The 121,896-nt window shown below is 44.5% G+C and overlaps 2 protein-coding genes across 13 annotated transcripts; one reads left to right on the top strand and one right to left on the bottom strand.

Annotated features, from left to right (window-relative positions):
- Nucleotides 1-329: 329 nt before the first annotated feature.
- On the bottom strand, nt 330-60,977 carry TRIM67 (tripartite motif containing 67). 12 transcript variants are annotated; one of them, XM_055588057.1, is made up of 15 exons: nt 60,800-60,977; nt 60,171-60,697; nt 59,937-60,083; nt 23,096-23,191; nt 21,441-21,563; nt 20,385-20,495; nt 18,781-18,940; nt 18,630-18,635; nt 15,963-16,108; nt 5,710-5,848; nt 5,616-5,635; nt 4,957-4,960; nt 4,043-4,346; nt 2,095-2,257; nt 330-526 (listed from the first exon to the last, which is right to left on the bottom strand). In XM_055588057.1, the coding sequence occupies exons 1-15, from the start codon at nt 60,975-60,977 to the stop codon at nt 461-463; spliced, it is 2,190 nt and encodes a 729-aa protein (XP_055444032.1). In that variant the 3' UTR covers nt 330-460. The 12 variants fall into 12 exon arrangements, with proteins under 12 accessions (XP_055444032.1, XP_055444014.1, XP_055444038.1 ...); XM_055588039.1 differs by lacking the exons at nt 4,957-4,960; nt 5,616-5,635; XM_055588063.1 differs by lacking the exons at nt 4,957-4,960; nt 5,616-5,635 and having other exon boundaries at nt 4,097-4,346.
- A 26,805-nt stretch (nt 60,978-87,782) lies between these two features.
- LOC129641802 (40S ribosomal protein S16-like) lies at nt 87,783-88,739 on the top strand. The gene has a single exon (XM_055566408.1). It carries the CDS (start codon nt 87,851-87,853, stop codon nt 88,289-88,291), a length of 441 nt encoding a protein of 146 aa, XP_055422383.1. The 5' UTR covers nt 87,783-87,850; the 3' UTR covers nt 88,292-88,739.
- The last annotated feature ends 33,157 nt before the right edge of the window (nt 88,740-121,896 follow it).

Genomic DNA, 121,896 nt, shown 5'->3' with positions numbered 1-121,896 from the left:
TCCTGGCAGAGATGGGAGCCGGCACCCTTTGTTCTCTGAAGTGGTGCATCCAGCAAAGACTTGACACCAAGGATACAGGATTCCCGAGTGTCCCCTGACTCCTGCTCTCAGAATGCTCATCACAGGATCTGCTCTCCCCTTGCCCCCCCACCCCGCCCCCTGCAAAAGACAAGCATTGAAAATAGAAGGCAGGAAACCAAACAAAACCCCAGATACTTCCTCGCTGTCTTGACAAATGTCCTTCGTGTCTGTAATGCCCGGTGGAACGACAGGAAGCACCCATGTTCACCACCCTCTGTGGCCTCAGTGAGCATGGCCTGCAGACATTCTCCATCCCTCAAAGAAAGCAGGTCTCTAAGATGCTCAGCGGCTGCTGGGTTGCACCCAGGATGTGGCTGTGCTCCCTCAGGGGTTATGTGAGTGCAGTGAGGGATGGCCACGCAGAGCAGGACCTGGCAGCCTAGTTGCCTGACAGCTTTGGCCGCCCCAGGTTTGTTGGCACTTCCAGTCCCGTGTGCAGAGTGACCTGGAAAAGAAGATGTGGTGATCAGGGGCAGAGCGGCCCTGCGAGCCCCCAATGCACACAGCTCAGCAACCGTGCCCTGCCCTCTGCTCCAGGATCACCAAGGGCAGTGGCCCGGCTTTTCTGTGTTGTGGAATCTGCTATTTATCATGCTTGGCATCACTACCATCAGGCCCAGGAGCTTGCTCCGAGGAGCTGTGCACAGCTCTTTCCTCACAGTGAGAACTGCGTATTGCCTGGTTCCCATGCTGCCCCAGCCTGCAGGAGCCTCGGCAAGGCTGAGGTTCTTTGCTGCAGGAGGAATTTGGCTCAGGATTTATATTTGTTTCTGCTTTCTTTCCTTTCCTACATTTGTTTTCTTAACCCTGTGTAAGAACAGCTCATACTTCAGGCTGCCTCAGAGCTCTTTTGCAAATGAATGGAGATACAAATCAATCAAGAGCTTCCCAGGTGGCACTAGTGGTAAAGAACCCATCTGCCAATGCAGGAGACATAAGAGATGTGGGTTTTATCCCTGGGCTGGGAAGATCCCCTGGAGAAGGGCATGGTAAGCCACTCCACTATTCTTGCCTGGAGAATCCCCATGGACAGAGGAGCCTGGCAGACTATATATCCCATAGACTCTCAAAGAGTCAGACACCTCAGAGACTGAGCACACACATGCATTGGTTGATTTGTGCGTGAGTAGATGCTAAGTTCCTTCTGTCGTGTCTAATTCCTTGCAACGCCATGGACTATAGCCAGCCAGGCTCCTCCTCTGACCATGGGGATTCTCCAGGCAAGAATACTGGAGTGGGCTGCTCACTTCTTCTCCAGGGGATCTTCCTGACCCAGGGATTGAACCTACATCTCCTGCATTGGCAGGTGGATTCTTTACCACTGCGCCACCCCACAAATCAATCAATAAAGGATAATACTCAAAGTCAGTGGACACCTTGAAACAGGGCTTTGCCCCCAACCCCATACTTCCCAGGGGAGGAGCCGTCTGTGGGAAACAAAGGCTGGCACACTACCCACACTTTCCACACTCCCCTCTGTCCTTCACACCCTCATGGGGCTCCTGAGAAGGTGTCCCCCCAGGACTGGACTCGGCCCTGGGAGGATGCTGGCTTTCTGAGGGAACCAGAGGGGCAGGGATGGGATGCGGGTAAATCCTTAGGCGTGGTCTCTCCCCAACTCTCCCTCCTCTTGGAGGAAAGCCACATGAGGCCCAGCACACACCTGGGCACCAGGGCCCTGCAGGACAGGAGGCACCGACTTGCCTGTCTGGCAGCTTTCCCAGAACATGTCATCAGGACTTGCCCGCCTCCTGCACCCTCGCTGCCCCTCCGTTCCCCTGCTTGTGCACAAAGAGCCACGTTAGAGCCTCTGCTGCTTTCAAGGAGCCAAGTAAGGATTCATCACGCCGGAGGAGACTGTCTCCAGGCGCGGCCCAGGTGGGCAGTAAGTAAGCTCCTGGCTGGGCAGCCGTCGGCTTCTTTAGAGCCGTCTTTGTCCAGTACACCTTGGAGGCCCACGGGCAGTGGGGGTTGGGGCCAGCAAGGGGCCCTGGCCCGGAAGGTGCGCAGTACCTGAACGTTGCGGTTGAGGCTGAGGGCCGGCATGAAGACCCCGTCCACGTGGCTGAAGGCCGTGGGGCCCTGCTGCTGCCCGTTGATGAAGAACGTCAGAGTGTGCTTATTCAGGTCCAGCAGCACACCCACGGTGGCCCCCTTGCACACACCGCCTTCGGTCCTGGGGAGAGAAGCCGGGGTGGAGGTGAGGACAGGAGGATCAGCTGAAGGCTGCTGGGGACCCCCTCGCCTGGAAACACAGTGGAGCAGGGAGCCGGTCATGCCCCAGAGCCCGCCGTAGAGCAAAGGACCACAATCGGGACCCTCGTGGGGGATGTTGGGGCGCTGCATCTCATGGTGGTTTGGATTCGCATCCACTGGGCGGGGCGAGTCTCTGGGTGGGCGTCACCCTCCTTCCCGGGGGTGGGCGGGCCGAGTCCGTTAGACTCTCTCCTCCCTTAGCTGAGGTGGAGGTCCGCCTTGACACAGGCGGCTCTGCTCTGATCAGAAAACCGTTTTTTGTCCTTTCCTGATGGGGAACGAGCTGGTCAGCTGGAGAGCTGGTCAGCGGATGGTGGGCTGACAGCACGGGAAACGGCGAGGAGTGCTGGGTGGGTGTCGTCAGAGGGCGGAGCAGGACCCGGGGCGGGACACTGCTGGTGGGAGTGCGACTTGAGAGTGGGCCTGTGGCGCTGTTCAGACACTGACCAACAGGTGGCGGTAAGGACCTGCCTGAGGCACAGGAAGGAGGCCCACCCAGCGCCTCCCCCGGGTCTCCTGGCCCAGCCCAGCCCCCTCTCCACCCTTCCCCTAGAACTGGAGCCTGGGTCCTGAGTTAAACCCTGACACCATGCCTAATTAGCCCCAAGACTTGGACATTAACCTTGAGCCCTGATCTCATAATCTGCCAAATGGTGATAACAATCAAACTTTCCTGAGGCCCAAACGAAATCCCATGAGCCAGGTGCTTCCCACAGCACAAAGTAGGCTGTTGATAGATGCTCTTTGTTGTCACCCCCACCCCAGGGTATCTAGGCTTCCGCTTGGCCTGAGCAAGCAGAGAGGGCGCTGCTGGGCCTGGACCCAGCCCCCGGGTGGCATGTGAGCAGACGGCCGGGCAGGCGCAGGGCCAGGCCGCCCAGCCCCAGGGGAGGAGCTGCCTGCTGTCACCCCAGACCTGTGGAGAGGGGGTCACAGCTGCCGAAAAGGCCGACTAGGGGTCCCATCTGCCTTCAGCCCCCGGGGACCCTTCAGCAAGTCCCTGTCCCAGGCCAGGACTCCTGGGGCCATCTGCAGGAGCACTGAGGTGGGCCTGGAGCTCTGAGAGCCCCTGGAGTTGACCCAGCCCAGCGCTGCAGCCCAGGGGGGTTGGTTCCTCGGCGCCTCTCGCCTCTCCCAGCAGGGGTGACGGCCCTCAGCAGACTGGGAAGGAGACCCCACAGTGAGGAGGTGGCTTGGAGGGCCACAACCCTCCAGTACTGGGGCCAGGTTCTCCCTCAGGATTCGAGTTTCCCGTGTCTGGCTTGGTGGCCCCACTCTCCCAGGCCAGCCTCAGGGCAAGGCAGCGCTGGGGCTGTCCGGGTCAGAGCCGGCCACAGTGAATGCCCTGGGGCACTGCACCCCCTCCCTGCCTGTTTCAAGGCCCTGTGGTTGTGTGTGGGGAGCTCCGTGGTGACTCAGGCTGGGCTGAGGGGTGTGGAGGAAAGTGGAGCAGAGCCTGGAGGAGAACTGGAGCCCAGGGCTGGTGAGCCTGGCCTCGGGGCTCGCTGAGCAGCCTGCACACCCACCAGCTCCACACTCTGTCATATGCTCCCATCTGGGCTGCAGGCCAGCGGTCATGTCTCCCTGGGAACTGGACACCAAAGTGGTCAAGGACACTGCCCCCCACCGCGTCCTGATGAATTTGGGAAGGGCAGGAGGACCCGGACCCCAAGCCTCGTGTCGGGGGAGGGCGGGGGGCACGCACCTGTTGGTGTGAGAGTTGCAATGCATGAACCAGCTGCGGTTGTTGTCCACGTACATGGCCCAGGCCTTGTCGTCCTTGCCCAGCATCATGTCCTTGACCACGCTGGCCCTGGCCACCCCAAAGGCGGGGTCCGGGTGGTTGTCATACCGGTCCACGTGCAGCTCCCAGTAGTGCGCGCCCTTGGAGAAGGCCGCCGTGCCCAGCACCACCCGGTCGTCATAGCTGCTGCAGGTGGCTGTCTGATTGTCGTTGGACAAAATGATGTCCCGGTGCCCAGAGTTGGGGTCAAACGTGAACCAGGCCACTGGAAAGGAAGGGGCGGGCGAGAGGGGCAGGGTTGGGGTGAGCTTGCCGGCAGCCTCTGACCTGGGCTTGCAGACGGACTCACTGACATCTCTCAGGAAGTGCGCACATGGGGTTGAGTGTTCTTCCCTGCTCAATTCACACACGCATGCACGCACATACACATTCATGCTCTCTCCTCTGTGTTCATCCATGTGCCCAATCCCATGACCCCAGCTGGGCCAAGTACACAGACATCCAGGCCCCCACCTACATGCTCTCATGGAATCTTGGTTTCTACAGCACTCATGCACATTTTGGGTGCTGTTAGGAGTGAGGATATGCATCCAGCCCCGCGTCATGGGAGAGAGACTTGAGAGGCAGAGAAGTGAAGTGGGGTCACCAAAGCTCCCGCGCTCTGTTCTCCACCCACAGCCTGCTGGCAGGTGAGGGCTTCTAGGGGCACACAGCTGGGGAGCCCACCCCTGGGACAGCACCATCTGCTCATCCCTGGGGGGCGGTTCAGGCTGTCCTGCGTTCCTCAGGGCAGCCAGAGGATGGGCTGGGATAAGTGAAAGTGCTAGTTGCTCAGTCACGTCCAATTCTTCGTGACAGTATGGACTGTAGCCCACCAGCCTCCTCTGTCCATGGGCTTCTCCAGGCAAGACTATTGCAGTGGGCATGCCCTCCCTCCAGGCAATCTACCTGACCCAGGGATCAAAACTGCGTCTCTTGTGTCTCTTGCATTGCAGGTGGATTCTTTACCCGCTGAGCCATCAGGGAAGCCCTGGGACAAACATTGACAGTAACACAGGGCTGGTACCCTCCAGGGACCCCTGAGGCCTGATAGGTACGTGTTCGATGTAGCAGACCAGACTCTACATCACCCCTCGACGCTTAGGATTCACATGATCAAAATCCAGCGGAGTGTGGATGTGCTCTGATTGCCTGAATCCTGAAAGGACACAGCGAGGTCTGCAGCACTCAGATCTGAGCTCTGGTACGGGGTGCTCGAGGGGCAAGTTCCTCCTGGCAGCCTCCTGCCTTCTTTTCTCTGGGACATCCCACCCACTCTTGGCCCCTTGGAAGTGAGACTACACAGGGAGTGTAATCTCCCTGTGCCTCTCAGCCTCCAGTCTCACTTTCCAGATCCAGCAAGTGGGGTGAAGGAATGTCTCCTTCCTTTGTGATGGGCGGGCAGGGAGCAAGGTGAGCAGATCAGGGGCAGGGCTGGAGGAGATGGACTCACCCAGCTGCCACCTCTTTCCTTTACCCCTGATGCCTCCCTCACCAGCAACTCACAGATATTCCCTGCCCATCTGTCTGCCCATCTGATACGTGGGCTGGGCCTGAATCTGTTTCCCCTGAGACACCCCAGTGCTCACCGTCAGATGTCTGCAGGACCACAGTCTTACTGTAGGGCCCAACGCCGGAGGAGTTGAAAGCCTTGACCCTGGCGTTGTATGTGCTGTTGAAGTGAAGGCCGTCGATGGTGCACAGGGTCTCCTTGCCAACATACACCTCCTGGAAGAGACACAGACCACTCATCAGGTGCCCCTGTTACGTGGAAAATTTCACTTAGCCACATGTTGCATCGAAAGTGCTATCATCCCAAGAGTGTTATTTTTTAAATTAATTAATCAGTTTTAACTGGAGCTAATTACTTTACACTATTGTGGTGGTTTTTGCCATACACTGACATGAATCAGCCACGGGTGTACATGTGTCTCCCTATCCTGAACCCTGCTCCCGCCTCCCTCCCCATCCCATCCTTCTGGGTTCTCCCAGTGTACCAGCACTGAGTGCCCTGTTTCATGCATCAATCTTGGACTGGACATCTATTTCACATATGGTAATATACATGCTTCAATGCTCTTCTCTCAAATCATCCCACCCTTGTCTTCCACAGATTGCAAAAGTCTGTTCTTTATATCTATTTCTCTTTTGCTGTCTTGCATACAGGATTATCATTACCATCTTTATAAACCCTATATATATGCACTCAGTTCAGTTCAGTCACTCAGTCGTGTCCGACTCTTTGAGACCCTATTAACTGCAGCACGCCAGGCCTCCCTGTCTATCACCAACTCCCAGAGTTTACTCAAACTCACGTCCATTAAGTCGGTGATGCCATTCAGCCATCTCATCCTCTGTTGTCCCCTTCTCCTCCCACCTTCAATCTTTCTCAGCATCAGGGTCTTTCCAAATGAGTCAGCTCTTCCAATCAGGTGGCCAAAGTATTGGAGTTTCAGCTTCAGCATCAGTCCTTCCAATGAATATTCATGAGTGATCTTCTTTAGGATGGACTGGTTGGATCTCCTTGCAGTACAAGGGACTCTCAAGAGTCTTCTCCAACACCGCAATTCAAAACCATCAATTCTTCGGCACTCAGCTTTCTTTATAGTCCAACTCTCACATCCACACATGACTACTAGAAAAACCATAGCCTTGACTAGATGGACCTTTGTTGGCAAAGTAATGCTTCTGCTTTTTAATAAGCTGTCTAGGTTGGTCATAACTTTTCTTCCAAGGAGCAAGCATCTTTTAATTTCATGGCTGCAGTCACCATCTACATTGATTTTGGAGCCCCCCAAAATAAAGTCTGTCACTGTTTCCACTTTTTCCTCATTTATTTGCCATGAAGTGATGGGACCAGATGCCATGATCTTAGTTTTCTGAATGTTGAATTTTAAGCCAACTTTTTCACTCTCCTCTCTCACTTTCATCAAGAGGCTCTGTAGTTCTTCACTTTCTGCCATAAGGGTGTATGGTATTTCTCTTTCTAACTCATTTCATGCTATATAATAGGCACCGACCAGTAATGTTGAAGAAGCTGGAGCTGAACAGTTCTTTGAAGACCTACAAGACCTTCTAGAGTACTGGAGTGGGGTGCCATTGCCTTCTCCAGACCTTCTAGAACTAACACCCCCCAAAAATGTCCTTTTCATTATAGGGGACTGGAATGCAAAAGTAGGAAGTCAAGAAATACCTGGAGTAAAAGGCAAATTTGGCCTTGAAGTACAGAATGAAACAGGGCAAAGGCTAATAGAGTTTTGCCAAGAGAACACACTGGTCATAGCAAACACCCTCTTCCAACAACACAAGAGATGACTCTACACATGGACATCACCAGATGGTCAACAGCAAAATCAGATTGATTATATTATTTGCAGCCAAAGATGGAGAAGCTCTATACAGTCAGCAAAAACAAAACTGGGAGCTGGCTGTGGCTCAGATCATGAACTCCTTATTGCCAAATTCAGACTGAAATTGAAGAAAGTGGGGAAAACCACTAGACCATTCAAGTATGACCTAAATCAAATTCCTTACAATTATACAGTAGAAGTGACAAATAGATTCAAGGGATTAGGTCTGATAGACAGAGTGTCTGAAGAACTATGGATGGAGGTTCATGACATTGTACATGGAGACAGGGATCAAGACCATCCCCATGGAAAATAAATGTAAAAAGACAAAATGGTTGCCCGAGGAGGCCTTACAAATAGCTGTGAAAAGAAGAGAAGTGAAACGCAAAGGAGAAAAGGAAAGATACACCCATTTGAATACAAGGAGAGATAAGAAAGCCTTCCTCAGTGATCAATGCAAAGAAATAGAGGAAAACAATAGAATGGGACTAGCGATATCTTCAAGAAAATTAGAGATACCAAGGGAACATTTCATGCAAAGATGGGCTCAATAAAAGACAGAAATGGTATGGACCTAACAGAAGCAGAAGATATTAAGAAGAGGTAGTAAGAGCACACAGAAGAACTATACAAAAAAGATCTTCATGACACAGATAACCACGATGGTGTGATCACTCACCTAGAACCAGACATCCTGGAATGTGAAGTCAAGTGGGCTTTTAGGAAGCATCACTACGAACAAAACTAGTGGAGGTGATGGAATTCCAATTGAGCTATTTCAAATCCTAAAAGATGATGCTGTGAAAGTGCTGCACTCACTATGCCAGCAAATTTGGAAAACTCAGCAGTGGCCACAGGACTGGAAAAGGTCAGTTTTCATTCCAGTCCTAAAGAAGGGCAATGCCAAAGAATGTTCAAACTACTGTACAATTGCACTCATCTTACACGCTAGCAAAGTAATGCTCAAAATTCTTCAAGCCAGGCTTCAACAGTACATGAACTTCCAGATGTTCAAGCTGGATTTAGAAAAGGCAGAGGAACCAGAGATCAAATTGACAAATACGCTGGATCATCTAAAAGGCAAGAGAGTCCCAGGAAAACATCTACTTCTGCTTTATTGACTATGCCAAAGCCTTTGACTGTGTGGATCACAATAAACTGTGGATCACAATAAACTGGAAAATTCGTCAAGAGATGGGAATACCAGACTACCTGATCTGCCTCCTGAGAAATCTGTATGCAGGTCAAGAAGCAACAGTTAGAACTGGATATGGAACAACAGACTGGTTCCAAATTGGGAAAGAGTATGTCAAGGCTGTATACTGTCACCCTGCTTATTTAACTTCTATGCAGAGTACATTATGAGAAATGCTGGACTGGCTGAAGCACAAGCTGGAATCAAGATTACTGGGAGAAATATCAATAACCTCAGATATGCAGATGACACCACCCTTATGGCAGAAAATGAAGAAGAACCAAAGAGCCTCTTGATCAAAGTGAAAGAGGAGAGTGAATAAGTTGGCTTAAAACTCAACATTCAGAAAACTAAGATCATGGCATCTGGTCCCATTACTTCATGGCAAATAAATGGGGAAACAATGGAAACTGTGACAGACTTTATTTTGGGGGGCTCCAAAATCACTGCAGATGGTGACTGCAGCCATGAAATTAAAAGACGCTTGCTCCTTGGAAGAAAAGTTATGATCATCCTAGACAGCATGTTAAAAAGCAGAAACATTACTTTACTGATAAAAGTCCGACTAGTCAAAGCAATGGTTTTTCTAGTAGTCATGTATGGATGTGAGAGTTGGACTATAAAGAAAGCTGAGTGCCAAATAATTGATGCTTTTGAACTGTGGTGTTGGAGAAGACTCTTGAGAGTCCCTTGGACTGCAAGGATATCCAACCAGCCCATCCTAAAGGAAATCAGTCCTGAATATTATTGGAAGGACTGATGCTGAAGCTGAAACTCCAATACTTTGGCCACTTGATGCAAAGAGCTGACTCATTTGAAAAGACCCTGATTGAAGATTGAAGGTGGGAGGAGAAGGGGATGACAGAGGATGAGATGGTTGGATGGCATCACTTACTCAGTGGACATGAGTTTGAGTAAGCTCCAGGAGTTGGTGATGGACCAGGAAGCCTGCCATCCTGCAGTCCATGGGGTCACAAAGAGTTGGACATGACTGAGCAGCTGAACTGAACGGAATAGGCTCCAGTTTCATCCACCTCATTAGAACTGACTCAAATGAGTTCTTTTTAATAGCTGAGTAATATTCCAATATGCTACTGGAGATCAGTGGAGAAATAACTCCAGAAAGAATGAAGGGATGGAGCCAAAGCAAAAACAATACCCAGCTGTGGATGTGACTGGTGATAGAAGCAAGGTCTGATGCTGTAAAGAGCAATATTGCATAGGAACCTGGAATATCAGGTCCATGAATCAAGGCAAATTGAAAGTAGTCAAACAAGAGATGGCAAGAGTGAATGTCGACATTCTAGGAATCAGTGAACTGAAATGGACTGGAATGGGTGCATTTAACTCAGATGACCATTATATCTACTACTGTGGGCAGGAATCCCTCAGAAGAAATGGAGTAGCCATCATGGTCAACAAAAGAGTCCGAAATGCAGTACTTGGATGCAATCTCAAAAACGACAGAATGATCTCTGTTCGTTTCCAAGGCAAACCATTCAATATCACAGTAATCCAAGTCTATGCCCCAACCAGTAACGCTGATGAAGCTGAAGTTGAACGGTTCTATGAAGACCTACAAGACCTTTTAGAACTAACACCCCAAAAAGATGTCCTTTTCATTATAGGGGACTGGAATGCAAAAGTAGGAAGTCAAGAAACACCTAGAGTAACAGGCAAATTTGGCCTTGGAATACGGAATGAAACAGGGCAAAGACTAATAGAGTTTTGCCAAGAAAATGCACTGGTCATAGCAAACACCCTCTTCCAACAACACAAGAGAAGACTCTATGCATGGACATCACCAGATGGTCAACAGCAAAATCAGATTGATTATATTCTTTGCAGCCAAAGATGGAGAACCTCTATACAGTCAACAAAAACAAGACTGGGAGCTGACTGTGGCTCAGACCATGAACTCCTTATTGCCAAATCAGACTTAAATTGAAGAAAATAGGGAAAACCACTAGACCATTCAGGTATGACCTAAATCAAGTACCTTATGATTATACAGTGGAAGTGAGAAACAGATTTAAGGGACTAGATCTGATAGATAGAGTGCCTGATGAACTATGGACTGAGGTTCGTGACATTGTACAGGAGACAGGGATCAAGACCATCCCCATGGAAAAGAAATGCAAAAAAGCAAAATGGCTGTCTGGGGTGGCCTTACAAATAGCTGTGAAAAGAAGAGAAGTGAAAAGCAAAGGAGAAAAGGAAAGATATAAGCATCTGAGTGCAGAGTTCCAAAGAATAGCAAGAAGAGATAAGAAAGCCTTCTTCAGTGATCAATGCAAAGAAATAGAGGAAAACAACAGAATGGGAAAGACTAGAGATCTCTTCAAGAAAATCAGAGATACCAAAGGAACACTTCATGCAAAGATGGGCACAATAAAGGACAGAAATGGTATGGACCTAACAGAAGCAGAAGATATTAAGAAGAGATGGCAAGAATACACAGAAGAACTGTAAAAAAAAGATCTTCACAACCCAGATAATCACGATGGTGTGATCACTCACCTAGAGCGAGACATCCTGGAATGTGAAGTCAAGTGCGCCTTAGAAAGCATCACTACGAACAAAGCTAGTGGAAGTGACAGAATTCCAGTTGAGCTATTCCAAGTCCTGAAAGATGATGCTGTGAAAGTGCTGCACTCAATATGCCAGCAAATTTGGAAAACTCAGCAGTGGCCACAGGACTGGAAAAGGTCAGTTTTCATTCCAATCCCAAAGAAAGGCAATGCCAAAGAAAGCTCAAACTACCACACAATTGCACTCATCTCACAAGCTAGTAAAGTAATGCTCAAAATTCTCCAAGCCAGGCTTCAGCAATATGTGAACCGTGAACTTCCTGATGTTCAAACTGGTTTTAGAAAAGGCAGAGGAACCAGAGACCAAATTGCCAACATCCACTGGATCATGGAAAAAGCAAGAGAGTTCCAGAAAAACATCTATTTCTGCTTTATTGACTATGCCAAAGCCTTTGACTGTGTGGATCATAATAAACTGTGGAAAATTCTGAAAGAGATGGGAATACCAGACCACCTGATCTGCCTCTTGAGAAATTTGTATGCAGGTCAGGAAGCAACAGTTAGAACTGGACATGGAACAACAGACTGGTTGCAAATAGGAAAAGGAATACGTCAAGGCTGTATATTGTCACCCTGTTTATTTAACTTACATGCAGAGTACATCATGAGAAACGCTGGACTGGAAGAAACACAAGCTGGAATCAAGATGCCGGGAGAAATATCAATAACCTCAGATATGCAGATGACACCACCCTTATGGCAGAAAGTGAAGAGGAACTCAAAAGCCTCTTGATGAAAGTGAAAGTGGAAAGTGAAAAAGTTGGCTTAAAGCTCAACATTCAGAAAATGAAGATCATGGCATCTGGTCCCATCACTTCATGAGAAATAGATGGGGAAACAGTGGAAATTGTGTCAGAATTGATTTTTCTGGGCTCCAAAATCACTGCAGATGGTGACTGCAGCCATGAAATTAAAAGACGCTTCCTCCTTGGAAGGAAAGTTATGACCAACCTAGATAGCATATTCAAAAGCAGAGACATTACTTTGCCAACAAAGGTCCGTCTAGTCAAGACTATGGTTTTTCCTGTGGTCATGTATGGATGTGAGAGTTGTACTGTGAAGAAGGCTGAGCGCCGAAGAATTGATGCTTTTGAACTGTGGTGTTGGAGAAGACTCTTGAGAGCCTTGGACTGCAAGGAGATCCAACCAGTCCATTCTGAAGGAGATCAGCCCTGGGATTTCTTTGGAAGGAATGATGCTAAAGCTGAAACTCCAGTACTTTGGCCACCTCCTGCGAAGAGTTGACTCATTGGAAAAGACTCTGATGCTGGGAGGGATTGTGGGCAAGAGGAGAAGGGGATGACAGAGGATGAGATGGCTGGATGGCATCACTGACTCGATGGACGTGAGTCTGAGTGAACTCCGGGAGTTGGTGATGGACAAGGAGGCCTGGCGTGCTGCAATTCATGGGGTCGCAAAGAGTCGGACACAACTAAGCGACTGATCTGATATGATCTGAATATTCCATTGTGTATATGTACCACAGCTTTCTTATCCTTTCATCTGCCAATGGACATCTAGGTTGCTTCCATATCCTATCTATTGTAAGCAGTGCTGCGATGAACACTGGTGTACACATGTCTCTTTCAATTCTGGTTTCTTCGGTGTGTATGCCCAGCAGTGGTATTGCTAGGTTGTATGGCAGTTCTATTTCCAGTTTTTTAAGGAATCTCCACACTGTTCTCCATAGTGGCTGTACTAGTTTGCATTCCCACCAACAGTATAAGAGGCTTCCCTTTTCTCCACACCCTCTCCAGGATTTATTTGTAGACTTTTGGATAGCAGCCATTCTGACTGGCGTGAGATGGTACCTCATTGTGGTTTTGATTTGCATTTCTCTGATCATGAGTGATGTTGAGCATCTTTTCATGTGTTTGTTAGCCATCTGTGTGTCTTCTTTGGAGAAATGTCTGTTTAGTTCTTTGGCCCATTTTTTGATTGGGTCATTTATTTTTCTGGTATTGAACTGCATGAGCTTCTTGTATATTTTTGAGATTAATTCTTTGCCAGTTGTTTCATTTGCTATTATTTTCTCCCATTCTGAAGGCTGTGTTTTCCCCTTGCTTATAGTTTCCTTTGTTGTGCCAAAGCTTTGAACTTCAATTAGGTCCCATTTGTTTATTTTTGCTTTTTATTTCCGTTACCCAAGAGTGATATTAATAAGTAGATTTGGGGTGAGTGGTGGCTGAGTTTCAGGGCACGTCCAAGTTGAACACAAACCCTTACTGGTGGCTGATGGGCTCCTCTGCTGTGAAGGTATGGGGTGCAGTAGCTGTGATGCTGCCTGATAACGTCCTACCTCTTCAGAGGGTGGTTCTCACGGATAGGACTCTGGAGCCCAAAGATGGGGGTGCACAAAACGGTTGGAGCAAGAGGAGATCATCAGTTTTCAATGGGAATTTAAGCTGGAAAATATGAACTAAGCATCGAAGTAGACAAAATAAACAATATTTGAAAAGGAAGCATCATCACACATGATGGGAAAAAGCAGACGGGGGAAGGGCGTGGTCAAGCACAGGTGGTTCAAGTTGATTTGGCCACTTCTGGAGTCAGAGGGCCACTCCACCTTCTCCCACCTCTCCCACCGCTGAGGCTGGCATCTTCCAACTCCTTGAGCCTCCTGGAGCTGCTTTTCTCCTGGTTCCCCAGAGGGTGGGGCATTTCTGCATTGGACCCCAAAGGTCCTTTTCTAGAACATTTACTTCAAACTTAATTTGTCCCGTTAACTGCCCCCAAATACATAGTCTTACACCTCACTTTTGTCATTACATAAAACGTCATTCCTGGGCTTCCCTTAGGCTCAGGGATGAAGAAGCTGCCTGCCAATGTAGGAAACACGAGTCGGACCACTGGTCTGGGAAGATCCCACATGCCGTGGAACAACTAAACCCGTGTGCCGCAATTACTGAGCCTGTGCTCTAGCGCCCACGTGTTGCACCTCCTGAGCCACATGCCTCAGAGCCTGTGCTCTGCAACAACAGAAGCCACTGCAGTGAGAGCTGGCATACCACAACTAGAGAGAAGCCTCTGCTCACCACAACTAGAGAAAGCCCGTGCAGAAAAGAAGACCCAGCACAGCCTGATTAAATAAAATTGTAAACATTCCTGCTTGATTACTTGGGGGTGTTATTCTTCATTTGTTTTTTCGAGTTATTGATAATAATAGCTGTGTGCCAGCTATTATTGTATAAGGCATCTTAATCCTTACACAACCTTGGGACATTGCTATTATTTTTTATGTTTTACTCACAAGGACACTCAGAGAGGGCAGGAAACTTGCCCAAGATCACAGTCAATCCATTTAGAAGCCAGGGTTTAAATCCAGGTCTGTCTGCGTTAAGCCCACGATTTTTCCACCATGACACACTGTCCCTCAGAAACTCGAGCCCTTGGCTCCAGCTTCTATTAATGGTCACGTCTCAAAGGGGAGAAGCCACTGAGCTCTGTGGCTTCTTCTTTTTTTTTGGTAAATATTTATTTACTTATTTATTTGGTTTCACTGGGTGTCAGTTGTGGCTCATGGGATCTTCAGCTGTGGCTCACGGGCTTAGCTGCGTCTCAGCACGCGGGATCTAGTTTCCCGTGTCCCCTGCAGATTCCTAACCACTGACTACCAGGGAAGTACTGGTGGCTTCTTTTCCTTCATCCCATTTCAAAACCATAAACTGTCTTCCTGGTTTCTGGTTAGTCAAGGAACTCTGTCAGTTCCTCGTTCATTTGCATATGACCAGACAGTGTATGACCTGCTCTTCCTGACCAATGTGACTTCAGCTTCTCTCTTCCCTAAAGAGCCCATATTCCCAGGGACTCAATTTTCCCTCATGGAGTACTACAACTTTGGCATTCACAAAACAAAAAAATGAAGACTTAGGCGTAAATCCCGTTGAGGAAAACAAAAGGAACACTGACTCTGGTAAGATTCCTTGAATGGGTACCAGTTCTAGGAGAAGAAGTATGAGAATTGTTATGATTGCTCTGGTTTGATAGAATGAGTCTTTATTTAGTCTCTTGGGGACAGAAAGGTGAAGCTCTAAGAAGAGCCAGAGTTTGTGCTTCCTGGAGTTCATTGTCAACAAAATTACTGGACAGGAGTCTGAACTCCACTGTGATGTCTCAGTAGAGCTCTGTTGGGGGGATGGGGTGGGGAGCTGTCAGGGTTCCCACCACAGGGTGAGACTGGAAGATACATTTCTGACTCACTAAGGGTTTTTACTCTCCCCATGTATATCATCACTGGGGACCTGAAGGTAGATCATCACCCAAACCCTACAACCGTTTTTGATGTGTCTTCCCATGCAGATCACCTTGCCAGATGAGCTAATTAGTGAACGGGGCAGGGCAGTTGTGTGGGAACATTGAGGGAGTAGGAGGCTGCTTGGGGGGGATGTGTGGGAGGGCGTTGACTAGATACTGCTGGGTCAGCTGGGAAGCAGGTCTGTGTGGGGGACACCTTTTCTGAGCTCTGCCTTGGCCTCCAACCTGCGTCAGTCTTCACAGAAAAGCCATCCTGAACTTTCTCTGCCTGCCCAGACCTAGCTCTCGGTAGAGAAACCCCCTGCGTGTCCCATGAGCCCAGGCCTGCCAGTCCTGCGTCCTTGGGGCTGACACCCCCGTTAGTGGCATCAGAGTTAGGGGCAGCCACACGGAGTGGCCCAGAGGCTGGGACAGTGCGAGCCTTGCCCCCCACCCCCCGCAGCAGACCTCACCCGGAACTGCCCCCCGTCGCCGTCGTCTAGCTCCAGGATGTAGCCATCCACAGGACTGTGGGTGAAGGGCGGTGTCCTCCAGGCCAGCGTGACGCTGTTGTTCCGGGTGCAGCACTTCTCCAGCTGCAACAGGGGCACAGGCGGCACTGTGACGGGACAGGCGGGCTTCAGTGTGCACGCCCTGCAGGGCGCAGGGACAAGCTGCGGGCCCGGCCCACCCCAGAGGGAAGGCGACCACCTGCGCCACTCCCTGCTACTTGTATGCACACTCCGTGGACCTCCTAGCCTGGAAGGGGGTCCTGGGATTTGAGGCCGGGAGAGACGCAGAGACGTGGCAGTTGCCGCCACCCCTCTGAGTCTGGAGCCCTGAGGACAAGGTGTCCTCTCCCCACCGACCCAGTGAGCATCACTGGTTTTGATTCTGCCCCACGAGCGGCTCCCTAGGACTTGCAGCAGAGCCTGACCGCCTGTGCCTCCCAGTGCGGCAAGGCCTCTCTAGACCCTCTGCATGGAGTCATGTGCAGCTCACACCTGGGGCCCATGAAGTTGTGGTTGCGGGTGGGGGACAGGCAAAACACAGAGATACATTGAAACCTTTGTCTGGGAGTGTTTTAAAGGCTTAGGGAACTAGATCCTGGAAGGTGAGGCAATCTTAGAGTATGGGACAGTCTACCCATGGAATTAGGGATTCAAGTCAAGTGTATCATCAGTTCTATCAAGGTGAGCTTGGAAGTATCTTTTTATTCTCTAGTTGTCTTCAGGCTCGAGAGATTTTAGAAATATAGTCTATGCTGGGGCTTCCCAGGTGACGTTAATGATAAAGAACTTGCCTGCCAATGCAGGAGACATAAGGGACTTGGGTTCTATCCCTGGGTTGGGAAGTTCCCCTAGAAGGGGGCACGGCAACCCACTTTAGTATTCTTGCCTGGAGAATCCTATGGACAGAGGAGCCTGGTGGGCTATGGTCCATAGGGTTGCAAAGAGGTGGACACAACTGAAGCTATTTAGCATGCATGCATGCATAGTCCATGCTGACATTTTTCAAAGGGAACACTGCAACATGAGTTTTTGTAAAAACTACAGATTTCCATTTGGGTCCAGATGTTAGGGCACCATCTTCCACCTTTGGTGGACAGTTTAGTGGGGTGTGAGCACTGTCTGTTATGGATGTCGTCTCAGGGCTGGCTCCATGCAGACTGGCCCCAGGACCCTGGGTTATCAGTGTGGAAGAAGTCCTCTCTGCATCCCCGGGCACTGCTTCTCGCTTTTCCACTTCCTCTGTGAATTCCACCACCCCACCCTGTAAGGAGCAGCTCCAAGCGGCCTCTTTCAGCACCCCCACCTTCCAGAGCCCCAACTTCTGCCAGGCTTATTCTGTTCCCAGAACCACACCTCATTCACACCTGGGGCAGATGGCATTTCCAAACCTTACCTCAGGTGCAAACTGAGTGTGGGAGTGAGCGCAGAGACTGGGTGTCTTCGGTTTAAAAATGGCCACACACTTTGCAAGTGAGCATTTTCCTGAGTTCACAGCTTCTGAACTGTGGTGCTCAGCTCTTTGATACATTGATTAAAAAAACAAACCCCCAAAGAGTTTTATTCCCTCCACTCCTGCTGCTGCTGCTGCTGCTAAGTCGCTTCAGTTGTGTCTCTGTGCGACCCCATAGTCGGCAGTCCACCAGGCTCCCCTGTCCCTGGGATGCTCCAGGCAAGAACACTGGAGTGGGTTGCCATTTCCTTCTCCAATGCATGAAAGTGAAAAGTGAAAGTGAAGTCGCTCTGTCGTGTCCAACCCTCAGCGACCCCTTGGACTGCAGCCTACCAGGCTCCTCCGTCCATGAGATTTTCCAGGGAAGAGTACTGGAGTGGGGTGCCATCGCCTTCTCCTGAATGTACCCTTAATGTCTCTGGAGAGGCAGGGTGACCTCACATGCTAATTTTGTAACCTGGGGAAAGTTATGCAAACTTTTCTTAACCCATAGCCTGTGCCCCCCCGGCTCTCTGAACTCACCTCTCCCACCCACCACCTTCTCCACGCTGCTGTCACCTCCGACCTCGCTCTGCTTGGAACACAGCAAACTTATACCTGCCCTCTGCCGCCTGGAACCTCCTTCCTTTATACTGCATCTCTTTCCTTCTCACCTCGAAACACTACCCCCATACTAATGCCTTCTTCTCAAAAAATGGCTTCCCTGGTGGCTCAGATGGTTAAGAATCAGCTTGTAATGCAGGAGACTCAGGTTTGATCCCTAATTGAAAAGATCTCCTGGAGAAGGGAATGGTTACGCACTCCAGTATTCTTGCCTGGAGAATTCCATGGACAGAAGAGCCTGGCGAGCTACAGTCCATGGGGTCAGAAAGGGTCAGACATGACTGATCAACTAACACTTTCTCTTCTCAAAAAGCACCTTGTCGGTCACACCCGCCACCATCAGGGTATATTATACTATCTGTTGTATCATTTCCTTCTCTAGATGCCGGCTCAGTCTTGTGAGGGAGTCTGTGGACTTGTTCACGGCTGTGTCCCGAACACCGAGGATGGTGCCTGGCAGGCGATAAACACTCAATAGGTATCTCTGAACGAACAAACGATCCTCTTTCATACATGCGAAAACTGGCTCAGGCTGGGGGCTACCCGCAGAGGTCACCAGCTCGAGGACACTGAACTGGGACCTGAACCCAGGTCTGTGCTGCAGAAGTCCCTCCCTCCCCATCTGGGTCACACCAGGGTCACAAGTCTGCCGATGCACGAGCTGCCCTGCAGAATGATGCCTCTTCCAGAAGAAGCAACAACTGAACTGGGCCAACCACGGCTCACCCCTACATTTCATCTGAATGAAGTCCAGCTGGTGGATGGCCTGCAGCAGCGGCTCGCTGTCCAAGGTCAGCTCAAACTCCGCGGACACTTTGGGCTCCAGGGCGCCTTTGACCCACTGCTCTTGAGACACCTGGACACGCTTGATCAGGGCGTCCGAGATCTTAAAGGAAGCACAGAGTTTAGGGTGTCCACATGCAAAGGAAAAATAACACAGCAGGTGGTGAGGAAAGGGTAGGGGCTTCATCTCCATGGGCTCAGGGGGTGGCTGTGTTAAGCATGCCCTCTCAAGCCCTGGCAGAGATGTCAGGACCTATGCTGGTATGGGGGTAAATAAAAATGCATTATATTGTTTAAATCATCTGCATAGGTCAGGCATGTTCCATGTAAAGAAGCACTTGCTGTTTTAGGCTAAACCCTTTTGTAAAGCAAATGATACTTTTTATTTATTTTTTTGAACTTCTTATTTTCTATTGGGGGATGGCCTATTAACAATGTTGTAATGGTTTCAAGTGAACAGCCAAGGGACTCGGCCAGACATACACGTGTATCCATTCTTCCAGAAACCCCCCCTCCCAAACAGGCTGCCACATAACACTGAGCAGAGTTCCCTGTGCTCCACAGAAGATCCTTGTTGGTTACCCATTTTGTATATAACAGTGTGTCCATGAACCTGCCAAATTCCCTACCTATCCATTCCCCTCAGCAACCACTGGTTCATTTTCTGTGAGTCTCTTTCTGTTTAGTAACTAAGTTTGTTTGGAAGCAAACGATACTTTTAAAATATACAGAAACACTCTGCATATACTTCTTTTGCTAGATCCCGCACTTTGCAAAGTGAAACTCACTAGTGGTTTGTCCTAGCATGTGAAAGCATCTCCTTCACCCCAAGACTGGGCTGCTTCCTTCCTCCCACTGTCTTTCCCCCATGTTATTCTGCAGCTTCTGCTCCAAACTCTCACTTTATCAAACCCACAGCTCTGTTCTCTGCTGGAGAAAGTCTTGCTCATTCAGAACATTTGCACGTGTCCCTGTAGAGCTATGATGCCCATGCACCCTTCCTGGGGACCAATCAAGGAGATTCATCATTTTCCCCACAGACGGAGGACTGGGCTTTCATTTGAGTCACAGAAGTGTTCCCAAGAGATGCTCGTGACCCGGATTAGCCTAGCTGCTGGGGGTTGCCCAGCAAGGCAGCCCGGGCTTTCTGGGCTGCAGTATTCTGTCTAGACCTGTGGGACTCTGCCCACTGGGGGTCATGTGGATTCTGCTAACTCACTTCTTCCAGTGCAATCTTTCCAGCTTGACTGGCAGACTGTCTTCTTTCATCTGTGGGGAAAATGTTGCACTGGTGTTCTAGGAAGTCGAGCCACGAGAGCGTGGCATTGCAGGCCTAGAGACTGTGATGTTTGACCTCCTCATTTAATGATGACCCAGAGCGAGGTCAGAGCTTGTGAGAACAGCCAAGATGAGATTTCAGGTATTCTGGAACCACTGAGCACAGGAGAATCTGCTCAACTCCAAGCCACAGGGAGGGACTTTCCTAGAACCTTGGCTGGTTTGGGACATGGCCATGGAGTTGGAAGAAGGACTGCCAGCCTGCTCACCTGCAGGAACCCGGCGGGGTCGTTCTCCTTGATCACCTCCAGGCAGTACTCCATCAGCCCAGTGGACTGGCGCAGCTTCAGTGTGCAGTGATTGATCTGGTCCCAAACCATCTGCCATGAAAAGAACCCCTGGTAACTGTCTCATGGATGAAGAACAGCTCAGCTGCAGCAGGAAGCAACACTGTTCTCGACTCCCTTGTACCCTCTCCTGCCGCTGCTCTGTTCCTGAGCTCCACGTGCCCTCATTACAGGGGAGTAATTGGACACATTGCCCCACAAGCAGGCCTGCCACACCCAACAGAGCACACTTCCTGAACTCTGGATAAAAAGCAGAGAACGCACACAATCTGAACCCTCCCAAGTGACCAGCCCATGCCCCCTACTCTCGCTTGCTGGGTGATCACTTGAAGGGCTCAACTGCTTTGCATGTAAACCCATGGACCACCCCCAACACGCATTCCTTCTCGCCCTTCAGTAATATTTCTGGTTCAGTTGGGAAATGTCTATGAAATAGATCGAGCCCAGACCATGAAGTGAGTAGTTTTCATTAAGGCAGGGTGTTCACGGGGCAGCTGCCTGGGCCGGGGGCCCGGTGCAAGTGAGGGAAGTCTTGCCTTTCCACGGTGGTCACTGGCCACCGTGCTGACCACGCGAGCACCAGACGCCAGAGAACCTGATGGATGGGCCGAGCCGGGATCCTGAGCCCAGCCCTCGTCATCCAACGAGGCTGTCTCCGCTCTGCAAGATGGGAGCAGGGAGTGTGTCTTCCACAGAAAGCAGGGGCCTGGCCGATGGGAGAGCGGGGCTTCTGACTGAAAGCAGCAGGATTCAGGGGTCTGGTCCCCACTTTGGAGGGAGAGTAGGCATGGCGATTACTACAGGCAAAGTGGCACGAGGGTACATAGGTCCCAGGGAACCTACTCAGTGCTTCCTCCCCTCACTCGTTCACTCATTCATACCCTCAACTAACACTGACCCTGTGTCTACACTGCGTGTTCCCCCACCCTAGGCAGGGAGGGGGATGGGACTGGGCGCGCTGGCTGCCCGGGCACCCACCTTCAGCTTATGCTCCCTCTCTTTGGTGACCTTGGTGAGCAGCTTGGCTTTCTGCCGGGTCAGAGCATCGACCAGCGCATCACACTGAGCCACCAGGCAGGCCTCGTAGTCCAGGCCATTCTCCTGTGGGACGCAGAGAGCTTTAGGGAGGAGACACACAGAGACGTGGCTGGTGCTAGAGACACGGCCATGTCAGCAAGTGGGCCCCAGAGAGAATGGTCCTGCTTCCAGATTGGAGACCGTGCATGTGAGTCTCAGCACATCGGAGGATGGAATGAATATTCAACATCACCTGAGCTGTGTGGGTTTGTGAGGGTTTTCAGTGTCATGGGAAACACTCATGAGAGACTTTAAAAAAAAAACGCAGCTACAAGTGTGCGCAGCATAATTGCATACTGTGTGTGTGTGTGTGTGTGTGTGTGTAAACTAATGGAAGAGCATGTCAAAATAGTGGGATGTCCACTTAAAGGGGTGAGATATTGGTGAACTTCTGTTACTTTTGTCTGCTATTTTCTACTTTTCACAGTTTCTAGAACATATTTTTACTTTTCATAATCAGAAAACAGTAAAACAAACAAAACCCGGTGGTCTGGCTGTAGGATCTGTCTTTCTCAGTTGTGAAAAAGAATCCTTTAACACCTCTCAGACCAACCTGGATTCAGACCTCGTGTCATGGGCTAATGTGTTTTCTCCCACCCCTGCCCCGAGCTTCTATGATGAAGTCCGAACCCCCATGACCTCAAGACTGTGTTTGGAGAAACGGCCTTGAAAGAAGTAACTTAAACGAGGTCCTTAGGCTGGGCTCTGATCCAACATGACTGTGTGTGTCCTTAGAAGAGGTGGTCAGGACACAGACAGGCACAGAGGGAGGGCCCCCTGAGGACGCAGGGAGGCGGTGGCTGTCTGCCAGCCCAGGAGAGAGCCCTCAGGAGGAACCACCCCTGCCCACGCTTCGATCTTCAACTTCTAGCCTCCATAACTGTGAGAAAATAGGTTACTGGGGTTGAAGCCACTCAGTCTATGGTGCTTTGCTATAGCAACCCCACCAAATAGCTGGTGTTCTGAAACATCAGAAACAGGGAAGGAAATGCCTGGTGGCTGAACTCTGTGCTTTAGCTTATTAGGAAGGGTGGTTTCTATCGGCTGGTTTAGAGTTCAGTGCCCTCAGTCCCTCTTTTCCACCCAGACACCAGGAAGTTCGTGATCTGTGTGAAAGTTCCTCCCTGCATGCATTTATACACTCTTTCCCTGACAGACAGAGCGCCCCGGGGCACAGACTGCAACTTATCGATCAGTGTCGGGCTTGTACGTGACACAGCGTGGGTGCTCAGTAAATACATTTATTTAGTAACTGATGCTTTTCTATTATGATGCATTTGGTATGAAAGCACTGTATACAGACACTGGTAGCACTGTATGGCCCTGCATTATTTCTGCCTGGTTCTCTTTTATGATTCTTTCTGAGTTCAAGTGAAATCCCCTTCCTACCAGATGGCTGCCAATGGGTTGCGTGTGTAGTGTCTGCAACATCTGAGGCGGGGCAGTGGAGGAGTTGGGCCTCCCCGTGTTCAACACTGAGAAGTGCTGCCAGGCGCCTTCCTTTTCCTCATCCGTGTCTCACATCCCTTCTGCGGAGGGGTGGGGTCTGGGCTCACCTGGATCTGCTGCAGAATGTTCTTCAGCTGAACCAGAAACTCCTTTGCTTCTTTTGCCTTATCGGAAACTCCATTTAACGCCTGAGACAGCTGGGCCTAAAAGATATTACAGGTTGAAAAGGAAAATCAGGTGTTAAAGGCATTTGGTCTGCCCTTTGCTCTGAAAGCTGTGTTTATAACAGGGTATAACCAAGAGCTTTCCTCTATGGAGGGAGCCCGGTCATTGCAGCATGGGCTTGTCTTTCCAGCAATGGCTGATAAAGTGTTGGCTGACCTGCTCTCTTCTGTCTGCCCTCCAAAGCTGGATAGAAGTAAGGAGCATTCAGCCAATTGGTTGGGGCTGACAGGACCCAGAACAAGAAGCAAGTATAGACCTGACCGGGTCTGGCCCCCGCCCCTCCCACAGCAGCTCTACCCCCATGAGTAGGACACTCAGACGCCAATGTGTGGACACCCCAGGTGCCAGGCCACACTCTGCCCACCTCATTTGTACACAGTTCTGTTTTGGTCTAAGTGGGATGGGTGGGAAAGAGACCTGGAAATGAGCTTGAGCCAAGTGGATGGAGGGTCCCAAGTCACCATGTAGAAGGGATGGTGGTGGCCTCTTTGGCAATCGACACTCCTAACTCTGCTCAGTTGCTGGGACCCAAAGGCAGAGCTGCAGGCTGGTTTCAAATCTACGGCCTTAAGCCTCAGGCTTCTTTTCAATGAAACATATGCCCACACAATCGAATCTGTCTTCAAAACTTCACTATTGAATAGACTGATGCCCTTTGTTTTTAAATTTTATTTATCTATATTTTGATCATGCTCTGCAGCCTGTGGGATCTTAGTTTCCCAACCAAGGATTGAACCCATATCCCCTACAGTGGAAGTGTGGAGTCTTAGCCACTGGACCGCCAGGGAAATCTCCTGATGCCCTTGATTTTTAACGGTACTCTCATGTTTCAAATTAAAAAGCTGAGGGCAGAGGAAAAAATGGTGCCAGAAAAGCCGGGTCATACCGGATATCCACTGTCTTTAGGTCTCTGCTCAAATATGATCTGTCTGAGAGGCCTCTCCCCTTGCCCTGCTTTATGCTTCTTCACAATGTTCATTACCACCCAACACAGGTTTGTTTGCTGTGCGTCTCTCCTCCCAAGAATGTAAGTTCTCTGGTTGCTCACATCCAGAAAGAGCACCAGGCACAAGGCAGAATTAAACAGTGTAGATATTTGTGGAATGAATGGGTCAATGAATGTGGTTCTTTGGACCATATCCATGGTGTTCCAAGTGTGGTTCCTGGACCCTCAACATCAGCATCACCCAGGAATTTGCTAGAAATCCAAATTCTCTGGCCTCACCCCAGTCTTACTGCTCAGAACCTGGGGGTGAAGCCCAGGAATCTTTCTTTTAACAAGTTATCCAGGGATGACTGATGCACTTTGAGATCCATTGCATGGTACAAATATAGCCACAGAGTGGATGAGAAGATGTGGGAACATGGAAGGTGACCAGGGTCACCAATGATCAAGGTGAGGTCTGGGCTGTGTCCTGCTCTGGGAGATGGCTGGGAACCTCGGGTGTGGCTCAGCTGAGAGGTGGCTCCTAGAGAAGCTCTTCCTGCCTCCAATGGCTTCCTAATTCCACTCCCCACACCCCACACACTTCAGCTGGTGTAAGCCCTTCCCTTTATGCTTACCCACTATGGACAATTCTGTTGCAATTATCTATGCAGGAAGACTAGCCAATAGAAATCGCAAGAATAGCTGAGTGTTCTGCATCTTCTCTCTCATACAGCTGCCACCAGTATGGGTGGCTCTGAGCCCTTGAAATTTTACTTCGTTTTCAGCCGCCATGTGTGGCCAGTGGCTGCTGTCCTGGGCAGCACAGATCTATGCACTCATCCTTAGCAGCTCAGCCTGTGTCTGATAACTTCACTCAGGAGGAGCTGGAGAGGTCAGCGTCACTCAGACTCATCATCTGTGTTCAGAAAAGGGGTGCCTCCCTCCCTACCACACTCAATGCAAGAAGAGGGCCCTCGGAGGCTGCACCCCTTTTCTCTTCAAGGAGAGGCCCATTCCTGGGAACATATGCACTCCTTCATGGTGGGGACTTTGTCTTTCTAGCCAGGCACAAAAAAGGGGCTCAAAAACCACTCACTGGCTGAATAGAAAGCAAAGCAATTGCTCCACTAGAAGCGGATGCTAACCAAGACAGATCCCTGTGGATCCACAGGCAGCACACTTGTCCACAAGAAGCCGCATTAGTGAGTGTCCCCCTCCTTCCACCTGGGAAACTGGAGCCAGCATGGCTCTGCCCCCACCAGCCCCGGCCTCCCTGCAGCCCAGCCCTGCTCTCGACCTACATCCCACTTGACAAATAGATCCTGGAGCTTGGCAATGAGCCCAGAACAAGTGATTTTTGAAAGGTTCCAGTGGCCTTAGGCAGACACCCAGCTGAAAGGGGAATGAACTCACAGCTCACTAGACACTGCTCCAGGCTCATCAGACTTGCCTGTGACCCCAGCCCAGCAGGGTGCAGCAAAAGCCTGACGGAAGAGCCCGGGCTCCCATGTGAGAGCTGGTCTCCCTTGAAGGATGTCCTGACCCAACAAGCACACACTTGTATTAATTCCTTTCTTGACCCCAGTTCCTTCCCATGTGGTGGGGCCACAAGTCAGCTCTCCTTGCCCAGGTGACAGCACCGTGGAAACTGGCCATGGTTGTTCTACTGGAAAAGGAGCCAGGGATTGGGTGGCAAAGGTGGAAACCATTTCTCAAGGGGCAAATTACATATTGACAACATGTTACAGGCTCACAGCATATTGTATTTGGCTGCAGTTTTCTGAGACATGCTCTTCCTCTTTTCCACAAGGACTGTCTAGGGGGGCCAGCAGGGGACATGGAAAACTGTGTTCTTCTGGTCCTAGAGAAGGGCTTCCCTGGTGGCTCAGATGGTGAAGAATCTGTCTGCAATGCAGGAGACCCAGATTTGATCCCTGGGTCGGGAAGATTCCCTGGAGAACAGAAGGGCAATCTGCTCCAGTATCCTGAACTCCATGGTCAGAGGAAGACCCTGCCATCTGTGAAATGAGAATGCGTTGTTCAGTCTCTGTGACCATACTATACTCTTGGAAAGAAAGGAAATATCCAGACAGAAGATAAATATTTTTAAATGACTGAACAGATTTTTAACTTGAATCAAACATTGTATTTTATGCCTTCCTATTTCTTAAAGGTTAGAATTACTTTGCTATAGAGTCTCTGAGTTTAGACAGCTTAAAAATGTCAGTATTTCCAACAGGGCCAAACCACCTGCTTCCTGGCCTAGCATCATGTCTTTGCCTGCAGCGTGAAGGAGTAGCTTCTAGATGAACGGTGTAGTTTTCTGCCTCTACCCCCGCCTCCTTCTAGATGGTGTTATAGGGCCTCATAATGCATTAAGCTGGTTTCCCTGGTGGCTAGGATGGTAAAGAATCTGCCCAGGAGACCTAGGAGACCTAGGTTAAATCCCTGGGTTGGAAAGATCCCCTGGAGAAGGAAATGTCTACCCACTCCAAGATTCTTGCCTGGAGAATTCCATGATCAGAAAAGCCTGGAGCGCTACAGTCCATGAGGTCACAAAGAGTCAGACACGACTGAGCGACTGCTGCAATGCATTAAGCAAGAGGACTCTGGGGCATATAGCCAAATCTTGGCTCTGTCATCTGTTAGCTGTGTGTCTCAGAAAGATTCTTCATCTCTCTGTTATACAGGGTCCTCTCCTCATATGAGTTTGCACTATTATACTTGGAAATATAACTTGAGCTTTCCCCAGATCCTCTTTTGCTACTTTTTAAACCTGATCACACCAAAACAGGACATTTTAAATGTTATTCTTTAGTGAATGTTTGGGAGATAATAATGCAATGATACTTATCTAACAGGATGCTTTCAGTTTGATTTCTGGGTTGTGAGAAGTGCTGAACCGATTTAAACAGTCTAATTTTTTGTGCAAATTTTTCTAATTTTTTAAACTTACATCCGTTCTTTTAAAATAATAACAACTGTTTGTATTCCTTTGAAAGTGCAAATTGTAAAATAATTTAACTATTGTTTTCATGGTAACTTTATTAATAATATCACTGTTTAAAATATTTAATCATCCTAATTAATAACGATAACAATCCTTTTAGATTACTCATGCTATTACTTTCTTAAGCAAAAGAAACCTGTAAATTAGAAAGAATTTATTTATCTATCTATTTTTGGCTGTACTGGGTCTTCATTGCTGCACAGGCTTTTCTCTAGTTGCGGAAGTGGGGGCTGCTCTCTGGTTGTGGTGAGCAGGCTTCTCACTGCGGGGGCTTCTCTTGTTGTGGAGCATGGACTCTAGGTGCTCAGGCTTCAGTAGATGGAACAGGGTGGGTTCAGTAGTGGTGGTACATGGGTTGAGTTGTTCCACAGCATGTGGGATCCTCCCGGACCAGGGATTGAACCCATGTCCCCTGCATTGGCAGGTGGATTCTTAACCACTGGATCACCAAGGAAGTCCCCCAAAGTCCTCTTCATTGTTTGATCTGGGTCTATCATATATGGGTGGTTATGGACTGAATGTTTATGTCTCCCAAAAATCCATATATGGAGGCCTTGACCTCTGGTATGGAGGTATTAGGAGATGGGAACTTTGGAATGTGATTAGGTTTTGAGGGTGGAGCCCTCATGATGAGATTAGTATCCTTAAAAGAAAAGATCTTACTCTCTCCTCCCACATGCACTGAGGAAAGAACATATAAAGACTCAATAAGGTCCAGGCTTCAGAACTGTGAGAGATGAATCTCTGTTGTTTAAGCCACCTAGTCTGTGGTATGGTTCAGTTCAGTTCAGTTGGTCAGTTGTGTCCGACTCTTTGTGACCCCATGGACTGCAGCATGCCAGGCCTCCCTGTCCATCACTAACTCTTGGAGTTCACTCAAACTCATGCCCATTGAGTTGCTGATGCCATCCAACCATCTCATCCTCTATCGTCCCCTTCTCCTGCCTTCAATCTTTCCCAGCATCAGGGTCTTTTCAAATGAGTCAGCTCTTTGCATCAGGTGGCCAAACTATTGGAGTTTTAGCTTCAACATCAGTCCTTCCAGTGAACACCCCAGAGTGATCTCCTTTAGGATGGACTGGTTGAATCTCCTTGCACTCCAAGGGACTCTCAAGAGTTTTCCCCAACACCACATTTCAAAAGCATCAATTCTTCAGCGCTCAGCTTTCTTTATCGTCCAACTCTCACATCCATACATGACCACTGGAAAAACCATAGCCTTGACTAGATGGACCTTTGTTGGCAAAATAATGTCTCTGCTTTTTAATATGCTGTCTAGGTTGGTCATAATTTTCCTTTCAAGGAGTAAGCTTCTTTTAATTTCATGGCTGCAGTCACCATCTGCAGTGATTTTGGAGCCCAGAAAAATCAAGTCTGACACTGTTTCCACTGTTTCCCCATCTATTTCCCATGAAGTGATGGGACCAGATGCCATGGTTTCAGTTTTCTGAATGTTGAGTTTTAAGCCAGCTTTTTCACTCTCCTTTTTCACTTTCATCTAGAGGCTCTTTAGTTCCTCACTGTCTGCCGTAAGGGTGGTGTCATCTGCATATCTGAGGTTATTGATATTTCTCTCGGCAATCTTGATTCCAGCTTGTGCTTCATCCAGCCCAGCATTTCCCGTGATGTACTCTGCATATAAGTTAAATAAGCAGGGTGATAATATACAGCCTTGATGTACTTCTTTTCCTATTTGGAACCCGTCTGTTGTTCCATGTCCAGTTTGAACTGTTGCTTCCTGACCTGCATATAGATTTCTCAAGAGGCAGATCAGGTGGTCTGGTATTCCCATCTCTTTCAGAATTTTTCACAGTTTATTGTGATCCACACAGTCAAAGGCTTTGGCATAGTCAATAAAGCAGAAATAGATGTTTTTCTGGAACTCTCTTGCTTTTTTGATATCCAACAGATGTTGGCAATTTGGTCTCTGATTCCTCTGCCTTTTCTAGAATCAGCTTGAACATCTGGAAGTTCATGGTTCATGTACTGTTGAAGCCTGGTTTGGAGAATTTTGAGCATTACTTTACTAGCATGTGAGATGAGTGCAATTGTGCAGTAGTTTGAGCTTTCTTTGGCATTGCCTTTCTTTGGGATTGGAATGAAAACTGCCCTTTTCCAGTCCTGTGGCCACTGCTGAGTTTTCCAAATTTGCTGGCATATTGAGTGCAGCACTTTCACAGCATCATCTTTCAGGATTTGAAATAGCTCAACTGGAATTCCATCACCTCCACTAGCTTTGTTTGTAGTGATGCTTCCTAAGGCCCACTCAACTTCACATTCCAGGATGTCTGGCTCTGGGTGAGTGATCACACCATTGTGATTATCTGGGTCGTGTAGATCTTTTTTGTACAGTTCTTCTGTGTATTCTTGCCACCTCTTCTTAATATCTTCTGCTTCTGTTAGGTCCATATCATTTCTGTCCTTTATCGAGCCCATCTTTGCATGAAATGTTCCCTTGGTATCTCTAATTTTCTTGACGAGATCTCTAGTCTTTCCCATCCTGTTGTTTTCCTCTATTTCTTTGCATTGATCACTGAGGAAGGCTTTCTTATCTCTCCTTGCTATTCTTTGGAACTCTGCATTCAGATGGGTATATCTTTCCTTTTTTCCTTTGCTTTTGGCTTCTCTTCTTTTCACAGCTATTTGTAAGGCCTCCTCAGACAGCCATTTTGCTTTTTTGCATTTCTTTTTCTTGGGGATGGTCTTGATTCCTACCTCCTGTACAATGTCACGAACCTCCATCCATAGTTCATCAGGCACTCTGTCTATCAGATCTAGTCCCTTAAATCTATTTCTCACTTCCACTGTATAATCATAAGGGATTTGATTTAGGTCATACCTGAATGATCTAATGGTTTTCCCTACTTTCTTCAATTTCAGCCTGAATTTGGCAATAAGAAATTCATGATCTGAGCCACAGTCATCTCCTGGTCTTGCTTATGCTGACTTCTCCATCTTTGGCTGCAAAGAATATAATCAATCTGATTTCAGTATTGACTATCTGGTGATGTCCATGTGTAGAGTCTTCTCTTGCATTGTTGGAAGAGGGTGTTTGCTATGACCTGTGCATTTTCTTAGCAAAACCCTATTAGCCTTTGCCCTGCTTCATTCTGTACTCCAAGGCCAAATTTGCCTGTTACTCCAGGTGTTTCTTGACTTTTTACTTTTGCATTCCAGTCCCCTATAATGAAAAGGACATCTTTTTGGGGTGTTAGTTCTGGAAGGTCTTGTAAGTCCTCATAGAACCATTCAGCTTCAGCTTCTTCAGCATTATTGGTCGGGGCATAGACTTGGATTACTGTGGTATTGAATGGTTTGCCATTTCGTTGACTATGATGGCTATCCCATTTCTTCTAAGGGGTTCCTGCCCACAGTAGTCAATACAATGGTCATCTGAGTTAAATTCACTCATACCAGTCCATTTAGTTCACTGATTCCTAAAACGTCGACTTTCACTCTTGCCATCTCCTGTTTGACCACTTCCAGTTTGCCTTGATTATATGGTATGGTTATAGAAGCCCAAACAGACTAAGACATGAATTATCTAAATTACCCTCCTAGGACCTATTTATACTTTTAGTTCACACAGCCTCAGAGATAATTTTCATGTTTGCCACAGTCTCTGTGGAGAAGCCCCTAAGTTGCTGCCTTTTAAACTAGGTGTTTTTTGTCTGATATCAGGATTACCTGGTAGAAGTGCAGGAAGTTAGACACCAAGGATCCAGACACGGCTCCTAAACGCCCCCTATAGATCGTTTGCTTCCCTCCCCATATGGAATGTGTCCTTGGAACTCCTTCCGGGGTGCTTCTCCCTCTCTGTGAGATGGGAAACCCTTGGGAAATGCATCGGCTCCCCGTGGCATCCCCGGGCCCAGCTCCTGCTGCCCCGCAGGCCTGTCCTTTGCTACTCTGTGTGGGCAGCAGAGGGCCACCCACGTAGAAAGTGCTCCACAGAGACCAGTCAGTGAGGAGATTCTGTCGTGGATTCCGTCTGACAAGCTGCCCCCAGCTACTCCTTGTGTCTCAGTCCTCTCCAACTGGGCTTAATTAAAACAGCCATGTGGCCACTCTGAACTTGCTGTTTCTAGGGCACAAAGCCCCATCTGGCCCTGGGCACTGGCAGTCAAACCCTGCCCTCTTTTTGTGACTTTTCATGCCACCCCTTCCCCACTTCACTCTCAGACTTTCCTTTCTTTTCCTCCCTAAGTGCCTCCATAATGGGTGGGTGGGATGCAGGTGGTCCCGGGAATGGAAGGCTCCTTCTTCACTGGAGTTTCAGATTATGAACATGTGAATCCTGACAATGGGGGAGAGGGGTCAGGATAGGATGTAGTGTGACTACATTATGGCTGGTTTGACATTGTCCCCGCCCCAACCTGGAGCCAGCCACTGAGGCCGTGGCAGACCAGAGGCAGTGATGGGGGCCCTGCTCCCCAGAAGCTCAGCTCACAGCTCAGCCCTGCACTAACCAGGCTGGAGAGTGGACTAAGCTCCTGGATCTGCCAGCCATGTAGCTGGAAGCCCTGCTGTATCCACCCAGGGACCCCAGAACTGGACTTTGGGGTCAGGGTCTGAACTCAAACCCTCATTTTATGTGACCAGGTTTCTTTGGGAGCCTTTGGGTCCTCACTTTGGAGTGGGGGTAATGATACACTCTCCAAGAGCTAGCTCAAGATTTAAGAGAGCGCCTGCATGGAGAGCCCTGGGCTCGGGCTGGCGGTCTAGTGAGGGTGGTCCTGCGCATAATGGGGCCGTTGCAGGCACTGCTGCTTCCTGCTGTTGGCCATCTGCTATCGTTCCCAACGGCACTTTATTTTGCTTTGAGAATTGCCTCTCTCCCAGCAGGCCCCGCCTGGAAGGACTGGAGTCACGACCCCGCTACTACTACCATCACCCGACAAGGCGCAGGCACATGCCCCATTCTAGTTGGGAATGTGCCAGCTCCTTGCAGTTCACAATTGAGCAGAAGGCCCAAGAAATGTAGAAATAGAGGCATTTGCTCTGTAGCAGGGGTCCCAACTTCCGGGATCGAATGCCTGATGATCTGAGGTGGCATCACTGACTTGATGAGTTTGAGCAAGCTCCAGGAGTTGGTGATGGACAGGGAAGCCTGGCGTGCTGCAGTCCATGGGGTCACAAAGAGTGGGACACATCTGAGCGACTGAACTGAGCTGACCGATTTGAGGTGGAGCTGATGTAATAATAATAGAAATAAAGTGCACAGGCCCCTGCCTGGATAACAGCCTTGTTGTGGCACAGGGGCTTCTGTAACTCAGTGAAGCTATGAGCCATGCTGTGTAAGCTCCCCCAAGATGGACAAGTCATAGTGAAGAGTTCTGACAAAACATAGTCCACTGGAGGAGGAAATGGCAACCCACTTCAGTATTCTTCCCTTAAGAACCCCATGAATAGTGTGAAAAAGCAAAGATATGCCACCAGAAGATGAGCTCCCTGACCAAGTCAGAAGGTGTCCAATATGCTACTGGGGAAGAACAGAGGGCAATTACTAATAGCTCCAGAAATAATGAAGTGAAAAAGCCAAAGAGGAAACTATGCTCAGTTGTGGATGTGTCTAGTGGTGAATGTAAAGTCCAGGGCTGTAAAGAACAGTATTGCATAGGACCTGGAATGTTAGGTTCATGAGATTGGAAGTGGTCAAACAGGAGATGGCAAGAGTAAACATTGACATCTTAGGAATCAGTGAAGTAAAATGGACTGGAATGGGTGAATTTAATTCAGATGAATATTATCTACTACTGTGGACAAGAATCCCATAGAAGAAATGGAGTAGACTTTATAGTCAACTAAAGAGTCTGAAATCCAGGTCTTAGGTGCAATCTCAAAAATGACAGAACGATCACAGTTCATTTCCAAGGCAAACCATTCAACTCCACAGTAATCCAAGTCTATGCCCCAACTACTGATGCCAAAGAAGCTGAAGTTAACTGGTTCTATGAAGACCTACAAGACCCTCTAGAACTAATACACAAAAAAGGATATCCTTTCATCTCAGGGCATTGGGATACAAAAGTAGGAAGTCAAGAAATACCTGGAACAACAGGTAAATTTGGCCTTGGAGTAAAAAATGAAGCAGGGCAAAGACTAGCTGAGTTTTGTCAAGAGAACACACTGGTCATAGCAAACACCCTCTTCCAACAACACAAGAGATGACTCTACACATGGACATCACCAGATGGTCAATACTGAAATCAGATTGATAACATTCTTTGCACCCAAAGATGGAAAGGCTCTATACAGTCAGCAAAAACAAGCCCTGGAGCTGACTGTGGCTCACTCAGATCATGAACTCCTTATTGCAAAATTTAGACTTAAATTGAAGGAAGTAGGAAAAACCAGTAGGCCAGTCAGATATGATCCAAATCAAATCCCTTATGATTATACAGCAGAGGTGATGAATAGATTCAAGGGATTAGACCTGGTAGACAGAGTGCCTGAAGAACTATACACAAAGGTTCAAAGACTTATACAAGAGGCAGTGACCAAAACCATCCCCAAGAAAAAGAAAAGCAAGAAGGCAAAGTGGTTGGCTGAGGAGGCTTTACAAATACCTGAAGAAAGAAGAGAAGTGAAAGGCAAGGGATAAAGGAAAAGATATACCCAACTGAATGCAGAGCTCCAGAGAATAGCAAGGAGAGATAAGAAAGCCTTCTTAAATGAACAATGCAAAACAACAACAAAAAAAAAAAAAAAAAAAAAAAAACAGAAAAACAATATGAATGGGAAAGACTACAGGTCTCTTCAAGAAAATTGGAGATATCAAGGGAACATTTCATGGAAGGATGGGCACAATAAAGGATAGGAATGGTATGGACCTAATAGAAGCAGAAGATATTCAGAAGAGGTGACAAGAATACACAGATGAGCTATACAAGAAAAGGTTTTAATGACCTGAATAACCACAATGGTATGGTCACTCACCTAGAGAGGGACATCTTAGAATGTGAAGTCAAATGGGTCTTAGGACCCATTTGTTCATTACTATGAACAAAGCTAGTGGAGGTGATGGAATTTCTGCTGAGCTATTTAAAATCCTAAATGATGATGATGTTAAAGTGTTGCACTCAGTATGTCAGTAAATTTGGAAAACTCAGCAGCGGCCACAGGACTGGAAAAGGTGTTTTCATTCTAATCCCAAAGAAGGGTGATGCCAAAGAATATTCAAACTACCACACAATTGCACTCATTTCACATTCAGGTCATTAAGATCTTTTCTTGTATAGTTCATCTATGTATTCTTGTCACCTCTTCTGAATATCTTCTGCTTCTGTTAGGTCCATACCATTTCTATCCTTTATTGTGCCCATCCTCCCATGAAATGTTTCCTTGATATCTCCAATTTTCTTGAAGAGATTTGTAGTCTTTCCCATTCCTATTGCTTTTCTGTTTTTTTTTTTGTTTGTTTTTTTTTTTTTTTTTTTGCATCATTTAATAAGGCTTTCTTATCTCTCCTTGCTATTCTCTGGAGCTCTGCATTCAGTTGGGTATATCTTTTCCTTTATCCCTTGCCTTTCACTTCTCTTCTTTCTTCAGGTATTTGTAAAGCCTCCTCAGACAACCACTTTGCCTTCTTGCATTTCTTTTTCTTGGGGATGGTTTTGATCACTGGCTCCCGCACAAGTTTATGAACCTTTGTGCATAGCTCTTTAGGCACTCTGTCTACCAGGTCTAATCCCCTGAATCCATTCATCACCTCCACTGTATAATCATCTAACAATCAAGCTAACCTTGAGCTAGCAAGGTTATGCTCAAAATCCTTCAAGCCAGGCTTCAGCAGTATGTGAAATATAAACTTCCAGAGGCACAAGCTGTTTTTAGAAAAGTCAGAGGAACCAGAGATCAAATTGCCAGCATTTGTTGGATCATAGAAAAAGCAAGGGAATTCCAGAAAAATGTCTACTTCTGCTTCATTAGGTACACTAAAGCCTTTGGCTGTGTAGATCACTACAAACTGTAAAAAATTTCTAAGGAGATGAGAATACCAGACCATCTTGCCTGCCTCCTGAGAAACCTGTATGAGGGTCAAGAAGCAACAATTATAACTTATATAACAATTATAATAGTTCTACATGGACAACTGACTGGTTCAAAATTGGGAAAGGAGTACATCAAGACTGTATATTGTCACCCTGCTTATTTAACTTATATGCAGAGTACACCATGCAAAATGCTGGGCTGGATGAATCACAAGCTGGAATCAAGATTGCCAGGAGAAATATTAACAACCTCAAATATGCAGATGATACCAGATGGCAGAAAGTGAAGAGAAACTAAAGAGTCTCTTGATGAAAGTGATAGAGGAGAGTGAAAAAGCTGGTTTGAAACTCAAGATTAAAAATACTACAATCATGGTATCTGGTCCCAACATGTCATGGTAAATAGAATGGGTAAAAGTGGAAACAGTGACAGATTTTCTTTACTTGAGCTCCAAAATCACTGCAGCTGGTGACTGAAGCCACAGAATTAAAAGATGTTTGCTCCTTGGAAGAAAAATCTATCACAAACCTATTAAAAAGCAGAGATACCACTTTGCCATCAAAGGTCCCTATAGTCAGAGGTATGGTTTTTCCAGTAATGTATGGATGTTTTCTTTGCAGCCAAAGATGGAGAAGCTCTATACAGTCAACAAAAACAAGACCAGGAGCTGACTATCGCTCAGATCATGAACTCCTTATTGCCAAATTCAGACTGAAATTGAAGAAAGTGGGGAAAACCACTAGACCATTCAGGTATGACCTAAATCAAATCCCTTATGATTATACAGTGGAAGTGAGAAATAGATTTAAGGGACTACATCTGATAGATAGAGTGCCTGATGAACTATGGACTGAGGCTCGTGACATTGAACAGGAGACAGGGATCAAGACCATCCCCATGGAAAAGAAATGCAAAAAAGCAAAATGGCTGTCTGGGGAGGTGTTACAAATAGCTGTGAAAAGAAGAGAAGCAAAAAGCAAAGGAGAAAAGGAAAGATATACCCATTTGAATGCAGAGTTCCAAAGAATAGCAAGGAGAGATAAGAAAGCCTTCCTCAGCTATCAATGCAAAGAAATAGAGGAAAACAACAGGATGGGAAAGACTAGAGATCTCGTCAAGAAAATTAGAGATACCAAGGGAACATTTCATGCAAAGATGGGCTCAATAAAGGACAGAAATAGTATGGACCTGACAGAAATGGTATGGACCTAACAGAAGCAGAAGATATTAAGAAGAGGTGGCAAGAATACACAGAAGAACTGTACAAAAAAAGATCTTCATGATCCAGATAATCACGATGGTGTGATAACTCACCTAGAGCCAGATATCCTGGAATGTGAAGTCAAGTGGGCCTTAGAAAGCATCACTACAAACAAAGCTAGTGAAGGTGATGGAATTCCAGTTGAGCTATTTCAAATCCTGAAAGTTGATGCTGTGAAAGTGCTGCACTCAATATGCCAGCAAATTTGGAAAACTCAGCAGTGGCCACAGGACTGGAAAAGGTCAGTTTTCATTCCAATCCCAAAGAAAGGCAATGCCAAAGAATGCTCAAACTACCGCACAATTGCACTCATCTCACATGCTAGTAAAGTAATGCTCAAAATTCTCCAAGCCAGGCTTTAGCAATACGTGAACCGTGAACTTCCAGATGTTCAAGTTGGTTTTAGAAAAGGCAGAGGAACCAGAGACCAAATTGCCAACATCCACTGGATCATGGAAAGAGCAAAAGAGTTCCAGAAAAACATCTATTTCTGCTTTATTGACTATGCCAAAGCCTTTGACTGTGTGGATCACAATAAACTGTGGCAAATTCTGAAAGAGATGGGAATACCAGACCACCTGATCTGCCTCTTGAGAAATTTGTATGCAGGGCGGAAGCAACAGTTCAAACTGGACATGGAACAACAGACTGGTTCCAAATAGGAAAAGGAGTATGTCAAGGCTGTATATTGTCACCCTGCTTATTTAACTTATGTGCAGAGTACATCATGAGAAACGCTGGGCTGAAAGACGCACAAGCTGGAATCAAGATTGCCGAGAGAAATATCAATAACCTCAGATATGCAGATGACACCACCCTTATGGCAGAAAGTGAAGAGGAACTAAAAAGCCTCTTGATGAAGGTGAAAGATGAGAGTGAAAAAGTTGGCTTAAAGCTCAACATTCAGAAAACGAAGATTATGGCATCTGGTCCCATCACTTCATGGGAAATAGATGGGGAAACAGTGGAAACAGTGGCAGACTTGATTTTTCTGGGCTCCAAAATCACTGCAGATGGTGACTGCAGCCATGAAATTAAAAGACGCTTACTTCTTGGAAGGAAAGTTATGACCAACCTAGACAGCATATTGAAAAGCAGAGACATTACTTTGCCAACAAAGGTCCGTCTAGTCAAGGCTATGGTTTTTCCAGTGGTCATGTATGGATGTAAGATTTGGACTGTGAAGAAAGCTGAGTGCCGAAGAGTTGATGCTTTTGAACTGTGGTGTTGGAGAAGACTCTTGAGAGTCCCTTGGACTGCAAGGAGATCCAACCAGTCCATTCTGAAGGAGATCAGCCCTGGGATTTCTTTGGAAGGAATGATGCTAAAGCTGAAACTCCAGTACTTTGGCCACCTCATGCGAAGAGTTGACTCATTGGAAAAGACTCTGATGCTGGGAGGGATTGGGGGCAGGAGGAGAAGGGGACGACAGAGGATGAGATGGCTGGATGGCATCACTGAGTCGATGGACGTGAGTCTGAGTGAACTCCGGGAGTTGGTGATGGGCAAGGAGGACTGGCGTGCTGCAATTCATGGGGTTGCAAAGAGTCGGACACAACTGAGTGACTGAACTGAACTGAACTGAACTGATGGATGTGAGAGTTAGCCCATAAAGAAGGCTGAGCACAAAAGAATTCGAGCTTTTGAACTGTGGTACTAGAGAAGACTCGAGAATCCCTTAGACAGCAAGGAGATCAAACCAGTTAATCCTAAAGGAAATCAAGATGCTGCAGCTCCAATACTTTGGCTACCTAATGCAAAGAGCTGACTCATTGAAAAAGATCCTGATGCTGGAAAAGACTGAAGGCAAAAGGAGAAGGAGGCAGTAGAGGATGAGATGGTTAGACAGCATCACCAATTCAATGGCCATGAGTTTGTGCAAACTCTGGGAGACAGTGAAGGACAGAGAAGCCTGGCATGCTGCAGTCCATGGGGCCACAAGGAGTTGGGCACAACTTAGAAACTGAATAACAATGAAGTGCATAAGAAATATAATGTGCTTGAATCATCCAGAAATTATCCCTCCTGACCCTGATTCATGGGGAAAGTGTCTTCCTCAAAACCAGTCCCCGGTGCTAAAAAGATTGGGAATTGTGGTTCTACTTGCAGAAGTCCCCTGACCAGACTCCTGCAAGTAGACCATTCTTGTAGCCCCTGTGTCTTAGGTTTTGAGGAAGACTTTGGGATCAAAATGCCAGGTATGGATTCCAACTCACAACCTCTGTGTCCCTGGGTGAATGGTTTAATCTCTTCCTGCCCCTGTTTTCCTCCACCGTATACAGGGGGGTAGTGACAGGAGGGAATTTGTGATGCGGTTGTGGGCTAAGTGAATTGCTGCTTGTCAGTGTTGCGAGCACAGGCTGGCACACATGCAGTGCTGTGTGTAGTCCCTGTCATGACTTTGAACCTGGCTCTCAAAGCTCCCTTGGATTCTGTGAGTGCTTAGGAAAAAGTGTAGTTTTTCCAATAAATCTTCTTCAGTTCAACTGAGCCATAGTTGGTTTCTTTTGCTCACATCAAGTAAGTCTAACTGGCTGGGAGGTCAAACAAACACAAAGATATCTATGCTATAATCAGCGATTCATGCTGTACTTGGGTAAGTTGAGTCCCTCTGGAGATGGGGATGGTGGGAACTGTTTCTCCTTCCCAACCACAGCTCAGCTTCAGAGTCCAGCTCCCCAAAATGTTGACAGCTTAGGCGTTCTTGATGAGCTCCTGCCCCAGTCGTGCAGGGGGAGCAGTTCAACTTGTCAACAGGTATCTTCAAGCTGCCAATATTGATTTGTCACAGACACCAACCAAACTTCCTTGGCTAGGCCTTAATGCTGGTGAGGTCAAAAATAAGAAGAGGCAGGCCTGAGGGGAACTCGCTACATCACTACATGTACCCCTGGGCAGACATGGTCACTTCCTATTCTGATAAAAGGGTCAGTTAGTGCCAAGTGACCCTCAAGAGCTCACGTGTGCAGAAACCAGACCCAGATTAATTGGAAATTCTATGTCCCCTAGGGACATAGGCTTGTCAGTTCGTGTAGGAGTTAACAGGCAAGACCAGCAGCCAGACACAGACAACCTCAGCACACATGCCAGGCTGCTCCGTCTTGCTCCATCATGCATCCCTGTATGCCTGCCTGATATGGTCTCCCCCTTGCTTTGCCAGTGCCCACCCTTATCATCCAAAACTCAGCTCAGGGCTTCCCTGGTGGTTCAGTGGTTAAGAACCCCCCGGCCAAGACAGGGGCATGGGTTCGATCCCTGGTCTGGGAAGATCCCACGTGCCTCAGGGCCACTAAATCGTTGTGCCACAACTACTGAGCCATGCACTGCAAGTACTGAAGTTCGAGTGCATGATCTCCTTCCCTGGCAAGTGTAGAGTTCTAGGATAGTTGTCTCTAAAACAAACTTTCAGGGCTTCCCTGGTGGTCCAGCGGTTAAGAACCCACCTGCCAATGCAGGGGACACAGGTTCAATCCCTGATCCGAGAAGATCCCATGTGCTTCGGGGCAATTAAGCCCACGTGCCACAACTACTGAGCCTGAGCTCTAGAGCCTGTGAGCTGCAGCTACTGAAGCCCTCACTCCCTAGAGCCTGAGCTCCACAATGAGAGAAGCCACTGCAGTGAGGAAGCCTGGCACAGCAGTGAAGACCCAGCACAGCCAAAAAATAAAAAATAATAAAAATAAATAAATCTAAAAAAAAAAAGCTCAGCCCTAAAGTCCCTCCCTCATGCTGTCTCCTCTCTCCACCACCCCTTCATGGCTGGTGGAAAGGCTACTTTTCTGGGCTCCTGTACGGGCCCACATCTCAATATTCTGTAGCCAGCATGCATTTACCTTTTCTTCTGCTCAACTGTGCGGTCTTAGAGGATGGAAACTCTGTCTGCTTCATCTCTGTATGACTTACCAGTGTATAGTCAATAAGTATTTGCTGAACAGATGAATTGAATAGTTTTTTTTTTTTTTTTTTTTTGGACAATATGGCAGAGAAGTTTATAAAATGAACCAAAGATCAGAAGCAAGGACCAGGACTTCCCTGGTGGTCCAGCGGTTAAGAATCTGCCTGCCAATGCAGGGGACATGGGTTCGATCCCTGGTCTGGGAAGATCCCACCTGCTGTGGAGCAACTAAGCCCAGAGCCACAACTACCGATCCTGTCTGCCACAGCCCAGGAGCCACAGCTACTGAAGCCCGCAAGCCCTGGAGCCCATGCTCTGCAACAAGAGAAGCCACAGCAAGGAGAAGCTTGCACAGCACAGGAAGAGTAGCTCCCACTTGCCACAACTAGAGAAAACCCTAGCACAGCAATAAAGGCCCAGCACAACCAAAAATAAATAAAAACAATTTCAAAATAGTAAAAATTCATACGCAACCTTAAATATACAGGAGTAATGGTTAAATCAATGTGGCATACATATGTATGTTATTATGTATGTGGTCACTATTAAGGTAATTATATATGTGTGTGTGTAACACACATGTAAGAATTTTAAGAGTACACATGAATTTTCACATTTTTCTTTGCATCTTGTCTGTATTGCCTGAATATTTAAAAATGAGTATCATCTTATGTAATTAAAAAAACAATAGGGTTATTTTCACTAAAAAATTCATGTTACTAAGGTCTCATTTGAAATTTCTACCCTGAGCAGTTAAGCAATTTTATAACTGAAAACAGTCACATGCTCTTTCCCTAGATGTCCTCTGATTCGGGACATTTAGACTTCAGAACAGTGTCTTGATGCAACATACCATTGTTTATGATAAACCTGGATGGCTAATATTTTCAATATAATCAATTTGGGTGATCACCACGAGGGCTCAGAGGAAAGCTGAAGGATGACACGGCTCCCCTTGAAAGCCCTTCTCTCCGGCACCCCGCTCCTGCCCAGAGTCTACAGGGTCCTCGCTGCCACCCAACACCCACAGCCCCTCTCCCACCTCAAAGCCTTCATTCTCCCTGACCCACCACAAGGATCTGAACTCCCACTTGCCTTAATGTGCCTAGTCTCTGCTAGAAAACAGTTCAAATCCATCCTGGCCAAATATTTTTATAGGGTATGAGGAGACAACTTCCCTGGTGGCTCAGATGGTAAAGAATTTGCCCGCAATGCAAAGTTTGATCCCTGGGTCAGGAAGATCCCCTGGAGAAGGGAAAGTCTACCTACTCCAGTATTCTCGCCTGGAGAATTCCATGGGCAGAGGAGCCTGGTGGGGCTACAGTCCATGGGGTTGCAAAGAGTCAGACACGACTTAGTGGCTAACACTTCCACTTTTTTTCATGAGGAGACAACTGGCTCCCTCTGCCTGGTTAGTAACTTAAAATAGTTTTTCACTGTCCTGATCCTCAGTGCCACCAAATGTGATATAGAGGCTCACTGCAGGTGTACTCAGTTAAGATGAGGTCGTAGCGGGGTAGAGTGGCCCCTTATCCCGTAGGACTGAAGTCTTTAGAAAAGGCAAGATTTTCCCTGGTGGTCCAGTGGTTAAGAATATGCCTGCTAATGCAGAGGACACAGGTTCAGGCCCTGGTAGGGGAAGATTTCACATGTTCCAGGCCACTAAGCCCATGTGCCACAACTACTGACCCCTCGCTCTAGAGCCCATGCTCCCCAACAAGAGAAGCACCGCAGTGAGACGCCCGAGCGCTGCAACCAAGAGCAGGCCCCTCCACAGCTAGAGAAAGCCCACGCACAGCAACAAGACCCAGTGCAGTCAAAAATTAATTAACCAATTAATTAAAAAAAGAAAAAGAGGAATCTGGAGACAGACACACACAGCAGGAAGATTGGAGTTACGCAGCACAAGCCAAGGAGCTGCCTGAAGTCAGGAGAGAGGCCTGGATCAACCCTTCCCAGAGCCTTCAGAGGGAGCCTGGTCCTGTGACACCCTGATCTCTGACTTCCAGTCTTCTGAGCTGTGAGACAAGAAATTTTGGTTGTGTTAAGCCACCCGGTTTGTGATAATTTGTTATGGTAGCCTTAGCAAACTAGTATACTTTCCCCTATTCTAACATGCGTGCTAAGTAGCTTCAGTCATGTCTAACCTTTTGCAACTCTATGACTATTGGTAGCCCACCAGGCTCCTCTGTCAGTGGGATCCTCCAGGCAAGAATACTGGAGTGGGCTGCCATTTCTTCCTCCAGGGGATCTAAAAAATGTTTTTTTCATATATATTCATTGAAAGTGAAAGTGTTAATCACTCAGCTGTGTCTGACTCTTTGCAACCTCATGGACTGTAGCCCACCAGGCTCCTCTGTCCATGGGATTCTTCAGGCAAGAATACTGGAGTGAGTTGTTATTCCCTTCTCCAGGGGATCTTCCTGACCTAGGGATCAGACTTGGGTCTCCTGAATTGCAGGTGGATTCTTTACCGTCTGAGTCACCAGGAAGCCCATATAATCACTGAATGGAATCATAGTATGCATACTCTTTCTGTAGACCATAACATGGGCTTTAAGTTCTTTAGAGAAGAGGGACATGGCCAAGTTGCTTGTACCTTCAGGAAAGAAGCAGGGGCTACAATGGACTGAGCGCCCTGCAGTTACTATTGGTACCTTTCTTTACTTCATCTCACTTCATCCTCACACCTTTCAAGTGTGAAAACTGAAGCTGAGGGACATTAAGAAACTTATCTCAAGAGACAGCTCTAAACTGAACCCAGAGCTCTTGATTTCAACCCAAATCCTTCCCATTATATCAGTCAGTGAGGACCAGAAGGTTGGTCCAGGTAGTACTAGGATAGATCATCTCTCTAGCACCTATTCATGTAGGGTGGTGAAAAGGCCCCACCAAGGAGACAAGTGCGTCATTAGGGTGATGGCTGCTTCTCAGGCCGCCTGCAAGATCTCGGACCCTGAAACAGTTCCCCCTTCTTTCCCACTGTGTTTGGCCTTGACACTCACGATGAGCACAGTTGTGGTGGTGACACTGGCCTTTCTTTTCCAGGCGCTTACTGTGAGGTGTGCACTGCTTAAAATGCGCCATCTCATTCCCTGAAAAGTGGTCGAGTTTTAGGATAGTTATCGCTAAAACAAAACTTCAGGGCTGCCCTGGTGGTCTAGAGGTGAAGAATCTGCCTGCCAATGCAGGGGACTTGTGTTCGACCCCTGGTCTGGGAAGAAACCACATGCTTTGGGGCAACTAAGCCCGTGGGCTACAACTACTGAGCCTGAGCTCTAGAGCCTGTGAGCTGCAACTGCTGAAGCCCTCATGCTCTAGAGCGCATGCACCACATCAAGAAAAGCCACTGCAACGAAAGGCACGTGCACTGCAACTAGAGAGCCGTCCCCACTCGCTGCAACCAGAGAAAGCCCGGTGCAGCAGTGGAGACCCAGTGCAGCCAAAAACAAATAAATAAACAGAATTTTAAAAAGAAAAATATATATTAAAAAAACACAACGAACTTTATTTATTCTGTTTCTGCTACTTCTGGAGCACTAAAGAGTTCAGGAATCACAGTCTAGTAAACAGACTCAGTCTGTTCTCTGGACAAGATGTAAGAGCTAACATTTGGGAAAAGTCTCAACCACATTTCTAGTTAGCTTCTGTCATCCCACGAGATCAATGGATTGTTTCCAAAACCACTAGCAAATATAATGGGGGAGGGGTGTGCCATGCTAATGAATGCAAATGGCTCTCTTCATCAGGGGCCAAGAAAAACCACATAATTCTTCCTGCCCTCATTTCCACACTGTTCCCTGGACTGCCCCTCCCGCATGAATCACACTGTTGAAGAGTCACCATGAAGTTAAAAGGGGCCCCACTGAAACAGTCATTTACTGTGTTGATATTAGAATGCATTTTGGTGTTGAGTCACCATTCACATATTAAATAGATGTTTCTCTGGCCTCCTGGGTGCCAACTTCTCTTCTGGGTACTGGGGGTACAAAAGGAGCAAGACACAGCCCTTGCTGCCAAGATGTCCCCAATACAGCATTGTTTATGCATGTGATGTATTGTTGTTGTTTAAAGCATAGACATTACTTTGCCAACAAAGGTCCATCTAGTCAAGGCTGTGGTTTTTCCAGTAGTCATGTATGGATGTGAGAGTTGCATTATAAAGAAAGCTGAGCACCATAGAATTGATGTTTTTGAACTGTGGTGTTGGAGAAGACTCTTGAGAGTCCTTTGGACTGCAAGGAAATCCAACCAGGAAATTTCCTAAAGGAAATCAGTTCTGAATATTCATTGGAAGGACTGATGCTGAAGCTGAAACTCCAACACTTTGACCACTTGATGCAAAGAACTGACTCATTTGAAAAGACCTTGATGCTGGGAAAGACTGAGGACAGGAAGAGAAGGGGACGACAGAGGATGAGATGGTTGGATGGCATCACCAACTCAATGGAAATGAGTTTGAGTAAACTCCAGGAGTTGGTGATGGACAGGGAGGCCTGGCATGCTGCAGTCTATGGGGTCAAAAGAGTTGGACATGACTGAGTGATTGAACTGAACTGAGTCACTAAGTTGTTTCTGACTCTTTGTGACCCCATGGACTGTAGCCCTCCAGGCTCCGCTGTCCTTGGAATACTGGAGTGTGTTGTCATTTCCTTGTCCTGGGGATCTTCCTGACTCAGCAATCAAAACCGCGTCTTCTGCGTCTCCTGCACTGTGGGTGGATTCTTTACCACTGAGCCACCTGGGAAGCCCATGCCTGTGATGTACAAAGTTGATTAAATAAAGAGAACTGGTAAGTCTCTGTCACCCGCAAAATAGCACTGACAGGTGTAAATAAGAAAAGTCCGGTTAGGTGGTATTTTACATTTAAAGCTGTTTAGCACGTGAGATTGGAGAAGGAAATGGCAACCCACTCCAGTGTTCTTGCCTGGATAATCCCAGGGACGGGGGAGCCTGGTGGGCTGCCATCTATGGGGTCGCACAGAGTCAGACATGACTGAAGTGACTTAGCAGCAGCAGCAGCACGTGAGAATGAGTGTCATGGAGAATCTGAGAAAACCCAGTTGGTAGAAAAGTAGACCAGGGCACAGCAAGATTGTGTTTGCCTGAAGAAAGGCCATAGATGAAAGAGATCATGTTCCAGTGGTAGCATATCAGCCTGGGACAGGATGGTGGATGCACAAACCCCTGGGCCAGAATTCTGACTTTGTCTTTGTACAAAGGCCATTTGCATGGCAAACCCAGGTGATTTTTTTTTTTTTTTTAATCACATATGGCCCAAACTACCTCTTTATTGGGATCAGGCCAGCCCCAGTCACTGGCAACCATAACAGAATGGTTTTGAGGGCAATCATGTCTGATGAGGACTTATCTTAGAGTTTTCTATTCATGGTTGGGCTTCCGTGGTGGCTCAGACAGTAAAGAATCTGCCTACAAGCAGGAGACCCAGGTTTGATCCCTGGGTCGGGAAGATCCCCGGAGCAGGGAATGGCAACCCACTCCAGTATTTTTGCCTGGAAAATCCCACAGACAAAGGAGCCTGGCTGGCTATAGTCCATAGGGTCACAAAGAGTTGGACATGACTGAGAGACTTTCATTATCCATGGTCAAATTATTAAAAAAAAGAGAGCACTTTCTTTTCATTCGGATACCTCCTTCCTTTCAGCTCTCCAAATCCTCCCAATACTTTGAAACCCAACTCAGCTCCAATCCCCTCTGTGCAGCCTACCCTGCCATCTGCTGTTGATCCGACTCTGCTCTGCACCCATTCACACTTAGGGTTTAGTGCCAATTATCTGCACTCTGGGCTTCCCAGGTAGCGCTAGTGGTAAAGAACCTGCCTGCCAATGCAGGAGACACAAGAGACTCGGGTTTGATCCCTGGGTTGGGAAGATCCCCTGTAGTAGAAAATGGAAACCGGCTCTCGTACTCTTGCCTGAGAATCCCATGGGCAGAGGAGCCTGGTGGGCCACAGTCCACGGGGTCGCAAAGAGTCTGACATGACTGAGTGACTGAGCACAATGACACATCTGTGCTCTGGTGCTGTTCTTTATTTCTTGTGTGCAAGTGGAGAGACGGGCCCTTCTGTCCATCTAAAAGCCAGTGCAAAATCGACTCCTTTATCAACCTTTTCCCAAGTTCCTTTCACTGCTGCCTTGCTCCTGCAAGTCTTTTCTGTCATAGTTTCCTCACTTTTTTTTTTGCCCCCTCTCTCCTCTTAACTCAGCAAAGCTAATTGAGATGTTCAAAAGGTTTTTGCTGCCAAATTTTACTAGCAAACTGGATAAATATAACAACCCAGGGAAAATAATGAAAATTTACAAGAACCTTCAAAAGGATTATAGCCAGGCTATTTCTATTCTTCACTGAAATTTAAATGAAGCCAACAGCTAATCTTTCTTAGACTCCCAAAGTAGCTGTCCCCTTAAATGCCGCTTCTGGAATCCATTTATCCCATCATTATCTCACCACTGTCTCGAGATCCAGAATGTTTTCTGAGTCTCAGATGCTGTGTGGGTAATTTAAGTTCCCTCACTTTTATCAGAAGCAGTGTCATAGGTCTCCGTGCCCCTCGTGTGTGAATATATGCTCATCCCTGGTGTTTGAAAGTAGAAACTTGACTTTCAATATCTTTGTTCACACCTCACACAATGTTGTATATTCAAGTCTCTCCTTTCGATCCCTGGGTAGGGAAGATCCCCTGGAGGAGGGCATGGTGACCCACTCCAGTATTCTTGCCTGGAGAATTCCAGGGACTGAGGAGCCTGGAGGGCTACAGTCCATGTAATGCAAAGAATCGGACATGACTAACACTTTCACTATTTCTTTCCCTGCTGAAAAAACTCCTACTCATCATTCATGACTGCAGCTCAAACACCATTTTCTCTTCAATCTCTCACTTGCTACCCTTCTCCTTCCCAATTTCCAGGCAAAATTAACTACCTTTCCCCCACCTCTTCTCTCATCAGTTTATTCACTTGACAAATATGGCACTTATTCCACTTTTTAATATCAGTTGTACAAATATTACAGGGGAGTAAAATTATCCTCTCCTCCAGTTGACTGTGAGCTCCCTGTGGCCTGTTTCAAGTGTATCCACAACCCTCAGCACAGCCTGTGGGTTACGTAGGTGCCCAGTGAATGCCTATCCAATGGAATGTTTCAGTTGCAAAATACGAAGCCGTGAGATGGTGTTTGTCCTTCCCATGCTGGAGGAGACACAAATGCACCCAGGAATGAGTCACCCTAACCACTCATACGTCCTGTGGACCGCACCACAGGCATTCCGCCACCATCGCCACCAACATCACTATCACAGCACCCAGAAAACCCTGAAGCCTGTGTACCCCAAGTGAAACAAGAAGTTCTGAGAACCAGCGGAGCTTGGAGAAATTACCCATAATGCACACAAGCAGAAATCACTTGAGGAACTACCTGAATTTTGATTTAATCTTCCTGTTGGAAGGTAATTTTGCTCTCTTGTGTCTCTCCGAGTGTTGTCAGTGAGGCACTGGTTGCTCTTTATCCTGGGCAGTCCTTCCAAGGATGTTTGCATAGACAACAACCTCGGAAACTGGACTTACTGTCTCCCTCTGGAGCAAAGAGCCCTGTGCTTGATTAATGCCTTTTACCAAAGATTCAGCTTCCCTAAGCTCATGTTTCTCTTCTATAAGGCAATTTACTGTGTGTGCTGATGCCATCTGGCTATCTTCACATCACCTTGGGGGAACTGGGCTCACGGAAATGGCACAAACATGCTAATACTATGACTGTGAGTATACCATGCTATACTACTGCTGTGAGTAATAAACTGTCTTCAGTTCTCACCCAGGAGTGTCACGTCTCCTGTGCACATCCATGAACTGTGGCAAATGCATGTGTAAGTTGTACACAGGCTAAAATCTCAAATCTCTCATGGTTCCTGACAGCCTCTCAGCGAGGCCTTCTGGCCCTAATGGGCCCTGACTTCCCCTCTGAGCATCTTCCCCTCCAAACAAGCTACAGAAGTGGAACCCTGCTGAGCTATGTGGAAGACAAATATTCATCAGGAAGAAGCTGCAAATACTTGTACAGGAAGCCAACTTGAGAGGTGATACTCACACCCTCCAAACAAGCTGAGATATGTGGTGATATTCACAGGAAAGTTGTAAAACAGGACAAATGATCCTGCAGTCAAGACCAGGCATAGTCATTCTGGAGTTTCTTTATTGTAAGGGACTAAACGGGAGAAGGGAGCAGTCACGCATCCCAGTGACTGGGAGGGTCCCTATTTCTTGTTCTGAACATTTTCAAACAATATTTTGCTTTTGTAACAGTGACTGGGCACCGTTCAAAAGTAGAGGACTTTCTTAACAAGATTTTCCAGAAGTTTCCGTTTCTTTTTTGCTTTATTCAAGCAAGCCACTTGCTTGATTATTCATTAATCTATTTAGTTCAAAGGGGATTTAAGACAGCTTTCAAGGGTTTATAGAATTCAAGATGGCATTACTTAAAGAAAAACAAAGGATGCAGCATAAAATGGAGTTGGAAATGAGGTTCCAAATTTATAACATAAATTTCACACCAAATTGTATCCATTGTGTACACACCAAATATTTGGCTCTAAGCATTTTGGCAACCAAGGAGAAAAGTGAAATCTGACTATTTGCAAAATCTAAAGGATCTATTAGATTTTAAAAGGGAGACACCTGCACCTCAGAGCTGGCTTGAAGGAGAGATATGACAGTCACCACAGGAAAATACAAAGCCCTACCAGGACCCTTATCTCCCTCCAAATAAAAACCTTAAGCCACTGGGGACAAAGAGCAAAACCTGTTCCTTTCCCCTACCACCCCAAGCAAAGTGAAGACCCCACAGGGCTGGAGACAGGGAAAAGAAAAATACCAATCCTCCTGGAGAAGATTCAGGAGACAGCCATGGGTCCAGATCATGCAAGGCTTCCTACTGCTGGGGAAAGGCAGGACAACTGAGAAAATGCAGAGGAAAGATAAAAAGAGACTAGTCTGTTGACTTGACACAGTCTAGGAAAGAATCAGTGAACTTAAAGAGAGATCAATAGAAATTAAGGAAACTGTAACACAGAGACAAAAAGAATGATTAAAGGGAAAAGAACAGAGCATTCAAGAACTGTGGAACAATATCAAACAGTGTAACATACATGAAATTGGAAAACCGGCAGTAAAAGAGACAGAGAGCAGAGCAAAAGAATAATCTGAAGATAATAGATGAGAATTTTCCAAAAATAGTAAGACATCAAACCATGAATCAAAGAAGCTCAGAGAATACTAAGCAGCATTCAGTTCAGTCGCTCAGTCGTGTCTGACTCTTTGCAACCCCATGGACTGCAGCACGCCAGGCATCCCTGTCCTTCACCATCTCCCAGAGCTTGCTCAAACTCATGTCCATTGAGTTGACGATGCCATCCAACCACCTCATCCTCTGCCATCCCCTTCTCTTCCTGCCTTCAATCTTTCCCAGCAACAGGGTCTTTTCCAATGAGCTAAGCGGCATATGAATGTATAAACTTTTCTCCATTTCTGGACTTTCCTGGTGGTCCAGTGGTTAAGAATCCACCTGCCAATGCAGGGGACATGGGTTCGATCCCTGGTCAGGGAAGATTGCACATGCTGTGGGGCAACTAAGCCCATGCACCACAAGCGCTAAGCCCATTGCACCGCAACTACTGAAGCCCATGCGCCTAGAGCCCATGCTCCTAGAGCCTGTGCTCCACAACGAGAGAAGCCACCACAACGAGAAGCTGCACGCCACCACTAGAGAGTAACCCCCACTCGCCACAACTAGAGACAGCCCATGCACAGCACAGAATATCAAGTACAAACAACAACAAAAAATAACTTCTCCCCATTTCTGCTGCCTTCCTCCTAGTTCAAGTCCATATTTATAGTCCACGTGACTCCCATGGCCTCTAAGTGGTCTTCCTTCCTCTACTCTTATCCCCCTACCACACATTTTCCAACTGCAGTAAAAAAATCTTAAAAAAAATAAACATCACTCCTAAGCTTAAAGTCCCCCAGTCATCTCCCTTTGCATTTAACATAAAATCGCATGTGTTCCCTGCACCCTCTGGATCCTGTCTGTATCTGCTCCAGCCACTTATCCGCTTTCTTCATGTACTCCAAAGGTTCTTGGGTCTTGCTCTCCCTGTGAAGTGAGCTGTCTTCAGAACTGTGCTGGGCTGGTTACTTCTCAGCCAATCTTCAAATCTTGCTTTTTCCAACTTTCCCCATGAACAAGTCTGCCTAACTGCTTTTTATCACATTTTTTACTTCCATTGTAGTACTTATTATTATCAAAAATTATCCAATGTATTTAACTGTTTATGCACATGTTGATTTTCTCTCTCCTGTGACTAGATCTCTGCTCTTGGGAGGAAAAAACATGCCCTTCCATAGCCTTGGTGCTTACAATGGTCCCTGGCATGATACTGGCATTGAAGATTTCAGTGTTGAATGAATAAGCAATTAGGTCATTTGAAGAATAAATAGGCATTAGTGGCTTAGGTTCAGAGGAAGGAATTACAGGTCAAGAGGTGTCATCAACTTTCAAGTTATCCTCAGTGAGTGCTAGAGATGAATTTTAGTCATGTGGGTACACAGCTCAGCTAAGAGGTAGCCAGACATTTGATAACACATGATTATGGCAGAAAGTGAAGAGGAACTAAAAAGCCTCTTGATGAAAGTGAAAGAGGAGAGTGAAAAAGTTGACTTAAAGCTCAACATTCAGAAAACTAAGATCATGGCATCTGGTCCCATCACTTCATGGGAAATAGATGGGGAAACAGTGGAAACAGTGTCAGACTTTATTTTTTTGGCCTCCAAAATCACTGCAGATGGTGACTGCAGCCATGAAATTAAAAGACGCTTACTCCTTAGAAGGAAAGTTATGACCAACCTGGATAGCATATTAAAAAGCAGAGACATTACTTTGCCAACAAAGGTCTGGCTAGTCAAGGCTATGGTTTTTCCATTAGTCATGTATGGATGTGAGAGTTGGACTGTGAAGAAGGCTGAGCGCTGTGTTGGAGAAGACTCTTGAGAGTCCCTTGGACTGCAAGGAGATCCAACTAGTCCATTCTAAAGTAGATCGGTCCTGGGTGTTCTTTGGAAGGAATGATGCTAAAGCTGAAACTCCAGTACTTTGGCCACCTCATGAGAAGAGTTGACTCATTGGAAAAGACTCTGATGCTGGGAGGGATTGGGGGAAGGAGGAGAAGGGTATGACAGAGGATGAGATGACTGGATGGCATTACCGACTCGATGCACGTGAGTTTGAGTGAACTCTGGGAGTTGGTGCTGGACAGGGAGGCCTGGTGTGCTGCAATTCATGGGGTCACAAAGAGTTGGACATGACTGAGCGACTGAACTGAACTGAACTGAACTGATTTATGGAGTGATGTTAGCCACAATTGTCTGCCTCAAAGAGGACTGTCATTTCTGATTATTCATATTTTATTGGTTTTCTGGTTTTATAGATATCACCCAGAATATATAGATATCAAATTATAAGGAAGAATTTGGAGACTGGACAAGTACAAGTACTTGCCTAAATTTCCTAACACAACCTTGACCTACTTTTTAAAACGATGCACTGTCTGGACAGGTTTTTCAGATGCCATGTGACCAAGGCCCAGATTCTCCTGCTGGATGAGTGCTGGAGGGGTCGATTCCAGTCTCTTACACCGGTCATTTAGACTCCCCCACCTCATCGGTTCCTGTCTCTTGTGGATCCTTCCCTATTCTCTATTTCCTGCAAATCTCTTCTTCCTTCCGTAGCCACATGAGAAATGAGGAGACAGAGCTATTTGATCTTCTAGATTTCCTCCAGCACTCAAATTCTTTTATCCTATTTGTTCTAAAGAGGACACACTGTGTCCTTCTCACCCTTTCATCTCCCTTTTCTGTAGCCCATTGCAGTCAAATGAGGGAGGGATTGTGCCCCCACGTGCTGCTCCACTTTCTAGACTAAGTGTCCGCCAACCCTTTATTTTTTCCCATTCCTAATGACTCTTTAGGGGGTGCCGTATGCCACCTGTTTTCGTTCAGATACACAGAGTATTCTGTTACATTTTTGTAGTCAATTGAAAGGTACAAAGGAGGAAACTTGATCATCATTTTACAAATTGCTGTGCAACTGTGACAATCCCCGCAACCTCAGATGTTCCTCATCTGCAAAGGAGGAGGCTGGAGTTATGATCTCTGCTAGGAAACAGCCCACACTAGAAAATGGAAATTCTAAGCAGAGAGGCGTGAATTCATGAGAGCCCCACAATATGTGCCTGGATTTTCTCCTGCTCCTTTGGGTTTCATGATTCTGAGAGTTCCAACCTCCCTCATTCTCTGGGCAGGCCCTTCAAAACTGCCTAAAGAGTGGATAAAGCACCCTCTTTGCTTCTTTATAGAAGGACTAAGACACAAACCCAAAGGAAACCCAGATATACAAACAGCAGTGAACATGTTTCTGTTCAGACCAGGGAAGCAGCGAAGAGCATCTGCCTGAAGTTCCCTTCTCAGGAGACACCTATGCTGTGGCCCAGGAGGGCTCAGACAGCACCACCGCCCCTCTGAGCTTCCTGCCTATCTCTGGGTCAGGGGGTTTTTGAGCACCACACTGCCTCCCTCCTAGCACCCAGAATCTGATGAGCTTGAAGATTCCCAGAGTAATTAAGACTCTGGTTCAAACCTCTCAGCTCCCCCTAGAGTCCCCTTCACACTGCTTCTCAGATGATGTGCACAGAGTGTTGGGCCCAGCCCCCAAAGTATTCCCATCAGGGCTTCTCAAACTTTAACATCTGTCTGGACCAACTAGGGATGTTGCTGAATTCAAATCATGAGTCAGTGGCTGTGGCGGGTCTCAAGATTCCACATTTTCAAAAGCTCCCAGTGCCGCTGCTGCTCTGCAGACCACTGTTTAAGTCACGAGATCCTAGTCTAGAAGTTGGCACTTTTCCCCCCCATAAAGAGCCAGACAGTAAATATTCTTGGCTTTGCAGGCTATAGATCTCTGGTCACAACTACCTAAATCTACCAAAAACAACCATCGCCCAAAGAAGCCATGGGCAGAATGTAGGCAAATGAGGATGGCTGTGTCCCAGGAAAACTTTATTTACAGAAACAGGCAGTATGCCAGCATGTCAGCCCCTCTAATCCATCTCAGAGATTAGGAGATCTCTCCTTTCTAAAACAGTCTATCTCACTGGCATCTACAAGCAAGGTCCCATCTCTACCAGTGTAGACCCAGATACAGGACATCCCACTGCAGGCTAAACATAGAACACCTTAGCCATGGAGTGACCTCCAGTACTATACTAGGAAACACATTCTTCTGCAGTAACCTGGGGTTTTCCTTCCACAGTCTCTAAGGTCCTTCTCAATTCTCCTGAACCCCTATCCTCCATACATAGTCTTCAAAGAGAAGAGAAAGCAATTCAAGTTTATGGATTCTTGCTTTCTCTCAAACACACTTTTTGTTTTTCAGATGTATGGAATGATGAGGAAAGAAGGTACTTCAAAGCTTGTAACACAGGGGCTCTTTCTAATAGTTGTTCCTGAATTACTGACCTGCCTGGAGTTAAATCCAAGCAGGAGGCAGGCTACAGCCCTGGCAGCTTTAAAGACAATGGTGATGTTAACACAGAGGGTGGTTTCAGAAGACGAGGCAGCCTCTGCTTATCAGAGTCAGCTCGTGTTCGCAGGTGTCTAAGCAGTTTTGCCACTGGTTCTTAGCCAGTCTGGGACCGATGGAACAGAAGCCAGCCTATGCAATTCATTTCCCAGAGCTCCAGAGTTGGTGAAGGATTCAACATTTCAAGCAATCCATGTTTCCACTCAGATTGTGTATATTTCCATGCTACATGCTCTGACAGCTCTGAGAGATTTCTGTTAAGTAACTCTCAGCTTGCAGTAATTAGCCAGAAAGCTGGAAACTTCAGACCTCCCAGAAGATTTGTGCCAAACACTTCTCTTTACCTAAATCTCTTTTCCCCTTTCAGTCCTACTCAAAAATGCCTTAGATGGGCCCTGAAGCATTGGTCTTTTCATGGGCCTTAATTCAAGAGGGGATAGGTGGTGCGACTGGTAAAGAACCTGCCTGCTGATGCAGGAGACCCAAGAGGCTTGGGTTTGATCCCTGGGTTGGGAAGATCCCCTGGAGGAGGGCATGGCAATCCACTCCAGTATTCTTGCCTGGAAAACTCCATGGACAGAGGAGCCTGGTGGGCTATGGTCCATAGGGTTACAAAGAGTTGGACACTACTGAAGTGACTCAGCATACATGCACATATTTAAGCAATAGTTATACATATTAAACCAGTTTTTGAGGCCAGACAGATCACAGGCAGGTAGTTATAAAAATCTAGATACTGTGATCCTCTTTAAAAATAGTTCTAATAATAATGTAATGAAAATAGCAAGCAATGGTTACTAGAAACAAGACAATCCATCTATTTGTTTTCCTCCATGGTCCTTGTCAACTTGGACTCTGTGGGAGAGGGAGAGGGTGGGATGATTTGGGAGAATGGCATTGAAACATATATAATATCATATATGAAACGAGTCGTCAGTCCAGGTTCGATGCACAATACTGGATGCTTGGGGCTGGTGCACTGGGACGACACAGAGGGATGGTACAGGGAGGAAGGAGGGAGGAAGGTTCAGGATGGGGAACACATGTATACCTGTGGCGGATGCATGTTGATATATGGCAAAACCAATACAATATTGTAAACTTAAAAAATTAAATTAAATAAAAAAATTTTTTTAAATATAGTTTTGCTATTGGGAGAAAAGATAGGTATGAACTTTATGGAAAGCAATTTGGCAACATTAATCAGATGTCTGAAAGCCAGATCTCCTTTGATATAGCAGCTCCATATTTAGAAATTTAACTTAAGGTGATTATTAAGGATATAGGCATAGATTTAGCTTGAAAAATGTTCCTATCAGCAAAAGACTGAAAACACCTAGATAAAGTCCAGCATCAGGATGTGGATAAATCCTTACAATGGAATAACATGCAGCCATCCAAAATGATGTACATTAATTGACAGGAAAGATATTCATATTGTATTGTTAAAGAAAAAAAAAGATAATTATAAAATAAATATATAATAGAATTCTAGAAGGAAAAAACTCCAAAATGTTAGAATTTGTTTTTCTCAGCAAATTGAAATTTGAGGATGATATTTAATTTCTACATCTCTACACCTGTAATTCTAATGCTTAACAAAGAGCATTTATTCCCTGTGTTATAATGTACCACAAATATTCTAATAAATATATTTATGATCATATACAATTATGATTACATGTTGTGCTTTTGTCATTTATGTGTTATCTTTTAATGGAGAAAGTCTTTCCTCTGAGACTTTAAAGTTTAAATCCCATTCTTTATCTCTTCTGTAAAAATAAGGTAGGACCAGGCTGCTGAGAAGCCTGGCAGATCCTTGGGACATGGCAGTAACCTGAAATCCTGTCTTTCCTGTGATTTTTAGACCTTACTGTCTCCTTTGCTCTTGTGAAATGCTGACTCATTGGGAACAGTATTCCTGGGGTACCATGAGATTTTGTTTTGATTCTCTTTTATTGTTTATGGTTCTCAAAAGACTTCTGAAGAAGGGCTTATCCAGCAGTCCCTACCTCAGTTCAAGAATCAACTTCTAGCCATTTTAATTCAGAGTCCTGCACTCAGCAGGAATTACAGTGGTTGCTGACGTTCTGCGACTCGGCACACAGGGAAGAGGTCCATCCCACAGTGACCCTCTCCTTCTAGTTTCAGGAAAATTGGAATTCCACCCAATAGCAAAAAGACAGAAGCTCTCATGGAAAGCCTCCCTTCTTTGTCTTATCTTTTGCACTGTATTGCTTCTTCACATCAAATTCTTTGAAATGATTAAGGCTGTTCTGGGAGAATCATTCAAAAATGTGTTTGGCCAAGACCTGAAGTATTTTCACTGTTTTTGAGAGGTGATAATCAACCTTGTTTCAAAATAGATTTCAGTGTCACTTACATGTCTCTTTGCCTAAGAATCACTAATTAGATGGCAAGCTCCAGTCGCACTAGAGAGGAATTAAAGCTTTGATTAAGGCTCCTCCAGTCATAGGGATATGAGAGAAATATTTCTGTCCTGATTCTAGTTCTGGGAGTATACCAAGATTGTCATGGCACCTGGGATTTTCAGACTATGACAGTGATGATGATGACAGCAAAATCCAGAGACTTTAGTAAGTTTTACCAAAGAACTCAAACAGCCACGGTGGGGGTGTGAAATCGAGTTTATCTTTCAAAAGTAGTCATCTAGGGACTTCCCCGGCAGTCCAGTGGTTCAGACTTTGCCTTCCAGAGCATGGGGTTCTATCCCTGGTCAGGGATCCCACATGCCTCAGGGCCAAAAAACCAAAACATAAAACAGAGGCAATATCATAACAAATAATGACTTTAAAAATGCTCCATATAAAAAAATAATCTTAAAAACAAACAAACAAACAAAAGTAGCCACCTTCACAGCTCAAAATGGTGGTCTAGATGCCTGCTCACAAAGCAAAATCAAACTTTCCATCAGGGCTCCCTCTGTTATCTTTTCTTTAGATTTCCAACCCCTAGTTGAGATGGTAAGGAGCACTTAATGATTTCCTGTTCTGTAGAAAAACAGCAGCTGGTGAAAGAGAATAGCAGAACTTCTTCTCATTCTTGAAAAGAAGTTTTCACAAAAGTATCTCATAGAATTCCTTCTTTACTTAGGAGTATGTCTTAGTTCCCTGAAGACGTGATATTAAATTGAGACACTTAGGTTCTGCATAGCTGTGTTTTCCCCAGATAACTGTCCCACTCTATTGAGCAAATATTATGTATTCTTTTCGTATTTCCTCAGATAGAAATGTTGTAAAACTGCTGTTGACACTAAATCAAGATGACCAGTGTTTTTCCTGCATGATCTTGGTTATTGAAACCATTGATCGTTATCCAACTCACTTTTCCAGGTAAGAGACTTAATCTTTTAAAATTGCAGATTCATCTCAACTCATTTTGGTTTCCACTCTACACTAAGCCTAAAAATTTGGGTGGCAATGTCCAAAATTAGTTCTAGCTATCTAAGCTGTGAAAATTTACTAGTTTGTAAATCTGAATGTGAACCTTGTCTTGATAATTGTTCACAATTTCTTTGCAGAAGATTTCTTTATTTGTAAAATAATGTCTCTTCACTTGAAAGATAAAATAAACAAGGCAGCTACAGAAAGTGATATGCAACAAAATGTCCTGTGAATGGCATCTCACTGGAGCAGACGTTCTCATTTAGCTCAAAGCTATTTTAGGACTCAACATGCTACCAGTTCATGTTTTCTTCAGATTACCAAGTCACTGCAGTCAAATAAGAACTCTTTGCTGTTGCCCTATAGCTTTCTGCAAGTTTAGTGTTTTTAAGGATTAAGACTGTAATTCGCCCAGCCGTGTCTGACTCTTTGCAACCCCATGGATTGTAGCCTGCCAGACTCCTCCATGGAATTCTCCAGACAAGAATACTGGAGTGGGTAGCCTTTCTTCTCCAGGGGATCTTCACAAGCCAGGGATCAAACCTGGATCTCCTGCATTGCAACTAGATTCTTTACCATGTGAGCCACCAGGGAAGGCAATAATAATAATAATAATGATAAATATATATCTGTTACTGTGAGTCAGATACTGTGCTAGAGGGTAAAGATACACTATTATACTTACCCTAACAACAACTATCTGAGTTAGACATTATTCAGTGGGTTTAAAATTGTGCTTAAATGTTTATAGAAAGTGAATTACAAACCCTGAGAGTTGGATCTAGGTCTGTGTAACTTACAACACGGTTTCTCTCAGAGACATGAGAAATAGAATATTTCAACATACAAAGATGGCACAGTCACCAGCAACTGCAGCCACCATGGATGGTGAGCTGGTGAACCCCGAGGGAGCTCAGGAAGCAAAGAATACCAGCCATCTAGTAGCTATCACTGCAGCCACTCCCTATGGTGAGCCTTGAGGAAACTAAGGATGTGAAGAAAACACAGGATATTGGCCCCCAATAGCTGAGGTGCATATCAAAGGAATGATTTCAGTGAGCCCAGACTGTTGCATCTTCCCATATACAGAAAAGCCCTAAATTCCTCAACTTGGGTTATCTGGTTTTCTTTAATTAATGATAATCTTTTGATGTTCAGACTTGTCCTTATTTGCAAAATTTCTGTATAACCTGGCTCCTCCCATCACCTCCTCAGAGCAGTTCTCTCAAGATTTCTTGAGCTGCTGCCTCCCAGGCATGAAGTTCTAAAAATTTCCACTAAATAAAACAAAACTCTCAACTTTTAGGCTGTGAATATTTTCAAGTCCACAGACAGTAGTGATATTTTTATGGGTTATTGTTTTGATGGAGGTTGTCTCTGTACTGTAGGCTATTTCACAGCTTCTTGGCCTCTAACCCAGATGCCAGGGGCAACTTCCTAAGTGTGACAACCAAAACTGTCTCCAGGCATTGGCAATGTCCTATAAGGAGAGTGAAATTGTTCCCAAATGAGAATCACTGCTCTAGAATTAGAGATTCGACTCCAGATTTCTCTTTTCTGGCCTATAATGCAGATTTCTCTCTCCAAGGTAGATTTCTGAAGTGTTCGTAATTTTTTTTTCTTTGAAAATGTTGAGTTACAGAAATAACTGGCACACTGTAGCAGAAATTGTATAGCAACTGTATGTAATAAATCTATAGTATAAATGGTTGGCCTCTTCTTCTCTCCCCCCTGTGCTCTCCTTTTTGTCCATTTCCAGTTGGATGATATGAAGAGAGAACCATGGCAAGTTGCCTTATTTTCCTGTGTCTTTCCTCCTCAATCAGAATACATACTTCCTGTTGGGCTCTTTGGAGACCTTCTGCTTCTCTGTGGGGCAAGAGTTTACTGGAAAGAGGACGTTGAATGATAAACATACAAATTTGCAGTTGGACTCTTTGAACAAGGAACCTGGATCACTGACCTTAGCAGTGAGTCCAGTTGCTCAGCCTGGCCTTTGATTAGGAAATTAAGGTGAATGTTTGTTAGAAAAACTGACCTCACTCATGCCTTGGGGTCTGATCAAGGGCCTCACCTGATTTTGCAGGCTTTTCTCCTTCTGTGTTAGATATGAAGATACATTGGCAGCCACAAGTGTGTGCGAGTTACCTATTAGAGGCTGTTCCTTCCCACTAGGGAGGTGGCATCTCCAGGCAAGTCCCTGGGAACATGGCTTAAAGCAGCCTGAAGATGAGTGTGGCTTTCTGTCTTCCTAAGAGCTTACTCTGCAACCCTGCCACACTTCCATCATCCAGAGTCCCAGTAAGAGAAAGTCTCTCTATAAATCCAGGTGCCATAAATCCAAAGGGGTCATCAATGTAACTTATTAGTCAACTTTAGGAGTGAAAGAGTCCTGCGACCTGCTTCTGCATTCTGGATGACTTTTGGGTGGAATCAAAACAGCCTCAAGGGGGAGGGGACCTAGTATGTCATCTTTCCATTCCCTTCCCATTTCCAACACCAACTCAGAGTACTTGTTCATTTAACCAACGGGAGGGGGCACCCTTTTCTTTGCACCCGTGTCCCTGTGCCCCGCCCAGCGGCGCTCACCTTGTGCTGTTTCCACATGGCCCCCAGCGGCTTCACCTCGTGCTTGCCGTGCCGGCCTTCCTCCAGGCACAGATAGCACACCGGGGTTCGGCAGCTTAAGCAGTACATGCTGTAGTTCTCCATTTCGTGTTCGGGGCACGTAGGGTACTTGCGGGTGGTGTTGCCCCCCGCCGCTCCGGCCCCGGTGGCTCCCGGGCTCTTACAGCCGCCACTTCCGCTGGGGGCGCCCTGGACAGCGCCCGGGGACCCGGAGGCGACCTCGGAGGGCGCAGGCGGCGGCGGCGGCTGCACCAGGCGATGCTTAGCGAAGGGTCCCCGGGATGGATGGCACTTGAGCTGGCAGGCAGCGCAGTAGAGCACGTCACACTGCTCGCAGAGCGTAGCGGCCGGCTCCGGCGGGGTGCGGTCGCACAACTGGCAGATGGCCACCGCAGCAGCTGCGGACGCCCCCGGCGCCGCCCCGCGGCCCTGCTGATACCGCTGCACGATGGCCTCAAGCAGTCGGTTGCGCTGGAAGCCGCGCAGGCCGCGGTGGTCCAGGGAAGCGCTGCGGTGGCACTGCGGGCACGTGATGGAGCTTGAGGACGAGGACAGCGAGGAGCAGGCGGCGCCTCGGGCAGCAGCGGCGGAGGAGCCAGGAGGCGCGGGCACCATGGGCAGCACTCGAACCCCGTTTGGGGACTTGAGGCTCGGGGTGTAAGAGCCATAACCGCTGTCTGTTTCACTGTACAAGCTCAGCTTGTCCGCGTGGTCGCTGCCGCCTCCCGCACCGCCGCCCAGGCCGCCAGCAGCGCTTCCGCCCGCGCCGCTGCAAGCCGGGCCAGCCGCCGCCTCCTGGTCTAGAGGGGGCGCGGCGGCGGCGCCTGAGGATAGCGCTGAGCCTCGAGAGTGCAGCAGCGGCGGGGGCAGATGTTGCTCACCGTCCGGGGTCTGCACCGCGATGGTACGAGCGCAAGGCAGGCAGACATTGTGGGAACACGGCAAGATGATGGGCTCCCGAAACAGGGAGCCGCACACTGGGCACTTCAGCTCCTCTTCCATCGCTGAGCCGGCGGAGAACTGCTCGGGGTGGAAGGTGGAATGGCCCAAGCTCCGCAGACGGGCAGAGGAGAATAAGTGAGGTTAGCACCAGTGAGATGGGAGGAGGGAGCATCACACGGGCATGACTACTTTGCAACCCATGGGCACGCCCCTCTCTCTGTCCTGGGGCCACCGCCCATAGACGATTAGGTGAGGGGGAAGAGGTAAAAGAGAGTCCTCACCTCCTGCCCGCGAGGCTCCTGCACCAGAGGCTTCAACCTGCGGCCAGAGTCCAGGGCCGGTCGGCTGCCCCCGCGGTGGCCTGCGAGATGCTTTAGGTGATGAATCAGCACTAGCGCCGCCGCTGGCAGTAGCGGGCGTCTCCTCTCCACATCAGGACCGGCTGCTGGATTGCGGATCGCTAGCTCTCCCGTTTCAGCCCTTCGGTTCCAGATTCCAGTGGGCAGCTGTCCGGGGGCCCCCTTTGCTCTCGCCCCGCCCTTAGTCCGGGTGATCTTTGAGAAGGAGGGCGAGCAGGCCCCTTGGCCTTGGGGCTGGGTTCAGCACCACGAGGCGACGGACAGCGCCCGGGAACCGAAGGTGCAGCTCGAGCTTCTCTTGCGCGCATCCAAGGGCCGCCACCTGCCGAGTCTCCGCGCCAGCGACTACCTCCGGCGGCCGTGCCGGCCCGGAGACCTTCTCTCACCTCTCTCCGGCCGCTGCTGCCGCGGGCCGAGCGCGCCCTGGGGCTCTCTCCCCGAGGGCAGGATTGACCCTCCGCTTCGGTTCGCAGCCTCTCCTCCTGCGGCGCCTCTGACCTTGGCCGCACGGCGCTGCAGCCAGCGGGCGGAGGGCGAGCGCCCGGCTGGCTCGGGAATCCCCTCTTGTCTCCCTCCCCGCGCAGCCTCCTCCCGACGCCGCGCGCCCAGGAGTTGTAATTTCCAGAGCCGGGAGTAGTGATGGGGAGGAGGGGAGGAAGAGGGAGGCGGAGTCTGCTCGGCGAATGAGGGCTCGCCTCTTGCTGCTAGGGTAGGCAAAGGGGCAATTTTAAGGGTTCGCAGAGAGGATCATTGTTAATAACAATCTATTATTTGGATGGAAATTGCATCCTGAATTAGTACGACGACCCGTCCCGTCCCTGCCATCATCTCCCCTGCTCATTCCCCCTTACTCCCATCCGCCACCATAAAAGGGTAAAAACAGGATCCTAGAAAGCCAGTTGTTTACAAATGCAGCGATAGCACGGTTGACAGTCGCTTCCTAAATCTGATAGACCGAAAAATGCAGCAGCAAGATGTCGGACAACCTGGAGTCAAAGGGTGAGGTTTTATTTATGGATCAAAACCACAAGCCATCTTGTCTCTTCAATCGAGAGGGCTCCTGCACAATCGATGTCAGTCGTCTAATAGAGAGAGGACCCCGCACGGAATTTATGAAATGGGACTTCCTGGAGAAACGCGAAGACGAGCCACCTATGCCCGTTGGCCCTCGTAACCCATTCCCTGGACCCAGGCCTACTCTGCCGCCGAGCGGGCGGCGAGGGGCAGGCGGGAACGCAGCGATCATGGCTGATAGTTTTATGAATGAAAAAATCTTCACATTGTGCCTCCCCAGCCGCGAGGAGAGCCTCCCACCCGCGGCCAGGCTGCTCTTCTGCGTAGCTGTTGTCTCTCCGCCGCCGGGAAGGATGGGTGGGGAGGCCCCCCGGGAACGCGGGGGCTGGGGGCTGGCAGGAGCAAGTGCTCGCGGCGCAGCCGGCTCTGCCTACCGACGCTTCACGCTGGCCTGAAACAGACACAAGTTAGGAGATCGTTTGTTTAAAAACGACAAGAATATTGAAGTCAGGCCTCCTCCTGTTCTCTGGTTCTCCCGCGCTCCAAACAAAGGCAGGAGAGGCGCTGCAGCGCCGGGCGGGGAGCCTCGGTGTCTGCCAGTCACCGGGCGGGGAGCGCGCCCACCGGGGCGGGGGCGGCCGCGGGAGAAAGCCGCCATCCCGGGGAGACCAGTGTCTGGAGTTAGGGGGTGGGGGCGGCGCAGGTAGACCCCCGACGGAGAGGCGTGCTGACGTTTTCCTGACCGAACTCTGCGAGTCAGGATCCTAGGTGGGAATCTCGGCTCCTTCGCTGATCAGTCGCTTCCACCCTGAGCGGTCTGCTCATGCTTTCCTAGTCTCTGAGCCTGGCAATAATACTTGTGTGTGAGAACTAAACGAAGTTGTCCTAAATACAGATTGCATATCTTACTTCCTGCTCTAAAATCCTGTGACTCTTCAGTTCGGCTTTGGCTACTGTTGAACAGCCAGCTTCCAGTTTGTCTTAAAGTTGAAGAGCAGGCCCACAGCGTGGAGTACACAGAGCAGCACAGAGTTAAAAGGCCTGACCGGAATTCTCAGCAGCAGGGAGCTTAGAAGGAGGATTCACCCAGGCCCAGTATCCCCAGATGGGGCCCGGTGACCACCCCGTTTTAATCTCCCTTCTATAATGAAGTCACCATGTGCTGCATCTTGCCTGCAATGCTTTGATAAGCCTTCAAGAAAGTTTCTATAGTGTTACTACTGCTGTGCGGTGGGGTGGGGTGGGGTGGGGGACTCGGGTGGGGGTAGATAGGTGTAGATAAGTCATGTGATCGAATCATTCAAAGATGCATTTGTTGTGACGCTAGCAGTATCGTCACTCACCCCAGCCCATTCCAGCCACCTGGTGACTGCAGAGCAAATAATAATCTCTTATGATTCTACTGTGAACAGGCCTGCCTGCCAACCGCCCCCCTCCATCCTCAACCAGTGCATATGTCTGAAAGACACACTCTACTTTGTCATTTTCAGACCAAGGTAAACTGCTGGGAGGGCAGGCTGAGCATTGGGAGCTCTTGAAGGGGAATGGAAATATGCCTGATCAGGACTAAATTCCGATAACTCTGTCACTCAAACTGAGCATGATTTTGTTTTTCATGGGAAGGAAGCTCAGAATTCAGAATTTTCCACCTGTGCCTTTCCCACCAGCCCCCTTCCATTCCCTCAATCCCATGATCTAAATCAGCTTAACCTTGTACAGCTGTTGCCAAGGCATTGCTCACTGTGGGGACTGGCATCCTTCAGCTGCTATGTAGGAGCTGGGGTTACACAGTGGTTCCAATAGCTTACTGTACATAACCATAATCACTAATAGTTGTCAACATTACTCTAAAAAGCCCTCTTTCTGTCCCGAGTCATGTACCATACATATATAGGAAAATAATCTTACTTCTCTGATCCTCAGTTTTTTTCTATTATAAAATTTCAGGATAGAATTCATTGGTTCTAAAAGTGTCTGTATATTATTGATAATTGTTAAGAATGGAATCCCAGGGTCAGGCACAACTTAGTCATCAAACAACAACAACAAGAATGATAGAGCTTAGCTGGTGGTTCAGTGGTTAAGAATCTGCCTGCCAAGGCAGGGGCCATGGGGTCAATCCCTGGTCCAGGAAGATCCCACGTGCCTCGGGGCAACAGAGCACATGTGCCACACCTACTGAGCCAGCAAGCGCAACTACTGCAGCCCACTCGCCTAGAGCCTGTGCTCTGCAGCAGGAAAAGCCACCGCAGTGAGAAGCTTGTGTAGCTCCCACTCACCCCAACTAGAGAATGCCCATGCTTAGCACTGAAGGCTCAGTGTAGCCAGAGTAAACTAAGTGGTGTTCAGTCATGTCCAACTCTTTGCCACCCCGTGGGATTTCTTTCAGGAAGAATACTGGAGTGGGTTGCCATTTCCTCCTCCAGGGATCTTCTTGACCCAGGGGTTGAACCTGTGTCTCCTGCACTGGCAGATGGATTCTTTACTACTAGTGTCACCCGGGAAGCCCCAATAAATAAATAAGTAAATAAAAATTTAAAAAAGAATGATATATCTTTCTTAATAAAAATGACTCTCATGAAGACATTTGATCCCAAGATTGAATGGCATATCCATTTTTTCAAGTCAAAATCTGGGCCTCATTTAGATAGTGAGGAAAATAATAATGTTTCCATTGTGGCACTTGGCGGTGTGTCCTCGACTGTTAAGTCTGCTATAAAAAAATGTCATAGACTGAGTGGTTTAAACAACTAAATTTACCGCTCACCGTTCCAGAGGCTGAGAAGTCAATGATCAAAGCACTGGCAGATCTGATGTCTGGTGAAGATATCCCACCTCGATGCCAGACCTGCCTTCTTTATGGATCTTTACATAGAGAAGGGGAGAGCCCAGCAAGCTCTCATATCTCTTCTTGCTGCTGCTGCTGCTAAGTCGCTTCAGTCGTGTCCGACTCTGTGCGACTCCATGGATGGCAGCCCACCAGGCTCTGCCGTCCCTGGGATTCTCCAGGCAAGAACACTGGAGTGGGTTGCCATTTCCTTCTCCATTGCATTAGAGTGAAAAGTGAAAATGAAGTCACTCAGTCATGTCCGACTCTTAGCAACCCCATGGACTGCAGCCTTCCAGGCTCCTCCATCCATGGGATTTTCCAGGCAAGAGTGCTGAAGTAGGGTGCCATCACCTTCTTACAAAGGTACTATTTCCACTCACAAGGGAGCCACCCTTATGACCTAATTACCTCCGAAAGGCCCCTCTTCCAAATATAATGATAGTTCGGATTTCAACATATGAATTTTGAGTGATATACACATTTAGTTCACAGTACAGTGTGAAATTATATAATTAAAATTTTTTTATTTTGTTTTTTAATTTATTTTTGGCTGTGCTGGGTGGATTGTAGCTTTGCCTAACTCAGTGAAACTATAAATCATACCGTGTAGGGCCACTGAAGACGGACGGGTCATGGTGGAGAGTTTTGACAGAATGTGGTCCACTAGAGGACCAAATGGCAAACCACTTCTGCAGTTTTGCCTTGAGAACCCCATGAACAGTATGAAAAGGCAAAAAATATAACACTGAAAGCTGAACTCCCCAGGTTGGTAGGTGCTCAATATGCTACTGGAGAAGAGCGGAGGAAAAGCTCCAGAAGGAATGAAGAGGCTGAGCCAAAGCAGAAACAGCCCTCAGTTGTGGATGCGTCTGGTGGTGAAAGTAAAGTCCGATGCTGTAAAGAACAATATTGCATAGGAACCTGGAATGTTAGGTCCATGAATCAAGGTAAATTGGAAGTGGTCAAACAGGAGATGGCAAGAGTGAACATCGACATTTTAGGAATCAGTGAACTAAAATGGACTGGAATGGGAGAATTTAATTCAGATGACCATTATATCTCCTACTGTGGGCAAAAATTCCTTAGAAGAAATGGAGTAGCCCTCACAGTCAACAAGAGTCTGAAATGCTGTACTTGGGTGCCATCTAAAAAATGACAGAATGATCTCAGTTTGCTTCCAAGGCAAACCATTCAATATCACAGTAATCCAAGTCTATGTCCCAACCACTGGGCTTCCCAGGTGGCGCTCGTGGTAAAGAACCTGCTTGCCAGTGCAGAAGATATAAGAGATGTGGGTTTGATCTCTGGGTCAGAAAGATCCCCTGGAGGAGGGCAGGGCACTCTAATATTCTTGCCTGGAGAATCCCATGGACAGGGGAGCCTGGCAGGTCCATGGGGTCACAAAGAGTCGGATAGGACTGAAGCGACTTAGAGCGCACGTGCATTTGCACGCACGCATGCACACACACACACACACACACACACACACATGCTGCTGCTGCTGCTAAGTCACTTCAGTTGTGTCCGACTCTGTGTGACCCCATAGACGGCAGTCCACCAGGCTCCCCCGTCCCTGGGATTCTCCAGGCAAGAACACTGGAGTGGGTTGCCATTTCCTTCTCCAGTGCATGAAAGGGAAAAGGGAAAGTGAAGTCACTCAGTCATGTCCGACTCTTAGCGACCCCATGGACTGCAGCCTACCAGGCTCCTCCATCAGAACTAATATCAAAAAAAGATGTCCTTTTCATCATAGGGGATGGGAATGCAAAAGTAGGAAGAGCTACCCGGAGTAACAGGCAAATTTGACCTTGGAGTACAAAATGAAACAGGATGAAGCCTAACAGAGTTTTGCCAAGAAAAGAAACTGGTCATAGCGAACACCCCTTTCTAAAAACACAAGAGATGACTCTACACGTGAACATCACCAGATAGTCAATACCAAAATCAGGCTGATTATATTCTTTGCAGCCGAAGATGGAGAAGCTCTAAACAGTCAGCAAAAACAAGATCTGGCACTGACCGTGGCTCAGATCATGATCAAATATTTGAGCATTTGAATATTGCAAAATTCAGACTTAAATTGGAGAAAGTAGGGAAAACCACTAGGCCATTCAGGTATGACCTAAATCAAATCCCTTACAATTATACAGTGGAAGTGGCAAATACATTCAAGGGATTAGATCTTATAGGCACAGTGCCTGAAGAACTATGGACGGAGGTTTGAAATATTATTGTACAGGAGACAGTGATAAAAACCATTCCCAAGAAAAGAAATATAAAAAGGCGAAATGGTTGTCTGAGGAGGCCTTACAAATAGCTGTGAAAAGACGAGAAGCGAAAAGCAAAGGAGAATAGGAAAGATACACCCATCTGAATGCAGAGTTCCAAAGAATAGCAAGGAGAGATGAGGAAGCCTTCCTAAGTGAACAATGCAAAGAAATAGAGGAAAGCAATAGAATGGGAAAGACTAGATATCTCTTCAAGAAAATTAGAGATACCAAGGGAACATTTCATGCAAAGATGGGCACAATAAAAGAAATGGTATGGACCTAACAGAAGCAGATGATATTTAGAAGAGGTGGCAAGAATACACACAGAAGAACTATACAAAAAAAGATCTTAATGACTGTGGTAATCACAATGGTGTGATCACTCACCTAGAGTGAGTGAGACATCCTGGAGTATGAAGTAGAGTGGGCCTTAGGAAACATAAGTACAAACAAAGCTAGTGGAGGTGATGGAATTCTAGATGAACTACTTCAAATCCTAAAAGATGAAGTTGTTAAAGTGCTGCACTCAATATGCCAGCAAATTTGGAAAGCTCAGCAGTGGCCACAGGACTGGAAAAGGTCAGTTTTCATTCCAGTCCCAAAGAAGGGCAATGCCAAAGAATGCTCAAACTACTGCACATTTGCACTCATCTCACACGCTAGCAAGGTAATGCTCAAAAATCCTTCAAGGCTTCAACAGTACGTGAAACAAGAACTTCCAGGTGTCCAAGCTGTATTAGAAAAGGGCAGAGGAACCAGAGATCAAATTGCTAACATCTGCTGGATCATAGAAAAAGCAAGAGAAATCTAGAAAACCTCTACTTCTGTTTCATCGACTACGCCAAAGCCTTTGACTGTGTGGATCACAGCAAACTGTGGAAATTCTTCAAGAGATGGGAATACCAGACCACCTGACCTGCCTCCTGTGAAACCTGTATGCAGGTCAAGAAGCAACAGTTAGAACCAGACATGGAACAATGGACTGGTTTCAAATTGGGAAAGAAGTAGGTCAAGGTTGTTTATTGTCACCCTGCTTATTTAACATATATGCAAAATACATCATGAGAAATGCCAGGCTTGATGAAGCACAAGCTGGAATCAAGATTGCTGGGAAAAATATCAATAACCTCAAATATGCAGATGGCACTACCCTTATGGCAAAAAGTGAAGAACTAGAGAGCCTCTTGATGAAAGTGAAAGAGGAGAGTTGAAAAGCTGGTTTAAAACTCAGCATTCAAAAAATTAAGATCATGGCATCCAGTCCCATCACTTCATGGTAAATAGATGCGGGAACAATGGGAACAGTGACATACTTTATTTTCTTGGGCTCCAAAATCACTGCGGATGGTGACTACAGCCATGAAATTAAAAGAAGATTGATGCTTGGAAGAAAAGCTATGACAAACCTAGATAGCATATTAAAAAGCAGAGACATCACTTTGCCCACAAAGGTCTGTATAGCCAAAGCTATAGTTTTTCCAGTAGTCATGTACGAATGTGAGAGTTGGACCATAAAGAAGGCTGAGCGCCCAAGAATTGATGCTTTTGAACTGTGGTGTTGGAGAACACTCTTGAGAATCCCTTGGACTGCAAGGAGACCCAACCAGGAAATTTTCTAAAGGAAATCAGTTCTGAATATTCATTGGAAGGACTGATGTTGAAAACGAAGCTCCAATACTTTGGCCGCTTGACGTGAAGAACTGCATCATTAGAAAAGACCTTGATGCTGGGATAGATTGAAGGCAGGAGGAGAGGGATACGACAGAGGAGGAGATGATTGGATGGTATCACTGACTTGATGGACATGAGTTTGATCAAGCTCGAGGAGTTGAACTGGACTTTGTTGCTTTGCATGAGCTTCCTTTAGTTGCAGTGCTCGGGCTTCTCATTGTGGTGGCTTGTCTTGTTGCAGCTTGTGGGCTCCAGAAAATAGTCTCAACAGAGGCGGAACACAAGTTTAGTTGACCTGCTGTATGTGGAATCTTCCCGGACCAGGGATTGAATCTGTGTCCTTTGCATTGGCAGGCAGATTCTTTATCACTGGACTACCAGGGATGTCTGGAAATTATATTCTTGTATATAATCTCATTTAATCCTCACAACAAGTCTGGAAAATCACCACATTATCTTAATTTTATGATGAACATATTTTTACATTTTAATGTTGCTGAAATCAGTAAGCATATTACAACTGACACGTCTCTCTCCACGCTTACCTTGAAAATTTCTTATTAAATTGATAGTGCATCTTCCAGTCACTTAGGATCATGGAAATATTTTATTATTTCCATTTTACAGACAAGGAAACTGAGATGAGGACACTCAAGGTCTTACTATAGCTTTTAATGGTGGATCTATAACTGATCAGACTTCAAGTTCAAAGCATTTTCCTTTCAAACACAGTTGCCAGTGAAGACTTATGTCAGAGTTTCTGATGGACAGTCAAGGGGAAGTCAGGAATACTGGCGTCCATGCTCCCTTTCCTCACTTGGTCCACTGAACATGCAGCTGTCTGCCTTCCCAGGCTCCTCCACCCTCCAGGTCAAGTGTTAGTCGCTCAGTTGTGTCTGACTCTTTGTGACCCCATGGATGGTAGCCCACCAGGCTCCTCTGTTCTTGGAATTCTCCAGGCAAGAATACTCAAGTGGGTAGCCATTCCCTTCTCTAGGGGATCTTCCCAACCCAGGGATCAAACCCGGTCTCCTGCATTGCAGGCAAATTCATTACCATCTGAGCCACCAGGGAAGCCCCCTCCAGGTTAGGTGCATCTCTAACAAGCCCCTAGAAGTATTCTGTCTTATTCTTCCTATCTCTATCTTTGCCTGTCATTTTTGTTTGTATATCTCTCTCCTCAAGACAAGAAGCTTCTCAAGGATGGTATCCGTATCTATATTGTTTCCCAGGTGTGTTTCTTCTGCTATTTTCTGGCTCTGACTAAGTTTTCCATTTTTGTAGACCAACTGACGGGCTGTCAGTTTGAGAATATCCATTCCCTTAACCTTCCCTGAAAAACTTTGGTGGAAATAATTTTTTTTCCCTGTGGAAAATACCAACAGATCCACAAGGAAATTTTCTCTGTTTAATTCTGAAGTTCAAATCGGTTACTGAGTTTTTCCTTTGGGGTGTGTGTGTGCACATATGCTCTCCTATACATGTGCATCTTTTCTTAGAATTCTTTATTTATTCTAATCTTCTTAGTGTTTAACCTGATTATTCTTACTTGGTTCTCCTTGACCATCTTCTTCTCTGTTCTAAACTACTTACCCCTGGTGGTCCAGTGGGTAAGAGTCTGCCTGCTAATGCAGAGGACACTGGGTTTGATTCCTGTTCTGGAAAGATTGCACGCACCTCGGCGCAACTAAGCCAGTGCAGCACGGCCGCTGAGCCTGGGCGCCGAGAACCTGTGCTCTGCAAGAGAGGCCACAGCCGTAGAGGCCAGTTCAACACAACTGGAGAGTAGCCTCAGGCTGCCAAAAGTCTGAGAGCAGCAATGAAGACCAGCTCAGACAAAATTAAATAAATAATTTTTAAAAAGATAATTATCCCTCTTAAAAAATTACTGAACTACTTACTGGTCTCAGAAACGAGGCCCTGTATTTAATTTCTAGTGTCATCCCAGTTGCTCCATTTTTTATGGCCCTTTTTGTTTTAAAAGGGAAGCATTTGGACACATCCGAACAGCACATTAATAATTAAAATTCCGTGATGCACTGTCTTCAAGGCAGAGAAAAAACACTCTGCTGTGAGTTACTTTATGCTCCAGCATGAGTTTTATGCTTAAAATCCCAGAAACACTCAAGACAAGACAGAGGGTATTACTTCTCCTCAAAAAGCACAAATGAGTTACATAATTTACTCTGGGTAACACAGCACGTTACAGGTAAAACAGTCAATCTGCTTTGCCCTTTGAATTTTAAGTATGAAGTAGAATGGAATTTAAGGCTGTATCAGATAAAAATAGATGCTATAATCTCAAGTATAACAATCCCTGAAATATATCCTTAATGAAAACTTATGATATATTTTACTTTAAAAGGTAACTTTTAAGTTACCTTTTGTTTGTTTTTGACAGTGTAAGAGAAGTCAGGAAATTTAATAAAAATCTACAGCTCAAGAACCATCTGGTCTACAATAATTAGCATTTAATGAGAAGAAAGCAGCTACATCCACCTCTATGCCCCACACACTAAAGCTTCTTTATGGTGAAGTTAATGAGGAGCGATTATCTCTAGCAACACAAAGCATCCTCTCCAGGGTTTACAACTGGCTTCTTTTCCTGAAGGTAGACTCTATAGAGGAAACTTAAAACCCACCCACTTTCCCCTTCAAACATCCTTGACTGGTGCTTAACAGTTTCCTGTGTTACCTTTACGGATGCCAAATATTGACTGTCTCTCCCCCCGCCCGCCCAATCCTGAGCATCTTCTTCTCTATAGAGCAGAAGACCCATTCTTGGAAAGTCTTCCCTTCTCTCGTGGCATCCTTTGCAAGCAGTGTTTAGAATAAAATCTCAGATGAAGCAAATTCACTCCAATTTACAAGACTCTATATACCCAGGGTATCTTTATAATGCGTGGAAACTAATATTACCACAAAAGCAATTTGAGCTTCGAATACTTACGGCTACACGTTTCAGCCATGAAAACTGGAGTGCTTTTCATTTTCATGGTACCTTTTCATATATTTTCTCTAATCTGATCCTTACAGCAACACAGACTGGCCTAAGAGATGGTAAAACTGAGGGAGGGGCCCCCAACCCCCTGGTAGGTTCTCACCAGCCATGCTACTACAACTTGACCCAAACTTAGGCAGAGGTGTTTAGTCCAAGGGTGGTACCAGACCAGACTAGGCTGATCAGAATCTTTTTGTCCTAAAATTGAAATCCAGAGAAAGAGTCTAGATGGGCCTCTAACACCCAAGTTAAGGAGCTCTCCTAGAAAAAGCCTAGAAACAGAGAGTGAAGAATAAAGCAGAAATACAGAGACAGCAAAGAGAGAGGGGGCCTCTGAGGGTCCCACAGTCTGGCACATTTCTGAGACCCAGCTATATTCCTGTCCTTGGGTTCCATAAAATATCCCTCTAATCTAATGATATTATGACACTCTATTTTCCTTTCAGAAAGGATAGGGGTTCAAAAATGTACCAGCTCTCATGCACATGGGCTTCAGTAATTGTGGGGCAAAGGTTCAGTTGCCCTGTGGCATGTGGGATCTTAGTTCCCAAACTAGGGATTGAACCTGGGTCCCCGGCATTAGCAGGTGGTCTTTACACTGGACCACCAAGGAATTCCTTTATTTTTCTTCATTTGATATTTTAGTTGCTTCTTTTGGGGTGTTGAAATTGTTCTGCTCTCATTCTACTGGATTCTGGCTTTGACTATTCATTGATTTGGGCTTTCCTGGTGGCTAAGACGGTAAACAATCTGCTGCAATGCAAGAGTAAAAGTGAAAACGAAAGTCACTCAGTCATGTCCGACTCTTTGCGACCCCATGGACTATACAGTCCATGGGATTTTCCAGGCCAGAATACTGGAGTGGGTAGCCTTTCCCTTCTCCCGGGGAATCTTCTCACCCCAGGGACGGAACCCAGGTCTCCCACATTGCAGGCAGATTCTTTACCAGCTGAGTCACAAGGGAAGCCCATGCAGAAAGCAATGCAGGAGACCTGGGTTCAATCCCTGGGTCGGGAAGATCCCCTGGAAAAGGGAATGGCTACCCACTCCAGTATTCTTACCTGGGGAAGTCCATGGTTTTGCTCATTTCATCGCTGGATGCTATTTTCTTCCAAAGGCTTGACCTTTCTAGTCTGCTAAGCTTTGGCTCCCTCTTTTCTCTCAATCTGACCACAATTGTATTGGGCGTTGCCTCCCCTTTGGGGAGCTCCCTGCTTCCTCTTCCTGACCACAGTCAGAGTCATGGCTCCATGGTGGTGTTATTCTCTCCAGTTGATATTTTCTTAGACAGGGAATCAATGGGGTGTTAGAATGTACTTGTGGTCACTGTAAATCCAATAGCCTCCCATATTAAGACAGGGAACAAACCCCTAAGGTTTGTAAACTGTTCAGTGTCTATATGAAATAGTAAGTTGGTTACTTGGTAGGAATAAGATCAGAAGAAGCTATGGAATGCTGTGCATAAGTGATTTCAAATCCTGACAGCTTTATTTACCCAATGCCCCTGCAAGGACACACCACCAAGGACAAGAAACTCATAGCCCCAGGCAGGGCAGCTTCCATGTGGAGAGAGCTGAAGACCAACCAAAACAATATCATGGTCCAGTTCACTCACCAAAAGCATTACTTTTATCAGGGAAGTCACTAGACAACTTGAGTAGCTTTGTAACATCAGTTGTGTTTGACTTAGCTCTATGAAAGAATCCCCCAAATTTTGGTAGAAATTTGACAAAACTTCTGGGATCTGAAGTGGTATGGAGGTGAGGAATGTGGGCTTTGGAGCTGAATTGGATGGGCTTGGAATCATGGCTCTAGCCAGGGGAACTCTGGCAAGATGCCTAACTTCTCAGAGACTCATATTCCTCACCTGTAAAATGGAGATAATAACTGTGTGCATGCTCAATTGCTAAGTCATGTCTGACTCTTCGTGACCTCATGGACTGTAGCCCGCCAGTCTCCTCTGTCCACAGGATTTCCCAGGCATGAATACTAGAGTGGGCTGCCATTTCCATCTCCAGGGGATCTTCCTTACCTAGGAATCGAACCTGTGTCTCCTGCATTGGTAGGAGGATTCTTTACCACTGAGTCACCTGGGCAGTCCACAGAGAGCTGGGACAACTTAGTGAAATTACACATACAAAGCATCAAGAAAAATGGGCAATACGGAGTGCTCAACAAACATGATGTATTATTACGCTACTACTTTTCTGCCCTCCAACAAGGTCATATGGTTGAGTCCCAATAGATATTTGTGAATGAATGAACTACAAGTAGACTATTTTGGCTAGAGTATAGGGCTATACTTGGGGAGAGTGAGAAAAATGAGCGCATATCTTGCAGGAGCTACAGGAGGAGATGGGAGAGCTGTCAGATCTAATCTATCAGGAAATGAGTATAGTTCCTGGGAAAATACAGTCTGTGCTCCTGAGGAGCTTAATGTCTAAGGCAGATGTCACAGCAAGTCAGAGCAAACACAGAACTAATAAACTTGCTAAAAATAGACAACAAGGTTTTTAAAGTACAAAAGAAACAAGGGGAGATTTTAAATATTTATACTATTCATAGGTTAAGGGCTGAGCATTGACTTTAAAACTTTTAGTGAGGGACTTCCCTGGTAGTCAGTCTAATGGCTAAGACCCCAAAGTAGGTGTCCTGGGGTCGATCCCTGGTAAAGGAACGAGATCCCCCATGCCACAACCAAGAGTTCATGTGCCGTAACTAAAATATCAAAGATCCTGCATGTCACAACTAAGACCCAGCATAGCCAAACAAATCAACAAATAAAAATGAATATTAAAAAAATCTTTTAGTGAAACAATGCTAAATAAAGAAATTATGACCAGCTTTTATACTTGCCCATCTTTTGGATACATGTAACTGAATAGTCGGAGAAGGCAATGGCACCCCACTCCAGTACTCTTGCCTGGAGAATCCCAGGGATGGGGGAGCCTGGTGGGCTGCCGTCTATGGGGTCACACAGAGTCGGACACAACTGAAGTGACTTATCAGCAGCAGCAGCAGCAACTGGATAGTATTTCAACATAGTAATCAAAACAATCAATAATTTTTTATTCACTCATTTCTCTTTATCTCAAGATCCTCTTACTGGAACTCTACACCCACTGCAAAGTAATGATTGTCATAGTAGAATCAGAGAGTAAGAAAAGAGACAGTTCTTAGCATGTGATTCTCAAATAAGGTTTTTTAACTCAGGGCAAATATAATGTTTTAAGAGAAAAAAATTAATTTTCAGATATTGAATATAAAAATAATTCTGAGTTCTAAATAACTCGGGACACATACTCTATGTAATAAATAATGGTTTTAGAAACTGTAAGATTGGTTAGAATCAGTTTTTCCTGCATCAGGAGAAAATAAAAACCAACCAAAAAAGCACCCCTTAAGAGAAGAAGGGACGTGTTAGAAGGAGAGCTGAGATGCTGGTTTGTCACCAGGAAGATGTCACAGTCCCAGTTCTTATACTGGCCATGGGGGAAGGGATAAGGGGTCACAGATGCTTCGTGCGGGTCAGGGGGCCTGAGAGCAGAGAGTGCGCTGACTCCTGGGAGTGGACAGAACGCTGCCAGCGTCACACAGAGGGCTGGTGGGTGAAAAGGCAGTGGAGCTGAAATGTGTCCAGACAGACAGGCTAAGGCAGCCCAGCTGGGTCCTGTATTCCCTGCAAGCGCCCCAGAAGCATAAAATGTTTTTTGTACAGCTTATTACAACTCATGTTCACCCCGGAACACTGGCAAAGCTAAAGCCGCCTTGTAGCCAGAATCTACAAGAACCATATGACCAGAAGCGAAGCTGGAAATCTGCTTGACATCCCAACAGATGTCAATGTGTGTGAGAATGACAGTGATGTGAGACTAGATGCTTATGCCCTTGTGCAGACATACGCTATCACAATGGAAAGTGCTCCAGAGCTCAAGCACACCCCAGGGATGGGGAAGGGTGTTTGCCTAGAAATAACTGCCAGAGCATCTAATAGACAGAAAACAAATTTCCATCATCAGAAGAATCGTAGCTGAAATAAAAACTGAATTCACTCAGAGAGACAATAAAACATTACATTTCTTGTTCCCCTAAGGTTTTTGGCATGAGACTCATGGTTGTGGTGGTTTAGTCGCTAAGTCGTGTTCGACTCTTGTGATCCCATAGACTGTGCCCGCCAGGCTCCTCTGTCCATGGGATTCTCCAGGCAGGAATACTGGAGTGGGTTGTCATTTACCTTCTCCAGGGGATCTTCCCAACCCAGGAATTGAACCTGGGTCTCCTGCATTGCAGACAGATGATTTACCAACTAAGCCATGAAGGAAGCCCATGAGATTCATACCCGATTCCTATATTCCCCAGTCTAACCATCACAACAACATTGTGAAGTGGGATTATGACCAATTTCTAGATGAGACTGTAAAGAGTGGAAAACATTAAGTATCAATAACTGCTGCAGAGTGGTGGGACTGAAATTTAACCCACACTGTCTGATTTCATCATTCCTTTGAAAATGTTTGCATACTTGCTGTATATCGAGCACACCTGATGAAGATGTTATTCCTGTTTTCATAATACATCTATGAAAATATGGCCACAGCACACACATAGGCCATGTAGAAGAGATGGTAAATTAAAATGTGTAACAGATATAATCTGGGGCATTCTTGTTCCTTGAAATCTAGATATTTTGATCCAAATTGGTGATTCCACACCTCTTCATAGAGCTTTTAAGAACTTGCAGGGTGCCAACAATCTCAATGTCATCTCTGCCTGTGACCATCTGCTATAACACAAGGCATTCTTATTCTTTACCACGTCAAATTGAAGAGGATACCCAGCTCTTTTTGAGTTTCCTAAATGCTCACCCTCTTCTGTCTCCAACTCTGTCCTAAGAGTTTGATCCAAGACTTGAATTTTTTGGATCTGAGCTTTGCAGTCTGGCTAAACATCTACTCTGAGCTTCTGACCTGCCCTCAATGGTCAAATGCTGGTGTTACCATGGCTGGACTGATCCTTTCATCTGTGTTCACTCTATGTAAACAAGCTTGCCAAAGAGTCTGGAAGCAGGTGATGTGGCTCTAAGAACTATGGGGTACAGTCAAGTGATCTAACATACAGGTATTTAGAGTTGTAGGAGGAGGAGCGTGTGTTTGTGAGAGAGAATGGGACAGAGGGTGATAACTTGGTAGCTCAGCTGGTAAAGAGTCCACCTTTGATGCAAGAGACCCTGGTTCAATTCCTGGGTAGGGAAGATCCCCTGGAGAAGGGACAGGCTACCCACTCCGGTGTTTCGGCCTGGAGAATTCCATGGACTATCCATTGGGTTGCAAAGAGTCGGACACGACTGAGCAACTTTCACTTCACTTCAGCTAGGGCAATCATTAAAAGTGGAATAGATAAGTCACTAGTGGAGGTGAATGGAATTATTTTTTAAATTCTCAATTCAAAAGAAGACAATACTAGAGAAAAAAAGGATTAAAGAGCAGATTTGATAAATTGAAAACATAGGAAGATTGTAGATCTAACTCCAATCATATTAACAATTACATTAAATGTCAATAATCTAATCACTTCAGTTAAAAAGCAAAGATTGAATTTTAAAAAGCAAGAAATCTACTTTAAATGTAAAGACACAAATAGGTGAAAATGTAAAATTATGTAAAAAGTTATTTTGTGTTAATATTTATAAAAGAAAGCTAGAGGGACTATACATCCAAAGTACATTAAAAATGAGACATGTTGGCAGAAATAAAGAGGACTATTATATAATTATGAAGGGGGAAATTTTTGGAGGGGGCAGCACTTTGCTGCATGTGGGATCTTAGTTCCCCAGAGACTGAACCCCTGTGCCCTGTATTGAGAGCACAGAGTCTTAGTCATGGACTGCCAGGGAAGTCCCAGAAAGAGGTAAATTTAAGAACACAGCAATCCTAAATGTGTTTGCTGTGTGTATTAATAATAGCTTCAAAATATATAAAGAAAAAAATGGAAAGAAATGAAAATAGTCAAGTCTAATTATAGTTGGAAGCTTCATTACTTCCCTCCAATGACAAATATGCAAAAAAAAAAAATAGACACTATATAAGACATGAACAAGACCATTAACCAACTTGATCTAATTGACATTTACAGAACATTCCATCCAACAACAGCATAATACACAGTTTTTTCAATTGCACATAAAACATTTAGTAAAGTAATCCATACTCTGGGCTACAGAAAATAAAAAACAAATTAAAAAACACCTTTAATAAATTTAATAGTATTCTCATCATAAAAACTATGTCTTTGACAATAATTAAAGAGCAAAACACAATCAAAGTAGCATAAGAAAGGAAATAATGATGACCAGAGCAGAAATCAGTGAAATAGAATACAGAAAAATAACAGAGGAAATTAATAAATCAAAAAGTAGGTTATTTACAGCTCAATAAAGTTAACAAAGTCCTAGCGAGACTAATCAACAAAAAAGAAATGAATTACCAACATCAAGAATTAAGAGGGAACATCATTATAGAGCCCTAGTCACTAAAAAAAAAAAGAAAGAAAGAAAGAAAGAAAAAGAAATAAGAGCAATTTTAGGACAATAAATTGTATAACTTTAGATGAAATGGATAAATTCTTTAAAAGACTCAAGCTACTCAAGAGGAAACAGATAAGCTGATTAGTCCTAAATAAAATTGAAAAAAATGAAAAAAAAAAAAAAAGAACTCTTAGTTAAAAACCTTCTCACAAAGGCTACTCCAAACCCCTGTGGCTTCACTGGTAAATTCTACCAAAAATTTAAGAAATTTTACCAAGCATTGAAAAAATAATAGCAATTTTGGGTAATTCCCTTGTGATCCAGTGAATAGGACTCTACACTTTCATTGCTACTGCTAAGTCACTTCAGTCGTGTCCGACTCTGTGCAACCCCATAGACGGCAACCCACCAGGCTCCCCTGTCCCTGGGATTCTCAAGGCAAGAGGACTGGAGTGGGTTGCCATTTCCTTCTCCAGTGCATGAAAGTGAAAAGTAAAAGTGAAGTCGCTCAGTTGTGTCCGACTCCTAGCGACCCCATGGACTGCAGCCTACCAGGCTCCTCCGTCCATGGGATTTTCCAGGCAAGAGTACTGGAGTGGGGTGCCATTGCCTTCTCTGACACTTTCATTACCATGTCCCAAGTTCAATTTCTGGTCAGGGAACTAAGATCCCACAAGCCACATGGTACAACCAAACAGGGTACAATCAATACAATAGAAAGAGTTCAAATAAGGATACTGACTTTTAAAAATAGCAATTTTATATAAGCTTTTTACCCTGATGTAAAAACAAGGCAAGGATCTTACAGGAAAAGAAATATACAGACCAATATCCCTTATAAACACAGTAGCTAAAAATCTCTAACAAAATTTTAACTTGAATCTTTCAATATATAAAAAGGACACTACTTCATGATCAATTGGTGTGCATGCATGCTTAGTCGCTCAGTTGTGTCCAACTCTTTGTGACCCTATGGACTGTAGCCTCCCAGGCTCTTCTGCTCATGGAATTCTCCAGGCAAGAATACTGGGCATTGTTAAGGCACCGTTTCTTCCCAAATTAGTCTATAGGTTCAGTGCAAACTCAAACAAACTCCAGCTTGTCATAGAAATTGGCAAGCTGAGTGGTGCAACTGTCTGGAGAGTGCAGTACTTAGTAAAGTTAAGAAAGCACACTCCCAATATTGCCCTAGTGGGCCAGCAGTTAGACTGGCTGTGCTTCTGCTGTAGGGGGAGTGGGTTCAATCCCTGGTCGGGGAACTAAGAGCCCACATGTTGCATGGCATGGTCAAAAAAAAAAAAAGGATGAAAGAAAAAAGGAATACACACTTCTGGGGGAAGGGATAGTTAAGGAGTTTGGGATTGACATGGTACATTTCAATATGTATGCTGTTTTTAAAATGGATGACCAACAAGGACCTACTGTATACCACAGGGAACTCTGCTCAATATTATGTAACAACCTAAATGGGAAAAGAATTTGAAAGAGAATAGACATATATATGTACAACTGAATCACTTTGCTGTACACTAGAAACTATCATAACAGTGTTAATCAACTATCAGATCAGATCAGTCGCTCAGTCGTGTCTGACTCTTTGTGACCCCATGAATCGCAGCACGCCAGGCCTCCCTGTCCATCACCAACTCCCGGAGTTCACTCAGACTCACGTCCATCGAGTCAGTGATGCCATCCAGCCATCTCATCCTCTGTCATCCCCTTCTCCTCCTGCCCCCAATCCCTGCCAGCATCAGAGTCTTTTCCAATGAGTCAACTCTTCGCATGAGGTGGCTAAAGTACTGGAGTTTCAGCTTCAGCATCATTCCTTCCAAAGAAATCCCAGGGCTGATCTCCTTCAGAATGGACTGGTTGGATCTCCTTGCAGTCCAAGGGACTCTCAAGAGTCTTCTCCAACACCACAGTTCAAAAGCATCAATTCTTTGGTGCTCAGCCTTCTTCACAGTCCAACTCTCACATCCATACATGACCACAGGAAAAACCATAGCCTTGACTAGACGAACATTTGTTGGCAAAGTAATGTCTCTGCTTTTGAATATGCTATCTAGGTTGATCATAACTTTCCTTCCAAGGAGTAAGCGTCTTTTAATTTCATGGCTGCAGTCACCATCTGTAGCAATTATGGAGCCCAGAAAAATAAAGTCTGACACTATTTCCACTGTTTCCCCACCTATTTCCCATGAAGTGATGGGACCGGATGCCATGATCTTCGTTTTCTGAATGTTGAGCTTTAAGCCAACATTTTCACTCTCTACTTTCACTTGCATCAAGAGGCTTTTGAGTTCCTCTTCACTTTCTGCCATAAGGGTGGTGTCATCTGCATATCTGAGGTTATTGATATTTCTCCCGGCAATCTTGATTCCAGTTTGTGTTTCTTCCAGTCCAGCGTTTCTCATGATGTACTCTGCATGTAAGTTAAATAAACAGGGTGACAATATACAGCCTTGACGAACTCCTTTTCCTATTTGGAACCAGTTCAAACTGTTGCTTCCTGACCTGCATACAAATTTCTCAAGAGGCAGATCAGGTGGTCTGGTATTCCCATCTCTTTCAGAATTTTCCACAGTCTATTGTGATCCACACAGTTAAAGGCTTTGGCATAGTCAATAAAGCAGAAATAGATGTTTTTTCTGGAACTCTCTTGCTTTTTCTATGATCCAGCAGATGTTGGCAATTTGATTTCTGGTTCCTCTGCCTTTTCTAAAACCAGCTTGAACATCTGGTTCATGGTTCACATATTGCTAAAGCCTGGCTTGGAGAATTTTGAGCATTACTTTACTAGTGTGTGAGATGAGTGCAATTGTGCGGTAGTTTGAGCATTCTTTGGCATTGCCTTAATCAACTATACTCTGATATAAAATAAAAAGGTTTAAAAAAAAAATTGACAAGCTGACTCTAAAGTTCACATAGAAATGCAAAGGATCTAGAACAGCGAAAAGGATTTTAGGGTAAAAACAAAAACAGTTGAAAGACTCAAACTACATAATTTCAAGACTGACTATAATACTATAGTAACCAAGATAATAGGTGTAGCTTTAAAAATATGTATGTAGGCAAATAGAATAGAATAGATTCACATATACATGGTCAGTTGATTTTTTATAAAGCTACAAAAGCAATTCAGTGGAGAAAGGACACTCTTACTAAGTGTGGTTCTGGAACAATTGGCTATTCGTATGCAAAAACTAAGCCATTACCTTGTATCATATATAATACATTAATTTCAAATTGATCATATAAGAGTTACTGTGATAAAACTATAAGAAGAAAAGCTTTGTGACCTTTATTTAGGCAAAAATTTTTTTTAGATATGACAAAGAACAAACCATTCAAAAAGTTGATAAATTGGGCTTCTTTGAAATTAAAAATTTCTGCCCTTCAAATGACACTGTTAAGGAAATGAAAAGACAAACCACAGACTGGAAAAAAATATTTGCAAAATGCATAGCTGATAGAAGATTGATATCTAGAACATCCCCCCCCCCCAAAAAAAAATGGGCAAATGATTTGCACAGACCCTTTACCAATGAAGATACACAGATGGCAAATAAGCACATAAAAAAGAAGCTTCATATTGGTCATTAGGAAAATACAAATTAAAATCTCATGAGATACTACTGCATACTCACACAAGTGGTTAAAATTTAAAAGCCTGACAATATGAAACACTGATGAGGATGTGAGCCAACTGAAACCTGTATCTGTTTCTGATGAGAATGAAATGGAACAGGCACTTAGGAATAGATTTCTGCCGTTTCTCATAAGTTAAACACAAATATAGCACACAGTCCATTCTTAAACATTTATTAAGAGAAATAAAAATCTATTGTCTAGGACTTCCCCGGTGGTACAGTAGATAAGAATCTGCCTACCAATTCAGGGGACACAAGTTTGATCCCTGGCCCAGGAAGATTCTACATGCGGCAGAGCAACTAAGCCCGTGTGCCACAACTACAGAGTCCAAGCTCTAGAGCCCATGCTCTGCAACAAGAGAAGACACAGCAGTGAGAAGCTCATGTTCTGCAACCAAGCGTAGCCCCAACTTGCCACAACTAGAGAAAACTTTGCATAGCAGCAAAGACCCAGAACAGCCAAATAAATAAATAATACATTGTTTACACAGAGACATATTTCAAGGAAATATTCAGAGAATCTTTATTTATAATGACCAAAAACTGAAAACAATCCAAACCTACATTAACAGTTGAAGAGATAAATAATGATATATACCTACAATGGAGTATTACTCAGCAATAAAAGAATGACTTAATGCATGCAACAACACTGCATTGCATTGAGTGAAATAAATACAAAAGCTATCTACTTTACCATTCCATTTGTATGGCATTCCAGAAAAGGCAAAAAACAAACAAACAAACAAACAAACAAAAAAAAAAACACCACCACAAAACATAGTTCAGGAACTGGGGACTGAGGAAGAGAATTGAATGCAGAGGAAGCTTTGGGAAAAGCTGTATATGGAAATGTTCTATATGTTGATTATGGTGGTAGTTGCATGACTTAAAATTTATCAAAACTCACTGAGCTGACCACTTAAAAATTAATTTATTAATGCAACTTATATGTTAGTTTTATATTGCTGACCAATCAGCGGAAACTCACCCTCTGAACTCAACAGTTGTGTGTGTTGAACTAGGGTGTGCTGTGGCTGGTTTCCCAGCTCAGGGTGTCACAAGGCTGAAACCAGGGAGGCAGTCACTGAGTTCCTGTCTGGATGCTCTGGAAAAAAAATCTGTTTCCAAGCTCGTTCTTGAGAATTTAATTTCTTGAAGCTGTAGGAATGAGGTCCTTATTTCCTTGCTGGCAGTCAGGAGGGTCATCTCTTGGGTCCGAGAGGTCACCTGTTCTCTTTGCAGCATGATGTCCACATCTTCAAGCCAGCAGGGGCATGCCAACCCTCTGAGTTCTTCTTCTGCCACCAGCCAGAGAAAATTCTCCCCTTCAAAAAGCTTATGTGCAAAGGGCAAGTCCACTTGCATAATGTCCCTATTTTAAGATCCCTATTTTAAGGAATTCCTGGGGGCCATCATGGAATTTTGCCTGCCATCATACCTAAATAAATCTTTCTTTAAAAAATTAAATTTCATGTAATTATACATTCAATGTTACCTTTTTGAAAATAATTAAATGATAAGTTTGGGACTGTCCCAAAAAATATGGTATATGTTGCTGCCATATGATAAAGTTATTTTCCTGCCACATATGTTAGGATAGCACAAAAGGGGACTAAGTAAGCTATCATATCTTGAAGCCTACCAAGTGCCAGACACATGCTAGGCATTTTATATAAATAAAGCAACAGGAGAACAAGATGGCAGAGGAGTAGGTGGATGTAGAGTACATCTCTCCATGGATACATCAGGAATAAACCTTCAGACACAGACGTGCATGCAGAACACCAGATGAGAGCAGACAGGAGTACCTGACCAGAGGAAAGAATATATAGAACCATGCAAAACTCAGTAGGACGAAGGAACAAGGGAAAAAAACAGGAGTGTTGATAGGACTGGACCTGCCCTCAGCCAGTGACAGAACTGAAGCAGGGGTCCGATCCCTGCAGCGGGGCAATTGTCTGAGTCAGAGGAGAAACATTTAAGGCTGAGAGTGAAACAGCTGATCTGAGGCAGCCTAAATGGAACGAGAATCAGAGAGTCCTTGCCACAGCCATACATACCCTGGACAGTGATGCAGGTCCCCTGGAAGGCATAGGAGCTGGAAGCTGGAGTTTAGGGATTATGGAGAAATCCCAGGGCAAGGGCTGCTGTTGACTGCAGAGAGACAGATCAAGGTGATGTGAAGGAGGAGACTGTGGTGGGAAATGCCTGTGGAGGAAAGCCAGGCAGCCATGGAAGCAAGACAATACTGCTGAGTCACTCATAGGGGGTGGGGCCATCACCATAGCCTCTCTAGCCCCACTACCAGCATCAGCAGCTGAACAATAGAGAGCCTGGCCTAGCAAATGCCTGACGCACTGAACTACAGAGTAGGACCCCACCCAGGGTGCTCCTTTAAGTGCCTGACGCACTGATCTACAGAGTAAGACCCCAGCCAAGGGGGCCTCTCTATATGCCTGATGTGCAGAAAAACAGAGAAGGACCCCAGGCAAGGGAGCTCTCTAAATGCCTGAATGGGTGGAGCTACGGAGAAAGACTGGCCAAAGAGGCCTTCTGATCACCAGCTACAAGAGGCTCGAAAAAAGACTCTGATAGGGCCATAACTCCTGCGATGGAGGCAGTCCATGTCCCTGCACGCTTGATACCGCCAGGGTCCTGCAAGCCAAGCAGCTGCACCACCTGCACGCTCATCTCTCACTGGGGCAGAGCTGCCACAGGCGAAAAAAGCCATACATCTATGCAAGCAGGGTTGCTTCCGGAGTGTCCAACTCTTTGTGACCCTGTAGACTGTGGTCTGCTAGGCTTCTCTGTCAGGGAAGGGGGTTCTCCAGGCAAGAATACTGGAGCATATTGGTCAATACTGGTTGCCATACCCTTCTAGAGTGATATATTTCCTGCTGCCCTAGCCGCCAACCCCCCTGAGTACCTGGTGCTGCCAGAACCCCTGCAACCCAAGCAGCTGCACCTCCTCCACACCTGGCCCTCACAGGGGCAAACCCAAGTCCTCCAGTGCAACCTCAGGAGCAAACCACAGTGGACAACACACATGCAGAGCTAGAAATAAAACCACGGTTGAAACCCAGGGGCAGTGTGGCTAAGGAAGAAGACCCAAAAGATTCCCACCAGCTGTACAAGCTGCAGATTAAATCCACACAATCAACTAGGCACACTCTGTGTCTATGGAATATATAAAAGGTCATTGAGAGCTCCCACAAAAGAAAACACACTAGTTCTGATAACTGTGGACGTTGGAGGCAAGAACACACAGGAGTAGGACCAGATTAGAATCTGAGCTGCCCCCACAGCAGGTCCAGAGATGAGCACAGTGTGGGAGGGCATCCTAGGGAGGTGAGGGGGACTGTGACTCCCAGCGAGGGGAAGGACTCTGACAGCAGTGACTCGAGACAAACATTTACTATTCTTATGTTTTGACTTGTTCTGTAGATTCTCTTGGATTCCCCCCCTCCCCATTGTAGTTGTTGATTTTCTTGGCATTATGAAATCTAATTAAGCTTTTGAGCCTTTTTCCACCCCCCCCCCCAGTCACACTTTTTATTGTTGTTATAAACCTCTGCCTCTACATTGGGCTTTTGCAGTTCTGTGAAGTTTTCCTTTTTTTTTTTTTTTTTTCTTTTTTCTCTTTTTTATAATTTTAATTTTTAGGCTATTATATTTTTTCTACATTTATGCCTTTGTGTGCCTTTCCTACCGTTCTTTTCCCCTTGCAGTAAATCTTTAATGTATATAAATCTTCTTTATCTACCTCTATTTAACTTTGCGTATCTATTCTTTCTTTCCTTTCCTCTCAACATATTTGTTAGTTTTGTTTTCATTGCTTTATTCCCCACTTGGCACCTTGCTTTAGTTTTGTTTTCAAGTTTGTGCTTTAGTTTTGTTCTTAACTGGTAAATATAACTTTTGATTTCCTTTGTTCACCAGGTCAATCTACTGTATTTTATTTTTGTTGGGCTGTTTTGACTTTGCTCATAGGTGTATATGTATAAATGTATATTCTATTATTTTCATTATTATTTGCCTGATTTTGTAACTGCCATTTGTCTGGGGTTCATCTTTGGTTTCTCATTGGATATTTGTTTTAATCTCACTAATGCCATAACAAGACACTTGTGGAATCTTCATTCCTGACCAGAGATCAAGCCCTGAGCCTTTGGAGTGGGAGCACTGACTCCAGAACCCTAGACTACCAGAGAACTAACCCTAGAAAGTGTCAAATAGTGAGAACTCAGACAAAGGAAACCACTAGAATACAAGACTCAGGATCACCCAACCACCAGTAGCACTCTGTGCAGGATGCCTCATCTAAACAACAAACAAAACAAAAATACAGACCCAGTCATCAGCAGACAGGATTACCACCTCACTCAACCTTGCCCATCAGAGGAAGAACAAACAAAAACTCAGCACAAATCTCACCCTATATAAAACTTACACAAACCACTGGACCAACCTTAGGAGGGCAGAAACCAAAAGGAAGGAAGAATTTAACCTTGAAGCCTGGGAAAAGGAGACCTCAAAGACAATAAGTTAAAAAAAAATAATGAAAAGGCAGAGAAATACTACACAAATGAAAGAACAAACTAGAAACACAGAAGTCCAAAAAAATAAAGTGGAAATAGACAAACTACCTGAAAAAGAATTCAGAATAATGATAGTAAAGATGACCAAAAACCTTGAAAACAAAATGGAGAAAATGCAAGAATCAATTAACAAAGACCTAGAAGAATTAAAGAATAAACATATAGAGACAAACAACAAATTACTGAAATTAAAAATACTCTAGAAGGAATCAATAGCACAATATCTGAAGCAGAAGAATGAATCAGTGAGCTGGAAGATAAAATGGTGGAAATAACTTCTGAAGAGCAGAATAAAGTAAAAAGAATCAAAAGAACTGAGGATACTCTCAGGGACCTCTAGGACAATATCAAATTCACCAACATTCGAATTATAGGGGTCCCAGATGAAGAATAGAAAAAGAAAGGGTATGAGAAAATTTTTGAAGAGATTATAGTTGAAAATTCCCCCAACTTGAAAAAGGAAATAGTCAATCAAGTCCAAGAGGCACAGAGTCCCATACAGGATAAACCCAAGGAGAAACATGCCAAGACACATACTAATCAAACTAACAAAGACTAAACACAAAGAAAGAATATTAAAAGCAGCAAGGGAGAAGCAACAAGTAACATACAAGGGAAACCCAATATGCTTAACAGCTGATCTTTCAGCAGAAACTCTGCAGCCCAGAAGGTAATGGCAGGATATATTTAAACTACTGGAAGGGCCAAAATCTACAACCAAGATTACTACACCTGGCAAGGATCTCATTCAAAATTGATGAAGAAATAAAAAGTTTTCAGACAAGCGAAAGTTAAAAGAATTCAGTACCACCAAAGCAGCTTTACAACAAAAGTTAAAGGGACTTATATAGTCAATAAATACAAGAGAAGAAAAAAGATCTACAAAATCAACCCCAAACAATTAAGAAAATGGCAATAGGAACATATATATCAATAATTACCTTAAATGTAAATGGATTGCCTTTTCCGGTTGCGGCGCCGCGCGGTGAGGATCTCGTCTCTGCGCCTTCAGCCATGCCGTCCAAGGGCCCTCTGCAGTCGGTGCAAGTCTTCCGACGCAAGAAGACGGCCAAGGCCGTGGCGCACTGCAAACGAGGTAACGGCCTCATCAAGGTGAACGGACGACCCCTGGAGATGATCGAACCGCGCACGCTGCAGTACAAGCTACTGGAACCTCTTCTGCTCCCGGGCAAGGAGCGATTTGCTGGTGTGGACATCCGCGTCCGAGTGAAGGGTGGTGGTCACATAGCCCAGATTTACGCCATCCGCCAGTCCATCTCCAAAGCCTTGGTGGCCTATTACCAGAAATATGTGGATGAGGCTTCCAAGAAGGAGATCAAAGACATCCTCATCCAGTACGACCGGACCCTGCTGGTAGCTGATCCCTGTTGCTGTGAATCCAAGAAGTTTGGAGGTCCTGGTGCCCGTGCCTGCTACCAGAAATCCTACCGATAAGCCCATCATGAAGACCAGGGTTTCCCTTTACAGCACCTTTATAATAAATGTTGTGGGATTTAAGGTTTCAGGAACTATAATAAAAAATGTAAATGGATTAAATGCTCCAACCAAAAGACACAGACTGGCTAAATGGATACAAAAACAAGACCTATATATATGCTGTCTACAAGAAACCCACTTCAGACATAAAGACACATATAGACTGAAAGTGAGAGGATGGAAAAATGTAATCCATGCAAATGGGAAGCAAAAGAAAGCTGGAGTAGCAATCCTCATATCAGACAAAATAGACCTTAAAATAAAGATTACAAGAGATAAGGAAGGACACTAACAATTAGACCTTAAAATAAAGATTACAAGAGATAAGGAAGGACACTAGTAAAAAACAAGGACACTAACAAAGCTGGAGTAGCAATCCTCATATCAGACAAAATAGACCTTAAAATAAAGATTACAAGAGATAAGAAAGACATAACAATTGTAAATATCTATGCACCCCACATAGGAGCGCATCAATACATAAGTCAAACACAGACATAAAAGGAGAAACTGACAGTAACACAATAATAGTGAGAGAGTCATTTCCTAGGCAGGTTGATAAGAAGTCTAGGGGTCCCCAAGGAAAGAGGGATCTGGAATTCTCAAGGAGGAAGAAAGGACAAACTTTTTTCCATCTACCTTCCTTGAAAGTGAAAAGTGAAAGTGAAGTCCGTCAGTCGTGTCCAACTCTTAGCGACCCCTTGGACTGCAGCCTACCAGGCTCCTCCATCCATGGGATTTTCCAGGCAAGAGTACTGGAGTGGGGTGCCATTGCCTTCTCCAAAGAATACTGGAGTGGGTTGCCATTCCCTTCTCCAGGAGATCTTCCCGACCCAGGGATTGGACCCAGGTCTCCCGCATTATAGGCAGACGCTTTACCGTCTGAGCCACCAGGGAAGTTCTACCCTCCTTAGGATTATATAACAATAATGTATCCTGCCTGAGGACAGTCTTTGGATTAAACCTTCTGGCTAATCCTGTTATCTTAAAATGTAAATTATGGGAGTAGGTCTGGTGAGGTCTTTACAACCTCCAGACATTCTTTTGATTCATTGGAGAGTATGTAACTCCACTGCTAACACTAGCAAGGGGGTACTCTTTCTACCCCCCTTCTAATGCCTATGTCAGAAGCTTTCTCTATCTCCTTTATACTTTAATAAAACTTTATTGCACAAAGCTCTGAGTGATCAAGCCTTGTCTCTGGCCTTGGATTGAATTCTTCTCCTCTGGAGGCCAAGAATCCCAGCATCTTTTCTGTGGTTCAGCAACAACCTTTCAATAGTAGGAGACTTGAACACCCCTACAGATAATCAAAACAGAAAATTGATAAGGAAACACAAGTCTTAAATGATACATTAGATGAGATGGATCTCATTGATATTTTCAGGACATTCCATCCAAATGCAGAAGAATACACCTTCTTCTCAAGTGTACATGGAACATTCTTCAGGACAGACCATATCTTGGGTCATAAATAAAGCCTCAGTAAGTTTAAGAAAATTGAAATCATATCAAGCATCTTCTCTGACCACAACGCTATGAGACTAGATATCAATTACAAGAAAAAAAAAAATGTAAGAAATACAGACACATGGAGATTAAACAACACCTTTCTAAATAACTAACAGGTTACTGAAGAAATCAAAACGGAAATAAAAAAATTTCTAGAAACAAATGACAATCAAAACATGACAACTTAAAAACCTATGGGATGCAGTAAAAGCAGTTCTAAGAGGGAAGTTTATATCAATACAATCCTACCTCAAGAAACAAGGAAAACATTGAATAGACAACCTAACTTTACACCTAAAGCAAGTGGAAAAAGAAGAACCACCCCCCTCCCCCATAATAAGTAGAAGGAAAGAAATCATAAAAAACCAGTGCAGAAATAAATGAAAAAGAAATGAAAGAAACAATAGCAAAGATTAATAAAACTAGAAGCTGGTTCTTTGAGAAGATAAACAAAATTGACAAACCTTTATCCAGACTCATCAAGAAAAAAAGAGACAAGAATCAAATCAACAAAATTAGAAATGAAAAAAGAGAGATTACAATGGACAATGCCAAAATACAAAGGATTATAAGAAACTGTTATGAACAACTATATGGCAATAAAATGGATAACCTGGAAGAAATGGATAGATTCTTAGAAAAGTTCAATCTTCCAATACTGAACCAGGAAGAAATAGAAATTATGAACAACCCGTTTACAAGCACTGAAATTGAAGCTGTGATCAAAAGTCTCCCAAAAAACAAAAGATCAGGACCAGAATGCTTCACAGGAGAATTGTATCAAACATTTAGAGAAGAGCTAATGCCTATCCTTCTAAAACTTTTTCAAAAAATTGCAGAGGAAGGAGTACTTCCAACCTCATTCTATGAGGCCACCATCACCCTAATACCAAAACCAGACAAAGACAACACAAAAAAAGAAAATGACAGGCCAATATCACTGATGAACATAGATGCAAAAATCCTCAACAAAATTTTAGCACACAGAATTCAGCAACACATCAAAAATCTCATACACCATGATCAAGTTGGGTTTATTCCAGGTATGCAAGGATTCTTCAGTATACACAAATCAATCAATGTGATACACCATATTAACAAACTGAAAGATAAAAGCCATATGATCATCTCAATAGATGCAGAAAAGGCCTTTGACAAAATTCAGCACCCATTTATAAGTAAAGCTCTTCAAAAAATGGGCATAGAAGGAACCTACCTCAACATAGTAAAGGCCATATATGACAAGCCTACAGCAAACATTATTCTCAATTGTGAAAAACAATGCATTTCCCCTAAGATCAGGAGCAAGACAAGGGTGTTCACTTTCACCACTATTATTCAACATCGTTCTGGAAATTCTAGCTACAGCAATCAGAAAAGGAAAAGAAATAAAATGAATCCAGATCAGAAAAGAAGCTCTCACTGTTTTCAGATGACATGATTCTGTACATAGAAAACCCTAAAGATGGTATCAAAAAATTACTAGCGCTAATCAGTGAATTTAGCAAAATTGCAGGATACAAAATCAGTACACAGAAATCACTTGCATTTGTATATGCTAACAATGAAAAATCAGAAAGAGAAATAAAGGAATCAATTCCATTCACCTTTGCAACAAGAAGAATTAAATGTCTAGGAATAAACTGACCTAAGGAGACAAACTGTCACCCTGCTTATTTAACTTATATGCAGAGTACATCATGAGAAACGCTGGGCTGGAAGAAGCACAAGCTGGAATCAAGATTTCCAGAAGAAATATCAATAACCTCAGATATGCAGATGATACCACCCTTATGGCAGAAAGTGAAAGAAAGAAAGTAAAGTCGCTCAGTCGTGTCTGACTCTTTGCGACCCCATGGACTGTAGCCTACCAGGCTTCTCAGTCCATGGGATTTTCCAGACAATAGTAATGGAGTGGATTGCCATTTCCTTCTCCAGGGGATCTTCCCAACCCAGGGCTCGTACCCAGGTCTCCCACATGGTAGACAGATGCTTAACCATCTGAACCACCAGGGAAGAGGAACTAAAAAGCCTCTTGATGAAAGTGAAAGAGGACAGTGAAAAGATTGGCTTAAAGGTCAACATTCAGAAAACTAAGATCATGGCATCTGGTCCCATCACTTCATGGGAAATAGATGGGGAAACAGTGGAAACAGTGGCAGACTTTATTTTGGGGGGCTCCAAAATCACTGCAGATGGTGATTGCAGCCATGAAATTAAAATGTGCTTACGCCTTGGAAGGAAAGTTATGACCAACCTGGATAGCATATTAAAAAGCAGAGACATTACTTTGCCAACAAAGGTCCGTCTAGTCAGGGCTATGGCTTTTCCAGTAGTCATGTATGGATGTGAGAGTTGGACTGTGAAGAAAGCTGAGCGCTGAAGGATTGATGCTTTTGAACTGTGATGTTGGAGAAGACTCTTGAGAGTCCCTTGGACTGCAAGGAGATCCAACCAGTCCATTCTGAAGGAGATCAGCCCTGGGATTTCTTTGGAAGGAATGATGCTAAAGCTGAAACTCCAGTACTTTGGCCACCTCATGCAAAGAGTTGACTCATTGGAAAAGACTCTGATGCTGGGAGGGATTGTGGGCAGGAGGAGAAGGGGACGACAGAGGATGAGATGTCTGGATGGCATCACTGACTCGATGGATGTGAGTCTGAGTGAACTCCAGGAGCTGGTGATGGACAGGGAGGCCTGGTGTGCATGGGGTTGCAAAGAGTCAGACATGACTGAGCAACTGAACTGAACTGAACTGAACTGAAGGAGACAAAAGAACTGTACACAGAAAATTGTAAAACACTGATGAAAGAAATCAAAGGCAACATAAATGGGTGGACAGATATTCCATGTTCCTGGGTAGGAAGAATCAATATTGTGAAAATGACATTACTACCAAATGCAATCTACAGATTCAGTGCAATCCCTATCAAATTACCAATGGCATTTTTCACAGAACTAGAACAAAAAATTTCACAATTCATAGGGAAACACAAAAGGCTTCTGAATAGCCAAAGCAGTCTTGAGAAAGATGAATGGAGCTGGAGAAATCAACCTTCCTGACTTCAGATTATACTACAAAGCTACAGTCATCAAGACAGTATGATACCGGCACAAAAACACAACTATAGACCAATGGAACAAGATAGAAAGCCCAGAAATAAACCCGTGCACTTATGGGTACCTTATTTTTGACAAAGGAGGAAAGAATATACAATGCGGCAAACACAGCCTCTTCAATAAATGGTGGTGGGAAAACTTGACTGGTACATGTAAAAGAATGAAATTAGAATGCTTCCTAACACCAAACACAAAGATAAACTCAAAATGGATTAAAGACCTAAATGTAAGACCAGAAACTATAAAACTTTTAGAGGAAAACATAGGCAGAACACTAGATGACATAAATCAAAGCAAGATCCTCATCACTCATTATCAGAGAAATGCAAATCAAAACCACAATGAGGTGCCATTTCATGCCAGTCAGAATGGCTGCAATCCAAAGGTCTACAAGCAATAAATGCTGGAAAGGGTGTGGAGAAAAGGGAACCCTCTTACACTGTTGGTGGGAATGCAAACTAGGTCAGCCACTATGGAGAACAGTGTGGAGATTCCTTAAAAAACTGGAAATAGAACTGCCTTATGATCCAGCAATCCCACTGCTGGGCATACACACCAAGGAAACCAGAAATGAAAGAGACACGTGTACCCCAATGTTCATCACAGCACTGTTTATAATAGCCAGGACATGGAAGCAACCTAGATGTCCATCAGCAGATGAATGGATCAGAAAGCTGTGGTACATATACACAATGGAGTATTACTTAGCCATTAAAAAGAATACATTTGAATCAGTTCTAATGAGGTGGATGAAACTGGAGCCTATTATACAGAGTGAGGTAAGCCAGAAACAAAAACACCAATACAGTATACTAACGCATATATATGGAATTTAGAAAGATGGTAACAATAACCCTGTGTACGAGACAGCAAAAGAGACACAGATGTATAGAACAGTCTTTTGGACTCTGTGGGAGAGGGAGGGGGTGGGATGATTTGGGAGAATGGCATTGAAACAGGTATAATATCATATAAGAAATGAATCACCAGTCCAGGTTCGATGTAGGATACAGGATGCTTGGGGCTGGTGCACTGGTATGACCCAAATGGATGGTACAGGGAGGGAGGTGGGAAGGGGGTTCAGAATGGGGAGCATGTGTACACCCGTGGCGGATTCATGTTGATGTATGGCAAAACCAATACAATATTGTAAAGTAATTAGCCTCCAATTAAAATAAATAAATTAAAAAAAAAAGATCCTCTATGACTCACCTCCTCAAGTAACAGAAATAAAAACAGAAGTAAACAAGTGGGACCTGATTAAACTTAAAAGCTTTTGCACAGCAAAGGAAACTACAAGCAAGGTGAAAAGACAACCCTCAGAATGGAGAAAATAATAGTAACTGAAACAACTGACAAAGGATTAATTTCCAAAATATATAAGCAACTGATACAACTCAATGTCAGAAAAGCAAACAACCCAATCAAAAAGTGAGAAAAAGACCTAAACAGACATTTCTCCAAAGAAGACATACAGATGTCTACAAGCACATGAACAGATGCTCAACATTGCTTATTACTAGAGAAAATCAAACCAAAACTACAATGAGATGTCACCTCACACTGGTCAGAAGGGCTCTCATCAAAAAGTCTACAAACAATAAATTCTGGAGAGGGTCTGGAGAAAAGGGAATGCTCTTGCACTATTGGTGGGAATGTAAATTGGTAAAGCCACTATGGGAGATGGTATGGAGATTCCTTAAAAAGCTAGGAATAAAAGCACCATATGACCCAGCAATCCCACTCCTAGGGATATACCCTGAGGAAACCAAAATTTAAAAAGACACATATAAAGAGACACGTGTACCCCAATGTTCACTGCAGCACTGTTTATAATAGCCAGGACATGGAAGCAACCTAGATGCCCATCAGCAGATGAATGGATAAGAAAGCTGTGGTACATATACACAATGGAGTATTACTCAGCCATTAAAAAGAATACATTTGAATCAGTTCTAATGAGGTGGATGAAACTGGAGCCTATTATACAGAGTGAGATAAGCCAGAAACAAAAACACCAATACAGTATACTAACGCATATATATGGAATTTAGAAAGATGGTAACGATAACCCTGTATGCGAGACAGCAAAAGAGACACTGATGTATAGAACAGTCTTTTGGACTCTGTGGGAGAGGGAGGGGGTGGGATGATTTGGGAGAATGGCATTGAAATATGTATAATATCATATATGAAATGAGTCGCCAGTCTAGGTTCGATGCACAATACTGGATGATTGGGGCTGGTGCACTGGGATGACCCAGAGGGATGATGTGGGGAGGGACGAGGGAGGAGGGTTCAGGATGGGGAACACATGTATACCTGTGGCAGATTCATTTTGATATGTGGCAAAACCAATACAATATTGTAAAGTTAAATAAAATAAAATAAAATAAAAAAAGACACATATATCCCATTGTTCATTGCAGCACTATTTACAATAGCTGGAACATGGAAACAACCTAGATGTCCATCTACAGATGAATGGATAAAGAAGTTGTGGTACATATGCACAATGGAATATTACTCAGCCATAAAAATGAATGCATTTGAGTCAGTTCCCATGAGGTGGATGAACCTGGAACCTATTATACAGAATGAAGTGAGTCAGAAAGAAAAAGATAAATATATTCTAACACAGGTATACAGAATCTAGAAGAATAGTACTGAAGAACTTCATTACAGGGCAGCAATGGAGAAACAGATATAGAGAATAGATTTATGGACAGGGAAGAGGGGAGGAGAGGGTGAGATGTATGGAAAGAGTAACATGGAAACTTACATTACCATATGCAAAATAGATAGCCAATGGGAATTTGTTGTATGGCTCAGGAAACTCAAACAGGGGCTCTGTATCAACCTAGAGGGGTGGGGTGGGGAGGGAGACAGAAGGGAGGTTCAAAAGGGAGGGGATATATGTATACCTATGGCTGATTCATGTTGAGGTTTGACAGAAAACAACAAAACTCTGTAAAGCAAGTATCCTTCAATAAAAAAATAAATTAAAAAGAAAAAAATACTATGTCATTGAGGTTTACCAAACATCTAAAGGAAAAAAAAAAAAAAACAACTAAAATCAGTGTACACGAATTTTTCTATACAGTACAAAATTAGAAAACTTTGCCATCATTTTATTAGGCTAGAATAAGCTAGATTCCAAAACCTGCCAAAAATATACTAATAAGTAAAATTCTGTAAAAAAAACAACATAATTTTAATAAGATAAATTATTAAAAGAATAGATGATAGCTTCAAACTATTCTATAGATGTATAATACAGGAGAGTTAACTTCTTTAATTCCAAGAATAAAAGTTATTTGACTTTTATACCAAGTTATCAAATAAGTGATCAAAATTGATTTTAAAATGAAGGCAAATTGGTACACCACTATTAAGAACAGCATGGAAGTTCTTTGAAAACTAAATATATATATATATATATATATATATATATATATATATAAATATAATCCAGCAATCCCACTTCTGGGCATATATCCAGGGAAAACCATAATTTGCAAAGATACTTGCACCCCAATGTTCACCGCAGCACTATTTACAATCACAAAGACACGGAAGCAACCTAGCTATCCATCAGTGTATGAAGGGATAAAGATGTGGTAAATATGTACAATGGAATACTGCTCAGCCATAAAAAGAATGAAAGAGTTGTCATCTGAGTGAAGCGATTCAGACAGAGAAAAAGATCAATATCATATAATATTGCTTATATGTGAAATTTTCAAAAAGTGGTACAAATGAACTTATTTATAAGACAGAAATAGAGCCACAGATGTTGAAAAAAAAGCTTATGCTTACCAATGGGAAAAGGGGGGAAAGATAAATTGGGAGAGATAACTACTAAGAACCTACTATGTAGCACAGGGAACTCTACTCAATGCTCTGTAACCACCTATACGGGAAAAAATATAAAAAAAAGTAGATATATGTATATGTATAACTGATTCACTGTGATGTTTGAAAGTTTGAAAACAGTATGGAGTTTCTCAAAAAACTAAAAATAGAACTACTGTATGACACAGCAATTCCACTCCTTGGTATACATTTGAAAAACAAAACAAGAACACTAATTTGAAAAGATCCACACATCCCAATGTTCACAGTAACCTTATTTACAACTGCCATGATATGGGGAAAAAAAAAACAACCCAACTGTCCATCAGAGGATGAATGGATAAGGAAAATATGGTACTCTCCTCAGCCAAAAAAGAACAATCTATTGCCATTTGCAGGAATATAGATAGACTTGGAAGGCGTTACACTAAGTGAAATGTCAGATAGAGAAAGATAAATACTGTATTATATCACTTATGTGTGAAATCCAAAACAACAGCAACAACAAACTGGAAAATATATCAAAAAACAAAGCAGAATCACAGATAAAGAGAAAAAACTAGTGGTTATCACTCGTTTTATGAAGGGCCAACATAGGGGTGTGGTAGTTGAAAGATACAAACTGTTGCATATAAGATTGGCTACAGAGATAAACTGTAAGACCCAAGGAACATAGCCAATACTTAGTAATAACGGTAAATGGAGTATAGACCTTAAAATTAAAATGTCATATGATCATCTCAAAAAAAAAAGTGACAAAGGGCCTCTGAATCAAAGAGAATAGTGTGTGTGGGTGTGTGTGTAGGCAGAGGTGGGAGGGTGAGCTTGGACATGGTTTCCAATCAGAGAGCTGTGAGATTGAAAATGTCAGAATGGAAGGCCAGGTCATTCTGGGATTCTGTCCTCAATAAGGCTGAGAAGAAGGGAACTCAGGTGAAGGTGCGGTAGAGGCAAAGCCATAAGCAGCACTCTCTAGGTGTCTTGGGGGTCAGAGTTTCCCAGTGGAGGGTCTCTCTCTCTCTTTTTTTAATTTTGGCTGCACAGGCTCTCTTTTTATAGTGAGCACAGCCTTAGTTGCTCTGCGCATGTCATATCTTAGTTTCCCAGCCAGGGATCAAACCCTTGTCCTTTGCATTGGAAGGTGAATCTTAACCACCAAACCACCAGAGAAGTCCTCCAGTGGACAGTCTTGAATGGGTTATACATACCAGGGGCTGGGGAAACCAGAACAGCCTTCTCAGTTTACCTGTTAGATATACCAATTTCACCATTTTTAGAATGTGCTATCAGGTTAAAAAAAAACAGCTTGAGAAGCATGGGTCTGGGTTGAAGACGAGATTTCTAAAGAAGACGAGATTCCTAAAGAGAAGGAACACAGATGACTTAGGCAGAACAGAATCAAGGACGCGTTCTGGGGTGGGATCAGTCCTTCAAACCCTCAGAAGTGCTGGCATAGCAGAGGTGTTGGAGGACCAAACGTTATTGATGCTCCCCCATTGCAGACCACAGAGGAAGGAACAGGACAGGCACTGTGAGCCGCCTGGGGTGCAGGTTGAATAGTCAGCTGCCTGCTACTGCTGCTGCCTGGTCACTGTCCCTAAGGGCCCCAAAGTATGGCCTCAGCATATACAATGAGTCTGGCCCAGTCCTGAGCTAAGCTGACCCAGGTAAGGGGCTGTGGTGGACAGGCCAAGGATTCTAAAGGGAGACTCATGTCTCTTCCTGATTCCACCTCTTCCCAGCTTGGAGCCCCAGCAAAGTTTACCACCGCTCTAAGGCTGTGTCCACATCTACACCCAGAAAGAGGCTCACGGGATGATGGGCATGGGACCAAGCTGCGGTCTACCTCAACACCTGGCGAGTGGTACGCACGCTGTGAACAGGAGCTCGGTTCTGCCTGATGGAGAGGCCTGGCATTATTGTGGCCTGGGGGTGTGGCACATTTTGCAGATGGGAGAGACCACATACCCGTCCTCTGTTGGGTGACCCAATCTGTTTGTCGGGACTTTCTTCCCTGTCCAACTCTTGCTTGCCTCCTTTCCTCTCCCTGTGGGAGTCGGACCCCATCTCTCATCCTTGTGACTGCTCATCAGTGTTCTTCCAATAGGACCATTGTTCAGATCCAAAAGAGTGCTGCACCTTGACTTTACTCCATCACTGGTTTATACTCGCGGTTCTAAGACTAGGCTCTGCCATACCTCTTGAGGCTCACGGACTCTGCTGTTGGCTGCACATTTGGGGGTCTTTTTTATGGAGCGGCTGTGCTGTGCTTGGTTGTTCATTCCTGTCTGACTCTTTGTGACCCCCTGGACTATAGCCTGCCAGGCTCCTATGTCTGTGGGATTCTCCAGGCAAGAACACTGGAGTGGGTTGCATACGCTTCTCCAGTGGATCTTCCCAACCCAGGGATCGAACCCATGTCTCCCATATTGTGGGCAGATTCTTTACTGACTGAGTCCCCAGGGAAGCTCAAGAATACTGGAGTGGGTAGCCTATCCCTTCTCCAGGGGATCTTACCAACCCAGGAATCAACTTGGGATCTCCTGCATTGCAGGCGGATTCTTTACCAGCTGAGCTACCAGGGAAGCCCCCTACAGAGTGGAAGGGGACTCCCAAATTTGGAATCCCCCAGATTTTTGGCACCAGGAATCGGTTTAGAGGAAGACAATTTTTCTGCCGAATGGGGGAGGGCAGAGGCGAGGGGATGGTTCAGGCGGTAACGTGAGTGATAGGGAGCGGCAGATGAAACTTTGCTCACTGCCTGCTGCTCATCTCCTGCCTTGCAGCCAAAGTCCATATCTGTACCAGCCCATGGCCTGGGAGTTCTGGACCCCTGCTACACAGGATTAGCTCCCCTGGCCCCGGTTTCTTCCCCCTTTTCTCCAACCTGCACTGCCAGATCTCAGAATGGTTTAGTCTGTCTGTGCTAACAGCTGAGGGTCAGGAAGCAAGTGAGGTGACACTAACGTGCTTGGCTACCAATAGGTTCCCTCCTCACCCTGGGGAAAGAACGGGCTGAGAAGCAGCACTGGGCAGTGAAGAGGGAGGGAAGAGGTTTTTCTGGGCCGGAGCTCCTCAGGCAAGTGCCTGGGAGAATGGGAAGCTTTGGGTTGGAATGGGTAGAGACACCCACCCCAGAGAACCACTGCTGGCTTTTATCTTTCCTCCCCAAAGCTGTCCTGTTCCCAGTTTCTGCTTTGCTGAGATATGTTTCTAACCCCATCCCCAACCCCTGCCAAGGTTTTCCACATCAGAAGAAAGCTTTGTGGACCCAGCTGCCTAAGGAAAAGGGCTTTCCAGGTAGCACTAGCGATAAAGAACCTGCCTGCCAATGCAGGAGACATAAGAGATTCGAGTTTGATCCCTGAGTCAGGAAGATCCACTGGAAGAGGGCATGGCAACCCACTCCAGTATTCTTGCCTGGAGAATCCCATGGACATTGGAGCCTGGTGGGCTATAGTCCAGGGTTACAAAGGGTCCTGCATGACCAGAAGCAACTCAGCATGCACACACACCTAAGAAAAAAACCCAGCATTCACCTGGGATTCTCACCTTTATCTCACGTCTCAATTCACCACCAAGTCCTGTTTGTTCTACTTGTAAAACTGATCCACAATCAGCCCTCTATCCCTCATTTCCACCCTCACTTCTATAGTCTCTAGGTGTGTTAAGTTGCTTCAGTCGTGTCTGACTCTTTGCGACCCTATGGACTGTAGCCTTCCAGGCTCCACTGTTCACATGATTCTCCAGACAAGAATACTGGAGTGGGTTGCCATGCCCTTCTCCAGGGAATCTTTCCATCTCAGGGATGGAACCAGCGTCTCTTATGTCTCCTTCATTGGCAGGCGGGTGCTTTACCACTAGCGCCACCTGAAGCCACCATCAACTTTCCCCTGGACTAGTCTAGTACCTTCTTAGCTGATGTTTAGTTTAGTCTTGCTCCTTAATCCAATTTAGTAGCTACAGTGATTTAAAGCACACACACACTCACATACTGTGTCACTTTTCTCACTGCTCGAAATCCTTCTATTGCTTCCTCTGCAGTTGTGATAAATTTCAACTTCCTATCAGGGCCACAGCCTGGTGAGGACACAGCCCTGCTGACTCACTCTGTATCTCCAGTCCTTTTCCCCTTTGCTCACCAGCTCCTGCCCCACTGGCCTCCTTGGGGCTCCCAGGACACTGCAAGCCCTTCCGGCCTCCCGCCTAGCATGGAGGGGACCCCTTCTAGGAATTCCCTACCCCAACCTGGCTTCTGGAGAGCCTTCTCTGACCAGTCCTTCTTTTAAATTATTTATCTTGTTGTGTGTGTGTGTGTGTGTGTGTATTTTGTTTGTTTTGAAAAGCAAGTGAAAGTGTTAGTCCCTCAGTCATGTTTGACTCTCTACAATGCCATGACTGTAGCCCACCAGGCTCCTCTGTCCATTAAATTCTCCAGGCAAAAATGCTGGAGTTTTTTGCCATTGCAGGGGATTGTATCCACCCAGGCACCGAACCCAACTCTCCTGCATTGCAGGCAAATTCTTTACCTCTAACCCTGATCCTGACCCTAACCTTTTGGTTTTGTTTTATTGTTTATTTTCTGTGTCAGTGTGGGTGTGTGGTGGTGGTGGTGGTGGGCGGGTTGTTTGTTTTTCTTTTTATTTAAAGAGGTTTTCACAATCTGCAGTTGTCTGCTTTCTATTTATTGACTTTTCTGTGGTTTGTCCCTGACTGAAATTCTGGTCTGGAGGTCAGAGTCCTGTTTATTGTTCTCGCTGCTGAGTCTAGCACAGCGTTTGGCTCACAGTGGGTCCTATCGAAGGAGCAGTGAATTAGGACAGATGAGTAAGTGGGAAGAAGTGCTGGGCCTGCGGTCTTGCTCAAGCTACGTGCCATCTACATTCTTGAACACAAGTGGGAGGCCGGGGCAAGGTCTAGGAGGAAGGGAAGCCCACTCAGGTTTGGGAGGGTGCCCGGCAAGCACCAGGGCTGTGCATGCCCAACCGTCATGGGGGCACAGCGCTCCCTCACCTCACTCCCACAAAGCGGTCCCCTCCCCCACGCCACACTTCCCGGCTGTGGAGACGGCGTGGAGGCTGAGGGAGCCAGGCAGCCTGCAGACCCGCACATGGCGGGGATTAGAACTGAGCCCCGCGGGGCCTCCTAAGCAGCTTAACCCCCAAATCTGCCTCTGTTGTTTGCCAGACATTCCAGAACATTCCCCTCACCCTTCTCTTCAGCCTCCAGCAGAGGCAAACTCATAAAGGCCTTTTTCACCACACACACATGCATCGTGTGTACCAGCTTCAGGCTATTTAAGCAAGACCTAGAACTGGCTGTAGTTCAGAGATGAAGGGATTCTGGTATTTATAGCTTTAGTGAGGGCTTTGGGCCTTTAGGGGTGGAAAGCATAAGTAAACTTCAGCTCTCGGAGTTGAGTTTTCTATGAGGTTACTGCATAAAAAGCTCAGTTTAACAGCAGTTCTGACTGCAGTCCTTGTAGAAAATGTTATAACTTGCTCCCTGTGGTCAGCACACAGCTCCCTCTCCAAGACACACTGTAAGGGCATTCTCAGGATTCATGCTTTATGCTCTTTATTTCCAAGGAAAGGGGAAAATTCCTGCTAAGTGGAAGAATGTGTAGCCCAAAACCAAGAGCAGAATTTGTGGATTTCCTGCTGTCTTCTTCCTTTTTCCTGTAGGGCATTTGGAAAAATTTCATCACCACTACAAATCCTAAGTTACTCTGTCAACATGCGGGGTCCAAAAATGACCTGCCTGGAGCTATTGTGAAAAATAGGAGAAAACACTCCAAAAAATGCTAAGTATCTCCACCAGCAATGCTTTGGTCACATCCTAAAAAAAGAAGAAAATGAAGAAAAAGAATTCAGGACATGAGTTGAGGCCACTGAAGAAGAGCTAAAAGACAAGGATATTTGAAATGTCAGTGTCCCAAGGTATTTAGAAGCTAGCTGCAGAAAGGAACAGATGAGTTGCAAGGGGAATGAAAATTCCTTATGGGCCAGAAATATAAAGTCATACGACAACTCACTGATGGTTTTAATGCTTCTAGAATATTTATAGTAAAGAAACAAAATTGGTAATTGGGCCAAAGGCTGCACGTGAAGCCTCTGTCTAAGGTTGGGGAGCAAGCTGTTTTTAAGACAGAAGACTAAACTAGGGGGCAGAAGGCCATCCATGCTACCATTAATAAAAAGCTCAGGCTGTTCTGGGAGCGTTACATCTGTTATCTTCATCTAAACATTTAGGTAGCCCACATTTTCCCTTCTTGACCTTGCTATGGAATAAGAAGAGGCAGTCTGGCATAGTGAATATGTCATGGATTCTGGAATCAAATAGGCTGAGGTTTAAACCCCAACTCTAAACACCTACTAAATGAGTAGCTATGGAGAAATTGTCTCACCTCTTCAGAGTTTAATTTCTTTCTCTGTAAAAGTTGGGGAAGTTTCAACACTAGCTATCCGAGTTCAACAACACATTGAAAGGATTATACCCTAAAACGAATTGGAATTTCTTCCTGGAATGCAGGAACTGTTCAACATACAAAAGTCAATCAACATACCACATTAATAGAATGAAGGAGGGGGGGGAAACATGATTATCTCACTGGATGAGGAAAAAGCGTTAGACAAAATTCAAATACCCATTTGTGTATTGAAAACGCTCAGCAAACTAGGAATATAAAGAAACTACGTCAACGTAATAATGGTCATATGTGAAAAGCCCATGGCTAACTTCGTACTCAATAGTGAAAGACTGAAAGATTTTCCTTTAAGATCCAGACAATAATGCCCACGTCTGAGTCTCAAGGGAGAACTCCATGTTGAGGAATGGCAGGATGTGCAGATGACAGCTGAGGCCGCCCAGACTCTGCTCACAGCATGTGGGTGTTGAGTGGCACCCACTGGACTGGAGATGCTGCCACTGATATGAGAGCCAAGCTGGCAGTAGCCAAGCCTGGTGCTTCTCAGCCAAGGTTGTGCTGGCAGGCCAAAAATATTCAGGTGAAGCAGAGGTGAGGTTATTAGGAGAGGCAGAATTGCCTAGATCAAAGTCCAGGGATCTAGTTGTTTATCTTTCTGCTGGAGGAGGGCTTTGGTGTTGTGGTGCCTGAGCCTGAAGTCTCGGCCAGCACTAGAGGTAATTTCCCTACAAGAAGAATAGAGGTCATCAAGAGAGGCCAAGAGAAATCTTTTCTCATGAGATTTTCTTGGGTGCGTTTTCCAGGAGTACTGGACAAAGGAATGTACTTTTTGGTCATATTGCTTTTATTAGTAGATGAGGCTGCCATGACAAAGTACTGTAGACTGAGGGGCTTCACCAACAGACATTTGTCTCTCACGGTTCTACAGCCAAGAAGTCCAAGATCAACGTGGGGTCATTTTGAAGCTTCTTCTCTTGGTTTGGAGGTGGCTGCTATTTCACCATGAGCTCACATGACCTATTCTTTGTGCAGGTGCTGAGAAAGTGAGGGAGCAAGACAATTGTGTTCTTCTTCAGTTCAGTTCAGTTCAGTCGCTCAGTTGTGTCCGACTCTTTGTGACTCCATGAATTGCCAGGTCTCCCTGTCCATCACCAACTCCCAGAGTTCACTCAGACTCACGTCCATCAAGTCCGTGATGCCATCCAGCCATCTCATCCTCTGTTGTCCCCTTCTCCTCCTGCCCCCAATCCCTCCCAGCATCAGAGTCTTTTCCAATGAGTCAACTCTTTGCATGAGGTGGCCAAAGTACTGGAGTTTCAGCTTCAGCATCATTCCTTCCAAAGAAATCCCAGGGCTGATCTCCTTCAGAATGGACTGGTTGGATCTCCTTGCAGTCCAAGGGACTCTCAAGAGTCTTCTCCAACACCACAGTTCAAAAGCATCAATTCTTCAGTGCTCAGTCTTCCTCACAGTCCAACTCTCACATCCGTACATGACCACAGGAAAAACCATAGCCTTGACTAGACGGATCTTTGTTGGAAAAGTAATGTTTCTGCTTTTTAATATGCTATCTAGGTTGGTCATAACTTTCCTTCCATCATCTTTCCTTCCTTCCTTCTTTTAATTTCATGGCTGCAGTCTCCATCTGCAGTGATTTTGGAGCCCCCAAAAATCAAGTCTGCCACTGTTTCCACTGTTTCCCCATCTATTTCCCATGAAGTGATGGGACCAGATGCCATGATCTTACAAGGGCATTAATCCCTTTGGACTAGGGCCCTACCCTTATGGCCTCATTTAACCTTAATTTCTTACTAGGAGGTCCCATCTCCAAATATGGCCACACTGCATATTAGGGCATGAACGTTTGAATTTTGGGGGGACTCAAACATTCAGTCCATAAAAGTTGGCAACCCCAAGAACACCTTAAAAAAAAAAACATAGCTCCCTGGGGGGAATATGTGCCCCTGTGTGCCACTCACTGATAACAGGAGGGTATGTAGATTTTCAGGAACCCTTCTGGCAAATGACATGTGTGAGGTTCTGGCTTGTGGATGTTTTTTACACTTACCAAAAGGTAATTAATTGATGCTGAGAGAAGCAGCAGAAAAAGCTTGGAATTCAGAGTCAGATTTTAATCACTTTTAAGTATATAATCACTTGTATTTTAATCACTTGTAAGTATATAATTTAGAGACGTTAAGTACATCCATCCATATTGTTCTGAAACCATCACCACTGTCTATTCCTAGAACTTTCTCATCATCGCAAACTGAAACTGTATCCTTTAAACACTAATTCCCCATTCCCTCTTCCTCCCAAATTCTGGCAGCAACCATTCTACATTTTGTCTCTATACATATGACTACTCTAGATATTTCATGTATTTGTATTTGTCTTTTCATGATTGGCTTATATCATATAGTGTAATGTCCTCAGGGTAGCATGTGTCAGAATTCCTTTCCATTTTATGGCTGAATAATATTCCATTGTAAGAATGTATCAACACCACATTTTGTTTATCTATTCACCTGTCAATGGGCAAAAATCTTACCTTTTGACTATTGTGAATAATGCTGTCAAGAACAAAGGTATACAAATATCTGTTTGAGTTCTTGCTTACAACTTTTTGGGGTATGTATTTAAGAATGGAATTACTAGCTCATAAGGTAGTTCTATGCTTAATATTTTGAAGAATCATCATACTGTTTTCCAAAGAAACTACAATATTTTACATTCCTACCAACATGCAAGGGTTTCAGTTTCTCCACATCATCTTCAACACTACTTTTTTCCAGGTTTTTTTTGGTTTGTTTGTTTGTTTTTGGTCAAAGCCATCCCAAAGGGTGTGAGATGATATCTCATTGTGGTTTTGATTTGCATTTCCCTGATATCTAATAATGTTGAGCATCTTTTCATGTGTTTACTGAAACACATGTATTTCTTTTTGGAGAAATGCCTTTTCAAGTCCTTTGCCCATTTTTAAATTGGGTTGCTTGTTACTGTTGTTGATTTTAGGCATTTTGAAATTCAACGAATGCTTACCATGCAAGAACCTACTTAAGGCAGTGGGGAATACAAGGATGAATGAGACAGTGGCTCCCGTGCAACCTACCACTGTGGTCCACGTTGTGTGAGGAAATGCAGGTGAACAGCTCATTCAAGACAGAGAGTGCTGAATAATATGGCACTCCCAAGGCAAGGGGGAGCAGGCAGGTTCCAAATAAAAGAAGATGGCATTGGACCTGGTGGTGAAAGTAACTGAGATTTCAGCAGACAGAGAAGGAGCAGGGGAACAGAGCCCAGATTTCATGAGATTCACAATGGTTTTGGGATGAGTTCTTAAAAATCACTGCTTGGTTGTGTAGGATGAGATTACAGCTGCTGCTGCTAAGTCACTTCAGTCATGTCCGACTCTGCGCAACCCCCTAGACGGCAGCCCACCAGGCTCCGCCATCCCTGGGATTTTCCAGGCAAGAGTACTGGGGTGGGGTGCCATACAGCAGTTGTTTGTCTAAGTAGTCATCCTCCATTGTCTCCAGTGGCTCTGCGATCCTCCAAGTCCCTGTAATCAACCCTTCATTCCTGCATACATGGAAGGTTCTGTTTCCTTGACCCAGCCTCAGCTGATGGGATGGCCTCTCCCTAATGGACCAAGGGCACCAATCCCAGCCAGAGGAGAGCCCATCTTCTCTTTCCTTTGAATTTGCAATTGGATCACAAGGATTCCTAGTAGTTGGTAGAACAGAAATGAGAGAACATTGAGAGGACTGAATGAACTTTGTTCTGGTAGGAAAGAAATGGAGTTTGTGGAGAGAAAAATCAGGTAGATGCTTAGAGAGAAGTAGAGATAAGGGGCTAAAAACTTCCAAAAAGAAACATAAAGGAACTTTTTCTGGCTCTCCAAATGCTGGTTCCAGTCCTATGTAAAGTCCAGCATCTTGCACTTGGTTCTGTGAATATTCTTGCATCTTTTCACTCAATTCTCTTCTTTTCATTTAAGCTAATTTGAGTGAGTTTCCATGACTGGCAATCAAAATAGCTTTGACTAAAACTATAGGAGGTGCAGGGCTATTCTTTTGGATCATGAGTTGACACAGTCCCTGGCATATGAGTGCCTTTAAAAACATCGATTGATTATTTAATTAAAGCCGAACCACACTCCTGGACAAAGCACAATAACTGAAATAGTTATCTTTGGGAAGTAGCCTGTGAGGTAAACGCCTATTGCCAAAAAAATTTTTTTAAAAGGACTCATTGTCATGAATAGAACTTCCTTCAAAGGCATAATACATCACACAATGGCACAGTTGTGGGAATAGAAGCAAGAGGCTTACAATTAACTTGGAGTGGAACCTTTGCAGTTAGAGTGAATAATGTTCATGAATGGCACAGGCTAATAAAACTGTCCTAACGGGGGTGGCAGCTTGTCATCTGTGTGCTCCCAAGGCCCCAGGATGGGTTCCATCTCTGGGTTGGGAAGATCCCCTAGAGGAGGGCATGGCAACCCATTCCAGTATTCTTGCCTGGAGAATCCCCATGGACAGAGGAGCTTGTTGGGCTACAGTCCACGGGATCACAAAAAGTCCTATATGACTAAGTAACCGAGCATGAGCATGAACTGGCGCAGCTGTCCAAGCTGAACAAGGACCTCTTTTCTCAGAGTTACAAATGGGACCCTGGGTATATCCCCTCTGCTTTCTGCTGGAGCCTACTTCCCCACTCTGGGACTTTGCCCAGGAAAGGAAGCTGAGACACACATGTCTCCACACACTTCTGTGGGCTCCACACACTTCTGCGGGCTCCACACTCTTCCTTCTCCCCCAGTCCGTGGAGCAAAACCAATGCTATCTCATCTTTCCTTTCTGTTGTGCCAGGACAGCCCCTACGTTATAGTCTCCTTTCTGAAATGCTAGCTACCCTCCCACTTTCACTGGAGACAGAGTAGAGGGCAGAGTGCCTAGACAGAAAAACTGCTAATCTCGAGAATATACAAGCAACTCCTACAGCTCAACTCCAGAAAAATAAATGACCCAATCAAAAAATGGGCCAAAGAACTAAATAGACATTTCTCCAAAGAAGACATACAGATGGCTAACAAACACATGAAAAGATGCTCAACATCACTCATTATCAGAGAAATGCAAATCAAAACAAAATCAAAACTATGAGGTACCATTTCACACCAGTCAGAATGGCTGTGATCCAAAAGTCTACAAGCAATAAATGCTGGAGAGGGTGTGGAGAAAAGGGAACCCTCTTGCACTGTTGGTGGGAATGCAAACTAGTACAGCCACTATGGAGAACAGTGTGGAGATTCCTTAAAAAAATGGAAATAGAACTGCCTTATGATCCAGCAATCCCACTGCTGGGCATACACACTGAGGAAACCAGAAGGGAAAGAGACACGTGTACCCCAATGCTCATCGCAGCACTGTTTATAATAGCCAGGACATGGAAGCAACCTAGATGCCCATCAGCAGATGAATGGATAAGAAAGCTGTGTTACATATACACAATGGAGTATTACTCAGCCATTAAAAAGAATACATTTGAATCAGTTCTAATGAGGTGGATGAAACTGGAGCCTATTATACAGAGTGAAGTAAGCCAGAAAGAAAAACACCAATACAGTATACTAACGCATATATATGGAATTTAGAAGGATGGTAACAATAACCCTGTATGCGAGACAGCAAAAGAGACACTGATGTATAGAACAGTCTTTTGGACTCTGTGGGAGAGGGAGAGGGTGGGATGATTTGGGAGAATGGCATTGAAACATGTAAAATATCATGTATGAAACGAGTGGCCAGTCTAGGTTCGATGCACGATACTGGATGCTTGGGGCTGGTGCACTGGGACGACCCAGAGGGATGGAATGGGGAGGGAGGAAGGAGGAGGGTTCAGGATGGGGAACACATGTATACCTGTGGCGGATTCATTTTGATATTTGGCAAAACTAACACAATTATGTAAAGTTTAAAAATAAAATTAAACAAAACAAAACAAAACTGCTCACCGATAAGAACACTTCAAAGAGTGGAATATGAGTTAACAACTAAAACAGCAACAACAAAATACACACACAGGATTCCATGTAAACTGGTGAAATCTAAGTGCTAATGAATTGGGTACATATCAGTTTCCTGGTTGTGATGTTGTGTAAGGTGTTATCATTGGGGGAAACTAGGTGAAGGGTAAAGGAATATCTCTCTATATTATTTCTTTTTTTCTGAATTGGAGAATAATTGCTTTACAATGTTGTGTTTGTTTCTGCCATACAACCACATGAATCAACCATGCATATACACATATCCCCTTCCTCTTGAACCTCCCTCCACCCCCTTCTGTATTATTTCTTACAACTGCATGTGACTCAAAATTAAAAGTTTATTTTTTAAAAAAAGAAGAAAGATGATTAAGTGGTTAACCTTGTGGAGAATACTCCAGGCAAAGTGAATCACTTGGCTGGAGGTAAGGAAAGGGCTTGAAAAGTTAAGGGAGCTAAATGAGATAATGGTCAGAGCTCAGGCAGCAAGCAGGCATGTGGCCAGTGATGAGACACATGGGGAGGAAGACAGGGCTTAGCACATGGGCTTTAGAGCACTGTCAGCTATTTTGAATTTTAAGTGCAACTGAAGTATTTGAAGCAGGACAGTGATGTGATCAGATCTATCCTTTAGAGACACCTCTGACTTCATGATGAATGGCTGGGAAGTAGATGAGAGTGGAAGAGGGGAGACTTCTGCAAAGGTCCAGGTGAACGAGGATGCTGTAATAGTTGGGGGTGATTTGGGGAGATATGGGAAACTTTTAGAGGTAGAATTTGCAAGCAGAAAATTGGCACAGTATACAGGAATGAAATGTATGGTGAGGGATAAAGAGTAGGAACATGTCAAAGAAAATCTTTATGCTTCTGAAATGAGCAACAGAGTAAATAGAAGTGCTTTACTAAGAGGAGGAAGGATGAAGAAGTGTGTTCAAAGGGACACTAAAGTGGATTGATTCTCACACCAATACTGCACAGTTCTAAATACAGAACTTACAAATATGTTTGGTATCTGTGGGACGAGTTTCCACAACTTCACCTTTGTTTTTATAGACTTTCCCTGGCTTTCATTAACTTTTTGTTATTCTATGTGATTAGAATCAGTTTATCTAGTTTAAAAAAAAATCATATTGGCATTTTTACAGGGATCACAGTAAATATGTAAATTAACTTAGAGGTAAGTGGTTTCTTCTTGGGCTCCAAAATCACTGTGGACAGTGACTATAGCCATGAGATTAAAAGACTCTTGCTCCTTGGAAGAAAAGCTATTACAAACCTAGAGAGCACATTAAAAAGCAAAGACATCACTTCGCCCACAAAGGTCTGAATAGTCAAAGTTATGTTTTTTTGTACAGATGTGAGAGTTAGACCATAAAGAAGGTTGAGTGCCAAAGAATTGATGCTTTCCACCTGTGGTGCTGGATAAGACTCTTGAGAATCCCCTGGACAGCAAGGAGATCAGACCAATCAATTCTAAAGGAAATCAGTCCTGAATATTCATTGGAAGGACTGATGTTGAAGCTGAAGCTCCAATATTTTGGCCACCTCATGCGAAGAACTGACTCACTGGAAAAGACTGTGATGCTGGGAAAGATTGAAGGCAGGAAGAGAAGGAGGTGACAGAGGATGAAATGGTTGGATGGCATCACTGACTCAATGGACATGAGTTTGAGCAAGCTCTGGGAGATAGTGAGGGACAGGGAAGCCCAGTGTGCTGCACTTCATGAGGTCACAAAGAGTAGGACAAGACTGAGGGACTGAACAACAACAATTGGTATCTTTATGAGGTTAACTTCCTCTTCAGGGACATAATATACCTTGCCATATGTCTAAGTCTTCTTTAGAGGGATCTCAATAATATTTTCAAGTTTTCTGTAGTTCTTGTACATTTTGTATTTGGCTTATTTAATTCATCTTTTTTGTCATTGTAATCTTGGTCTTTTCTTTCATTATATCTTCTAACTGGATATTATTTGTACCTTTGAAGACTGTTACTTTATTTTTATGGTTTTCTATCTACCTTACTGATTTCTCTGATTGATCTAGTTTTTAGATTATTCTTTGAGGTTTCCTAGGTATAAAGTATCTCTTGCAAATAATTTTACTTTCTCTTTCCTCATTTTTATACCTCTTATTTCTTCTGCTAATATCTTGGCCTCAGCTCATATCTCTAAATATTATTAAATAGCAGAAAACATGATGGACCTTTCTGGCTTGCTCCTGACTTTAATAGAACATTTTTAGTTTTTTTCCTCCATAAACTTGATAATTTGGGTGAGACAGATACTTTTTAAAAATCATGGTAAAAAATTAATCTGTAATTTTTAATCTATTCAAAATCTGTATTAAGAATGGATGTTTATAAATGGATGAATCATAATCATATTACTTTTCTTTTGGGGGTATTGCTTTAATATTGAATATCTTTATTAAACTATCCTTGCATTCCCCAAATAAATTCCAGTTGGTGAAAAGATTACTCTTTCAACATTTGCAGAGTTTTTTTTTAACATTTTATTCACAATTTTTATATCAGTGTTTATTTAAATAAATTTAAATTTAGTCTGTAGTTTTCTTTTTGTGCTACACTTGTCAGGCTTGAGTTTGCTAGCTTTACACAGAGAATTTAAAAGGTTTTCTTCTTGTCTATGCACTGAAACATTAGAAATTGTATTGGAGTCATCTGCTCCTTAGAGGTTTGGCAGAATTGCCTGTAAAATCTTTGAGCCTGGTTCTTTGGGGGTTATGAGTGTTAGAGACAAAACAACAGGCCCAGAATGAGGTTGCTTATGCCAAGCCCCATGCCACCAAACCAAGATTTAGTTACAACTTTTTTTCCAGAAATGGAATCTTAAACTAATCAGAAATCACCTGACCAGTACTAGGAAGTCATCTGCCCAATAGACCCCTGCCCTCCCCTAAAGGAAAGCAATCTGGCAATAACCAATCTGATTTTTTGCCTAGTATAATTTCCTTGTTCCTACTCCCTTCTGCCTATAAAAGTCTTTGTACAGGAGCTTGGAGCTTCTTTCTATCTGCTTGGAGCTTATTTCTATCTGCTTGGTTGAATGTTGTCCAACTCACAAATTGTTGAATAAAGCCAATAAGATATTTAAAATTTATTCACTTGAATTTTATTTTTTAACAGCGGGGAGAGATGATAGTTAGCAAGAAGCTCTTGGACAAATTCCTGTTCCTTCTGTGATGATTGATCTGCTTATATTTATTTTCTCTCCTAAGATCAATTTCATCTTCCTGGGGAAGAGTCCACTTTATCTAGAAATTCAGATTTATTTGCATATAATTAGGAAAAGTAATTTTTTTTATTCTTTTAATTTCCTCTGTAACTGTGACTATTTCTCCTTTCTCATTTCTTATTTTGTGAATTTGTATTTTCTCTTCTTTTCACAATTAGTTTAGCTATTTCTCTATTTTGTTGATAAAAAAAACTATTATTTATGTATTGTTTTCCTTTTTCTGTTTTAATTCCTACTTATCTTCTTCCTTTGGCTTTATTTTATTGTTCTTTAACTTACTGAGCAGATACTTTATTAATTAGTTTTTACATATTTCAGGCTATGAATTTTGGTCCTAAAATGTGATATTTTCACAGTCATTGTTTCACTTAGTTTCAGATCTAATTTCCTCTTTGATCTAAGACTTATCTGAAACATAGTTTTAAAATTTCTAAGTGGAAGAGTATTTTGCTCACTTTGTTTACTTTTGTCATATACTTTATTTTGCATTATGATTAGAGATTTTGTTAGTTATATATTTTAGAATTTATTGAAATTTTCCTTGTGGCTTAATATATAGTTTGTGTGAATACTCCATGGGCATTTGAAAAATAAGATGAATGTTTCCTCTCAGGTGGACTTGTATATCTTCACTTTTTAGAAATATATGTTTATTAACTTGTTTATTTTGACTATGCTGGGTCTTAGTTCTTGCATGCAGGCTTTCTCTAGTTGCAGTGAGTGGGGGCTGCTCTCTAGTTGCACTGCACAGGCTTCTCACGTGGTGGCTTCTCTTGCTGCAGAGCACCAGCCCCAGGCGCACGCCAGCTTCAGCAGCTGTGGTTAACAGGCTTAGTTACCATATGGAACCTTCCCAGACCAGGGGTCGAACCTGTGTCTCCTGCATTGGCAGGTGGATTCTTAATCACTAGACCACCAGGGAAGTCCATATTGTTGCTTATTTTTAATCCATTTGATCTGTTAGAATCTAAAAGAGATGAGTTAAGTTTTCTAACTTCTAATGTGTTTCTGTTTCTCTTTGTAGTTCCTGTGGTTCTTCCTTTATGAATATTGACAAAATTATTTGCTATATAGATATTTTAAATTATTACATTTTCACTGTAGATTGCATGATCTATCATTAATAATAGGTCTTTATTTTCTCCTTTCTTTTTTTTTTTTTTTTTTGCCCTAACTTCAATCTTTTGTTATATTTGAGGTTATGAGTTCTTTCTTTTGATTGGCCTGATATTCTTTTATCTATGCCTGATTTTGAAAATCATTTAAAAAAATTCTGAGTGCTTTGTTTTGGGTTTATCTTTTTGATACAGAAAATGTTATGTTTTGCCTTGTAATACATTACTGTCCACTTTAATAGGTGAGTTTCATCCCTTTACATTGATGTTACAGATGTGCTTGGCCTAACCTTGGCATCTCTATTAATCCTGGGTTTCTGTCTTTATTGCCTTTAAAACATCCTCTACTACATGATTTGTCTTTGCTTATTGTAGGTAGGAGTTTTATCTGATAATCTGGAAATGTTAACTGTTTGTCCTGGTGAGTTTCTTTATAACTTTATAGAATATATTTAGCCCTCTAGGTCCTAAGACAATATATTCAAACTCACAGCTGTGAGTAAAGCAAGTATATTCTATATGTCCCACATTCTCTTCTTCTTCTCTATCAGCCAATCTTTTTTTTTTAATCACATTTTAATGTGTTTTACTTTTGTGTTTTTACAGTTATTTATACTGTTATCTTTCGTTTTTGGCCATGCCACCCAGTTTCCAGAATCTTAGTTCCTCAACCAGGAATTGAACCTGGGACCTCAGCAGTGAAAGCACCCAGTCCTAACCAAGAGACTGCCAGGGAATTCTCACTTATGTTATTTAATGTGTCAGCTTTACATGGTTCTTTTGACTTTCTGCTAAGAAACTGTCTAACTTATGTAATCTCTATATGCAGATAGAAATATCTTTCTTTGTTGATAATAATACTCTTGATCTTGAAATCATTCTTGTCTGATATTAATATGGCCACTCCAGTTTTCTTTTGATTAGAACTCTCATGAAATATCTTTTCCCATTATTTTAACTTTACTCTGTGTCTCTGAATTTTAAGTGTGACATACATAGCATTATACTTAGCTCTTGGTTTTTGTTGTTTTCAATTTTTTAACACAATCTGACTATTTCTACCTTTTTGGTTAATGTACTTAGTCCATTTATATTTAGCATGATGCTTGATAAAGTTGGATTTGATTTGCCACTTTGCTTTTTGTTTTCTATTTATCTTATCTGATTTTTTTTTTTTTTAGTTCTTCTTTTTGTGCCTTCTTTTTTTAATCAGATATTTCTTAGTCCAAATTTTAATTTTCCCATTGGCTTATTAAGGTATATAATTTTGCCTTATTTTTTTAGGTGTTTCTCTAGGGGCTATCCTTATGCTGAACATATAACAGTATGTTGTTTTTCAGTCGCTGAGTCATGTCTGACTTTGCAAGCCCATGAACTGCAGCACTCCAGGCTTCCTTATCCTTCACTCTCTCCCTGATTTTGTTCAAACTCATGTCCATTGAGTCAGTGATGCCATCCAACCATCTCATCCTCTGTCGTCCCCTTCTCCTTCTGCCCTCAATCTTTCCCAGCATCAACGTCTTCTCCAGTGAGTCAGCTCTTCGCATCAGGTGGCCAAAGTATTGGAGCTTCACTTCAGCACAAGTCCTTCCAATGAATATTCAGAGTTGGTTTCCTTTAGGATTGACTGGTTTGATCTCCTTGCTGTCCAAGGGACTCTCAAGAGTGTTCTCCAGCACCACAGTTTGAAAGCATCAGTTCTTTGGTGGTCAACCTTCTTTATGGTTCAGCTTTCACATCCATACATGACAACTGGAAAAACCATAGCTTTGACTATATGGATCTTTGTGGGCAAAGTGACATTTCTGCTTTTTAATATGCTGTCTAGGTTTGTCATAGCTTTTCTTCCAAGGAGCAAGCATCTTTTAATTTCATGGCTGCAGTCTTTGTCCACAGTGATTTTGGAGCCCAGGAAAATGAAGTCTGACATGATTTCCACATTTTCCCTATCTATTTGCCATGAAGTGATAGGACCAGATGCCATGATCTTAGTTTTTTGAATGCTGTTTTAAGCCAGCTTTTTCATTTTCCTCTTTCACCTTCATCAAGAGGCTTTTTCCTCCATGAGAGTGGAGGAAAGTGATTCTAGCTTGTGTTTCATCCAGCCCAGCATTTTGCATGATGTACTCTGCATGTAAAGTGAAAGACTTTATATAAAGTGAAAGATTTTGCATAAAGTGAAAGACTTTATATGCAGAGTACATCATGCGAAATGCCGGGCTAGATGAGTCACAAGCTGGAATCAAGATTGCTAGAAGAAATATCAACAACCTCAGATATGCAGATGATACCATTCTAATCACAGAAAGTGAACAGGAACAACAGTATACTTAATGTCAAATTACTTAACACCAAAATGGGGATATTTTAAATACAAAAATAAAAAAGTGTGAATAATGATCCTCTATAAACTCTATACAGTCAGCAATAACAAGATCAGGAGCTGACTGTGGCTCAGACCATGAACTCCTTATTGCCAAATTCAGACTTAAATTGAAGAAAGTAGGGAAAACCACTAGACCATTCAGGTATGATCTAAATCAAATCCCTTATGATTATACAGTGGAAGTGAGAAATAGATTTAAGGGCCTAGATCTGATAGATAGAGTGCCTGATGAACTATGGGATGAGGTTCGTGACATTGTACAAGAGACAGGGATCAAGACCATCCCCATGGAAAAGAAATGCAAAAAAGCAAAATGGCTGTCTGGGGAGGCCTTACAAAGAACAGAAGTGAGAAGCAAAGCTGAGAAAAGTGAAAAAGGAAGATGTGAGAAAGGCCAAAGCCTTTCTCAAAGTGAGAAAAGGAAAGATATAAACATCTGAATGCAGAGTTCCAAAGAATAGTAAGAAGAGATAAGAAAGCTTTCTTCAGCGATCAATGGAAAGAAATAGAGGAAAACAACAGAATGGGAAAGACTAGGGATCTCGTCAAGAAAATCAGAGATACCAAAGGAACATTTCATGCAAAGATGAGCTCGATAAAGGACAGAAATGATATGGACCTAACAGAAGCAGAAGATATTAAGAAGAGATGGCAAGAATACACAGAAGAACTGTACAAAAAAGATCTTCACGACCCAGATAATCACGATGGTGTGATCACTGACCTAGAGCCAGACATCCTGGAATGTGAAGTCAAATGGGCCTTAGAAAGCATCACTACAAACAAAGCTAGTGGAAGTGATAGAATTCCAGTTGAGCTATTCCAAATCCTGAAAGATGATGCTGTGAAAGTGCTGCACTCAATATGCCAGCAAATTTGGAAAACTCAGCAGTGGCCACAGGACTGGAAAAGGTCAGTTTTCATCCCAATCCCAAAGAAAGGCAATGCCAAAGAAAGCTCAAACTACCACACAATTGCACTCATCTCACAAGCTAGTAAAGTAATGCTCAAAATTCTCCAAGCCAGGCTTCAGCAATATGTGAACCGTGAACTTCCTGATGTTCAAACTGGTTTTAGAAAAGGCAGAGGAACCAGAGACCAAATTGCCAACATCCGCTGGATCATTGAAAAAGCAAGAGAGTTCCAGAAAAACATCTATTTCTGCTTTATTGACTATGCCAAAGCCTTTGACTGTGTGGATCACAATAAACTGTGGACAATTCTGAAAGAGATGGGAATACCAGACCACCTGATCTGCCTCTTGAGAAATTTGTATGCAGGTCAGGAAGCAACAGTTAGAACTGGACATGGAACAACAGACTGGTTCCAAATAGGAAAAGGAGTATGTCAAGGCTGTATATTGTCACCCTGTTTATTTAACTTCTATGCAGAGTACATCATGAGAAACACTGGACTGGAAGAAACACAAGCTGGAATCAAGATTACCCGGAGAAATATCAATAACCTCAGATATGCAGATAACACCACCCTTATGGCAGAAAGCTAAGAGGAACTCAAAAGCCTCTTGATGAAAGTGAAAGCGGAGAGTGAAAAAGTTGGCTTAAAGCTCAACATTCAGAAGATGAAGATCATGGCATCCGGTCCCATCACGTCATGGGAAATAGATGGGGAAACAGTGGAAACAGTGGCAGACTTGATTTTTCTGGGCTCCAAAATCACTACAGATGGTGACTGCAGCCATGAAATTAAGAGACGCTTCCTCCTTGGAAGGAAAGTTATGACCAACCTAGATAGCATATTCAAAAGCAGAGACATTACTTTGCCAACAAAGGTTCATCTAGTCAAGGCTATGGTTTTTCCTGTGGTTGTGTATGGATGTGAGAGTTGGACTGTGAAGAAGGCTGAGCACCGAAGAATTGATGCTTTTGAACTGTGGTGTTGGAGAAGACTCTTGAGAGTCCCTTGGACTGCAAGGAGATCCAACCAGTCCATTCTGAAGGAGATCAGCCCTGGGATTTCTTCAGAAGGAATGATGCTAAAGCTGAAACTCCAGTACTTTGGCCACCTCATGCGAAGAGTTGACTCATTGGAAAAGACTCTGATGCTGGGAGGGATTGTGGGCAGGAGGAGAAGGGGACGACAGAGGATGAGATGGCTGGATGGCATCGCTGACTCGATGGACATGAGTCTGAGTGAACTCCAGGAGCTGGTGATGGACAGGGAGGCCTGGCGTGCTGCAATTCATGGGGTCACAAAGAGTCGGACACGACTGAGCGACTGATCTGATCTGATAAAAGTGTAGGAGTATTACAGATGATTCTTGAAAATATCTCAACATAGGCCCTGAAGCCTTTGGAAACTTTCATATAATAAATTTTTCTTAAGAGGAAAAAAATCTGAATCTGTTGTTGATGCTTGTTTTGTCTCTTCATACTCACTTTGTGTGGTGCTAATGTTTTTTTTTTTTTTTACTTTTTAGCATGCCTTGGTTGGAAGCTGGACGTAATAAGAATTGAGGCAGAGAAGCATTTAATGTGAGGCTTATATTAATCTAACTAGAAGGTGGGCTGTGTTTGATGTTTGCTGTAGCTGCAGGAGCCAGAGAGTTGAAATTTTTCTAGTGTTCTTGTTTATGTCTCCTCTTTTGACTTCAAGTTTCATAACTATGCTTCCTCGGAGAGAGTTTGCATCTTTCAGCTATAATGCACTCTTATTGTACTGGTCCCCATTGATGTGTGATAATGTGTATAGGAGGGAAAACATTTTATACTCTTATGATTAAATCTTAGTCCTTTGTGGGTCTGTGCTTTTAGGCTGTGAGTTTCACAAGTATTTCTTAGTCCTCTCTTCCTCCACCCTTGAATGAGGTAAGAAGTCTAAGGGGCTGGAGTGGAAGAAATGCTCTTTCTTTATACCAGGTGGGATAGGCTCTGGTAAAGCCTTTTCCCCTGGAGAATGGGCTTTGTTATGGAAAATACTCTGTGCATATTTCACAATGTTCACGCCATCCCTACCCCTGCCAGAGCCATATAGGGACTTTTCTTGGCTCTTCACCATGAGAACTCTGGAGTTTCCAGAGATAATAATGAAAGGGTAGGGCCCTCTCCCGAGACTGTGGCCCTCACACTCAGCCTCCAGCAATTTGTCAAAATTATTGTTTAAGTTTATGACTTCATTGGCTTCGGCTCCAGGTAAGCAGATCTCACTGTACTCTCTGGATTCCCCTATCTCTACAGATGTACAGGAGCCAGTTTTCTCTGCAAACTCATTTCTCTGATGAGTCCAAGAAAGATCATTAAGTTTTAGTTGATTTAACTTTTTCTTGTTGTAAAGATGGAAGTGATGACTTCCAAGCACTTCACACGTCAGAGCTGAAACTGAACGTCATTTATCCTTGTTTTTCTTTTTTTTCTCTTACTGCTTTCAATTTTTTCTATTTATCATTGATTTTCTGCAGTGTGAATGTCTCTGCCAGAGCATGGTATTCTTTGTGTTTGTTCAACTTGGAGACTGTGGAGCTTTACCGGATTTTTCTTTTAAACCTTGGCTGTACTGGGTTTTCATTGTCGCGTATGGTTTCAGTTGCTCTGGAGCATGTGGGATCTTAGTTTCCTAACCAGGGATTGAACCCACATTTCCTGCATTGGAAGGCAGATTCTTAACCATTGGACTGCCAGGAAAGTCCCTTTACCAGATTTTTTTTTTTTTACAAGCTATTACTCATATTTTGCCAGATATGTGGAATTAGTAATTTTTCTGTTTTATTTTCTCTCTCTGTCTTCTTACTTTTGAGATTGAAATTTAGTATTATGTTGGACTGCTTGATACTGTTCTATAGGCCTCTGGGGACCTGTCTTTTTCTCACTTGCTTTTCTTTCTGCTCTTTAGGTTGGACAATTTCTGTTTATCTTCTGTCAAGTTTCTTGATTTCTTATTCTGTCATCTCTAATCTTCTGTTGAGCCTATTCAGCAATTTTTTTTTGTTTCAGTTATTGTACTTTTAGCTTTGTAATTTTATTTGGTTTTCTTTAATAATTTTAATGTCTCTGTTGACATCCCCATTCTGTTCACTCACTGAACTCATGCTGCTTTTAATTCTTTAACCATGATTGTAGCAGCTGCTTTAAAATCTTAATGTACTAAATATAACATCTAAACCAATTTCAGCAAGGGCTCATAAACTGTCTTTTGTCCTGAATGTGGGCTACGCTTTCCTGTGTCTTTACATATTTGGTAATTTGGGGGTGAAAATTGAACATTATAAATGATACGTTATGGAGACTGCATTCTGTTACATTCATCTGATGATTGTTGGATTTTGTTCTGTTAACTCCTTGACTTGCCTGAATCCTAGCTGTGAACTTTATCTCCCTTGTAGAGGGCAGCAGCTGAAATCTCTGCTCAGACTTATCAGCTGGCTGCCTTGCTCTTGGGGGTGTTCTGTACCTATGTAGTTAAGCCAAAAGTTCAGAAAGAGTTTATACTCAGATTTAGGGTCTCATTATCTCTGAGCTTTCCTTGCTTCCAGCTGATCTGCCAGGCCCAGCTCTGGCAGATACCACAGGCCATTATGGCGTCAGCTTTATGCCACATGAGCTCTTCATGAGTTGGAAACACTTACAGTCAAGAGTAACAAATGTCCTAGTTCTGCCTGTCCTTTGTTTTGTCCAGGAGAAAGCCTGCTTGTCAAGGCTCACCTCCCCAGGCTCCACAACACAAGCCCAGCCAGATTCTCCTGGACCAGAGACTACCCAGCCATGATCGATGGGGTTCCCACCTGCTGTCCCCTGACCAAGTCACACATACCACCCAGGCTGCCCTGCATGGGGCTCCAGCATCTCCTCTGTGTTGCGTGCTATGCACGTGAGTGCTGAGTCCCTTCAGTCATGTCCAACTCTTTGTGACCCTATGGACTGTAGCCAGGCTCCAGTCAGGCTCCTCTGTCTATGGGATTCTCCGGGCAAGAATACTGGGGTGGGTTGCCATGCCCTCCTCCAGGGGATCTTCCTGACCCAGGGATCTAACCTGCATCTCTTTAATTCTCCACATAGGCAGGAAGGCTCTTTACCACTAGCACCACCTGGGTAATAAACGCTTTTTAAAAAAAGAAGCATTAAAACACATACTGTGCCTGATGCAGTTCTGGCTTTTGAGAACATATTCCTCTCTCACATCTGCCTTTTTTTCTTTGAGGCCCTTGGGGTCTCTCTCACACATGCATAGGTTAGCAGTCAGCCAAGGATGTGGAAAGAATTTATACTCATATTTGGTTACCTACCCTCTCTGTGGTTATTTCACTTCCAGCATTTCCCACCACATTTCCAGGTACTCTGCAATCCTCAGTCCCATCCCCTGACTCTTTAGACCAGGAAGCCTTAAACTTTTTGCTGTTTAAGCTGAACACAAGTTGGAGGATTCACAGAGTCAAAAGAAGAGTGAATAACAAATCTTACCTGGTTCAGTTTTATCTTTCAAATGTAGATTCCTCTCTTGATTCTGCCTGTCATTTTCCTAGACCACTGCCTGACCCCCAACCCCTTATTACGACCATACACACATAGTTTATTAACCAGGGGTTTGGGAAAAGTTTATACTTATATTTTGAGTTCATTCCTCCTGAAACTCTCTTAATTTAAGATATCCTAAACTCTGTCTTCTGCCACTTTCAGCCAGTTGAAGCTGTAATTTTCTGAAGTAAGATTTTGAACTTGGAATAGAAAATGCTCCCAGGCACAGTAAGCCACAAACTTGTAAATTTTACTCTTACAGTCATCTTTTAAGAGTAAATTCCCCTGCAGTTTCTACCTGTTTCAGCCACTTTCCAATGCCTTCAGATGGTTAAAAAAAATTTTTTTTAACAATTTTTGTAAAAACTTTCCTG

Source organism: Bubalus kerabau, chromosome 1, assembly GCF_029407905.1.
Source record: "Bubalus kerabau isolate K-KA32 ecotype Philippines breed swamp buffalo chromosome 1, PCC_UOA_SB_1v2, whole genome shotgun sequence".
Taxonomy (NCBI): Eukaryota; Metazoa; Chordata; class Mammalia; order Artiodactyla; family Bovidae; genus Bubalus; species Bubalus kerabau.
This window is presented reverse-complemented; position numbering and strand designations above follow the sequence as displayed.

Bases quoted from the DNA above. Each gene is read 5' to 3' on its own strand.
- TRIM67 (XM_055588032.1), bottom strand. From the start codon at position 60,977: ATGGAAGAGGAGCTGAAGTGCCCAGTGTGCGGCTCCCTGTTTCGGGAG. The intron at 20,496-21,440 runs GTGGGTGCCCGG...TTTTCATGGCAG, and splicing joins AGAGGGAGCATAAGCTGAAG to ATGGTTTGGGACCAGATCAA. The intron at 16,109-18,780 runs GTGAGCCGTGGT...GTCCCGTCACAG, and splicing joins CATTCAGATGAAATGTAGGG to TGCCGCCTGTGCCCCTGTTG.
- LOC129641802 (XM_055566408.1), top strand. From the start codon at position 87,851: ATGCCGTCCAAGGGCCCTCTGCAGTCGGTGCAAGTCTTCCGACGCAAG.